The following is a 123701-nucleotide window of genomic DNA, read 5'->3' on the forward strand; positions in this document are numbered from 1 at the left end:
ATCACTTGAGTAGAAAATTGCTGCTGCCTCATCTTAGTGCTCGCCTGTGTGGCAAGGGTAAAAAACTAGTGGAGGTGGTGAAGGCAGACAGATAGAGATGGCGGTCGAGGTGAGTGGTCCTCCATCAGTACCAGGTGATGAGTTTATGCGTCCTCACTCCCCAGAGGCCCCGGGGCCATGACCTCCCATCCATCCCCTTACGCTCTCATTCATTTCACTTTCATAAGCACCAGTAATGACTTCGCTCCAATGAAAGGGAGAGAGAGGAGGCAGAGAGACACTTGTTGGAGAGAAGTGGAATCTTCTTCCTGCTATGGCAATTGGTTGTGCTCTTAGAAAACCCTGCAAGGGGATATATAGCTATTACCGAGGTCACGCAGGACAGGAACAACAATCATTTTCACCTTCTCATGTACACACACTTCTTTATGCAGCTGACACTCAAACAGATTGACACATGCCTAAACGTACACATGCATGCACATAGACCGATAGCACACACAGTCACACGCGCTCACACAGTGGCTGATGGACCGGCGGCTCTGTGCATTGTAATATGCTTTGGAGCCTGTACGGGGATTAGCAGCTCATTTCAGTGGCTGCACAGTTGGCCTTCACAGTCTCCCAGAGGAGGGAGACAGCTGTGCGGGGGTGCTGTTTGGAGAGCGGTTAGCAGTGTGTGTGTGTGTGTGCTTATGTTGAAGGTGGGGGGGGGGGTGTGCTTATCTGACACCAAGGGGCAAATTTGAGATGGTCCAATACCAGCTTAACCAATACACACCACTGCACTTAACTGCAGCGGGACCGAGCAGCTGACTCCCACCTCTCAGGAGATGTCTTATCATATTGCTCCTCACTTTAAACAAACTACAAGTTCGTGAGGATTTAGAGAGGCTTCAGCACAGGCATGTGACGAAGCATGAACGCATGTGTTAGAGAGGATTTGCGATGATTAAAAAAAAAGAGACCCTCAGAGATCCGAGTTAATTTTAAAGTCGGGTTCCAGCTAATTCGAAAAGATAAACACAAACATTGGTTTCTTTTTTCAACAAAGTACTCAGGGGCGCACAAGGCCCCGGACTTTGTTGTGATAATTACATGTGAAACCACTAACTTTAATTACATTTTGCCCAGACAAGCCGCTCTGGTGACTTCTGGTGATGGGATCCAGGTGGACCTTGTTATGAAAATGCGAGAAAGGTCTTGAGTGACGAGGGGTCATGTGAAGATGTGCGGTCGTGATCTCGCTCAAGCTGGAAAGAAACAGGACGTATCTGCAGACACCTAAACAGACACCTAAACGCAAATAAATATTTAAGTGGAAGTTAGCTCTTCTCTCAGCTGGAGACTGGGTTTCTTGACTTTTGGCTTCTGAAGTGACGAGGTGTGAATTCTGGGATTTGATGACCTGCGCGTGAGTCTCTTTGGCTCTTCCTGCACCCATTCTCTCTGTTTATGCAGTTTTTATTTGTTTTTAAAGCCATGCATTTGAAAAATACTGCTGCAAAACACTTTCCTGATGAGGATTAAAGACAAGTTTAAATTTTACCAACCTCTTTTTTAGCATTTAAGGGCCAGGTTGTCATTGTTGCTATTAGCGTAAATGCTGATCGTATCGACTTTGTTGTTACAGGTTAAGATTTCATGCCTGCTGGTGGGCCGGCTTCCGGAATCCTAAAACGTCAACTGTCAGCTCCAAAGCAAACACCGCCGACTCCAGGACGGAAAGGAAAAAGGAAACAGAGAACAAATCCAGAGTTCAGCGCTCTAAGAAAACCTCCAGCAGGGTAATACACTATGACATGAGACAGGCGCTCACTCCTCTGGTTATTTCCCAGGCGCTTTTAGAGTTTTACAAAAGTGAACAAAAAAGAATAAGATAACACCAACTGATGTCACTTTCTGTAATTTTGCAGACAAAGGAACCTTTTACTGTGTTGTATCCATTCTATTATGTAGGGCACCATGAGCCGATGTTGCATTTACATGAGAAATAGGACTGGTGGTGAGCCTGGGCTCCATCTCAGTTAGTTGTCTCTCTAATCCAATCTAGTGCAATGGTGTTGGCATTGCAGTACCAAGGCTGCAGCAGCAGGGGACTGCTTTGTGAAGAAAGGAAGGGCGTTATAATTTTGAGACCCCCAAACCACGGAGAGGTCACTGGCTTTGCTTTTTTGGCTTCCTCTTACTGTGTCGACATGAGGCGTGGGATCGAGTGGGATTTTGAATTCAAAGGCAAGGTTGGCTTTGAATCACTTGAGATATACAGATGGGAGATAAGACGATCAAATAAAAATACTAAATGTTTTCTCCATTTATTGTGTACTTTGTGCAACAAGAAAGAGGCACAGTTTTGGACTGGTGTAAGCCTATTCAAGTAAGACCTTCCTGTGTCTAATATCTCTCAAACTTGGACACAAAAACTTATAAATATTTACTAAGTCCTAAGAGACAAAGTTAAGATACAATTACTCGTTGTCAGATCCCCCCTACCTTCTGCTGAGGTTTTTAATGTTTGGGTACTGGAGAGGTTTGAGAAGAGTCCCAGCCTCATTGTTCCGAACACAACAGCTGTGACTTAATGAGTCCATTCCCGAGTGCTCACCCTTTGCCCAAGTCTGAGCTGCTTCCACTGCTGCCTCCTCATTGACCACATGACCATTGTCATCAAGGTATTCACTGGGTCTTAATGGTAAGACACACAAGAATGCAGCGGTGGCTGAGCCTTCGCCACCTCGGAGCGATGGTGGGAAAGCTCCTGAACTCAATTCCAACGGCTTATGTTTACCATGACAAACCAGTGACCTATGGGTTCACTCTAGTAATTTGGGGAGAACCTCCCACACACACAAACACAGACATACTCGCCCATCTCTCTCTCTCGCTGCAGTTCTATTTAATCAGCCTCGCTGTGTTTTGGTCTCTGTATCCTAACAAGGACATCTGACTACATTCTGGTTTACAATCATAGACTGTATATAAGAAGTGCGTAGTCACCATGATGTCACCCATTGGTTTGTTGACTTCGGTTTTGAAGCCTCGAGTTCGGCATTTTGGCCGTCACCATCTTGGTTTTTGGCAAGGCCTATTGAAAGAGGGTCTTGGGGTACAGGTCTTGGGGTATGGGGTTTAACATATGCGCAGCGTAACCGGAGCTGCGGCCGTGCGTTGAGATTGGCTCAATGTCAGCGAGTGAAGACCAGATTTTACTGTGCATGTGTTGTAACCCAAAGACATGACGCGTTGAGGACGCATGACATCTCCACTTTCCACCCTCCTTGGTTTTTGGTCATCACCATCTTGGTTTTGTGTCGTTGCCATTTTGGTTTTTGGCTGTCGCCATCTTGGTTTTTTGGAACCAGAAGTGACTTGAGAGGGTGGAGCTAAGTACAACCGAACTGAACAAGACATTTTTAGGTGATCAAAATGTTATAATTAACTTTCATGAACTGAAAACGTGCTGTGAAATGGGTAACACTGTGGTAGCGACCAGTCAATCACGAGGTAGCCACACCCTAAAGCATACCCTGCTTTATGGTCTATTTGACTCTAAATGGGACCATCATTTTACTAAATGAACATCATGCTGTATTGAAGAAGACTTGAAACTAGCGATTGAGACCATAAACTCATGTTTACAATGTTTACTGAGGTAATTAATCAAGTGAGAAGTAGGGTCATTTTCTCATAGATTTCTATACAATCAGATTATTTTTGCAGCCAGAGGAGTCGCCCCCTGCTGGCTGTTAGAAAGAATGCAAGTTTAAGGCACTTCCGCATTCGCTTCACTTTTCAGACCCGGAGGTTGCTGCCGGTTTAAAACTGTGTTTGTTTACTTCATTTTGAGAGCTAATAGTGTCTGAAATGGAATTCAACATTCTCCTTCAACACAGACAAATTCTTGGTGCTTTTTCTGTCAATGACATAATAATTTTATCTGAAAAATGCACTCTAACTGAAACTGGGTCCTCTGTGATCTTGGCGGCTGCAGTTTGAAAGGTGAAAAGGAGCAAGATGTAATGTAGTACAAACCTCGCAGCCTGGCAAGGCAAGTTAGGATGTTGCCATAGCAATTGAGGGGAAGCAGCCATAATATTAAAAGTCCATCATTAGACAATTCTTGTGGAACTGTGATTTGACTGGGACTGCTGGAAACAAGCTTTTTATGAATGAATTATTCACACAGATGTGGTGATCATGGCTCATAACGGAGTTTCAAAACAGTCTAACATGACCATAAACCCTGCTTACTGTCTTTTATTCCACATTCACTTCAGCTGAGTTATACTTATGTTGAGGCTAATCGCGTTGAGTGTGTGGTTCCCGTTTATCCTTGAGGAGGGAAAGAGCGCCTGTCAGTCGGCCGCACATGCATACAAAGTGGTGTGCTTCTTTATTAAAGACTATACAAACAAGACTGTATTAAGAGCCGCGAGCAAAGATGGTGCTGAAGAGCCTGGAGATACACACCCTTAACCCCAGGAATAGCACAGCATGGAGCTGGTGTCATTATCGCGGCAGGTCTGAGTTCTTAGTGAAGGCTGACAGCTTTATGATTTGATTTACTTGTGCTGTGAAGTAATTAAAAAGGAGGTTAGCATAGGAAATTCTTGAATATGAAAAGAAGACACCTGAAATGGTATTCAGGAATTCTATAGTGTGAAGATCTATGGTATATGACATATTTTTGGATTAATAGAAACGAATGGTGAGCCTTGAATCTGTTCTGTTACACCTACAGCATGCTTAAACAATATTTATAATTACCATTTAAGACATTTCAATTAACCTTACAATTCTTCTATTACACCATCATTTGAGATCATGCTGTGAATTGAATTCCAGTCATGTGTCCTCCGTATTAGCCGGAGCACAATTCGGTGTGTTTGACCCTGGACATGAACCTCCGGGAGAAAGAGGTTGTTGAAAACCAGACAGGCCAGATTCCTGATAACCTTATCCCCCCACTCCCCCCACCCGAGGTTGTGCTGGCGAGGTACTCCTCCCTCTGTCTCTTGGACCTGCCATGCAAAGTGAATGACATGATATTAAAGCACTTCCTCATCAAGATTGAAAGGCGTACATTCTTTTTTGCCTTCAAGCAGTCAATTATTTGACAAGTACACATAATGAACAATGCAAGACTAGTCGGAATTTAATCAAAAGGCAGAGACAGGGGCTCAGTGCAGATGGGAAATGATTAACACAGTTAATCAAACATCCCAGCGTTAGGTTAAACATGGCAAGCCTATCCCATCATCTGAAAAAGGGATGGGATCCATCGCACATTTCCATTTTTTCCATTTCCTTTTGCCCGTGGAACATTTATTGCATTTATTATGTTGACCCCTTATTCTGCGTCTTTCATAGAGGTATTTATGTTAGTCCTGACGTCTCTGACTAATTTCCTCTTAATGCAGAAGAATGTGAGGTAGCTAGCTTTGAAGAATTTGACAAATGCTGTCTAATCCAAGTGGTATTTATCTAAAGATTATTTGATTCTCAGAGGGTTGCTATTGAGAAAATTTTGTGAAAAATCACCCACACAGAGTTTATAACACAAGCTCTCTGGAGGAATCAAATGAAGGCAAGTCAAAGCACAATAGGTGAGAAACTATACAGACACTGAGACATTTCTCTTTGATCCATAGTTTTTCTTTTGCATCATTGACAGAAACTCATAACAAAAAGGGCTTTGTCTGATGTACCAAAAATCTCATCACTATTTCACACTGGCAGTATTTGACTGTAATTCTAAAATAGGTAGCTCAAATCAAGCAATCTGATTCATAGCATTAATATAATACCCACATGGATGCGTAATCTTTGCATTTTCAGTGTCAGTCCGCGTCTGAGAAAAAAAACGTTGGAGTAATGTGTTGTCATGGTTGCTTAGCGACAGGGTCACGGAACAGGTTACAGATACAAAGTTAGCGGCTAAAACTTCTATGGAGGAGATGATTGAGCCGTGCCCATCTCCAAAAAAACAATCCACATGCTAAATGTCATGCAGCTCTACGTAAAGAGGAGGTTCCACAATGTTGCCCCGAATATGCAAGCAAGCAGGAAAGCAGCAGAAATACACTAACCATTGCCTCTGCAGCACCACTCTGATGCGGGTCTTGACACCAGAGAGATTGTGGCTGTAAGTGGATTGGCAACCGGAGAAAAGTGGAGCAACATCGTCGCCACGCCAAGCTACAAACCTCCACCTAAAAAAAAAAAAAAAGACAAGCCTAGTACAAGCAGTTATTAAAGTCATCCTTCTGACGCTGTATAGTTTTTCAGTGGTTGAGCAATAAATGTCAACATACAATAATGTAAGTAAAGGGCCAAATAATGAAATCAATATAACGCTAGCATGTGTTGAAAAAAGACCTATCTGCTAGTGTACGTTCCATAGCAACTACCTATAGCAACTGCCTCACTATGTGCAGGCAAGAGGGCTTATTTTATTGTGAACATTATTATTTATTAATAAGGCTGTCAAAGTTAACGGGATAATAACGCAAATCATTTTAACGCCACTCATTTTTTTAACGCATTAATGCAATCAATATTTCGGAGGATGTTGCGAGCTGAGTTTTAAAACTAGAGTGAAGATACTGGTATCATATGAAACTAAAATACCTAAGGAATCCATTGGAATCCATGTCATACTAGCTTGTCGCAAAGGACACTTGCACTACATTTTGGCAAGAAAAACTGTCAAGGCCATTTTCATCACACTGACACACTGACAGCTGTTGTTGCCTGTTGGGCTTGAGTTTGCCATGTTATGATTTGAGCATATTTTTTAGAGTATTAAATACTTCTCCCTTTAAGGTACATTTTGAACAGATACAAAATGTACGATTAATTTGCAATTAATCACAATTAATCATGGGCAATCATGTAATTAATCATGATTAAATATTTTAATTGATTGACAGTTCTATTTATTAATAAAAAAATACTTGAATGGGAATGTGTCTATAACTTTCATATTGCCATTCTTGGTTTCGTGTTCGCCGAACAACGCCCCTTAGCTGTGATATAATCCCAACATACACGTTGTGAGCTATTGCATAATGATATATCATCAAGTACCGTACTTGAGTACAAATTGGAAGTACTTTACTTGAGTGTTTCCATTTCATGCTACTATTTACTCCACTACATTTATTCCACAGCTTTAGTTACTAGTTAGGCTACTTTACAGATTTCACACACAACATATGATCTTAAAAAATGACTCACTGTTATAGACATACTGTTCTACTGTATGTAAGAGTAGCCTGTATAAAATAGTCCCTTTGGATAACATCCAACACCTCAACCAACTACAACAATTAATGGCAATTTACACGTTAATGAATCAGTAATAATAATGCATTGATAGTATGACACAGGAGCCCTTTTAATACTTTAATATTGATATTTTGCTACTAATACTTGCATACTTTTCCTGAAGGCATCTTTTCAATGCCTTTACATGTAATTAAGTGTTTTTATATTGCAGTATTGACACTATTTCTTATCATGTTAATACATCCTCCACCACTACACACTGGTATATTTAATCTGTAAGTGAATGAGTGTCTGATAAACTCCTGAGGTAGAACTATGTGCAGTGTGTTGTTTGGAATATAAAAAGTTGAGAAAAATTAAGAAAAATCAATAGAGATTTGTTTTTATTTTAGTCCTCTGCAGTGTTGAACGTGTCTCAGGTGTGCCGTGATGGAACTTCTGTAAATCTTCAGAATATCTCTTAATTTTGCAAACTCGTGGAAAGTCTGGAACAACGACTATTGTTCCTCTCCCACTTTACCATGCAACAATAATTAGCCGTGATTACAAAGTATCTCTTGAGAAATTGGGACAGAACAATTTAGTTCATTGTCCTCAGAAATTGGAGTTGCCCTTCCTTTCCCTGTCTTTTTTTTCCCCCCCTATTGGATTCATCTGTTCTTCAGTACGCCAGGAAGAACACACCACTAATCAAGCAAACTATTTGATTGGCTTGGAAAGATTTCATTCGGACTAATTTGGCTTAATAAACAGTTCTGTCAAATGAATTGGACGAGTGCAATTCCAGACCTATTAAAGGATGTGTATTAAATAATGTGCTTCTGGTATTGGCAGTATTTACATACGACCTTGCATATTTGCAAAAGCTTGTGCCTCCTGAGGCGTGTGGCTGGAAAACACACCTCTAAAAAAGTAATCAGCCCTCAAGAACAAGTTGTTTAGTCATATGTGCAAGTTTTGACAAATTGAAAGACCTTCAAAGATTGTTGTTGACTCGGTAATAAGCATCTAGAGCAATAGCCAGCATAAATTTGGCCATTTTAAATGCCTTGGTGAGCAGCCTCAGTATTTAGAACAGTCATGTCTTATGGAAATAAGCTATATGTATTTAAAACTTATAATTGTGTTCCTTTATACTGGCACAAAGCAGTTACTTTTAAATTAGTGGAATTAATCGGAATGCAAAATTGAAGGGAGGAATGTCTGTCCACAATGATGAATGCTTAAGTAAGATTTTGCTTCAATTAAAAATTCAGGCAATTATTGTAAAAGATTATTGACCTCTAAAGGGACTGGTGAGGTCACGTATTTCCCTCTGTCTTTGCAGTGTAGTATTCATCTTCATTAGAGAGAACAATTGAAGGCGTTTTCCTCTTCCTACTTGAGGGTATTAACGCAGACAGATTATCCTCGGCACACTTCACTAATAAAGTTGATTTCTATTATTGTCTGTCCAGGTAAAGGCATTTGAAGCATTGTCTTCTTCACACTGACCTACTCCTCCTCTACATCAGTGCTTTTGAGCCTTTCTTGTCCTTTGAGGCGTAGGAAGGTCATTTTTGTTTTGATTTTGTTTAGTTCTATCAGAAACTCATTATTTAGGGTTCTTTTGAGTTAATGTAGGGCTCTGTTGAAAATGCGTGAACATTAATCATGCTATGAAGCCTTATTTTCGCTAAACTGAAGACATATTTTTTTCCTTTTAATGCATTTGATTGATGCATTATTGCAACTGGCGTAACACATCTGGAGTTCTACACTTTCCTGAGCGCTGGGGGAATATTATGGGGATATATTGTTTTTAAATCTGTGGGAGACAATTGAAAAATAACAGCGCAAAAAAAAATGTTAGCTTATTATTTTTAGTGTTCCTTGAAAAATATCGAAGTGAAAAGAACATCACAGATGTTCCCTGTTGCCGAACAACTTGAATTATAATATGTCAACGTGATGGATTATAATTGTGATAACATTGTGCTGGACAGAAAGCCTGTAGTTTCAAATGTGTTGCAATCACGAATAAATGGATCTTTCTTTCAGCCCAGTCATTTTGAAAGTATACTGAGCATTCGCTTGGTTTACAGTGAAAATGCCACATCTTTTTGTTTGAAAAATACGTCCACATTTACACAACGCAGAGCACGACACGGCAAAGTGAAGCAAATTGGAACCGCTGGCCTCTGCTGAACCTTATTACTTGTGACCATATATCATTTTTTATAGGTCACAAGTGAGGCACATCTGTTTCCACTTGGCTAAGTTTCCATACAAAACAGTCGAATAGAGATTCCTCACCTATATCCTAAGCTTGTTCAAACCAACATGTGTCTCATACATCAAACCTCAGAAGGGAGCAAAAGGCTGTTTTGTACCAGAAAGTCTATTTCTGAAAAGGTTTGATTAGAGAACACAGTTTAGACGACTCTTTAATGTTTACTCCGTGACACTGTTTTCTGAAAAGGATTTGTTTATGTAGTGTGGTCTTTTAACACTCAACTTATTTGACAGTTGTGCAAGCCAGAGCCCAACATGCCCATGCTGGACCTTGCTTTTTTCAAATTTGATCTCAAAGCCCCTCATGTGTTTGACTTCTTTTTAATTGCTTCCTGTCTGCTGGGTCAATTATAAGTCCTGGGCCCTCTTAGGGGGGACCGGCTATGGTAGCGTTTTTGGACAGACGGAGTGATTAAATAACTGAAATTTGAGCAGAATGATGAGATCACTCATTGGGACTTGATTTGATAATATTTTACTTGGTGTGCCGCCTCACAGGCATACACATGTTGATTTACATTTAGACAGAAGTTGATTGCTTGGGCTGCCTTTCTTAGGTCTGTTTAATGAGAAAAGGGGGAGGGAGACCAATACAATCTGACTCTTTTATCCATTATTGATTTTGGGTCAGATACATCGCCGGTGTAAATACCCTATTGATATTGTATTTAACTCGAAATATGAGCCTTGAGAAAAAACACTCAACAGATTAACAAGTAGTCAACGAGCAAGTTAAAAACACATAAAAACATCTTTTCATTAACATATGGCAATCCATTCATTTTTAATTAACCCCAACAGCAAAGTCAAAACAAAATAATGTCTGTGTCAACCTGCACTCTGTCTAGTTTCACGTACTTGAGTAAAGCGGAGAGAATGAAGGTAATATTCAGCTCTTGTCAAAATCTATATTTAAACGCAAGACAAAATACAAAACATTAGTAGAGAGCTTTAAATTAGGGCTGTCAAAGTTAACGCGATAATAACGCGTTAATGCAAATTCATTTTAACGCCACTACTTTCTTTAACGCATTAACGTAATTTGCGATTTTTAAGTTGTAGCGGGCTCAGTTTTAAAGCTAGAGTGAAGATACTGGCATCATATGAAACTAAAAAACATAAGGAATCCATTGGTACCAACCATGTCATACTAGCTTGTCGCAAAGGAGGTTAAATAATGCTCAGAATTTAAACTAAATTTTGGTGAGGAAAAACTGGCATGGCCATTTTCAAAGAGGTCCCTTGACCTCTGACCTCAAGATATGTGAATGAAAACGTGTTCTATGGGTACCCACGAGTCTCCCCTTTACAGACATGCCCACTTTATGATAATCACATGCAGTTTGTGGTAAGTCATAGTCAAGTCAGAACACTGACACACTGTTAGCTGTTGTTGCCTGTTGGGCTTGAGTTTGCAGTGTTGATTTGAGCATATTTTTTATGCTAAATGCAGTACCTGTGAGGGTTTCTGGACAATATGTGTCATTGTTTTGTGTTGTTAATTGATTTCCAATGATAAATATATACATACATTTGCATATAGCAAGCATATTTGCCCACTCCCATGTTGATAAGAGTATTAAATACTTGACAAATCTCCCTTTAAGCTACATTTTGAACTGATAAAAAATGTACGATTAATTTGCAATTAATCGCGATTAATCATGGGCAATCATGCGATTAATCGTGATTAAATATTTGAATCGATTGACAACCCTATTTATTAATAAAAAACTATTTGAATGACAGATTTAACACACAACATATGATCTTAAAAAATGACTCACTGTTATAGACATACTGTTCTACTGTATGTAAGAGTAGCCTGTATAAAATAGTCCCTTTAGATTACTTTACTTCTTCCTTTAAGTTACATTTTGTGCAGATACAAATGTGTGATTAATTTGCGATTAATCATGGACAAGCGATAAAATATTTTAATCGATTGGTAGCCCTACATTAAATTCTATATTATTTATTACCACATTAGCCCCAGGTTAAAATTCAACATCATCATACACGACTTACAGAAAAGCTTATTCAAACTTACAAAAATAACATTATACCTAATGACACTGCAGTTTTTTTTTTTTAATACGCCTATGCAAGTCCTGTTGCTTCCCTAAATAAGCTCTGTGCCCAGTTCAACCAGTGCAGAAACGGGGCCGCTCCTCGAGGTGCTGCAGGAGTCGGGTCAAACCCCCACGCTGCATAGTTGCCCATGGCTACATAAATATTAACCGAGTCTCTCCGCTGTGTAGAGAGGCCTTCTTTGATTATGAGTCTACTCCGAGAGTTTGATATCCAAGGAGACCACTACAGCCGGCTTGACTAAATTGATGAGAGAATACGGAGGGATGTCGGCGTAGTTGTGATGCGGCGGAGTTTGACTTGGTTTTGGAGCAGATCAAGCTGCTGGGTTTCATGCAAACGAAGCGGGGAAAAGAAACATCACTGGTTCGCAGTTCACATACTTGAAGCTTCACTTTGAACTTTTTGCTCTGGCGGCTGGGAGAGATGTGACAAGAAGAAATGCAGCCTTGTTCTAAAGCTGATTCGCAGCGCTTTGCACAGCACCATTTAGTAAACTGTAAGCTTAAAGGTGCTAATGATAACATTCAGCCACTAGATGTCGCATTCTCCTTCACCCGTTCCATTGCATTCACTTCACAACAAGTCGTTGATAGGCACTTACTGTCATTCTCAGCCATTTATTCGTTATTTCCACACTGGCTACCCAGATAAACCACGTGATACCAACGTTGTTTTGCTATTGGCTCACAAGCTTTGTTAAAAGTCGAAACCAAACGTCAGATATCTTCCACAGAGGTAAACAAAACATTCATTTTGGACCCGCCAATTCTTTTTAAAATGATTATTTCACAATCAATTTTTTTCAGGAAAAAGCAATACTTTTATTCTGCACCTTTCTAAAGGCTCTGTGGATGTATTCTTCTTTTTTTTTATATATATATATATATATATATATATATATAATCCTCTAAATAAAAATGTTATCAATAAGACCTTTAAATGATGTCGCTGTTAGAGGAGCAGTTCAACACATTTTGATTATGTCGGTCACGTCGATAACACAAGTACACGACACAAGCAAACTCTGTTCGTGTATGTCGAGGTCAAGCCCAGTAAAATGTAACAGAACTTCAAAATAAAGGTCAAAAACACTTAATGAACACATGATTGAGTGATCGAGGTTGGACGTGGCTTTGTTAATTGTGCTCTGAAGCATATAACCTGGCCAAATCTTTGTCCGTCATCTAGCGAGAGGATGATTTGTTGGTGGGGGGATCAGGAACGGTCCTGTGACTGGTCATGTGTGCCTGAAATGTCAATCATGTGCAAAAATTTTGGGAAGGAACCAATAAGCATTGTTAGGTGAACAATTGAAGGTTAAGAGGCAGACTCGGAGCCACATGGGAAACGGGGGGGACATGTTTGCTCTCACCATGGATGACTGAGGTCCGTCCAAAGCATCTGCCATCATTTTCAACTGATATAAAAACAGAAAAACCCTGCGGTTACATCTTTACTATCCTGCAAAAACATACTTACATTTTCTTTTTTGTTGGAGTTTATTTTGAAATGCTGTCATAATTCCTGTCCTTGTTTTTCACCTTCTGAATGTTTTGTTGGGCTGCGCAGAGGAGCCAGCATTTCTCATGCACCATTTGGTGAGTGATTACGTGCAATATTGTGCCGCTTTTGCAAGATATGATTATATCACAGTTTATCATAAACACTTGCACATAAACAATTTATGAGCAGCCGCTGCGACTCGTCAAAGAAATGACTGCACAGGCTGGGGTCACACACACAAGGTGGCCTATAATTAGCAAAATAATTGTAATTACTGTGCGATTCATACTGATATCTCTGTCTTCACCTGTTTATATTTAATGTGCCTGCGAATTTTACTTTTCAATGATTTTATGCTCATTCAGAAGAATATGGCAATACAAGTCTAATGCCCTCTGTTGACAATCTGAGGAAGCAGATTCAAATGAATTCATGCAAAATGGCAGTTTAAGCTGTTCAACACTGCAGCCATAGAGACACCACATGTGTTTTTAGTCTCGGCTTATAAATAAACATTTCTCCAGATATGGACGCCTGCCACCGGGTGACCTTTTATTACATCTGTTTTCTCTTTTTTGTCCCTTGCAAAAAAAAAAAGAACGCCTGTATTATTATGTAAAATTATGCTTATGAAAACACAAGTCTGCCCCTCCGCTGCGTTCACCTTCACCTGGCGAGCATGACTCAACTCCACATTTCCACATAGTGGGTGAGAGACAGTTTTTATTGAAGCCAGGTGTGTACCCACGTCCTGCCTGATAATGTTTCTGGACTGAATTCCTCAACCAGATCATAACATGCTCCGACTCTTCACCAAATGCAGGAATGTTTTGCTTATTATTTTTTTTTTCATATTCTGATTTAAAAGATAGAAAACCCTATAATGAAAATATGAAAAATAGCAGCTGTGTTGAAAATTAGATTTTCGAACTTGGGAGTCAAATATTTTGAGCTTTTACGAGCGGGGAAACTTAAATCATATATTACAAAACTGGGAACGTCCCGTATGGACATCTTGTACTGATCCAACTGTAATCACACTGTGAATATGAATCGTGGACCACCAACGTTAACATACAGTATAACGAGTTAAAGGGGTCAAAGCCACAGCAGCTTGACAAAAATCCCCTTGACTGCTGAATGGTGTCATGAATCATGTAGAAGAAAAAAAAAATGCAAGGGGGAAAAAAACACACAATTTAAGAGAGAGAGAGCTTGGCTCCACACACACACCAGCAGCAGCAGCAGCAGCGGCTTGACCACTACACTGCCCGGGCCAGTGTGTTATCCTGTGGGGGGCCAAATGGGAGTGAGGAGTGGAGTGTAAAAGGGGGGGGGTATGTCTGTACTTTGCATGTTCCCTTTGATGCTCGATACTATTACAGTAGAATAAGTCCTCTGTCATTGGTTGAATAGGCTGGACTGCCTACTGTGACAGAGCAGTGGGCCTCTCTCATGCTCCCAAAAAGGAAGGCAGTAGTGCGTCTTTTATTATGCACAGAAAAAAGGGGACAAAAATGTATTGATAACCTCCTCTTCCTCTCTGAATGACGTATCTCTTGAGCTGCTGGTGCATGATGATAATAAGTTGATGTGATTAGTCTCTCTCTGCCTCACACACACACACACACATAGAGAGGAACTAGAACTCCAGAGCCAGCGCGGATGTGGATTCCATGTCGTGTTTTGGTGGAGTCCTCCGGCTCCAGCTCAGACGGCTCCTGCAGACGGGCAGCCTGCTCTCCTCTCCTCTCCTCTCCTCTCCTCTCTGCACTGGCGCTGTTTACTGAAAGCCCCGCTCCTTCTGCGCTGCTTCCACCAACCGAGAAGTGTCTCAACACAACAACTGTGAGCGGGATCCTTCTCCAGAGGCGAGCCGCTGAAACTTACCCACAGAAGAGAGCGACATCGGCGGGTTAAAGTAGAGCAGGACACATCGGTCCTCTCTCTCTCTCTCTCTCTCTCTCTTTCTCTCTCCACTCTCTTTTCAACAGACACTGAAAAAGCCCCACACTCTCTGTCCCCTCTCAGTCACTCTCTTGTTGTGGGTCCCTTCTTCTCCTTCTTCTTCTCCTCTTCTTCTTGGAGTGGAAAAGGAGAGGAGCTGAGAATAGATGAGACGTTCAGATGTGGTGGTGATGATGATGATGAGTCAGGACTGAGGCTCCAGAGCAACACCTTGCCATGGAAGAAGTGTGTGTGTCCGGTGCAGCAGGGGAATGTACGGGCTGAGAGTTGGACCTGCAGCCTTGAGAGACATCCAGAGAGCAAACCAGCAAGCCAGCTTGTGTCCCAGATTAAAGGGGAGCATGCCTCAGACCTGCAAACCTGCAGAGGACTCTCTTATTTCCACAATCTGAAAAAAAACATTTTTTTTAATTTTTTTTTAATTTTTTACAATTCACACCCCCCCCCCCCTACTGACTGACTTCATTTCAACCTGTTTGGCTTCACTGCTTTTCCAGAAAAGGTAAGTTTCCTTTTTGACACCTTTGTAAGCCTCATCACCACTTTAATAAATCAGACCCCTAAGCAGCAGCAGCAGCAGCAAGCAGCAGCAGCAAGCAGCAGCAGGCTATTTTGACAAGTTGGTGTGAACTTTTCTTTCATTGCTCAGGCCACTTCACAGCCTTGCATTTTTGCTTTCTACACTTAATTTTAAATAATAATAGAAACACATCACTAAAGTGTATTTTAGCTACTTTAAAAGAAAGGTCATATTTCATTCAAGGTTTGAAACACTGAATAAAGGCTTTTAAAGAAAGCACTTCTTCCTTTTGTAGTAATTTAAATGGATAATTGAAAAAAAAATGGTTAATCAAAACATAACCAGATGTGGATTGATCTGTTTGGGTTGAATGGAAACTATTAAAAAAAAAAAAAAGAAGAAGAAGAAGAAGAAGTGTGGGAGCAGAGCAGTTTGTGTGAACCAGAACATGTAAAGCACCATTTAATTGGAATGTATGCCTCCAGAGTTGAAGTGTAGTTTGTTGGTGGTGCTAGTCATGAGGCTTTTTTTTTTTTTTGTTCTTTTTAAATCCACTGATGGTCTTGTTGGTTTGAATAGGGGATTTATGCTGGAAGCTGTGACCTGAGAAGCGATGTCGGTGTGATTCTTGAGAGCATTAATCCATTCTAATTGGGGCTAGTCTATTTGTCCAAAGAATGAAAGAAATCAGTCAAGGCTCGCCTACCAGTGTTAATACTTAGTTTTGGCCAAAGCTTGTGATGTAGTAGTGCTACAGGCGTTGGAAATGTCATAGAAATCATTTAAAGGGAGAAATAAAAAATGAAAACATGCAAAAAATTGGGGATATTTGGGTGCTTAGACTTAACTCAAACCCAATTGGCGCAGAGTGGCTGTAAAATTAGATCCTTTTACTGCACATTTATTATTTAGGCCTACCGATTCCGAACGCGTCTTGTCAGCCATGTGTTAAAGAGTAGGCAGCAGCAGGAGCGCACATGCGGTGCGGTGTGTGTGCCTCTCCTGGCCCCGAGAAAGAGAAGCACACCGCGGCCAGCCGCTGATGCATGGCAGCCCGGAGCACAGCAGCAATCTGCAGGGATCGATCAGCGGATTGGGATAAATTTAGCCCCGGTCTTCACATGCCCCCTCAGCTTTTTTTTTGTTTTCGGTTGTCTGGTTTTAAGAGAGGGAGCTACAAATTCCTGCCTGGATTAGAGTGAATGAATGTGTCTCATTGGTCTCAATTGAACCCAGTCATCATAGCTGTTCATAAGAATATACAGTAACTTTAAAATGTGAGTTTTTTTATACGCATTTAAATCCAGTCCTGATTGAATAGACGCAACCTTTTCCAAGACTATTTCCTTGAAAAGCTGGAAAACAAAAGAATAGTGTGTGTGTGGGGAGGATGAAGTGGCTTTATCTCCCTCGCCATACATAACAAAGTGACATTCAGCTAAATACAAAGGCAGCCTATTTGAGTTTTCAGGAATGTGTAAGAAATAAGCTAATACACGCTTCAATCGGGGCTCCAGGAGAGGAGCTACACACTTCTTATCCAAGCCTCTTTTATTAGGGGGACTCCATTTTCACGTGTTTGTGCATAAAAAAAAAATGTTTGAATTAATGCAAAGTGCAAATTCCAGCTGTTTGGAAGGAGCGCATTAGCATATCAAAGTGGTCAGAGCCTCTTTTACACAATGGAAGGAGTCGTATTTTCTGCCACTGGTTTTGGCTGAGGCTGAGAGGCTTGGGAGTGAGTGTGTGAGCTGGTAACTTGTGTATATCCCTTCTTTCTTGTAAGTAGGTCCGTATGACATCTTGTGTATATCATAATCTCACTTGTATTTGTTTGTGTGAGAGAATATGTACAACTGGGTAATTGTACAGTGACTCACAAAGAGGAACTAGTGTTGGTGAAAAAACATTTGGTTATAGCGCAATAATAGTTGTAAATTCTTAAACATGCATTGTAGAGCATTAATTGTTACTTAATACATAATTGTTTAGTTTGTCAGCGCCTGTGAAAACCGCTGCTCATTGGAAATAACACAAACAACTTGTGAATGCGGTTTAAAGAAGGATCTTCTCAGATGTCTCAGTGTTTGATACCTCCAGCTCGAGCATGCCATTATGAGCGTTTTCCCGTAGAGTCCAGCGTGAGAGAGAGAAAGAGAGTACCTTTCTCAGTCTATAGCCTCATTTCAGTGGAAGTGCGTCCGGTTTCAAAGAACTGCAGCTGCTCTTGATCTGCCAGAGCACCAGATTGCCCCTCTTTGCTTGTGCGTTCATCTTCTACTCGCAGATCAATACAGTCCAGCACACTTCTATATGGGTTTTGGGGCAGACGAAGTGCTACGTATCACTCTATTCTCTTTATGTGACACTCTGTGGCAGCACAGGAGACCCTTAGAAGGCTCAGTGAGTGTGATTGGGTGAGTGAGGGTTGAACGCGTCAAAATTTGTGACATTATACGGACTGTTGCTTCATATTCTGCTGCCATATATCTTCCCCCCTTCACCAGAACTGCTGCTGAGGTTTTGTGCTATACGGACATCTGACTGGTGCACTAAACAGATCATAACGAACGCGACTTTCATAGCCTTTTTAAATTATAACACTTCCACCCTGGCTTTATTAAGCTGATTTGGTATTGATTTAATTCAATAAGAGTGTGCACACACTGACCAGTTTGCTCACTTTGTTTTTGTGACGCACCCTCTCACAGGCGTGGATATCTGCCTGTTGTCTTTGTCTGTGCAGCGATTGTCAAGTCCATATGACTGATTTAAAGGTTGCACTGTGGCTGAGTGGATTGTCTGCGCTATAGTGTCACTGTATAGGGATGTTGTGCCTTTATTCACCACTTTAGCGACTCCATAGCACAAATGAAAGCAAGTGATTGTCGGAGGTTGTGCGAATGCGTCAGAAGTGGCGGATTGCAGGGAGTTAAATCACTTAGATTTACATCCCATTGCTTATTTGGCGTGTGAATTGTGGGTTTGTGTTTTCAGATGCAAGTCCTTGCTGTTGCTAAACCACCTACATGGAGTCATACTGTGCAGATAACTGCTCCCTATTAGAGGGAAGAAACAAGGCTGTAAAAGAAAGCTATGGCCAATTTGATATAACGCGCAGGCCTTTGGTGGGCCAAGAAACCTCCCCTTTCATGACTGATTTTATTTTACGATTGGCAATCAGTAAAACGCTGTGCGCCAGCGTGTTCCCCTCCCTGCCATTTTGTGAAACATTTGTTTCCACTTGCCAAAGGCCTCTGGTGCGGCGGGGGATTCGGTGCCCCTGAAATGGCAGGTGAAACTTTCTGCTTGCCTAAATAATTTCCTAGCAGAACATTACACAGCAAGGACATAGGCGGCGGAACGTAAGGGTCAATTCAGACTCCGGTGACAAGAAACAACACGGATATTAGCCGGTGGCTCTCGCTCAGCTCTCTGTGTGTGTACTGGTTAAGTGGCAGCCTCCCTGAGCCTATCTGGCATCTCTGTTTTTGTACTTCTCTGAAAAGGCGTTTAGAAGAAAAGAAAGTGCAAAGTGCAAAAACTGGGTCGTAAAATATCTGTCCTCTGGTCATAAAGCGATTGGGTGCGACACATTGGCCTGGTTTCTGATCGGAGCTTGTGTGTTTTGCGTCATGTTGGGTGCCGGGTAGGACATGCTGTGTGCTATTAGCAGTGTGTGTATAGGTCACTCCCAATACGTGTGTCAATATTGCAAATTTACCACCATAGTGGGATTTTTTTTTTTATTATTTTACAGATAAAAACTAGAGCAGTCACATGAGTTATTATAATTTTTTATTACTTGGATTTTTTTTAAGATAATAAGGAAATTACAAACACAATTATTTTCTTAATTATATTTCATACATGATAGTTATTTTTTTGCTCTCATTTAATTTTTTTAGATTTATTCTTTTTATAATTAAGACAATTAAGACTTGTCTAATATAGACAACACACACACACACACACACACACACACACACAATGACCCTGTCTCACTCTTTGTGCTCTGTGAACAGGACGTGTCCTTATCTGTGCACAGCTGCAACACTATTTGGGAAAATATTCAATTTCTGTGTGACAGAGGAGAACCTGGGAGGCAAGGCTCTGAGCAAACAGCAGTTATTGCGGCTCTGCCTCAGCAGCCGAGAGCAAGGCCTGGCTGGGAGAGAGGGGGGATCTGCGGACGTCTGCCAGGGGAAGGAGTAATGTCTCGGCTGGATTATAGGAGAGCGGAGCACTTCCACACTTAAAAGCCCCTTTTTTTCCAACAAGACAGGGCTGTTATTTAAGGGATGGTGTGTGTAAACACACCAGAGTAATATATTTCCTCTATATAGGCTGCTGTTGTCCTTGACAATTGTGACTCGATGTAAGTGAGATAAGTTTTACTCCTTGTGCCTTTTTATTTTTTCCAAGAATAATTTTATGTTTGTCTGTGGGCGTTCTTTAGTATATTCAGACTTACATTGTTTCAGTGAAGTGCAAAAGTGGTAAGCAGTGTTCAACATTAGAATATCATTTTACTTTTGTTCAAATTACTTTTTTATTTAAGTTTTTTTTTTTTTTTTTATGGGTGGGTCAAATAATTTACATACCTATTATGTTGAGTTAAATATTATTTAGCAATTAAGTAGACTAAAATACTCTCCCAGAATGCCGAATGCAAAAGGAGGAAGTAGCAACGACCAATAAAAACTATTTAAAAAAAAGCACCAATAGGATATCTTCCAATGGGTGACATTGGAGCGAAGAGCGGGTTGTGATTCGCTAGTTCTTCTTATGTGTGTGAATACTGATGTACTGAGAGCGCTTTAATTCGGGACGCTACCGTAGGCGCTCACATATATTGAAGTTTGTATGTTGGAAAGCGGTCTTCAAAGCAACGTTGATTTTGAATGATCAAATACGCCAAACAGTAGTCAAACTGTGAGAAAAACACATGAGACATGCGAGTAAATGCACTCCAAAGCTCAGTGTGTGCTGGCTACTTTGCAGTTGAAATCCTGCCAGATGCATATAACATCTAAATGTTTGCGCTTACTTTTTAAAGTGCATGCATCGCCGCATATTTTGCTCTATATGCTTATTTTGTTACGTGGTTTGGTTTGAAAGTCTGAGTCTTTTGATAAATGATATTTTATTGTACAGTATTTAGTTGGGGGAAGTGTGGAAAGCTTTGTTCTTGCAATGGGAGCTGCCAAGTCAGATGGAGTTGAGCGTCTGGTCTGGGAGTTTCAGAGGAATATCACAGGCATGGTAACTTGCTAAAAACTAAGCTAATCAACAAAATAATTGTCTGCTCAATTGCTACCATGCCAGAGACATCAAACACAGCCGTGGTTGGAAAAAAAAAACAATCAAATTATCTCTTAATGATTGCTCACGCTGACAGACGAGCGCTTTAGAGTTGGTTTGTGTTCGCGGGCGACATATGTGAGGAAGCATGAACTTTGAGGTCGCTCGCTCGTAAATCCTGTGTACATGCTCGTAATCTGCATAGATATCCATCATCACCTGTAATGAAAACAATTTTATCTTGTTATGTGGTTTTTGGCGTTGAAACAGAGAGAGCTGTATTAGTCTATTAATTTCCTGCAGTGAATCATGAATCCTGCTGCTTTTATCCTCGCAGCACCCTCCATGTGTGGTCCACAAAAAATGTTTCTGTTTCCTCTATAGACTAAAGTTTGGCCCCTATGTCTGCTCTCTCCTCTCTCTCTCTCTCACTCTCTCTCCCTCCCTCCCTCTCTCCCTCCCTCCCTCCCTCTCTCTCTCTTTCTCTGTCTTTCTCTCTCTGCGTAGATAATGTCTCTGCAAATGATTTAACCGCCCTCGTTGAGGCTCCTTCCAGTAATTGAACAAGCAGAGACTGGGTGCTTTACAGGAAAACAATAGTCATATTATCTCAGATCTCCACCACTCTGAGATTCAACAATACACTACCTTGGATTGGACTTTGCCGACTACTTCGAGGGTCTGAATTGAAGAAAGGAACCAGGTTTGCTTTCTCTCCATACACACAAAAGAAAAGAAAAAAAAAAAAAAGATGCCATTCATTTTCCGTAGGCGCGCGATATATATATATATATTGAAAGTGTCGCATGATTGGAATGCATGTCTTGCAAGATGCACCTGAGGGGTAAAGTGCAGCCTTGGGTGGCACTTGGTTGACTTAAGAAGCATGCGCACGAGAGAGGCTTGGTAATAATTCATCAGAAATGTGTTGCAAACAGTGACAATGCTTGTAGCATTAATTAGAACAAAAATGTGTGCTAATTATGTTATTAGAATTATTAGATAATTTTAAATAAACACATTTATGCAGAATTTACACACAGCTATTATTATTATAATATTCTGATTATTAATATTATTATGCTTCAGACAAATCCCTTTACATGAGAATATGGCCCATGTTTCAGGGTGATTGCTCCAGGTTGGAATTCGTTTTGTTTTTGGCAGAGCAGGGGGAGCTTTGATTGTGTTGCTGTGGAGCAGAATTGACCTTGTGTGTCAGAATGAGGTTTTTCTACGCCTTGTTTCATACAGAGCACTCTTAGACTGAAATGGCCTTAGGAGGAGCTGCTCTTGACAGAGATGCATTGTTTCAGGCAGCCAATAAACCACTGCACTGAGTGGCTACATCTGTGAACCTCATCTTGACTACAGTGCGGGGCTAGCAACAACACGGCAACTGTCACAGCTGCACCTGCTGCTGCTGTCTCAGTACAGAGCCTCCCTCTCTGTCGAGCCATAGAGCCGCATCACTCTCCGCTCCGTGACAAGCCAGAGGCGATGGTCTCTGCTTGGGTCAACTGGAGAGGAGCTTCTTGGGAAAACATGTGAAAACAGGGGGGACGAAATGTCAGTCCCGAAAAGAGATGTTAAAATAAAACTTTGTGCCCCGAGGGCCAGGATTTGGTTCAGTTGGAGCTTGGGTATAGAACTCTTGTCTGTGAAACATGGTGGGGTTTAAGAGCGCTGGCTGAGTAAAACCTGACCACCACCTCTTGAGTGTTCATTCTCCAGCGCATTTGTCCAGCTACAGTAGCAGTCTGGGGTTTGACATGACAGCAATGTCTCTCCCTAATACTGTAAATGATGAATAGAGATAAATGGAGCTGACTCTTGTGTACACACACGCCGCCCTGCTCGTGTATTGAGGCCATTCAGAAGATGATCTGATCAGCTAAGAAGAGATTCAGGAGCATTAAAGGCTTTTAAATTTCATATGTGCTCATATTTGCTACGCTGCAGTTAGAAGTCACAGTACTGGAATTACCAAACCTCCATTTTTGCGCACACTTTATTTGGTTCAGTGAAAAAAAAACTGTTGGATCATGATGCTGTCTCAGGGAGGGGGAACAATGCCGAGAGGATTTTTCAGCCAGCAGAAGTGATGCAACATGTCCACTTTCCTGCCAAATTGAACTTAGGAGTGTGAAAAGCAATGCAGAGACACGAGGAGGGGGGCAGACGTGAATGCAGATAGTGTGGGATTAACACAGGGGAAGATTGAGCGACAGTGGCCGGTGACGTCTCTTTACAGCTTTGCTTGTACAGCTGTGCCAGGCCTGGCGTTCACTGCTGCCTGTTGGATCCAACTCCTCCTCCACCGCCGGGGGGTTAGGTAATCAACATCTTAAATACTGCAGATAAGTTGAGCTGTGTGTGTGTGTGTGTGTGTAAATGGAGACATCAAATTATTCATGTATTTATAATGAAAATTGGAAAAGCTTAATATTGACACCTCAGTGTGTGTATGTATGATTTGATCTTTTTGGCATTTGCACAGGAAAAATACATATACAGGCGGCCCTAATAATTCATCGTGCCTCCTTCTAAATGAGGTGTGAGGCGGCTCTGCTGGTGTGAATTCTGCCATAAATCACACGTACCCTGACTGCTTTATCCATTAGACCGACCTGTTTGTCTAATTCTGCTACTCAGTCCCCCAGCAAACTGGATTTAGTAATTAAGACGAGTGTGAGAATTGCAGCTTTTACTTGACACCTGGTATGTTAGCGCTGGGCGCGAGACACATAAATGTGGAGAAACAAGAAAAAATGGCCACGAAATGACAATCCGGTTGAGTTTAAGCTTCACTTTAGATTCCGCCAAATCAGGGCTAATGTCATGGTTACTATTTTTACCCGCTTTTTGAATCGCTGGTCACCTTTTATTTAATGTAAGCAATGGTAAGAATTTAAAAGATATTAAGGATATCATTATTGCGCCGCTGTCCTATGAAGTTTGTTTTCAGCTTTGTGACGATGCATTTCTTAGGTAGACAAATTATATTTTTAAATGGTTTATTTAGCTGAAAAAGTCTATAAAGGAAAACTTCAGTTCATCCGAAAAAGTCAAAATCCCCAAATCTTTAGATTTCTTTAGAAAGCAAAAACATTTTTTATCTCATCAATGTTCGTCAAACTATTTTTTTATAATAAATTAAGGTGTTTAATCAGCCCCGTTTTGCCGTGACCCGTCTACTGAGCGGTAGACGAAGTTCTTGGATTTACTCGGACTGCGGAAGTGTAATTACAACTTGTTTAACAAAAAGTCATGTTTCAGGTTTTACAGACTGTTTTATGTAGCTGGTTGCAACTTCATAAAACCAGTCTATAAACCTTGAAATTACTTTTTGAAGAACCTTCCTTATGTGGAGATAGATGACACCGATTGGCAGACATTGCCTAATAAATCCAACGCCGAAAAGCTAAAATCGGCAAACTAATATAACATTTTTAATCTTGATCTACAATATACGTGTCTCTATGCTCTCATAAGAAACCTCAAATAGGAGCATTAAGACAAACATGTTTTTTTTTTTTTCTTCCCCTATGAATCACCCAATGATAAAATCAAAGCAAGGTTAAGTGATGACCAGACAGAAAGCTCTGAGCAAGCTGCACACATTCTCAAGTAGTGCATCTGTGCCCGGCAACACATGATTCATTTTTAGCTTCAGCATCAGCAGCTGAACCAATGTGATGAGTGCTATTCTGTAGTAGTTAATGGAAATAGGAGAAAAGCAGTGTAAAGAGGACAGTCAAATGGGGAGGGGAGGAGGAGGGGGGGGGCAGAAACGGGTGCATTTTTGTCGTTGCAAAAAGTGGAGCCAGTGGCATTTCCGTCATTCATCAGGCCGAGCTGATTACTAGTGAGTCTGGAGTGAGCTGACAGGATGCGGCTTCTGCAGCCATTACCATCAGAAATAGGTCCGGCAGGCCCGGGGGTAGGCGTGGAGCGGCAGCTCCAAGAGGCCGAGACCTGCCTAAAGGATGGAGAAGTTTCATGGTTTGCTCGATCACATCTATACGGTATAGAGGTGAAGATGTTAAGATATTTTGCATGACTCTAACAGATCTGCCGACGATGAACCCCGGGAACTTTTGCTCTGTAAATGGTAGTGTTGAAATGCAGCTACCAGAAACTGAAGCCGAGTCTAACAATCAGCGAGAGACTGTGAACGCTGCAGACACTGCAACGCCTACTCACTTTACCGCGAGGGCCAAAAAAGCGATCTTTCATTCCCTCACCTGAAAAGGCTCGTGGGCTCCTGTGCATAATGGAAGCAGTGTAGCGGAGGGAGGGGTGTGCAGTGCACACATCACCCGCGGGACAATATTCTAGAGATCACTGCCACGACTCTCTCTCTCTCAGCTGCATAACTTGGTATTTAACAGAAGTTAAACATTTTGTGCCAAGACAGAAATGTGTAATGAAGCTTCCATAACGCGATTCATACAACTGGAGCATGCAGCGATAGCCCCCAAACAAAAGTGCTAATTGACGCTGAGGATATTTTGGTGTATAAAAACATAGAAGGATGACAGAGATGGAAAATATTCACAGGACAGGGCTGAATATTTATTAGCTAGACGAGAATATCTCCTTTGAAGTTACAGTGAATCACTGCTTTTAACCTGTGGTTGTTATTCACACGCTTTCTTTTTTGTTAAGTCACATTTTAGTAGAGTTTGTGGAATGCAAATCAAGACGTTGCTTTTAAAGCGTTATGCTTTTCTATTTTAATTCAGTAAATTATTAATGTATGCATTTGTGTTTCAGAGTCTCGTAAAACACATAGGATGCTCCCCGTAGTTCGAAGTGTTGATCGGCTTTTCATGTATCTTGAAATCGAACCTGCCCTGGTTGACAGTAAAGTATAAACATGTTTTTATAATTGAGCATCAAGCAAACAGTCTTATCACACTTAACTAGCTGGTGCTTTTCCGTGTTTTGCGATGACAGGTTTTCTAAAACGCTGCTGCAAAGGGCGGCGATGGCAAAAGGTCCAACTCTTAACTATGTGTGTGAATTCAAGGAAGTGTCTTACAAGGCATCAGATTGCACTGTAATTTAACAAGACAATATTAATTATGTAAAATGCAAAACTCATTAGAAAGTGCATCTCCTTCTCATGTGTCTCTTTTATGTTGTATCAGATCACTACAGCGTATACAAAAAGATATTAGTTGTTGATTATGTTAACAGAAAGAGGTCAAGGAAAGGTACTTTATGATATTATCTTGAAGCTCTTTTTGTCAAATAAAACATCATCTTTCATCCTCACGGCTCTGAATGGTGCAAACCGCCTCACAGAGGCGCTTGTTGTTGTTCAGAGGAGACTTTTCCTCCTCAGCAAGAGCCCTTGTCGAAGCGCGGCGTTACCTTCTCTCCCAACGTGGGACTCTGTTATCACACTCACTTCATATTCATAGTGAGTCTTATTCTCCTGTCATTATTTTGTGTAACTTAGAGCTGTAGCAATTACACTTCAGTGGATTACCTATGCAGAGATACAGAGATTAGAATCTCTGCTTCGTTCTACCTCCGGCGCGGCGGTTCAAAGGTGCGACCCCGCGCCGCAATCCGCTATCGTTTGGCGGAGCACGAAATTGGTCAACCTTTCAGAGTTTGTTTGGGAATTTGAATCCCTTTGGTATTCAAAACAGGAGGGCCTTATGACAGGGAGATAATTTCCTAGTGAATGTTTTATCGCCGTCCGCTTGACAGTCTCCTGTATCTGTGTGCTCCCTCTCTCCTTGTGTCTTTAGATTCCCTGACTTTGGTCCAGCTATTCAGAGAGAGAAAAGAAAAGAACAAAAAAAGAAAACCCTGTTTGTCGTCTCGCCCCCCTCCTTGTTATCACAAAAGAGCAAACACATATTAAACATACACAAGGTGCAGGAGCAGTGATTGCTGTATCTGCTGTCCTACTGTGGGTGGCAGGGGACGATAGCATAAGCCACACACCCATTTACATATTTTTCTTTAATCATGGCAAGCCTGAATCATGGTCAGCTGGAATGAAGCGGGGCATATTTTTGAAAAGAGGTATTTCTGACTCGAACAAACCGTTATATTTTTTAGCCTACTGTCTGTTTTTACCATCTTCCTCCTGTAGTATGCCATGTGTTTAGATTTGGGCAAAGCTTTCACTCTCTTCTACTGAATGGAAGCCAAGAAATGTTTGCTTGATGACATCTCTCACATCCAAATTGAAGTTGAAACTTATTTAAAAATCTACTCTTAGTCCTAAAGAGGCTGATCCATTGTACAGAAAGGAGTGAGATCCTATAGCACCTTAGTTATTAAAAAGGGGGTGGGGAGGTTGAATGAATGAGCCAATCTGAGCTTGTTTGCATCACAATCCCCGACACAGTGCTGATGTTATGCTAATGAACACTGAGGAGAAGGCTCAGCCCCAAAACTGTCCGCTCTCTGTCACAGCTGAAAGTGGGGAGAGGGCAAGGAGTAGTGACACTGGAGCCGCACGAGGAAATCTAACGACGCAGCCCGAAAACTCAACACAAATTACTCTATTTTGTCACGTTGCTGTGTATAAATGTGGTATTAGATCCTTTTTTAAAAAGACCATTTTTCGTTTCATGTTATTGTGCAGCCGAGCGTGTGAAGCGATCATTTCTAAATGCCTTTTTAGACATTTTCTCCGTCTGGAAAAAACCCACAAAAACAAAGGCCAATGCACCGTCATCAGGTTGAACAAGCACCATTACCTGTCAGGGCAGTATACTGATTGAGGATTTAAGGGCTGACAAGTGATTGCATTCAGGAAAAGACTACACCCACTTCTTTTGTCTGCGCTTCCTGATGAGACACAGAGCTATACCTTGTTTTAGGTTGACATACGCCGCTCACCCCCCTCCTCCCCCGTCTCACAAAGGCATTCATGCCATCTTTTTAGATTGAAAATAGATACGGCAGCGCTTGGGTAGAAATGTGCTAAGATGAAGTACATCCACTCCACTGCTAAAATATGTTGTGTAGTATTGCTATGAGGGTAAGGTCCGTGTGCTGTTTTCTATTTTAGTGAGGACTGAGATTATGTGGTGTCCCTTTTTTTTGGCCCTGTTTGTCCTTCCTCTGGGCCACAGAAAGGTTAAAAGCCTCAATTAGACGCTGAGCCAAGGTCGGCCACGTTATGCACAATGCCTCCAATCTGAAAGAATTAGCACCCTTCAAAAAATCAAAACACCGCTTTCCAAGCGGCTGCATTTTAAGCATTTTCCGAGCAATTTTAGAAATATTCAAAGTCTTTTTCGATGCTTTTTTTTTTTTAGCAAATGTGTGCTGAGAGAAAAATATATTCCGGGGTGCTCAAGTGCAATGATGAGGTGAATCCAGGTAAAAGCTAGCATTAAGCCATTGTTAAATATACCAGTCACACAGGAGGAGCTGTAGCTCAACAAGCACAGCAAACAAAGAGGAAAAAGGATTTTGGGAGCTTTTAGATGTGGATTGTGCAAAATAGACTCAATATCAGGATCGCACATTCACTGTAAGCCGATGATTTACTTAATGACACATCTTTCATTCAAGGTGCAGTTGAAACATATTCCCCCAGTCTTTTTGGTCCCAGAGATAATTGCTCAGTTTCTCATTGCTGAAAACGAGTAAAGACGTGGATAAATGGCTTATTCTCCTTCTCGCTCCGCTCCCATTTTAAACGTGTCTCTCACAAGTCATCTTCTCCGTTACCTTCTTGGTGTTTTTTGTTGCTGCCCACTACCTTAAAAATTCATCATCCTGTTTAATAACGCCTCGCGATCACAGTGCATTATTGATAGCGAGGTCCTTAATAGGAGGATGGAGCAGGGGGTTTTTAACCATTCAGCTGCTCATTTTGAAAAGGGGGGTGGGGGGGGCACAAAAGCTGCTTACTGGTGCGTATCCGAGTAAATACAGCACATTATTATCATAGACTAAAACCAGTCCCTGTTCATCCAAAAGGGCTCGGCCCCCTTCTCTGCAAACAAACATGTTGTTTCAGATGAGTGGCGACGCTAAAAATAAATAAGTGACACAAGCTGCCGAACTTAATGACAGTTTGTCAACGAACGTGACCACAATGAGCAAATGTCTGACCTCAGCTGTTTATTTGTCAGTTCAAACAACATGAATGACTCGGGACACTTTTTACCGGCCGACACTCGTTAGTTCTGTGTGCAGTTGTTCATGTTTTTGCTCGACTTTGCTCGGCCACATTGTGTTATTTTTGCATGAGCGCAACGATGATCGTACTCGGGCTGAAAATTGAGAAGATGAGTTTGGGAGAGCGTCTGCGCCAACTGCCGAGCTCGGTTGTTATAAATAATACCTGAACTGTTTTGACTAATTTAACCATGGCAAACTGGATCACACAGCAAACGCTTCTTTCCCGGTGTCCTAATGTGCTCTCCGACCAACGACCCTGCAAAGTATTTATGTGCACGTACTAATTGGATTGGGTTTCTTGGACAGGAGAGTATACGCTACATATTGCATGCGCTCTGTGTATTCCAAGGTGAACCGTGCCATGTCAAGGACTTATTGGACTTGATTGGCAGGTGCTATCACCATGAGATGCCCATATAATGGCAAGGCTCCCATTCCTGACCTTCCTATTTATCTAGCTGTATTAATGTCAGCCTATTAATTCCTAAGCGGAGGAACATTTGGCAAAGACACCGTTTAACGGCCCTGGCTGAATCATTCTTATCGCAACAGACCTGAAAGGAATAGTTTCGTGCTATCAGCAAGTGGAAATGACATTTTGAAATTTCATTTGAGATAATCCACTTCACTTCCCAGTAAAACATCAAAATTACACCTAAAAACGTATGGAACCTGTATTAAAACTTTGTTACCGTGGCAAATCATCTGGCTATAATCCGTGTGGACAGACAGGTGTAGGTATCTTTCAGCGCTAATAGGATTTTTGTTGCATTGCTAAAGTGATTATGAGGCTACGGATTTAATATATATTCAAGCAGAGGGCAAAGTAGCACTCAGCGCCTAGGGATACAGTTAAAAACATGTGAGACCTATAAAAAAACACATTATTTATAAATGAGGGAATACTCACTGATAAACGTGGCTTTCTCAAATTTAAAACTACACCTGAAATACTTATTTTTTTTTCCATCTCATGATTTTGTTCTTGACAATGCTTCCATTTTTTTGTCTCCATAAATGTATTGATGAGTCAGAGTGTTCCAACGTTTGGCTCATGATTGCTTTATTTAGTAGCCATATGTCCTGACCAGTGGGGAGTACTCTAATCGATTAATTGAGTGGCTCATAAAAATGATCAATGGTGCAGACACTAAGAGCTATGAGCATGACAAGCGCCACGCTTATGTCACACGCTCCGGCTCTCTTGCATGCTACTGTATTTTCTGTGGAAGTGCGGCGGCTTGCATAAGAGCTGGGTAATGACTCATTTAATCCAAACGTTATGATCTACATATTCAAAAAACAATTGTTTTTATGTACTCTCATGTGATGAAATGGGTTAGGTAATACCTGAGAATGACATGTAACTGTCAGCCTGCAACACAGTTTAAGTACAAGGGATGCCCATCTTAATCAGATATCTCTGGCTATAATATGTTTGAACTATCTGAGATATTATTTTTTGCTTATGGTATTCTGATAAAAAGTTATATAACAGTTTTAAAGGTGCTCTTTACAATACCCAGAGCATTAATATAGCAGCAAACTCTTTGCTGTCTAAGATATAGAGGAGTAGCCTCTACCTGAGCAGAGATTGAAGTCACTCTCCCTCTCTGTAATCTGAGCTTCTCCGTGCTTTGTTGACTTAGCTAGGCTGGCCTCGCGTGCTTTTAGTGCACGTCGTGCATGTGAGTGTGCCCCATTGGCTAACTCACAGATCCTTCTTCGCACTGATGTAATACGGCGGTTACAGCTGATAACGCCGTCCCAACCGACGGCGTCGTTGCAGAAGCGTAGCAAGTAAAGCAAGTAAAGGAGTAAAGTCAAGAGGGCACACAAAGTAGGTTCTTCTCATTTATTATACAGAATACAGACTACCGCCACCTGCTGGTATGGAGAGTTATTCCCTCTCACGCAGGCGGAGAACGTACGTGGTAGTTTGCCGTTGGCTGTAGTCTGTATTCTGTATAATATTGTGTGTTTGGCTAAGACACAGGCGATGTGAGGTGACGCAACAGTCGTCCTTCATTGCCGCTATATTTCTTTGACCCCCCCCCCCCTCATACTTTGCTTTGTTTCCCCCTTCTCCCTCTTTACCTCCCCCCCTCCCTCCCACAACTAGCCGAGCAGTCCCGTTGTGCAGCATGCGTGTTGACCTGGTATTTCTCTGGCTGAGCTCCCGTCAGGGTCAGGGCCTGCGTTTGGGGCGCCAGCAGTCACACAGTGTTTGGTTGGGTGTCATTCAGCTCCTCTGGCCCTGTGCTGCTCTCAATCATTCCCTCAGCAGAGGGGTCAGCCTCTGATTCCTCCCTGCCCCACATCTGACTCAGTGGGGCGCCAGACTCATCCGATCACCAGCCCAATCTCTCCCCCTCCGGAGTGCGAATTTTCTGATTTACGCTTGCAAATTGTACATCTTCAGCAGTGTCAAAGCAGGAACACAATCTCTTTTGGGAATATATTTCCTCCACGGCTGAGGTTGAGTGTTCTGTGACTGAGCCCTGTGTCCCCAGGTAGTTCAGTTTTTCCCTCAAAGTGGGTAAGAGAAACAGAGATAAGAGGAGTCTTATAGTATGTATGAATTCATGTATGAGGATGCTGTTGGGAAAACCCAATAGAAACCAAATGTGTTCCCTCCATTCAACATGTGGTGGTCCGTTGGTTCTGATTTCCATTTCAGTGAATCTCCGGCCCCATATTTCCCTTCCTTTGCATCCCTGTGATGTTCCGTGACAATTAACATCCCGACTCTTTCTTGAGGTTTGTTGAAAGCTCAGGGGCTAATTCGAGGGTCAAGCAAGACTTGCAAGCTGTCAATCTCTCATTGTAACTCGACTCCCCCTCCCCCATTCAGGTTCTTTATTCTTGGTCCCCCCTCCATTCTCCCAGACCTCGTTTTATAGAATAGCCCAACTCTTCTTCTATTCTCCTGTGGCCCTCTAACAGCTAGAGAGGGACAACCAGGAGCTTTGTCTAAGGAGCCCGGCATTCTTTGACATCTGCCTCTTGTTTTCAGACCCCCGCCGCATTCAAATTTCAAACTGTCCTTTTCAATCAGCCCCCCTCCCCTCCCATCTAATAACCCCCTTCCTCCCGGTTACTAAGCCTTTTATTTTTTTTCGTTCTTAAGAGGGCCAACTGGGATCCTGCAATTCACAATTTTGTCACTCAGTTGTCGATTATAAAGCATTCTGTTGTATTGTGAATATATCAAGCACACATATGTTTGAAGCCTCTGGGCCCATACCCCCGTGGCTTCTCCATTTCTCAGAGTACTTAAACACATGTCTGCAATGACTTCATATTTAGCCCAAAACAGCGCATTGCCTGTTGACATTTTAGCAATCTGTGCTTAACAATCACAGAAAATTGCCTTCATCGCTTGTCTGGTGCATTAGAAGCAGCCGCGTTGATCATGATGCTCTTCATCATCTGTCTATCCCCCCTCCCCGTATAAACTCCTAACCCCAGCACAGCACACGTTGCCGATGCTAAAACCCGCTCCGAAATCACACCCAAGTCGAGGGCTATTTAAGAAAACAGCCAAGGTGCGATCTCTGTCGGTTTCTGTTTCAAGGCGGAGCGAGAAAAGAAACCCCCAGCTGAGAGGGGAGACCTCAGCACGTTTAATGAGAACGGCAGTCTCCCTTCTAGTCTGCGCCTTTGGTGTCTCAGCATGTTAAACACTCACAGCATGATGCAAAATATATTAAAGTATAGGACTGTTATCATCGATTTACAGAACACCCATCCCCATGTACTAGGGATCTACATCTGCATCGTTTTTTTCGTAGCGGGGGGTCTCGGCTGCCTCGGAGGCAAAACTGCGTAAAGGCATTTTGTCTTTGTCTCCGCGTTCTGACACAGGAGGTCTGTTGAGCACGCCGCCTCTTTTTTACACTAAGCAGTGATGACAGGGGAGCAAGAATAATCATATTGATTCAACGCTGTTATCTCAGGCAGAGACTTATAATAGTTTGTTTACATATGTAAACACAAGCACCCGCAGCCACCGAAGACACACAAATATAGTGAAATGCACGCTTTTTTACCTGTTTCAGATGTAATTCATGTTTACTCAGGTATATGGTATTTCATTTGCAAAACAGAGGAATAAAACACTACCTTGTGTTGATCGTTTTGGGGTTAAGAAGGCAATGTGGTATGAGAGAAGACAAGTTTTGGGTTAATCTGTATTGGGACAATCAGTGTGTGCACGTGCACACTCTTATCATTTACAACCAGAGTAAGGTAACTAATTATTGCAACTACCATATAAAGACCATAACCAGGTTATCTATCTGGTGTCAAGGTCGTAAGCCAAGCAGGCATAGCATCAGTCTTTGAAATTGCACTTGGCAGGTATATCCCGTAGTGTCTGTGTTTTGATTCTGCGCACGTACCACAGAGGTCATGGAGTGAACCACATGCAAAGTGGGACTACATTTGATAAAAGAGTGACAAGGCTAGGCATGGTGGGAAAATAAAACTAATATTTCTGAGTGACAGTGAAGCGAATTTAATGCTACAACTAACACCTCAAGTGATAGTTCCTGATGTGGGAATCTGCTTTGTAAAAACGTGATGCTAAAAACAATTATCACCAAAGATGTCGCTCCAATTTCCTGTTATATTACTATTTCCTGTTGGTCTTTATATGAAGTTAGATATCAAACAACTCATGTAAACTTACTAGGGAAACCGGGCCATTGTGATCCACGTAAACACCTTAGACAAACTGTTACTTTAAAGGTTCTCTATACCATATTAAGAGCGTGTGTATGACTGATTTAATGAGACACAAATAAGACAGAAGTGTTAATAATCTGTAAAATACTACAGCTTTTTTACTGTTGATGTACAGAGCAGTAATCTTGGATGTTGAGGTCGTGGTCGGTGAGGTTCGTCCGACTTTCCGAGTCGTAAAATCCCACTTCAGGGGGCGTTCCAGTTCAAATTTCTGACTGGGAACTCAGAAATTCAGACTTCCCAGTTTCAATAGAATGCAGCATTTTAGTGCATGTGAGCTTGCCCTACTGGCTAGCTCACCGCCTTCGCTCTGCACTGCTCTCATACGGAGGTTACAGCCGATAACGCCGTCCCGACCGACGGCGCAGTTGCGGAAGCGTAGCACCAAACCTCCCGTTCCCCCTCAGGTTAACACTGTTAGCTCTGTCAGCCGTTATTTCACTGTTAACGTTGTTAACACTGTTAGCTACGAGCCGCCGGCTCAGCCGTCACCATGTTGAGAGGCTCTGCGGAGGCAATAGAAATGCTCCCAATCCCAATTTAGCACATTTAAGCTGAGTAAATTATTTTGTGCATGACAATATAATGACTGACTGGGATTATTATCACTCGCATGTAAATGAGTGCGTGATCTAAGTGTTGTCTGTCTCACTAAGTGGACAAAACAGTAAGACTTTGTGTGCACGGATGAAGCCCCTTAAGCCTATATGCTCACTATGTTCAGCTTTATAGTGGAGCCAATCTACTTAAGGCCTCGTTATACTGTATGGACCTCGAGTGTAGGCTGATTAGTCGTAGCCTGATAGACTTAATTGGTGCCACATGCTCTGATCATCTAAAAGACAAGGGCAAGCGTTTTGTTGGAATCCAATATGTTTGGTCTCCGTGATCAACTTTCATTTGTCAAGTCTCATGACTGCATATTATTCCATAGAAACTAAATGCACTGTGGCTGCATGTGCTCTGCTCCTGTTAACCTCTTATAAATGGCTCTAAAATTAGAGGTCTCAGGTGAGACGTAATGTCATACTAGATGAGCTGATTATGGCAGGCTTAATTATAACTTTGTTGGCTAATGTGTGCGCTCCGCATGTTTTCTCCGTGATGAATTATTACCCTGTCTGAGATCTCAGACAAAATAGATCAAAGACTCCTCAGGCCGCGGATATTCTCCAGAGTGGAGGAACCAGCCGAAGCTGACTGTACATGACAAACAGGATTCCTCACCGTCTTTTCAGTTCTCTTGTTAGCTGCTCGCATGACGGATAAAACTCTGTCCCTTGAATCTTAACAAACAACTGCAGGGCTGTACACACACACACACACACACAAGAAAATGACATGTTGTTTTTGAATGTACTAAAAAAGAAGAGAAAAAAAACAGTTTCTAATGGGGTCCTGTGTGCCTTGTTGCCAGAGTGATGCCATATCCCATGGTGAATGTGCTAATGGTTCATGGGAGTGAGAGGACCGAGCTTAGCCCAGCAGTGTAAACACACAGACAAAAGGGAGCCGTTAGGAGTGTGAAACGCATGCCTGGGCGCGCAGGTAGGCATTAGGTTTCACCCTACGCAGCTCCAGCACTGTATCCATGACAGGGAGGAGGCCATTTGCTTTTGTAGCGAAAGAGAGCAAAAACAAACATTCAAACAGACTTAGTACTAGAGGGACAGGTATGGATGAGCTGGGGAGAGAGGAATTCTGGTTTGTAGAGATGTGAGGCAGAGGGAGGGGGTGGCAGGGAAGAGGCTGCTGGGGAGATAAGGTGGTTTGTGGCCAGTCACAACAAAGAGAAATGACCATTTGCTCGGTAGTGTTTCTTTATTTGTTTGTTTGGCTAGGGCGCGGGGGTGGAAAGAGTCACAAAGCATCAGTCAAGTAGAAGTACTGTTACATTTGAACCTCTGCTGAAGTAGAAGTGAAGTACCAGTAGTAGGAAATTCGACTTAAAAACACTATAATGTAGCCGATTAAACCGTGGATGCTTAATTAGCCATGTAGATGTTCTAAAAATAACTAATAAAAATAAAATCATAATCAAACAAGACATAGCACACCTCTATTATAAAATATATTTTTTTCCATTTAGACACCAACCAAGCTAATGCAAACCAATATGACTGTAGCAGCAGGATGAAAAGCTTTTTGGCTAATGTTCACCAAGCAATTACCATGGATATTTTTAGCATTTAATGTTACTGTCAGTTAATTTAACATTTCCGCCAAGTGGTTGTAGAGTTTTGACTCCGTGTCAATTTACAGTCGGTCAGTTCCTCCTGATGCAACTCTTCTGGAGGGTCGGCAGAATTTTTTTTACCGTAGGGCTGATTTGAACTTTCACTCTGCGGGAAGCTTTTGTTCCACAATACAGTGAAGTCAAACCACATCACTTTAAAATCCCTACTGATATGTCCCTTTGTGTTGTAGGAAAATAAAAATCTTACATAATTTAGATTTAAAAATTGTCAAAAATGTATAAATATGTTCTTTCTAATAGGTACAGTAAATATAATTTGACACATCCCTGATAAGATTAGCATCATGAAGAGATGGACAGGGGCGGGCCTTATCTGTTTGATGACAGCGCTGGTCCCGCCCCCTTCCCGCCTGCGAAATGGTTAGCATTCAGCAGCCATTAAGGGATTTCCCTTCTCAGGATTATTGACCTTCTGGGCTTATTTCAGTGGCTTTGCGTGGGTTTGTAGCATTTCACAGCTTAAGGTTTGTCACATTTCTGCAGTGGAATGTAAATGCAGCATCAAGTGCCTTGTGGCAAGAGTGTGACAGGGTGAATTCCTCTGTGAAATCACACAGGGACAGAGCTCTCACCACGTTGGAATAAATTTCATCCCTGAACTGAACATCTCTCTTGGTCTCTGCTCCACAGGTGCGAGGATCAATGATGAGCATCTCTGAGACCGGTTGGCTTGGACTTTTTTAATCAGAACCCTTTTTAGTCACAACACAAACCTGCCACAAACCATCAACACCGGGCGCCATGGCATGCTCCCTGCTGAATCTACACACCTTCTGCTGGTTTCTCATCACACTAGCCCAAGTGCACTCCACAGTGGGTAAGTACATATGTTGTGTTTGTGTTCTCTGAAAACATACGGATTTGTTCTCATGCCAGTATAGCATCCTTTGAATGAGGCTCAATGACAGCCAGTGCTAGAAAATATTGTTTGGCTATTGTCTTATTTAGGAAGATAGCATGAGCAGTGAAATTGTGACTCCAGCCAAAGCTGCTCCTCAGAGTGCAGACGGTGCTCGTGTAAGTAATGCAGCTCTGAGGACAGTGGGCACAGGCGGATGGGGGATAATCTTGAGTGGTTTCATTAGTTGGTAAATTGTGATTTGTCTGAGATTTTCTGCTTGAAAGCGTCAGTTGTTCCCAGTGGCATCAGAGCTGGATCCATTTGTAAATTCCTCGCTAAAATGTTCTGTCTCGTGGCAGACACACACAGATTTCACACCTCGAAAAATATAAAGCCCGAATGTGTTTTAATCATAGTGCGTTTAGCTTTGATTAAATCACTCTCAGCTGTCTCGTAATTACAAGATTTATGCATCCAAACCATATCTCATAAACTGTATCCTGTACATGTTAGTGTTTAATCACGTGAATGGAGGTGCATTGCTTCAGATGTTTGAAAATTGGATTTTGAATAAACTAAAGTTGGCATCTTTTGCAGTGCAATTTATCAAAAGAGCCACTGCAGATTGGGCTCGTTGGTGCCAACTGTTGAAGCTCCAGCCAACTGTTCACTATACCTGCTTTACTGATTTTCAAAACACTCAATAATGTCGGATTATTGAATCGAGTTTGGAAGGTATTGATTTATCGAGATGCTTGATACGCTGTAGCGAGTCACACTGCACTGATTTAAGTTACCATATGTGTTTTTCATATATCATCTCGCTTGGTTTGGATCTTTCATGTAAGAAGTGCGTGGTGTGTGGTCTCTCTAGGCTTCAGTAGATTGAGGAAATGCAGAAAGTCACAGAAAATCACTTAAATGGCTGTGCATAATATGTACTCCATATACTATATGTTGGCGCACTGACATATCGTTTCACAAATGTCATGTAAAGATAACATTTTGCAATTTCAAGGCCTAGGTATATAGAATTAAACATATTCAGGGGACAGGAAAGATAGTCACTACCCCGGAGAGTTTCTGTCCCCGGTTGCGGGGATTCTGGGTTCACCAGGCCCTCCGTAGAACTCAGCTGGTAGTGTTTGAAAGGTGGGAAGCCAGGTAGGGATCTTGGCGTTACACTACTAACTCCTAATGGTCAGAATGTATGGTTTGGCTTGGCTTGACTCAACTCACTTTTGGTACCAGGTTTTTTTCTGTATTTCGTTTTGCACTGTGGATAGTACCCGCTCAGTGTATGTGGGATTCTCAGCTGATCGCCATAGCGATGCCACCTGATAGTGCTGTGACATCATCTTCAACGCGACACTCACTGGATCCTTTCATCGGCAACCAAACAGAGGAACGTCTGCACTTCTTCAATTGTGTGGGGTAGTGTAACGTTACACAGTTAAATGTTACATAGTTTAATGTCACATAGTTTAACGTTGCAAAGTTTAACGTTGCAAAGCTTAACGTTGCATAGTTTAACGTTGCATAATTTATTGTTGCGTAGTTTAACGTTGTGTAGTTTAACGTTGCGTAGTTTAATGTTGCGTAGTTTAACGTTGTATATTTAACGTCAGGTAGTTAAACGTCACGTAGTTTAACATCACGTAGTTAGACTTCACGTAGTTTACCGTCACCTAGTTTAACGTCACCTAGTTTACCGTCACCTAGTTTAACGTCACCTAGTTTAACGTCATTAATTAAAACGCTGTAGTTTTGTGGGCTGCCATTTTTAAAAAATATGGGTCAAGTTCATATTAAAATTGCGATAGCTAATTGGCGGTAGCTTAACTGACGATTCTCTCTGACCAATCAGTGGTCTGCAGTGTTTTAACTCCACCTTCTAGTATCAGCTCAGCTCGCTTGGAGTCTCCACTGAGGTGGTACCAAATAAAGTACCAGGTACTATCCACAACTTTTGTTAATGGAAAACCAAAAAAGAACGGTTCCAAGCAAGTCGAGTTGAGTAGAGCCGTGCCGTACCATGCACTGGAAATGTGCCATTGGTAGGATACATTTTATGAGACTTGCTGACAGGTGACATGTGATTCGGAGGTGACACTCCCCAGGCAAACAGAACGAGTAAGCAGTGACCGTAGATTAGATTCAACTTTATTGTCATTGCACAAAGTACAGGTACAGGTAGTGCATGAGGAAATCAGGAGAAAGAAGGAGTAAACATACCAAAGTAATAAACCCATTTACTGATGACATTTGTTATTCACCTTTCTGCCTCTTGTTGGTTCCCCTCCGCCCTCACCTCCCTCCCATTTCCCATCCCAACCGCAGAGATCAGTCCAGAAACAGTTCATTACAAACAATATCCCCAAGTAAACATGCTTCATTAAACTGCGTCTACCCCTAATATCTTTTTAATGCATTTTTATAATTGAATTAAATGGGTTACTGGAATGCTGTAAATAGTCTTAAGTTTGGTTCTTTTTCCCCTCGTTTTTTGTGTTTGAAGGAAGAGATACTCACAGCCAAGATTGAAACCGTAGCTGTGGGGGATAGAGTTCCTCTCTGACCTCCTTCTATACAATACATGTCTCATCCTCCACATTTTACTGCATCGGTTCCACAACTACACACGACTGTATTATCTGCATTGGCTCAGCTGACTCGCTGTCATTCCAGGCCTTTCATCTCCCATTTCCCTTATTTATTCACGTCTGAAAAATTGCTTGTATGCATCCACGACCCCAGAAGCCTACTCGGTGACATTAGTTTCTACAATTGATTTGGCTTATTATTTTAATTATGCTATATATATATATATAAATAGTATACTGTATATGCCATAGTGCTATACATATCAAAGGAGCCCTAGGGCTTAGAGCATTTGAACCTAATGATATGGATATAGAATTAACCATGCTATACTGGAGATATCATTTGTTTGTTTTTTTCCATCCCTATTGTGAACCGCTTCTCTTTAAGTGCACTATTGTTTACAGTCATGGCACAACTGCTAAAATTCTAATAATTATTTTGTTATCATACAGTAGTTTCATACACTGTGATTGTTTTACGATCTTGGAGCATAAATTTGAGCCGTTGCCCTTGTTGTATGTCCGTAAACCAACAAAAGCCCAGGAGGGCCTTGTAGTGACATAGATACTGTAATCAAAATCAATATCAGTATGGACATAATGATAATAAGAGATTAAATATCATCTGGGGTTTTCGTCATAACATACAACCCAAACATTTTCCCAGTTTTAAAGGGTCTGCAAGATTTCACAGACTGGAGGAAAACAACCAATCAGAGCCGAGCCGGAGCCTGAAAATGAGAAAGTTTGTGACCCGGCAGCCATGTTGAGATCAGTTGAGGAAATACCAAACACCGCCCACCAACCAGAGCAAACTTTCTAATTTTACAGCTAAATAGTACACTACAAGATGTTTCTAAAAACATCTGAGGCGAGAAATAGGCATTACAGTAACAGAATATTGATTCATATTTTCTATCTCTCTGAAATGACCTGTGATTGGCCAAAGTCTCCCGTCACGGGCTAGATTTTTTAAAGCCTGAAAACAGAGCCATGAGGAGGTGCAGAAGTCTAGTTTTCTCTCAGAACACTTGAATTACAATATGCTAAAAGCCTATATGGAATTTTTGCCCAGTGATGCCAAAAACATTCTGCCTACTGCAGGATTAAGAGGCACAGATTTTAGTTAATTTTACTCATCACATGGTGCACTATCCAGGCTGTTAAAACAGTTGCATCATGTCTTCTGTGGCTCTGGAGGGAGATTTGCAAAGTCTGATGATGCCATCAGGGGTTATCCTGGCTAGGGCTTGAGACGTTTTCTTTTCATGAAACTTGACATTTTAAGTCTGCATTACAAACTGTGTGTGTGGAGTTTGAATGACATGGGTATTTAACAGGCAGGGAGGGTGTCTAACAAAAGATATTAATGAGTTGCATCAGGGAAGGGGTTGGAACCAGTTTCTTTGGAGCTTTGTTAGGGAATAAAAGACCAGACATCTTGGCCTTTGCTGCATCGATTTTAACTTTTTTTTAAAAAATCTGTGTCCCGCAAGCTTCTTTATGAAAAAGTGAAAAACGGAAATTCTGGACTCCCCCTTTAAGTCATTAAACAGCATTCATTTATTAAGTCGTTTTTAACACAGATGAGCACTTTAAGGTAGGTGAGAGAGGTCAGGAAGTACCAGACATCTCTTTCTATCACTTTAATCAGTATGCTTTACTCCGACCTGCTTTGATATTGTTTTGCATCAACACCGGTTTGCCCTCAGGCATTCATGGTGATCTTTTTTGAAGCTGCAGGTTTATTTCCTTTTGTCCTACCGGCGTCCTCTGTGGATGTCACCATAGCAACCCCACCAAAAATGAGATGAAGGTGTAATTTATGAAGTAATAATGTTTTTTTTGCAAAAATGTAAAAAAGAAACGTGGCGATTCCACCTTGCAATAAATGGTAAAATTGGCTCACATGTCTTCCGAAAATAATTTAGTCAAGTCTGGTGGGGTTGGAAGGATTTGTCTGTATCAGCGACAGAATAACAATTCACACCTAGCTCAGCCACACGCTCTCTTCAAAGGCTTCCCCCGAAGATTGTTAGAATTACGGTGAGACAGAATTAGAGAGCCAGAGCAAGGATTCTGTGTCGAGAGGCAGGGAGGGCAACGTTTGCAACATGCCAGACAGAGTGCCAAGAATAAACCAGCAGAAAATGTGTCAGCGATCAGAAAAATATGATCAGCTTCCTTATCATGTGGCTTTACAGTGTGCAAACTGCTTTATAGGAGTACAATAAAAGCAAAGTAATGTTAAGTAGGTCATGGGGACTTTACGTAACAGTGATTCAACAACAGTTGTTCTCCCTAGATTGCATGTTGTCATTCCATCGCTATGGGGCTTGCGGTGGTTATGTCTGTGAGGTTGAGGGTACATAAAGAGTTGGCCATAATATAAAAGCTGCGTTTCAGTGGCAGAACTTGTTTGAACAAGTCTGACACAGAGAATTTCTGTTCCCTCCGTACACCCTGAAACCACACTATTGTTTCTCCTCAAAAGCTGGAAATGTTTGAAGTACTTGAGATTTCTCAAGGGCAACAGGGAAGGGCACCTTTAAAAGTCCTCTTTTTGTACCATGTGAAAAGAAAAAGAGGAGAGACTTAAAGCCTTCATCTCAAAGTGAATGGAGGGAAATAGACAATCGAGGTGTTCTGAAATGTAATTACTGGAAGTAAAAGCCCTGGGCTTATTGTGAGACCGAACCTACAAGAACAGGATCCAGCACCTCCCAGTGCTGTGCCACCACCCATTTGCTTCTGTTAGCCTTTTCTTGTAACCATGAAAGCATATTTATAGTACTCTCTGAAAATGGTCATTCCTTCATTTTTTTTTTTTTTTTACCTTTCCTGCGCTCATTCCACAGTTAACTGTATTACGGCAGGCTGATAGTGGACATGGAAAGCAGATTAGTATCTAGCAAGTAAATCCCATCAGGTGAACATCCAGATATCATAAGCCTATTATTCAGAGGCAAAGATACTGCATCTGTGCTGACCAATAATCTGCTTCTCACTCTCTCCACTAGGGGGCCTCTTTCTCAGCAGCTTTGCTTGTGCGTCTTAAAAAGAAAAAAATCAAAATAGTATCCATCAGTGTGTGGAACCGCGGGCAGTAGGCCTGTTCTTTTGAAGTACTAATTTGTGCCAGAGTTGTGTCCGTGGTACCCCGCTGGGCGCCACACTCCTGTTCCCTGACCACTTAATTTGGTATTTGAGGTACTTTGGAAAGGCTGGCCCTTAGCTAATTTGTTAAAAGAAACAAATAATTTCTTAGGTAATTACAATATGAAACGCTTATTTGCCTATTAAGCTAGGTTTGTACAGCTTTCATATTGGAGACGGCACTAAAACAGTTAAGGCTAAAAGGGTGAGTCTTTCCTTTGTCTCGTGTGTCTTTAGTCAACAACTTCTGTCGGTTTTGTCTTTCCACCTCCCGCTTGATGTCATCCTGGTTGTTTGCGGCGGCAGACTGTGGAATCTGGCTCCCCGTGGAGCCAAGCAGGCGTGGGGCCTGTGTACGAAGGCCCGCCATGCTGTCACGTCTCTTTCATCGCCAGCCAGGCTTGGCCAATAAGGAGATAAGGAGACAATGACTGGGAGAGCAAGCAGTGGCAAGGTGTAACCACAGCCCCTGGGTCTCCTCCCTGCCGAGCACTTCAAATCCTCATTAGGATTTTCAGCAAAGGAAGGAGGGATTTTCTGGATTAGGGCTTTGTCACCGGTGGCTCCAGGTTGGTGTTTGTCATGCAAGAGCATGGTGGAGCTCTTGACATGTTGCCACCCTCCTCCCTCCCACCCAAACACAGGCCCTCCCTTCACCTGGCTAGGCAGTTAAAAGATGTTCCACTAACCCAGAAAGCATGCAGCTCATAATTATTGCCCTTGCCAAATGTTTTTACCGCCATCCTAGTGGCCTATGTTCGGTGTGTGGGTTTTGGGCTGCTGCATCAGCATTCTTCTTAATGGTTATTTATGCAGAGATAACCTTGGGAAGCATCATTAGTTTGTTGTGTGCTGTCGCCGTCCATAACTCATGCTGGGAACTCGGCCATGACACCGACGCAGCAGTTCAGACAGGAGACCCGACGCCTTGTTTCTACTCCAATTGCTCTCCTCCGTGTGTTAGTTATAGCGGGGACACTGTAAATGGTATTTTATGAGGCTATTTATCCCTTAACTTCTCACTTATCTCAAGGTTCCTGAGTTGCGTTGTTTTTCTCTCTTGCAAGGATGTGGCCATTTGTTTAATTAAGTCATGAGTCTTGCAGACTTCTCACACAAAACAACAGTGTTTCACGACATGGCGCTCAACCTCTAACATGGTCCTTAATTGGGTTTCAGACTTGTTTGGGAGAGTGGTTCAGCGTGACAGAGCCTCCGACTTAGTGTGAAACCTACCTTCTCCCATCATTCTCGGTGCTGATCTTTGTGGATAATGGGCATTCACATGGGTCTCACGAGGCCCTCGCTGGGTGGGATCGCAGGCACCCTAGATTAGTCACCTACCCACATGTCCCTATCTGCCTTGTCTTTTACCGTCATGCTTTGTCTCACTTTGTTCCCGCTCAGGTAGAAACATGTGGGCCCCTAACAAGTATATCCCAAACAATCTACAAAATATGTTCTGATAACCCATCCAGTCTCCTCTCTGAATCCCAAACACAGAACCTTATCAATCTCCAGTGCAGTGGTCTATAACCAAAGACCCATTATTCATGGAACATTTATTGTGTTGTGCTTTTGTTGGTTGTGTCTGATCGGGCCGTAGCAGATGTGACTAGCAGTATGTGGGCATCTTTGTATGAGCAGGCTTCAATTTGTCAGAGATATGCCTCCAGTTTTAAAGTTTCTGTTTTCTCCTGTCTTCTATATTTGTTGCTTGTTGTGGCAGAATAAAAATGTGTCTTTAACTTTAGCTGCAGGAACAGATTTTAACGGTTGTGGTATATGTGGCACAAAAGGCGTGTGTATTGAGAAAATACCACAGTCTCTTTAGTTAGTCTAGAGCCTGTGTAGTGGACATCAAGGACTGCAGACAGACCTCACGCAAGGACTGCTCGTGAAGTCTGGAAGGGGCAGATGAGGAGAATGTTTTTGATTATCCAGTCTAGATGGTATTTCAAACAGGAACCAGCATGTTCACCTTTGCGCCAGACAAATGAGCCAGCTCAGCTGGTCAAAGGGCAAAATGTAGCTTGGTTTCCTGTTTGCTACTGTAATACTGTGGAATTTTAAGGTGATTAGTCTGCAGCGTTCAGGTCACATGGAGTGCAGCATTGCAATATTCACTTGTTACCTACATAGACCTCAGCTTTTTCTGTGAATTCAAGACTGCTGCCAACTGTTATCATGAACTATGCATTACCGTGCATGCTGTGTCATATACTGTGAATTACATGCTTTTATCAATGTGTGCAATTTAGTCCCTCTGCACCGTCTGATTTGAGCAACCGAGGGGTGAATGCATTGAAGTGGTTTTATCAGAACTGCTATTTATGGAGCCATTGACTCATGCCTGTGCGTTTTTCCGTCCCATATCAGCTGAAATACCCAGTGTAAACAACAACAATCTGCAGGTATTCAAGCGGTATGTAATCACGTTTTCATTGTGAGGGTGCTGTTGAAAGGCATGTTCACCGAAGCACAGGGAAAGTGTGGTTATGGTTTGGATGCCATGCAATGAAAAACTGATTGCAGAACTAGTAATGACAGATTCTCTTATAAGAACATAATACATCCGAAGGCTTAAGATCTCACAGATTTGAACAGTTCACGCTCGAGAGTCAGATGCAAGATATCCCTGCTTGCCCTTAGTGGAATCCTCTTTGTCCTCTTGCTTTCAGTCTTGATTTAGAGCAGCTATAAATCCTGAAGAGGCTCCTGTAAACGAGGGGTGGTGAAACTACGCCCATAAATATAAAGGATTTAGAACCAGCGCCTTTTGAAGGAACTCTGAGTGCCCATTTATGAAGCTTGTTAACTTGCAGAGTTTCACTGGTATTTTCCCCTTTTGCTCAAACTTCTTATAGCCTTTTCTTTGCAGTGAAGAATGTCCAAAAGCTGCTTTACCAAAGCCAGGCTGCTAAAATATGCCGCGAGACAATAATTAAGTTGTTTAAACTCATTGAACCTTTTGTCGGTCATAATTTAGAGAAGTCATGGAGTGTGAGTTTATCAAACATAGCACACGTCAGGTGCTGTGGTAGATCACTTCGACTTGACCGCGGGAGACTCGGCTTTTGACCTTCTGAGTCATAATGACCCCTGAGTGCGTCCATATGTCAAGGGCTTGGGCCTCTGCTCTTAAGCCCCCCTCTCAAGTAAATAATGGGCTGAAGAAAATAGTCGTCAAAGGCAGAGTTCCCCCGTGGAGACGTTACAAATCAATATCAAATGATATGTCGTTTTGAATCAACCCCTCTTAGTATATAAGTTGTTTTTTATAATACTGACTCAGCCCAGCTGGACCATTGCCTTTTGCTTAATAGTTACTCTTGTATTCTAATTTCCATCACACACACGCAACCCCCCACAAGCCCCCAAATTATTTTTAAATGGCCAACAAGCAATAATTAAGGCCGATAAGCATGAGAGACATCTGATAAATCCTTAAATGAGAACTTCAAAGTGCCCCCGCTGTGACATGTGAGGGCTGGAAACAGATGGAGAAGTGAAGCAGGCTTATAGTCTGTGGACTTGATTCAAACGAGGTTAATCCAAATCTGAAAGTTTCTAATAAAAAAATGTTGGGGGGAACCTTCTTTTGAATGTTATAACAATCAGTACACTGAAGGGGAAAAATGCATATGAGATGGAAGGTCATCAAGATAATATCCAGCCTTTGGATTATAATGAATAGCAGCCAATAAATCCTTGATGAATTGAAACAAGAGTAAAATTCAATTTTCGCTTGGCCAGCTTTCTCTCCCAAGTATTATGAGATGGAATCCTTGAACCGCAGGAAATCTAAAGATAATAGTCCCTTGATTAAAAGAAAAAACTTATTCTTTCATCAAAAAAAATAAATACCATTGTTTCCTTTGTGTTGCATTTGTCTAAGAAGTACCCTGTAGCTGTGCAGGATATATGCATAACCTTGAGTCAGTCCAGTGAGGAGACAAAAGCCTAGGAGGCCAATGTATCCGAGTTAAGTAGGATTGTGTCACATAACAATCCACCTAACCTAGGAGTCTGCGGTGTAGTCTGAATAAGAGCTGCATAAAGAATTCAGCTGGAGCAGCAGTCGTGTCATCAGGGCATGACTACCCAGTTGGTCAGGGAATTTAAATGCCAGGTGGGGGTCAGTTGAAGCACTGGCTGAATAATGTGGCACAAATGCATACACATGAGTCCCGGGAAGAGGGACCACTGCTGTGGTCTGCTTGAGGAAGTGCACTCTGGGAATGCAAACCAAGCAGATGGACCCTTCTCATTTGTGTGTACTGCCACTGGTGACCCATTGGGAAATGCTTCCTTATTGAATCGAGGAGCATCAAACGCTTCATTGGAGCAGAGAAAGAAGTCTGGGCTACCCAATGTATCTCAGTCCACTTTTTTTTCCATCATTTGTAATGGAAACTGTGGAAATAATAGCAAATTCAGTGTAAAAAAAAAAAAAAAAAGAGAACATATGACTCACATCCTTATCACCTTTAAACTCTGGGTCATTTGATATCTTCTGAAATTGTGTCACTGATAAGGCTGAGTAATGAGGTCCAAAGAGCTCGCTGCTGCTAAAAGGCATCGTGACTCTTAGCAGGGACTGCACTATATCAATTCTCCTCAGGAGTGACTCATCGGATCAGTCCACTACTAATCGAACAAAACACATTTTAAAGCGCTATCAGCTCACTTTCAATTTGCGCCATTTCAAGTGTAAGGTTAAATTCTATATCATTTCTTAATTTAGTGAAGGATTTTTCGAATTGAACCTAATTTACCTCAACACCGCCATAATAAAATTGGCACAAAGCCTCGACCTATCCTTGGTAATCTTTAAAATGCATTGTAATTTAGGGCTGAAATCTACCCATTTGTTAAGGACGAAATTTACTGTTTGATGGTCATCGCAGCCATTTCATTACCAGAAGATGTCCTTGCGTTTTTGTGTGACCTAAAAAAAAGCACTCCCCCCTCTCTCTCTCTCTCTCTCTCTCTCTCTCTCTCTCTCTCTCTCTCACACACACACACACACAAACACACCCGCCGCCTGGCCCCAGGGCTATCCGATATTAGACAGTGAGATGACATTGTGTGCTTGTGCGAGTGCAGTCAGCCGACATGTGCAGATGATGTGAAGTCAATAATGCATTATGAAAAAAAAAGGGGGATTTATGACCTTGATGAGCCCCATAGAGCTTAATTAGGCCTTAAGGTTGATTTACATACAAGTGTACATGGAATTTGATGAGGCTGTGTTTTCCTGCTGGTGCGGTGCATTTTCATTTTGTCTGGCGGCGGCATCACTTGATGCCTTGTGATTTGTTCAAATTCTTCCGGATTAGAAAGAAAAAAACATAAACCTTTCTTGGCTACCAGACTTTGCTGGTGTCCATGTTTTTGTTTTTTTCTGAACACAGTAAAATCATCAAGTACTAAGCTACAGGATCATATTTTTTTTTTTTCTGTGCAGTGATGGCATTTCCTGTACAGGCTTATGTGTCTACAAGTGCTGGTTGAGAATGAGGAATAGTAGAGTGTCTGACAGGGTAAATTTCCGCTTAAAGAAGCCCACTTTAACACCAAAAGGTGGGGGAGGAAAGGAGTCTTTTTTTCATGCCGTCTATTCAGAGAGAAATGACAAGATCTTTTTCAGAGTCATGTACCTATATCAAAGATGCTCCTGATAGCCCCCCTGCTGTTGCTATGGAAGTAGCGGAGATGTAAATGAACTGGAGTGAATTGGATGGTGGAGAATACAAATGAGGTTGGAATGCTCGTTCCCCTGCTGCTCTTTGCCTCTTCGTCTTCTCCCAATATCTCTCTCTGCTCCTGTCTCCCTCTCTCTCTGCAAGTAGGCTTCAAAGACCCAACATTAACTAGTATTCCACATATTTTGACACTACGTAATGTGATATGGTGTTTTTTTTTTAAAGGCTTCAGATCAATTTTTCTTTTCAAATATATATTTTTAGGGTGGGGGGAAAAAAACGATACAGCATGGTATCGCAATATTTTGCGTGACAAAATTGTATCGAAACATGGACGTCAAGTATTGATCTTTTCTCATACGAACTATTAACCTCTTGACAATCAAGGTTCTTTATTTGTCATTTGTCAATTCCAGCAAAGCAGTCATTGGCAATGAAAATCTTCTTCGTCTCAGGTTCCTTCAACAATGCTCATAAAATATGTATATATAAAAAGGGAAATCACACAAGTAAATGTAAAAGCAAAATGATAACCTATGGCATGAAATACTGCAGTTAAAATAAATATAAACATAAGTAAATATAAAATAGTAATGTAAATTTGTAATTTTGTAGAAGACAATGAGAGGTACTAAAAATATATATACAGAGGTGTAGACAGGAATGTAGTATCTATAGAGAAGTAGTAATAATATATATGTAAATATACACAGAGGAGTAACAGTTTGTAAAACAGTGTGTTAAGTATATAAGGTGAATAAAGGTAAAGTGAGAATGTTAAAGTGGTAAATCCTGGCCACTTTTCTGTCTTTCAAACGTTGTATTGGGCTCAGTCTTAAAGCTAGTGAATACACTTGTCTCGTATGAAACTACAAAACCTAAGGAATCCATTGGTACCAACCATGTTATGGTAGCTTGTTAGGAACAACGCTAAATAACGCTCCTAAATTTTGGCGAGGAAAAACTGGCATGGTCATTTTCAAAGGGGTCCCTTGACCTCTGACCTCAAGATATGCGAATGAAAACTCTGAGATGAACAGAGTGAAAACTATATCTTATTAGATAAAACAGATGTTGCATAACGTGCAGTTGGAAAAAGTAATAAATTACAGTATATGTTATCGTAATACTCAGCATATCGCAAAATGTTTAAAATCACAATAAGATCGTATCATGACTTAAGTATTGTGATACTATATTTGTGTCGTTGGGCCTCTGGTGATTCCCACCCCTAATGGCTTTGTGCAAATTCCTTTTTTTCCCCAGTCTGGTACTGTGCACCGTGCTGATGGATGGATGAAATAAGAACAGGAAAATCAATGTTTTTTCCCCTACAGAATAACTTTGGCTTCTTGCTGATCATCTCCGATATAAATATGAGCTAAGATGTCGTGTCAGTGTAATCCCTGCCGCATAAGTCATAGTTTCAACATCGGTTGTCAAAGAGTTTAATAATCTACAGATGTTATGGGCTGAATTACAAGGGGAGAAAAAACCTCTACATAAGTGACTGTCGTTTGCTGTTAGCCGTGCCCAAAAAAGTGACATCAGCTTTCAACACACAAAGTGGAGAAAAAAAAATAGAAACACAGTCTTGAGTTGAAATTAATGTTAAGAAATTCAAAAGAATAATATCTGTCAAAGCAGTAGTGTAATTCTTTTTTTTCAGAATGGCCACACAAAGTCAGCGGTCTACCTCATATCCTGCTGTTTGCGGGATATATGCAATATTTTCTTTCTTCCCCTCCACTGTGTGGATCTGACTTCTTAAGAATACATGCTGTTGTAAAGGATATCTCTGGATTATAGAATCAGCACTGTTGGAAGAGTCTTGACTTAAAGGTTTCTTTTCCTTCACAGACTTCCTTTGCTTGTACCATAGAGAGGAGCGAGGGAGGAGGGAGTGGGGGGGGGTGGCAGCTAGACTCAAGCTGCGTTTCCTGTGGCTCCAAGCTAATGCTATAGGCCACACTTTTCTTTCACCCCAAATCCCCCCAGCAAGCGACCTTGTCGGCTCAGGAGTGCAGAATAATGGCGGGGCCGAGCAGAAATGCTAGCTCATTTACAAGCAGCTGTTTAGCTCTCATCAAAAACAGCGAGGAAAATCAAAGGGCTGCGTTGACGGCAGACGACAAGCATCGCGGAGCGTCCCCGTCGCATTTCTCATCGGCTCTCGACAGAAAAAATTATCTGGTTTCACATCAAAATAATCTGGAGACCTCTTTTGTGCTCTGGCCACAATGATGGCAGCGTGAGTGGCTGAATAGGTCTTTTGATCAGTCTCCGCTTTGCCCCTGGACTAACTCTGGAAGCATGTGTAACTCAAGTTACAAAGGGTCATTTTAATATGAAAACCTTTTACTGGAAGCAAGATAGTCCTGATGAAAAGCAGAATAGTTCCTCTGTCGTTTATGCTGCATAATCAGCACCAGGCAATAATGGAATACTTTTATTTAATTGGGAAAGTTTGTTGTCCTCATTAAACGTACAACTGTTTTCAGAAGCTGAATTTAAGCTGTGTATGCTCTACACGCTTTTTATGTCTGTAGTATGTTTGTCCCTTTTGGGTTTGATCATAATGTGTCTAGTTTCATGGGACTACATGGGAGAAGGTCCCTACATGGCTGATGAAGATCCTAATGACTCCTCGTTTGTGTGAAATAGGAAGACATTTTGTTCATTACCTCTGCTTCACTGACACTCATATCCTACCAGATGGTCACTTTCCAATTGATTTGGCTCATCTGTGGAGAAAAAAAAAAATGAATTAAAACATTACAGCACCAAAGAGACGGCGCATAATGGGTCCACTTTACATACGGGAGTTTCTCGCAGCTCTTCAGCTGCGGATTCTGTACGGGCCTAATGTAATCGCAAAGGTTACACATGGTAGTAAATGCCAGTCCGGGACACTTTAAACAGAGGTTCCTCTTTGGTGTAATAAAGCGCTATAACCCATGGAAATAGAGGTCCTGTGCACCAATCGATGTCAATTACTAGCATGTGATAACAGCATGTACAATAAGCACGTGTTAAAAGGTTGAGTGATCATGGGCTTTAAAGAAACCAAACAGCTGTTTTCTAGTGCAATGGTTCCCAACCTGGGGTCCGGGCCCCCATCAGGGGGGCGCCAAAGATCACAGGGGGTGCACCACGATTTGTCTGCTCTGAGGTTGTCAAAATTAGATTTGCTCATGTATAACTAAAATCACAATAGCCCTATTAAAAGAATAATTTATACAAAAGTCTGTATATAAAACTTTTTCAAAATATATATTTGTTTTCTACTTAGCAGGCCACGTTCTGTTTAAACCCAGAATCTGTGCACAGTTGCAGATAAAGATCAGGCTACACTAATATTATTAGTATTATACTATTTGTAGAGATAGATTCCAGTACGTAAGATTGTTTCCGACTCATGGGATCCAAACATTTCCAAGAAAAAGATAGATGTAATCATTTCCAAAATTCACATTTAATATTTAATTGCGATTAATCACAATTTTTGTCTGTTCAAAATGGACCTTAAAGGGAGATTTGTCAAGTATTTAATACTCTTATCAACATGGGAGTGGACAAATATGCTTGTTTTATGCAAATGTATGTATATATTTCTCATTGGAAATCAATTAACAACACAAAATAATGACAAATATTGTCTAGGAACCCTCATAGGTACTGCATATAGCATAAAACATGTGGCCAAATCATAACATGGCAAACTCAAGCCCAACAGGCAACAACAGCTATGCTGACTTGACTATGAATTATTACCATAAATTACATTTATTTAAACACAATTATTATCCATCCATCTGCAACCGCTTATCCCGTTAGGGGTCGCGGGGGGGGGCTGGAGCCGATCCCAGCCGACATTGGGCGAAGGCGGGGTACACCCTGGACAGGTCGCCAGTCCATCACAGGGCTGACACATAGAGACAGACAACCATTCACCCTCACATTCACACCTACGGGCAATTTAGAGTCAACAATTATTATATTACATTTAATATTATAGTATATTAATTTAGTGCGTTTGGAACCATTGTTCTAGTGGACAAAACAACAATTGGCTCTAATTGAAATTTCAATGTGTTTGTTTGGGTGGTAGAATATCCCAGTATTTTTCTTCTGTGGGTGGAAAGAAAGAATAGGGCTCCGACTGCTTTGCTATTATTGTGCAATGGCACCGATCATTGCTCTGCTCAATGCCTGCTACATAGCTGAAGAGGAATTGAAATGCTTTTCTAGTGGTGTTGGTGGTGGTGGTGGGTGGGATGGGTGACCAGAATGCCTGATTAGTGTCAGCATGACCATGATAAGAATCTGACCAGTAAATGTCTCTGCTGCACCGTGTCGCCATGGTCACAAGATTGAGCTTTCCACGTAATATTCCATTGGTTATGCCTTGATCCTTTAATTAGTGCAGAGAATGCAACTAAAACTCTCCATTTTTCAGCGTTCGATTGACAAGCATCTCTCTCTCCAGCCCCTTGTCATTGGTATTGGATGCGCTATCACAGAGTGAAAGTACATCAAAGCTAGTGAAATAACATCTCATATTTCGAGAAGGTGTCTGAAGTGTGTGCTACCTGTGAAGAGGAGAGTGTGCTGAGTTTCCCCCTTTGAGTCTGAAACAGTGTCTCTATGTGTGTGACAACCTAAGATGAACACAAGTAAAAAAAAAAAAAAAATTCCTCTCAGTTGCAGTCACGTGGTTCTGTTTTTGCACCCGTGCACCAGTGGCGTGCGGTATGTGTGGCGTCATTTTATTTGGTCTGCAGCCTTTTCACAATTGTAGAATGCTCAGGAGTAAAAACACAATATAGCAACTAGTGCTCCAATAAAACTGTTGAGATCTTTCTCGGTGTAATTTTGGAAGACTTATCAGGAAGAGTGAGTGTTAATATATTAACACGCGACACATATTGATATTCTTGACATGGTCGACTGTCACCATATGGAAAGTAAATAATTTTCATATCATGCATTCCCTGAATAATTATGCTAATGACCCCATGAGCAAAATAATGATTACTTTTCTGGCTCATTTGAATAATGACTTTATTTAGTTAAGTGAGATAGTAAGCATTGGATTTATGCTTATGTTAGATTCACTGTGATCACATTATTCTGTTGTAAGTTGTGATGCATTTTCGTGCCAGAACATGATTAATGGTGTTGTCGTGTCTTCATAACACCTGTATGAAAACTGAGGAGGAGGATTCATTTGAAGTAGTCAAATAAAACCCTCAATTATACGGTACAATACAAAATAACCTTTATAAAACAATTATAGCAGGAGCAGCATTTGTCAGTATAGCATAATTCTCTATATGAACATTGTAGTTGAAAATTATTTTCCTGGATCGCACCACCACAGCGTGGAGATGATATTTTCTGAGTAATCTTAAAAAAAATAAAATAATAATAATTGTACAAAACATTAGAGAAAACACCCAAACATTGTGGACTTAATTTAGACACATTGTAGACTTGCACCTATTGTTATCTGGACTGAGTGTCCTGTCCCCGTATGGATTCTTCTGTGTCACTCATCTCCCCATGTACCAAAAATACCATCTGACACCAGGGTGAAAAGTAGTTCAGCCTCGGGCCTAATCAATGGAGAGAGGCTTTTGGAGGTTGTTTACGAGCGTGCTTTTGGTCCGTGATGCACAAACCCAGCTGGCGAGTAAAGTGTGCTCAGAGGACGGCAATTTTGTTTGATTTCCAGAGATTTGAACACGAAAATGTACCGTTATTACGGGGGCCTGTCATCAGCATGGTTGAAAAGTTGCTCAGTGCATTTCAGTGGGTAGTCTGTGAGCACACATTTATCTCCTCGTTGCTCCGGTTTCTGTTTTCCTACTTAAGCAGAGAGAGACTGCATCGGTTCTAAATCATAAAACCAGAAGCAGAGATTGTAAAGGCTTTGCATGGGGATTTAAGTGTTCTAACAGTGTTCCTGGGACACGGAGCATCAGTGGGTTTGGCCGCGGACTTGGAGATCAAACTCTTGGTCTTGCATATGGCCAAAGAACCAGTTCATTTCCAGCCACAAAATAGGCCAGTGCATGGTAATGTATCCCACCCAGCCATACGTAACTGCTGCCCAATTGATCCATGTGAAGTCTGTTTGACCTCTATAGTAAGACGAGCTAGGATTCAGTCCATTTAATAGAAAGAAAGAAGAAGATACTCATATACACTGTATGAATATATATATATGCATGGATGGGTGTGTCTCTTTATTATAAATCTGCCATTTTTATGTCATGTTTTGAGTAGCACAATTGTAATGTGGCATTGACTGATGTTTTACATAGGTTCTTATAGTTACTACACATTGTATTGCTGCTGACTTTTGATGGAGCCGTGCTGAAGTGCATTGACACGACCTCAAGATTGGCTGTCAAGTCCCGCTCCTGACATGCCTGTGTTTTCATTTTTTCCCCACTTGGTCTTTTTTTTCCCTCTCAAGCCAACATCTCTGATAAATTGTTTATCACCTTAAGCGTTTCTTTTTGACTCCAGAGAGAAAAGGGGGGGGGCTGCAAAAAAAAAATGAAATATGGCTGAAACCTATCATATTTGAAAGCCTTTACTTTTCCATGCCTATTGGTCACATGAGAAAGTTTGCTGTCAGAAAGAGCAAGTAGAGGAAAAAAGATCCTTCCCTGATGATCGTATGCTCCCAAACAAATAAAGTCTTATAGAGGTTAGATAGGCAAGCTGCCCTCCTCCATGCAGATATATCCTTTGTTTACCCGCGGCTCCGTAGAAGGACTTTCACCTGATTGGTGCACAAACGGAGGATTAGGCAATACAAACTGACATTTATCTTCCTTTGTAAAATACCACAGTAGTAGTATTTCCTGGCGAGGGACACAATGCAGAATGCTAATCTCCTGCCATTATAGCATATCATTTAATCAGACTAAGATAATTATGTTGGTAGTTAATTGATGAAGGATCCAATAGGGTAAAATGAACCAGGTCAATTTAGCAGAGCTGAAGTCTGTGGCTTTAAGTAAACCGTTGCCACACAAAGAACATCTCACACGATGACTCATGAAAAGAACGAGAAAAAGTGCTTTGTAATTATAAACAACTGCACCTATGGATCGGTCCGACTTCTTCCAGGTGCCAAACAAATTAGTGCACGAGAAGTAGTAACGACACTCTTGTTTTCTTCTTTCTCCTGTGACTGTGAACTAAACCTCATTAGGGAAATAGAGGCTTTGGGAACACTAACAACATAGTCATCAACCAAGTTGCAGGTAGCAGCAACACCATTATTGAAAAGGTTCAAAGAGGTGACAGAGTCAGCACTGCGTGCGAGGAGGCTGCGGTTATTATTCAGTGCCGCCAGTGGTTTAGTCAAAGTCCACAGAGGGGCAGCTGGCAATCTTTTTAAGCTCGATGCCACTCTCCTTCCTCTAATACTTGACATGTAACAGCCGTAGGAAGCTGCTCTGACCAAAAAAATATTCCACATTTGGATTGCTATAGTTTAGTCCACTTTTAGTTTAAGTGTGGCTTTTGGCATTGTTCACATTTGTAGAGCAGAAAGCCACACCAATGATTTATTTTCTATGGCCCTGTTCAGACCTGGCATTAACATGCGTCCTGAGAGATCCGATGACAAGTGGACAGCTTTAAGTACGCCTATTCACACCTGGCATTAGAATGCGTCTCCACATGCGTCTTGAGTGACCACTTGTGATCCAATCTCACTTCCCTGCTCTATATGCAAATAAACACGTTGTAAACACATGGATAATACAGCAGACGTTGTGACGTAATATTACAGGAATGTCCGTAGTAATATCCTACATATTCGTGAATTTGGGTAAGTTTGATTGACATCAAAATAAAAGGTTATTGCACCGGGCGGTCGCCGTGGACCTCCGCACGTACCGCTGCCTTTGCCAGGCAACAGCTGGGCACAGAGCTTCAGAGAGGCGGGGATGAGAGAGGGGAGGGGGGGAGCAAGTGGGCGGGTATCGGCTCAGTGCAAAACAACAAACAAAAACACCGACACATCTCCGACAATATAATAATAATGCACTTTGAGTACCTAGTCTGATAGATATGTAGCCTATAAATAAGATATATTTTAATAAAATACAGTTGTATTGACAGAATACAGGAGAGCACAGATGCTGTTTCCATGCTGCGAGGCAGACAAGCGCTCGCGTTTGCCTGTTTATTCACATGAGGAGCGCAGAGACCCGCAGATCCCAGCGGGACGTCAGTCGAGAAGGCGGTCCTTAATGTGGCCCAGGACACATTCACGTACACACTGCTTAAAAAACTGGGGCCATATGTGGCCCAGAGCACCTCTGAACATGGTCTTAACGATCGGATCTCAATGCGTCCTCAATGCGTCTTGAGTGCGTTCACACCTGTACTTAGAGCTGCCCACTTGTGATCGGATCACTGAGGACGCATGTTAATACCAGGTCTGAACAGGGCCTGTTTTTCCTTCCCCCACACCCTCCCTGACACACACACAACTTCCTCTCAATAGCCCGACCTTCGATTGTCAGCACTGCAAAGTGGATTAAATTACACTCATGTTGTACGGATGCTTGTTGTACTTTTTCATTTTAGGTAGAAAAGTGAAATCACAAGTCTCCAATGATAGACTGTGTTGCCATACTGAAATGAGACACATGACAGCAGTATGACAAAGGGAAAACTGTGGTGGCAGACTGTTTAATAAATAAAAAAAAGCATTACAAAATAAATTCTTAATGAAGTTATATATATATTTGTACCATCACAACAGCTGTTGGGTTTGGTTATCAGTATTGTATCAGTGTGCTTACTGTACATGGAGGGCGTAAGGGTTCACAATGCTCCAGACATTTTAGCCGACAAACTAGACTTTAATGACAATTATCGATTTTTCTCCAGGACCAGTTAGGCACGGGGATGACATACTAACACCATTAGCCCACTGGTGCGGTTGAGATCTGAAATGTTCACTCAATATACTGATGTATGTCAGTCTAGTAGTCCAATCCAAAGTTCACTATCCACATATCAGCGTGATTCATCTCGCTGAACAGTCCTTTGTATATAAAGGAATGAACATGCACAAAAAGCTGCTTTTATGTATATCCAGCACATCCAGCTCTGATTTCCTGTGTCTCCTGCCTTTCATGCCGTCTTCCTCTGTGTCAGCTCAGCTACACATCTCCCTTCGATTTGCACTGATAGAGCTCTTTCTCTCTCTTTCTCTTCCTCCCTCAGGGTTTAGTCGAGCTGCCCTGCCATTTGGCTTAGTACGGAGAGAGCTGTCTTGTGAGGGTTACCCCATCGATCTGCGGTGTCCAGGAAGTGATGTCATAATGATCGAAAGTGCCAACTATGGCCGAACGGACGACAAGATCTGCGACGCCGACCCTTTCCAGATGGAGAACGTCAACTGCTACCTTCCAGATGCCTACAAGATCATGTCACAGAGGTAAGACTGCAGACATCTCTGTGCAGCACCAAAACAAATGATCACAAAATGAGGTATCTGCCAAAGTTACAGGGCCCTTAGAAAAATAATTGACAGGGCTCAACAGTAACAGTTGCCTAGTTGCCCTGAGCAACCACATATGGACCACTGTCAAGCATTTCATTTTGTCTGGTTGTCCCTGTTGGCATCCATTTTTCCTGCGCTTAAAAAAATCCTCCGCATCCCTTTGCCTTTGGAGTAAAATCTTCCGCCAAGGAGAATAACACGGCTGCCGTCGGATTGATTTACTCCATAGAATATAGCAAAAGTGAATGCAAGTGTGGAGTAAAAAAAAAAATAAGAATAGGCAAGAGTAGCCTGTCAGCATCAATAACCTACAAGACGTTAATGTTAGCACCTACGGAGGCAGCCGAACCCGAACAAAAGAGAATTAGAAACTTCACCAGAACTCGAGAGGTGAAGCTGATAAATAGAAGAGAGCAGATTTAAAAAAAAAAAAAAAAGAAAGAAAGAAATCAGAGTCAGAAAACAAACCAATTTAACTCACAATAGACACCCAAATTCACTTCTCAAAATATGAACATAACAAATTAACCTTTCAACAACATTCACACAAACAAAGAGCTCTTTTCAGTCATTCCTGATTTGACACGACTGACAAACTGCAGATCTGATCCGGCATGCAGGAGGTAATTATTCTGTCTATTGTAATTTACTCTGTTGAATACATTACCTTGCAAATGTGCTTTCTAGATTAAGTATGCTAACATTAGTCTATCACTGTTAGCTTTGGTTTGCCTTTGTGAAGCTCAGCCACTTGCTCTTAGCAAAATCCATTTAATGTGTACCTGTGTGTGTGTGTGTGAGGGGAGTTGCAGAGTAAACGGTGTGTGTGTGTGTGTGTGTGTGTGTCTGTAACACAAAGAGATAAAGCGGAAAAAATAAGTTTGTGTTATGTAAAATATGTGCAGCCATTTTTTTTGGCATTAAGTAAATATGTTGTCAATCCAATTATAAATGATTATAATACAGCAACCATTCTCTCAACGTTGGCCACCAGAAACTAATGGCCGTTTGCCAGCCACTCAAACTTCCCCGCTGACTCTTGATATAAAAAGTTGACTTATTGTGGTGATGTTGAAAGGATAGTTGGCCATCTACTATAGCTTTTATAGATTAGGACATCAGACAATAGGGATGGGTATAGTTAGGATTTTATCGATATAGCTACTCTTATTTATACCCCTTATCGGTTCGGTTCTTTATTGATACTCTTATCAGTTGTTTTTCATTACTAAATAATTGCTTTTTAATATATTATTTAAAAAAAATAATAAATTCAGAATGTATTTATATTTTAAATATAATTTAATGTTGTTTCCAGAGCAGCAACAGTAATGTTTACAACAGCAGCTTATCAATACTACAGTCTTTAATAATTTAGCACCGGTGCCTATTTAATACCTTGTTTCGTTACCTATCCCAATCAAACACTGAGGATACATATTAGGCATTGTCTTGTTTAATGCAAAACATATAACATTTTTTTTTAATAAACATTAACTATTTGGGTTCCAGATGCAGTATCATTATTTACCTATATCTGGCAGTACAAAATGTGCTTCATTCGGAGCATTTCCCTGTGGTGGAAAGTACATTTACTCAAATACGGTATATAAGTACAATTTACTCCACTACAATTCAGTATTAAGTATTTTACTTTTTCCTACACTACAATTTTTTAATAACTATAATTTGTTTTCTTATTTATATTTTCTTACAAAGCATATGATCAGTTTATAAAACATATTGCACCATTGATAAACTACCCAGCAGTGTATGCAGTAGGGGTGTAAGAAAACATTAACACACTTGAGTATCATGATATTATGTTTTGTGATACTGTGTCAATTCTCAAAAACTTGATTTTTAATTAATTAAAATTTAAATGAATAATTTACATGCAAAGATTTGTGGCTCAAATTGCACAAAAAGTAGTGCTATGATGATGGATGTTACAGGGACTGTTATTAATGTAGATCCCACTTTTCTGATTGCATAAAAACATTAACTATTTTTCTACTCAGATTTTATGCATATTGTGGTGTGTTCTTTATACTATGACAGTTTTCTTAAAATCTGATTTAAAAAAAATCTCAATACATCACCTTGCTTACAGTATTGCAATATATCGCAATGTATTGAATTGTAACCCCTGTATCATGATGCGTATCGTATCGCCAGATTCTTGTCAAAACACAGCCCTGGTATGAAAAAGTTAAAACTTGGGTAACACTTTCTAAGACGCCCATAACTATAATGCATTATTAAAATACCTATAATGAGTTATAATCTGCTAATAGCACTGTATAATTATAGTCATTATAAAATGCTTTATAATGATGTGTTATGGGTTTTGTTAAAAAGCATATATTTATAAGTGCTTATAACTACAATTATACAGTGCTATAAGCAAATAATCTGCTTATAGCACTGTATAATTATAGTCATTATAAAATGCTTTATTCTTATTGATATAAATGAATATTTATGAGTGCTTATATCTGGAATCATACAATGCTAAGCAGATAATAATGCATTATAAGAATGTTTATAATGTATTATAGACTTGAGCGTCACAGAACATGTTACCAAAACTTGCTGCTTACGTATTGATGCATAAATTATAATATGTTATAATATAATGTAATAATTATAAAAATGAATCTAATCTAATTTTAAATTTGATACTTTAAGTACATTATGTTGATAAAACTTCTGTACTTCGACTCCAGTAAAATGTTGATTGTCAGTACTTTTATAGCATTATTTTGCTACTTTTACTTAAGTAAATGCTCTAAATACTTCTTCCACCACTGGCATTCCCTTTAATTTAACTTTAAGATACTGCTCTTCTGTGTTGGCCTTTTGGTAAATCCTGTTGGTCAGATTAAGGGCAGGCTCTTGGCAGGCCCGACTTACAGATTGATCACTGGCATGTCCCACATTTTAAAGCCCCTGTCTCTGTAGCTATCACTCATGTGCAAAGACGCGTGATTTATTTTGGAAAACATATCCACGGAGGTGCACGGACTTGTGCAACTCAGTAGGGTTCCACTGGTAACACTGTATACATGAGACCAGTTGTCACATAGGGATGCCATCTGAGCCAAAGTGCACGGGATGGAATGACATATGAGTGCCACAGAGAGAGAAATTGGACGGTATGAGACCGTCAGCAACTCTGGCGAGCCGCCTCGGGAAATAAAAAAATAATGAAATAAAACAGTAGAGCCCTTGTATTCAGGGGGTTTATTGTCAAGCCCTATTTGATGAAGTCAGATAGCTGACTCACATTGTCTGTCTTGAAAGGCTGCAGCCCGCCTGCTCCCCGCTTGTGGCCTTGTGTATTACTCTGCCCTCAGCCTCGCTCGAACAAAAACAGCCCACTGAAGCACAAATACTGACCCAGCAGGAGCCACCTGACAACAAATCCCAAACAGTCTCGTAGAAAGAAAGCGTCTGCAGAGGACTCCGGTTCATTCCACATATGCATATCCTGAGAGTGCCACAGGCCGTAGTTCAGATGTTATTTTAAATGCGTTTTTAGCATTTCAATGTCACTGCTGAGCTATTGTACTCAGAGAAATATGTGTTCGAAGAAAAAGTCGTGTGATACAAAGGGTCTGTCAGGTGCGTGGGTTCAAAAATCACACAAAAAGAAAACCTCACAAGAGTTCACATCTGATACCGCAAGGAAGAAAAATCCAAAAGACATCAACTGATATAAAAAAAGTGACTGGCATATATTTACATAAGGTGGCAAACACAGATAATTTCTTTGTCAGTGTGAAAGTTCTTGTGAGATATATCACCACGGAAAGTGTGAGAGCAGATTTATGTGAAATGAAGCCAGATTAATTCCTATGTAGGTCTATATATCATAAGAGCAGCGTTTGCGTAATCAGGGCAGAAAACAGTCTGCTGTCATGAAAATAGATTCAAGGACAGCTTGACAAACGCCCAAGATTGCATATGGGACTAATTAGTGATTTTATATCTCTTGTCCGTTTATTTACGGGAATGGACTAAAATAGGAAGCAAATGTAATGCCTCTGCTGCCAAAAATAATTATCCTCAAACGAGAAATGTGGTGGACTTTTTTTTTTTTGCCTATTTGGAATGCAATGTTTGTTTCAAGGTCCTTCACTTCTCCACAAGTCAAAAGTCTGGTCTGCGCTCTGGCTCCTGCTGAGGCTAGCCCAGCCGAAATGTTCCATATGTGGGGCAACCCACCGCACACACACACTGTGCGTGTGTGGAAAAAATAGTATTTCCTACTGTACCGTCTCCATCAAGAAAGGACCGAAGAGCCAAAATTATTTGTTGCCATAATTACCCTGGCCTGCTAATTTAAGTGTGTGGGACAAATCACATTAGCACTTGTGTGGAAAACTGTGTTCACTTTTAAAACATCCGAAATTAATGCGGCCCTGAAGTGTGGAGAATTGGATTGAGGCTTCACTGAGTTTGATAGATCCTGTTGGCACTCTGAGTTGTTTTTATATCTGGCTGGCATATTATATTCATGAGCACAATGATTTTTAGGAAAATAGCCTTAGGACGGTTGTGGCTCAATTAGAACATTCAGCTGCAAGCAATTAGTCGACTCAAGTGGGTGATAATCTGTGCAGGAATTTTTCACGTGGACACCTCCCCAGCAGATGTGAAACTGCATGGCAGTACAGTTTGAAATAATTAATTCATTGATAATAATATTCGGTGAGGTGATTTTTTTATGTCCTCCTTTTCAGGGTTTTCATTTCTTAATAATTACATTTCCTCATCTGCACTGATGATAATGATAATGACTGCAACCACAACACATCTTGGAGATTAAAACTGTAATTTAAAATTGTATTATTTGGTAATACGTCTAGTTGTACATGCACTAACCATCTGGTGCTTATTGATTTAAATCTGACCGGCAGTCCTTATCGCAGTAGCTTGAGGAGTAGTAAAGATGACAATGACACATCTTGACTAATCATCGTCACAAAAAGGACATATTAAGATATGCAGTATGAATAAGTGGCTTACATCTATTGATTTCTCCTTGACTAATGAGCTTCATCGCGAGTATTCGATAACAAGGTCATTGATTGCAGTAATATAACATGGCTGGGTCCTGTCATGCCGGTGGATCACGGGTTTTCCAAGCAGCATGTCACTGACGAGAGTGATCAAAGCCGATAACTCTCTAACAGACAATGTGAAATTCATTAGTGGGATTAGAGGACAGCTAGTTGGTTAATCATTATCATTAAAATGATCATTACCATTAAAAGGTTTTATTTTGCAATGATATCATCAGCCGGAATGTCACCGATTTTTTACAAACATTATTAAGTTAATAGGGTTGTTAACAGCCGACTTGTAATGTTGAAATGACCCGGTAATATCAGCATGCGATTGTCAATAAACGCGAGGCAGCTTTGGCGACTAAATGATGCTGCTTACACTATTTATATCAGTGACAGGGCTGCTTGCGAGGCTCTCCGAGGAGCTCCATCGCTGCCGCCTGACAGCACACCGCCTTGTTCTTCCTCTCTGTTAGTGTTTATTTAAAGCGCAGCAGATTAAGATTTCATAAAGATCCAGATTAAGCTTGGGGTGTACACAAGTTCATGAGCCATGAAACTGCTCTCTGCTCTCAAGACTCTATTGGTGGTGGTGATGATGTGCTGAATTTAAAAGTGCATAAACTGTCATTAATATCCATCAGTGATCCTCAGTAGCCAAACAACTGCTTGTACCAATAAATAACACTTACAGAATAAAATAATACAAATTCATTTTTTTTTGCATATTAAAATATGGGGTAATGGAATTTGATAGACTTACTGACAAACATGCTATATCTTGTTATGTTACTTACTATATATTTCTTACATGACAGTGTATACTGTCAACAGTCATACCATTTTTTTTTTACCATGGTTGCGATCACTTTAACATTTCTGGATGTACCATTGTGCATAGTTTGCTTTATGGTCTTATTAGATTTCTATAGGATGTTTGCATCAATGTGACGATGTACTTAGATTTGTATTTGCCCCAAAAAAACATGCCCATCCAGTTATTTTATCCATAAACTCATTCGGGTTTCCAGACAATTTACGTTATCATGATATAAATCACAATGTAAAATTACACCTCCCTATTTGACTATATTAATAGCAATAATAAGGGCTGCCCCCTCTTAGTCAATGAGACGACTAATCAGTCACTGTGGTTTTAGTCCACTAAGATTTCTTGAGTCGATTAGTTGTTATTTATGATTTTTCATGCTGAATGACTTAAATTATGAGCACATCTCTGGTAAACACAAGATTTAAAGTGGTGCTTTTGTGTGATTCTTTGTGGAGAAACTCAGTTTCACAGATCCGTCGATTAAATCAACTAATCGATTACTCAACAAGATTGTATTATTTTTAGTCGACTAAGAATGTTTTTGGTCGTGGACAGCCCTAGTATTAAATATGTCTGTAAGTTGCAATTTTTCCACCGATGTTTTTTAAATTATACCCTTTAAAATTTACAATCTGCAAATATTAATCGGTTATGATACATACAGTTTGATGAATCAGACATCTAAAATCACTATTAAATGTCTTTAACAGCATTGCATTCTGCTTGTGTTTTAAAAGGTCACATACAGGGCTAAAAATGGACTATGACTTGCCCCAAACTGCATGTGATTATCATAAAGTGGGCATGTCTGTAAAGGGGAGACTCGTGGGTACCCAGAGAATCCATTTTCATTCACATATCTTGAGGTCAGAGGTCAAGGGACCCCTTTGAAAATGGCCATGCCAGTTTTTCCACACCAAAATTTTGCGCAAGTTTGGAGCGTTATTTAACCTCCTTCACGCTAGTATGACATGTTTGGTACCAATGGATTCTTTAGGTTTTCTAGTTTCATATGATGCCGGTATCTTCACTCTAGCTTTAAAATCGAGCCCGCTACAACCTCCGAAAGATTGACTGTGTTAATGTGTTAAAAATTTAGTAGCGTTAAAACGGATTTGCGTTAACACATTATTATCACGTTAACTTTGACAGCCCTAAATGTAAGCTTATAAGAATATGAAATGGAAAATACGTGTTTGCAGAAGTATTCACCTTCTCCATTTCTCTTTTTAATAGATGCACCTTTAGCAATAATTACAGTCTGGACTCTGCACTTCTTCCCCGTTCTTCTTTGTTAAATAGCTCGAGCTCTATCGGGTTACACGGGGATCGTGAGTGAACGGCCTTTGTCGAGTCCAGCTACAGGTTCTTGATCTGGACCCAGACTCGGCCACTCCAGGACATTCACATTGTTGTTTTTCAAGCCATTCCTGTGTGGCTCTGGCTTTACGTGTGGGTGTGCTAGCATTGCACTCTGCCATCTTATAAAGGTCACATTTAGACCTGCAGAATGTCACAATGGCTTTTTCCATTGACTTTAGTGGCATGGCAATATACCTTTGCTGGTCTAAAAATCAATAGGTGAGATGGACGGATGTGAGTCAGACAGCCTTCCTCCCTGTAAGTCTGTAAGAGCCTGGAATCCCCCCGTTGAGCACCATTGGCAACTCCAGTAAATATAGCATAAACACAAGCATATGACAGTAATTACAAGTTTCTGGGATGCCTTAGCCGGATATTGGGTCAGATCTGAAGTTGAAAGCAGGATGCTAATGGTTAATTTCTAACGACCTATTTCCTGAAACATTATTGGGCCACCCCCTTAGTAAAATACTCTGAATATCTGCTGTTATTGGAGGTCATTATACATCCAACGTGTGTGTTTGTTGTGTGTCCTGCTTGCAGCAGATTGTTTCTTTCCCTGCCATTTTGTGGCCCTGGAAATGATTTAATTTTCAATGGTCTGTCTGCCATCAACAGACTTGCCTCTTGAGAGATATGTCTGCCTTGATAATTGTGCCATGAACCTCATCAGCATTTCAGATGAAATGGAGCTAGACGGGTCACTTCGAGTTTAAGAGACGCTAATTTGATTGAAATTCAAACTGGGAGCATCAGGAAGTAGATTGTGCCTTTTTCTGTAATGTGCTCCCCTCACTCATGTCGCTTTCCTCCTCCAGTTACACGCCGATTGTTTTCGCTGCTGATGCTATTTTTTATATTCTGAATTACAAATGGCTGCTTAGGCTTCCTGAACGCTATGGAGTGTTGAGGGATAGAAAATAGAGTAATGGGATTCAACAATCAAGGAGCATCTTGTACTTAGTCTAAACTGGCCGAGTCACATGAGCAGCACATGACGCGTCACTTCATGAGATGACGGTCTGTACTGGTTCAGTTTGAAAGCAGTGCATTCAAAGGCATAAAGACTATTCACAATGATTTTTTGTCCTTAAAATTGACTTGGTTGGTCAAGCCTTTTGTCTACTAAATTATATTTAGCCTGACTGATACTAGATTTTTGGGGTCAAAACCGACATTTGAAAGTTTTAAAAATGAAATGGTTACATGTTGATATTGGCCAACTGTGACCATGATGTGCGCTGAGCATTTTACAGTTAAAATAAAAATGTGTGTGTTCTCTGGTGGGCAAACTAGGTAAAGGTGATGGTGTTCCTATTTACCTCAAACATTTCTTTGGCATTTCTGTACTGGAAGTTTTTTGTTTCTCAGCTGACATAATAAAAATAATATATTTGTGATAAGCTAATATTGGCCAGTGTGTCTACTTCACTAAATACAGTGTGTTTATACATTTCATTAAAACAGTGTGTGTGGGGGGGGTGCATATAAATAAATTGTAAATGAAATAGGGCTGGTCAATATGACGAAATATACCGTCAAAACAATATAAAAATGTCTATTGTATAGAGAGATGTTCCGATACTATTTTTTCTATCCCGATTCCGATACCTTGAACATAAATAAATGAAGCTAGGAATAAATAACAATAGCATATTCTCTTAGCTGTCTCCTCAGTGAACAGCCTGTATGCTAATTTGTCCTGCAGGGTGCAATATTCACACACCCTACTAGGGTGCTTAAAACAGAAGAACTTACATACTGTACATATCTCCGTTTTACTCGTTGGATATTTAACTGTGAAATGTTGCCAAATGGCTGATATTTTCCTCGCTCTGACTACCGTGACCATTACACTCTCTACTAGCACCACGCTGTTGTTGTTTGCTATCGTCACGTGACAAACTACCTGCAATCAGTTCTTCTCCGCTGCTCTAAAACAGTAGTTGCCAGTGGCAGCCATGATACATCCAGGGCGACAGCACAGTGAAGGCTACTGTTTCAGAGCAGTGAAGAAAAACTGATTTCCAGTTAAACAAGTTTTTTTTCTGGGTTAATAGATTATTGTATATGGTTGTATATATTTTTCTATATCATTTCTATCGCGATACAGGCTGGGCCTATATTTATTTCTTTTTTCTCTATAGGCTAATTTCACTTAATCTGTTATGTTGAGAAATGAGAAAATACTCAGTACTTTTCATTTGTCAAGTATTTAATTCACAGAGGAGTATACAATGATAGGCTTTACCATGTGTTTTTTTTTCATATAGACTGTTTATTTATTGAATTACCAGAAAAACATGCTATATTGTGATATATATGGTTATCAAGATAGGAAATTACCTATATTGTGATAGAAGACTTTGGCCATATCGCCCAATAAATGAAATATACTTCAAGCTTAAATTGACACAGGTTAGAGTAGTACGTCTAAGAAAAGCCCAGTTGCAAGCAGCATTGATTAAAATTAAATTTTCTCTGTTCTTGGAGATGGTTTAGTGAAAAACAGGTCTAGATTATAGTCTTTTATGGTTTATGCAGGCTTTAGACCTAAGTCACATCTTTTACTACGTTTGTTAGTGGAAATAGAGTCTTTTATACCCAAGTCAATTTATTATTCATTTAGCACATTAACCTCATGTCCAATTATTCCTCTGACATGCTTTATGATGGCAGTGGTAAAGGTTAAATTGCATGTGGATACATGGTATCAGGAGTGCTATCAGTTACACCTTGTTGGCATCTTATCGCGCCCCTTCCCGCTGTCAGCGGGGAGTGCTCATTTTTAAAGGAGATTTGCATCAAATCCAAGCAGCATTTTCTGTGACACTCTAATTGTACTGATGTCTGCCTCTCCCAAAAGGTCAGAGATGTGATGGGATTACATTTGGAATACTTCAGTGTGATTAACAGGCTGGTCGGGGAAATGGAGGCAATCAAGGCGGAGAGTAGCTCCATCCTGCCTTTATTTTAGCTTTACTTCAAGAAAAAATACATAATATATACTATTTTTGACACTGACAATTCTGACTTTTGTTTATTTTCAGATAAATATATCACAAAGTAATACATTTTAAGGATTTTAGCCAATGTGGAATTTAAACCTTTAGTCATATTCAGGGTGTGGAGCTCTGGAAACCAAACTTTTAATTTGTACTTGTTAACCTTTGTTAAATGATGTCACGGATGCTATAGACATAGTTGTACCAATTTGTTAAAATAAATAAAATACATAAGGCATTGTATTAGAGCTGCAACAATTAATTGATTAAATTATTCGCCAACTATTTTGATAATAAATTAATCGGTTTTAGTAATTTTTAATGAAAAAAAGTAAAATTTCTCTTATCCAGCTTCTTAAATGTGAAAATATTCTGGTTTATTTACTCCTCTGACATTAAACTTAATATCTTCATCACGTCATCTTGGGCTTTGGGAAACGCTGATCAACATTTTACACCATTTTCTGACATTTTATAGACCAAACAACTAATTGATTAATCAAGAATATAAATATCGTCAATTTAATCAACAAAGAAAATAATCCTTAGTTGTAGCCCTGCGTTATATATTTTCTTAATATAAACTAATACAGAAATATTACCAAACAACTGGGGAATGTCGCTCCTATAAAAAGGCATCTTTACCTTATACAGATCCCCTTTTCCATACGGCTAATTATTCTCTTGCATTAAAAGATGAAATCAATTAGTACTCTTTTCCCATTGAGCAGTCAAGGTATTTATAGAAATAGAATGTCTCACTCTGGAGGAAAGTGGAGGAACACTTCCTTTTGACTTAATATTCATTATGTACATGATTAATTACTATATAGCCTCAGACTATCAAAAGATAGTCAGAGATATCATATTTTACATGTATTTAATTAGTGTGCACTTTGAGACCTGTGCCCTGGCAGGCCCAAATGCTGAACTTTTTATGGGGGGGAGGATTTCAATTACATGCTCCCTCTCAAATGGAGGGCTAGGACTATGCATAGGAGAAGTCATTAGGGCTTTCCCAATTGGTCTCAGGAGATGGCCCAAGGTTTCGCAGATGAGACGGTATCAGAGTCACACAATCCCATAGAACGGGACGCTCCTGCTCCACCGCTCTAAAATTAGGGCAATATATCAGAAAGAGCTATCAACACTTATGTCAACATTGTTTCAAAAGAAATATGGGGTGTTTTTTTCCCCAGTGCTTATGTCCTGTTGTTTAATACATTTGCCTGAGAAACGATGGCAGGTCTGTGTCTCATTAGTGTCATGAATTTTATTTTTGATATCATTCTGTTTCATATGCCTAATATAAACCAGGCAGTCGTTTCCCGGTCTCATTGGAATCTGTTAGATAAAGCACTGTAATTTATATTGCTCCTGCATGATATGCTTATGCATGAGCAAGGAGACAGAATCATCAAAGTGACCATATAATATATGGAAAGTGCTGCAGAGTCATGAAATATTACCCGCAAAAAACAAGCGGCGCATTATGGGCCCAGCATGGGGTGCGTGTTTTAATTCCAAAACAGTAATTCATGGAATTTCATTTCCATAAAAACAAATACAATATGCTGATATTCTCATCTGTTATTATCACACATGAGGGTCATTAATAAAGTGGGATGGCCCTTGAGACCTCCAGTAAACACAGATGCACACAGATATAGACACAAATATGTGGCTCTGTGATACAATACACTGCTTTAACAAAAATAAAAAAATAAATATCCTTTTATTTCTTTTGGTGAAATTAAAAAAATGTTCTCTATCAAATGTATTTTGAAAAAAAAAAATGTGTGAAGTATTTTAATTGGCATACATGCTGATTGGGGAGAAATAGAACAGGAGGAAGAGGGAGATGAATTGCTTTTGTTCTTGAAAAAAAACGTAATGGCTAATTTCGTTCCCTGCCGTTATTATGATTTAGTGTTTTTTTTTTTTTTTTATTTGAACACAGGAGCCTTTTGTTTAAGCTGCTGTATCATTTTTTTGTGCTGTAAACCATCATAGTATGGTATGCAGCTAAAATGTGGTTGTTTTCAATCTGAAAGCTAAACAATTTTCCTGCCTCTGTTCAGTGCTATACATCCCAACAGTAAGCTACTCTCCACTGTTCCACTGCGCTGCCTAATATTATATTAATAACATTTGGGCACAGAGCGGTGATTACCTCAGCGGCCCAAAGCAAAGGCAAAAACCCAAAGCACAATACAATGCAACCCCGTAATACATTTTCCAATGATCTGCAGCAAATGGGCGCACTGGTCTGTGATAAGAAGAAACAAATATTATCTCTGGTCCCTGCTAAATCAGCAGAACAGAGTTATTGATCCGGCTCCTCACATTGCCAATAGAATCTCAAGTCCCCTTGGTAGCAGAGATGGCCTGCTGGGGGTATAGATGTCATTATCATGATTTCAGTACAACGAAAGGGCGGTCACCTGCAATTCCCCGGGCTTCAGAGCACACCACAGCCTCAATTAGAATGTCCGCTCTCCAGATGTTAAAGGCACTGACTGAAATTAACTTTTGACACTGCTTCACATGGCTTCTGAAATGAAAAACTAAATGTATATATGTGATAGCTAATAAAACCCTAAAGGTCCTCCATGTCTAATAATTCTATAAAGGTAAAAGAAAATTCACACATTTTGCTAAACACAGAACTCATTTTGATTTTTTTTTTTTTTTTTTTAGATGCCTTAATTAGTATCTTGGTATTTCTGCTCTTCCGGGATGGAGAATTATGGAGAGTGCAGTAGAAATCATTAATGAGACCTTTGATGGCATTTTGGGTGCAAATTCAAGAGCCTCATCTAGCTACTCAGCATGTAGACCCATTCAGAGAAGGAGCACGCTCCAATCAATAAGTCGGGACATTTGAGTGAAACACACACTTTGTTTATCCCGTGCGAAAGCGCCCCACTAAACACACATGTGGGGGGGGGGTCAAACTCCAAAATCACATGAGGTCCCCCGTGCAATTGTAGTCTTTATCTCTTATCCAGCGATATTTGTTGCATTGATTTCTGTTGTTCATGTACGTTTAATTTGATGCCACATTTAATTGTACTCACAGAGGTCTAATTGCAAGAGAACAGTTATGTGTATAACAACACACACACACACACACACACACACACACACTCACACACATAAGCAGTGTAAGAAAATATAAAAAATACAGAATATCGCAATGTTATATTTTGTGATACAATTTTTAATTAATAGTTTACATGCAAAGATTAACTCAGTCAAGACTTTATTTCATTTGCAAAGCGATGCTCCCTCTCACTGTATGTGTCCTCTCAAAGCAGTGCTATGATGTTGGATGTTGCAGGGAGTTTGATAAATGCAAATGCAGATCCAACTGTTCTGATTGCATAAAAATTATATGAATAAAAAATGTAAATATATGGTGATGTGTTCTTTATACTGTGACAGTTTTCCTAAAATTAGATTTAAAAAATCGCAATATATCGCCTTTCTTACAGTATCGCAATATATGACAATATATTGAATCATAACCCCTGTATCATGATACGTATCATTTCCCCAGATTCTTGCCACTGCATAGCCTTAACACACACACACACACACACACACACACACACACACACACACACACACACACACACACAGTAGACAGCTCTGATTTGATTTGATCGAAACCAGCAGGGACAAAGTTAAAAAACAGACGGAGCACAAAACTGTGTGTAACTTGCGAGATTCATTCAGAAAACCAGGAATATAATACACCGTTGGCCAGTTATTGACTAGACAGATAATATTACATTATGGAAAGGGGGAGGAAAAATGTTGCAGAGACTTTTTATATTCTTTCATTGTCCTATACACATTCAGACAGATTATCCAAGCTCTTGAAAATGACACAGAATAGCACAGTTCACAAAGGACCTCTTTTACATCGTACAGGTAGAGGAGTAGACCCAATAGACGAGCACTGAGTGAAAAGCAATGGAGCTGGACCTTTAGCTAACAGACTAAATAGCATTGCTACGTGGTAACGGCAGTATTTCTTTTTTGGGGGAATTTGAATATTTCCCAGCCTGACTATAAGATCACGTGTTTTGTTGTATACAGTGTTTTAAAGAGGACCTTTTATGCTTTCAGGTGCATACTAGTATTTTGTTGTTTACATGCTGTAATGTTCAAAAAATGGAATGGAATAATTTGCCCAATTAACTTAAATCAATTACTTCTTTCAATGATTTCAAGACTTCTTTGCTGACTTATCTTACATCTACTTGTTCTTGTTTTGATTGCATTTGCCTTTGTTTTCAGTTTATGAACTCAGTATTTTGACATAATGTTATTTTATTATTATTTTCATCATTATTTTCATGTTCATTATTTTCATGTTATGTTGGTGTGGTTTGGGATGGGATGGAGGGAGAGGAAAATGAAAACGAGATGGTGCATCTCAAGAGGTTTATCCTCTCATAAATTTTGAAATGAAATTAAATGCTTTACTTTTCTCATACCGGCCATATTGCAGCACCTCTTTTCACCCTCTGTCTAAAACGCTCTGTTTGAGCTCTGATTGTGCTCTGATTGGTCAGCTGGCCAACTTTGTTGTGATTGGTCAACTGAACCAAACTCTTCAGACTCCGCTGCAGCTCCGCTCCATCTAGCTTTGTTTGAGGGCGTGCCAAACTAGCCACTAAGCAGGTATTATGCAAATATGTTTCTTGGTGACATCACTACGTTACAGAAGAAAAGGCGGGACTGAAAGCAAGGTGTTTCAGGCAGTTCAGGAGCAGTGTTTCTGTGGGGGACAGTAACTCCCTTTGGTGCGGACTTTGGGCTTTGTAACTTTGCAGACCTTTTACGTGAAAAATAAACTATATAACACACTAAAGGGAATGGGAAAAGGCACAAAAGCATAATAGGTCCTCTTTAAATTTTGTGCGTTTAATTCTTTTGACTATTTACTTTGTCTGAAAAGACCAGCATGGATGTATTTAAAGCACTGTTGCTAAGTTTGTTTCCGTTTCTTTGTTTTTCTTCCCTGTCAGATGCAACAACCGGACCCAGTGCATTGTGATCACGGGTTCAGATGTCTTCCCTGACCCCTGCCCAGGGACCTACAAGTACCTGGAGGTCCAGTATGAGTGTGTGCCCTACAGTAAGTTTGACCCTTCTGTCATGAATTGATAACTCTCCCTCCTCTCCTTCCTCGCCCCCCCACACACTCCTATCCTCCTCTTCTCTGCCCTCTCACTCTCTCTTCTATATCATACCATAATCCTGTCTCATTCCTTCCTCCTGCCTTGTCCAGACAGTCTGCCCTCTTTGTGTGCAACACCTTCCAGCACCATTTTCCTCTGTCTCTTCTTCCATCTGTGTCACACCATGAACTTTTCATGAAATATGACCTGCAAAACCCTTTGGTCCTCCTTTCTGTACTGCCTTTATTATTGATGTGCTCGCCATGTTTCCAGCCGATCGACGAGCCTGGTTATGAGGTAGCAGAATAGAGGGAGGGGGGTAGAGGATGTCATGCTGACTCTCCACGATGGCAAGCGAGTGTTTCATTACTCAAGTCTTGCACGGAGAAGTCTATCAGGCGCAAAGCACAGCTCACCTTGATGGCTTAATATACATCCATACAACAGGTGTTGAAATATGTTAACAGATGTTTCATTATGTAACAGAACAGAATGGCTCCACTCGTAAGTCAACAAGGTAATATTTCATCTAAAGAGATAGTGTTAACATTTTGTCTGCTGCTTGGATGCTAAAATATTCATTGCTCCCAAACAATCTTTAGATTGCCCTTTGAATTAAAATTCCCCTTTGTCCTTTAAGCTGCTGTTCATTTTGCAATTTGTGAAGGAAATTCCCCCAGGTAACCTTTACAAACTGATTAATGACAAAGATTTAGATGAATTGCCAGAATCACTAATCAGGTGGAACTGAAATAATTAGAGTGGGAGTGATGGGAAGATAGTATTTGGCAGCTCTTGTAGATTCAAATGAGTGTTTTGCACACGCTGTTGTCTTTAGATGTGTTTCACTTTTGATTCGACTCAAAAGGGAAGTTTAGCTCAACTATAAATAATGCCTCTTTATTCTACAGCCCTTATTATATTCAACACATTTCTTCTGCATTGCTCATTACCAGTATAGCTGTCCAAGCTGTTCCCCTCAGTGTTGAATCAGAATGCATTAGTGAACATCATTAGATGGTGAAACTCATTACAACTTAAAGGTTAACCTCTCCAAGGCTTTGAGGACCTGTAATTAAAAATGGAATAAGCAATAATGAGTATTTGAGTCCACCTTATTGAGCAAAGCCAAATCCTGCAGCTTTTACCTTAAACGCCTAACTGCTTGTTTTTTTTGTGCTTTTGTTTTTTTTACTCGCCTCATAGTTAAGTGAAGTATTGATCCCATGTCTTGCTGTGTTACCTCAAACCTTAATAGTGGGATTAGCCTCAAGGTGCACTCATGTCCACCCACTGTTATGATTGTCTTTTTCCTCCTTCTTGCACCGAGAAAACAAGTCAAGACTGACGTAGCGTGTTGAAAAATAAACTTCTGTCCAAGGACTCTCAGTCCTGGCAAAGTATATCTAACAAAAACAGGTCCTCACTTTCACTCCAAGCAGTTTCAAACATGCATGTCTGTAGCCCCATCTTTTTGCTTCTCAAGGTCCATGCCCAACCAGAATAGGACCAAGAACACAGAATGTATCCTATCGCAACTGCCCCGGTAAGTGCTTAGTGTTCTCCCAGTCTGATCAAGTCCGCACAAGCCCAGTCCAGCCTTTCCCACTCAAGTCCTGTTGTAAACTGTGATAGATCGTGATTTATAGGCAAGTTCCGTGTTATGTTTTTTCCCTCTTCTGTCTCTTCTTCCCAAAAAATAAAATCCATATACCCTAGATCATTTTCTAGAGTCAGACTAACGCAGAGCAAGGCAGTCATAGGGGAAGATTTACTGAGCTTTTCCACACCGCAGCAAACCCTCACTACAGTTTTCAGATGGGCTAGCAAAGACCTACAGAGTACAGTTTTCTAGTTTTCACATGGAATAGATCATATGCCAAACGCCAAGATTTGTGATTAAAAACATTGCAGTGGTTCAAGAGCTTAGGATCCCCTGGATTTGCTGGGATACAAGACTTGAGAAGTTGTTTTTGCAAGACAAAGTATTAAATCCCCATTAAGCTGATCAACGACTGGACAAGTGTCCTCATTTTGACTCGTAACTGCTGCCCCTCAAAATCCGCCTGTGCCATGAAATAAAACCAGCAGTTTAATAACAAAATATGATAAAAACAGTTGTTTTCCGTCTCCATCACTGACTGAAAGTAATGTACTTAATTAATTTGTTCTATTGTCTGAGCCTTTGCATAATCACACAAGCAATTTGGGATTTTCCACTTCTTGTGCAAGTGCCCTTTGCAACAAGTTGACTACATTTCCTCCATTCCCATCCTTTTTGGCTTCATAATTTGGTTCTTGTCATGAACTGCCCTCATTAGCAACATTATCTTCATGTTCCAGCCAAGGATGTAAATTTTGCCTTCACCTGGCACTGAGTCACCCTCTGAATTGGCTCTAGTAATTGCTTGAATCAGGCAACATAAAAGCAGAGACATTTCTTCATTAAGACTGCTCTGTGCGAGCTATTTTTGAAAAATGCCGGGAAAAAGAAATTCCATCCCTATTCTACCCTTGCAAAAAATGTCGAGTCGCTGCCAGTGGGCATAAACAATCCTCAATGCTAATATTTCCATTTTCATCCCATTGTAATGCCAGTAAACCCCCAGCTCCATGTGACAGGGATGGCCAGATTATGAGAAGTGAAGTTAAGCTGTAACAGCATGATTCTTGGGTCCCCTTTGGTGTTTTCGTTTTTGTGTTCAGTCTATTTTATTCAGTGTAGCTTACATGATAAATTAAACTGGAGCCACTAGCGGAGTCTGCAATTGACAGCAGACATCCATTCTTATCCAGTTAGAGCACCTGGTTATTAATAGTCATTATAATTTGATTAGTAATAGTTAATAGATTTCCCTAGAAAGTCTGTAATGTCTAGTGGAGAAAGTTTTTGGGTCTCTGGGGTTAGTGTGGGTTGGCATGTGTCTCATGTTTGTTTGTTTTAATGTTGCTGTATTAAAAGTGACTGACTCTCTTCCCTTCCCCTGTGCAATCTGCAGGAAACCTCCTCGGCTATCTGACTCACTCTCTTCATCCACTGACTGATTTCTGATCACACTGATTGCTATTTCTATTTTTTTTTTTACATTTCTACTAACGTCATCAGGTCTTCCGTCATGTGTTCTCCTTTCCTTTCCAGGTTTCCTTCACGCCATCTCTCTCTCTCTCTGTCCTCTCCTCGCCTCCTCTGTTTTACGTGGCTGAGGCGGCTTCTGAGAACTCAACTGTTGTTAATTTGTTTGCTTCCTATCTGTGTTTGATCTCTTAGTTAGCTGCATCACACTTGAATTTCTTCTGCAGAATGGCGTGCATTCATTTACGGATCCTTCTGAATCTCTTGTTTCCACTGTTTTGTTTTTTTCTGCCACTGAAGCCTAAGTCAGACTCAACAATTACAACAGATTCAAACTGTAATATGAACCTGCACTAATTGGAGCTGGATGGTTGCAGGATTCAAGGGGAACCTATTTTATGATTGCTCACATTGTCCCACGGTGCAAACTGGCCCCAAAATGTGTACATTTAGTATTTCAACATTGATCGTCGCGGGCCCGCTGTGGTTGAGCCTTTGTATTGTGAAGCCATCCGAGACTGAAATCTGAGGAAGACAAAAACCAATAGAAGTGTAGATCAAGGGCAAAAGAACTGCCGCATGCAGTCTACTCTGTATTTGAGAGATTAACATCTCCATCAGTAAAACATTGCTATGTTGTTGAAAGAATACATTTCAAATTAAATCATATTTAATAGTGATGTGTCTGAATTAATCCATATTAATAGACATTTTCTTAAGAAGTTTAATAATAATGAAATGAAGTAAACTACATTTCTCAGTTAAATGTAAACTGTAGCTTCAGTGCCATGTAATAAGAAGTGGTTAAGCATTTTTATGCCTCCACGCCGACAACAGCTGTGGCCGGAGGCATTATTTTTTTGGGTTGTTCGTCTGTCCATCCTTTCGTCCGTCCGACCCGTTCTCGTGAATGCGATATCTCAAGAACGCCTTAAGGGAATTTCTTCAAATTTGGCACAAACATCTACTTGGACTCAAGGATGAACTGATTAGATTTTGATGGTCAGAGGTCACTGGGACCTCATGTCCGACCCATTTTTGTGATATCTCAGGAATGCCTTTAGTTAATTTCTTCAGATTTGTAACAAACGTCCACTTGGACTCAAGGATGAACTGATTTTGGAAGTCAAAGGTCAAGGTCACTTTGACCATACAAAACAGGTTTTTGGCCATAACACAAGAATTAATTTGCTAATTGAATAATTTGAATGAGATGCCCATCTTTGTCCCCTCACATCTGGTCAACAACCTGAAGTGTCCCATTTGGGAACAACATGACTTGAACAGTCTTGTAGTCTGACCTAGGCTTTAGACTAACCTGAGAAAAATGTCTTTTCTGAAGTATTTTTGTAAATTTGTTATTAATATGTTTTTAAAAGTCTTAAGTCTTGTTGTGCTAACGCATATGGCATTCTTTTTTTAAAAACTTTTTAAGTCTCATGATATGTTTTATAATCAGCCATTAATATCTCAGATGAATGGACTGGGTAATGCTTCTTAGCACAGGTGCCTTGTTTGAATGTGCACATGTTGGCTAATTTTATAGCAGACAGAGGAAAGCACAAAATAACAAATGACTAGCAGTGTTGTACTGTAATTAAATACACGTTTCAAATAACGTAATTTATATTACTGTATTTTGCTCCAGTGACTTACAATGATTACCTGCTTCCTTGATAAGGCCACAGTTAGTTTGTTTTCTGTGTACATGTGGCTTCATAATTGTACAAGTGGTAAAGTATGATTAGAGTGTTACGCCAAGACTTTTGTTGGTATTAGTCATAGACTGTATATAAAGATGGATGACGCCTCTCCACTTCCTCCCACCGTAAAAAAGTAAAGCCAAAATATCCCAGATATGCCATCTCGAGATTTGACGTCATTTGGAGCCAGAGTCTGAGCAGTAGTGATCAGGGGGCTGTTTGGCTACAAAGACACAACAACTAACCATAATATCTGTATAACTACATTTATGATCAAATTGACACATGTTCTATTACACAGACTCGTGATGGTTATAGAAAGTTAAAGTTACACCTCCTCTCTCTTGTACAATTCCCGAGCTCCTGGCTGTGTGACTACTTCACCCAGAGCAGCTGTCAATCATGACGTCTCACCCCCTTTTTATACCATCAAATAACTAATTAAAACCAAACTTATCAGAAAAATTAACATTTGAACATACAGCAGCGTGATAAGAACTACCTAATATGACAAAAAACAGGGAAAAAAAGTATTTACAAATAATAAATAAGTTATAGATGTACGTGTACTTTGACTTTTTAGTTTGACACATATCCCATCAACTAACATGAATGGGGTGGGATTTATGACCTATACTGCAGCCAGCCATCAGGGGGCGACCGAGATCAGCTTCACTTTTGGGGACTTGTCATGTCGTCCATCTTTATATACAGTCTATGGAATTAGTCAGGTGTGACATTGTCTAGAATGCTAAGATGACATCTTAATTGTATTCAAATATACATGTATTTCAAAGATATAACAAAGAGTTTTCTACTACTCTGTATACTTTATTTAAAAAAAAAAAAAAAATTAAAGGACAAATGACACTTTTTCTTTTCCATGAAATTAGTTTTGGTTTATGGTGGTGGGTGGATTAAAACAGACTACGGATTGGAAGTAACTTGGTCAACAAAGCCAAAGTCACGTTAAGTGAAATTATAATTAACATAACAGTAAATCATTAAAATTATGCAATAATTTAATTAAACTATAATCATCAACTAAAAGGATAATTTTCTTTATTTACGTTATTTTCTATCTGGATTTCAGAATTACCTGCTTATGTATCAAACAAAAATCAAAGCTGTTTTATTTGTGAATATCACAAGTTATGCCATTTGCAATAGCGCAAACTTGCAGGTAGTCTTTCAAAGATAAAATCCATCCACCACTGTGTCATAAACCAATTGTGATCATTTCTGATGTTCTAATTTAACCCCTTTTCTAGGACCTTGATGGCTGTACATCACCTTTCTAACAACTTTCTTTCTTTCTCTGAATAGGCCTGCCCGTCTTTGTCCATGTCTCATAACATGTGTTTCTGCATATGTAATCATAGCGATGACAGTTAATTCATATTAATCTTTTTTCTTCCCCTTGCACCCCTTTCATTCTCTCTTCCAACGCTTAAAATAGAAGTGGAGCAAAAAGGTAAATAACAGACACGATCCAAACCCTAGCTCCTTGTTTTGTGGCATCTGGTTGTAAACTACCTCTTTTCCCATGGTGGCCCCAACAAACCCATCGCAGGCGTTATCTTCAGAATCCCCCCCCAAACTGTAATGTTAATGGCCAGTGTAGAGCAACAAGGGAAGTGAGGCTGGCCATAAAGAAAGACACCACACAAGCAGCCAAAAAGATGTAAATGGGGGCGTATTGGCTGCAGTCCATAGGGGCTTCCTCTCCTCATTCTCCCTGGGTGCTTTTGCTACTCAGCAGAATCTCATATTGCCTGGCTTCCAAACCCTTTTCCATAGCATGCCATGGTAACAGTGTTTCTTGGCCCTTTTTTTCAAGCTATTGCTTTCTACTGTCCCGCCCCTTCCCCCTTTCTCACTCTTCTCCCCATTATTCTCACCTGACCACTTGCTGCTCTTTTCTCTGTTGATTCTTATGCCTCCTATGCCTCAGAGCACCAACCAAAACACCTCAAGAGACCCTTACTGAAAGTTTTTTAAATTTTAATGGCTGTGACATTTGCACCACTTCGTAATGACAAGCCTCTCAGGTATATACCGTAGAATAGGTGGTGGTGGTGTAACCGAGACACGTCTAAGTGCACACAAACATTTTGCAGACTGTGCTGACTCCTGCTCTCTCATAACCTCTCCCGTCTGTTGCCAAGTGACTTTAGTTGGCTGCATTTTTTTTTTATTGTTTTGTTTACAGGACCAATTGTTTCGTTCCGTTTTGTTTCTGTTCTATTTCCCCTCATTTGTGTTCTACTCCCAACAGTAAATGTCTATGAGGCCAAGCTTCTTTTTCTTTCAGACTACTTTATATATTAAAACATTATGCTTAATAACTTTCCTATTTCCTTTTTTTCTTTCTATGCACAAAACCAAAATCCTTATTCTGCTTGTGAATATTGGCTATAGATGTTAGTTGGCCACTCTTTAATGCGTGTCTGTCCCCACTCCTCGTGGACAACCTGTAAAACAAAATGAAGATGTTAGAGATAATATGGCTATTACATGTAGTTTTGTGTGGTTTTATTTCTCACCTGTTAACCTGTGTGTCTGTTTCTTGTTCTACTCTTCTCCCATTGCTAGTTTTTCTTTGTCCTGGGACTCTGAAAGCTGTCGGTGATCCTTCCTTTCTATTTGAAGCGGAGCAACAAGCCGGCGCCTGGTGCAAAGACCCGCTGCAAGCTGGCGACAAAATCTACTTCATGCCTTGGACTCCTTATAGGACAGACACTCTCATTGAGTATTCCTCCCTGGACGACTTCCAAAACGCCCGGCAGACCATCACCTACAAGTTGCCGCACCGGGTGGACGGGACTGGATTTGTGGTCTACGACGGGGCCGTGTTTTTCAACAAGGAGCGTACCCGCAACATTGTCAAGTTTGACCTGCGGACTCGAATCAAAAGTGGCGAGGCGATCATCAATAACGCCAACTACCACGACACGTCGCCTTACAAGTGGGGCGGCAAAACAGACATTGACCTGGCGGTAGACGAGAACGGGCTGTGGGTGATCTACGCCACCGAGCAGAACAACGGCATGATCGTGATCAGCCAGTTGAACCCCTACACGCTACGATTCGAGGCTACCTGGGACACCACCTATGATAAGCGCTCAGCCTCCAATGCCTTCATGGTTTGTGGAGTACTCTATGTGGTCCGCTCCACCTATGAAGACAATGAAAGCGAGGTCAGCAAGAGCCTGATCGATTACATTTACAATACCAAACAGAACCGTGGGGAATACGTTGACATCCACTTTCCCAACCAGTACCAGTACATTGCAGCTGTGGATTACAATCCGCGAGATAACCAGCTCTATGTGTGGAATAATTTTTACATCCTGAGATACAACCTGGAGTTCGGCCCACCGGATCCAGCACATGGTAAGAACCCAGCCCCCGACCCCTAATCATTTCTTTTCCAGACAATATTGTTAAACTGCATTGCTGAAATTGTAATTCTAGTTGCTGTTAAGTTCGCTTTGATATTCCTCTGGTATTCCCCCATCTATGTATCAAGTGTCACAGCTGACTGATTTTTAATTTAAAATCTAATATGTGCTAGATATGTTACGGAAGCTTTGGAGTGTAGGAAAGCATCTCGGGGGGTGAAGTGAGTGGGGCTCTGTGGTAAACAACACCTCGAAGCCAGTTACCATATCATAAGGGATCAGTATCTAGGGGATTTGGGGAGGTTTACCATCCGGGCGTTCCCTGAGTCCCTGGTGCTAAGGCTCAAGGGACCCCTGCTAGCATATCCCTTTTTCTAGAGAGAGTATGACAGGGAGAGAGAGATATACTTTCACCTCTGGAAACATACATGCCCGGACAGGTGCAAAGTCTGGCCCGGGGCAAGGTTAGATCATTCCCCAAGTGATGCTGAAACTCCAAATCTCCATCGGCCATTAGAAAAAAAAAAGTAGGCAGAGTGTGAGGATTCAAGGTTCTGTCTAAGAGAGAAAGAGACGGTAGACACAAGGGAGTAGGATCAATCATCCAGGGTCACATCAGCAGCGTATGTTTTTAATTTAGCTGTCAAGAGCTGAGGGGAAGCTAGCCGATAGTCCTTACCCTGAGAATATAATAACAGTAATTATCCTAATCCCCTCCACAACCAGAGTCCTAAGTCCACGTAATGCTCAACGCAGTCGGTGATGAGCCACGGAGGTCAAGCAACTTTTCCACAGATTATCCGAGAGCTCAATATTTATTAACGTGTTTGCTCGTCCACTTTTTGTATTGATAGGACATGGGCTGAGGCTGATAAATCGGTTTCAGCCAGTGGAACAGCATCAATCTAGCCAGACCAGGGCTGTAACAAAGAGCCTAGTCCAGGTTGGAAAGCTAAATTAATATGCAGAGTAGAATACTGCAACAATCATGTGGAACAAGATTAAAAAAAAAATGTTTTATTTTCTTATTATTTTTCCAACTCTGAATAACATGTTTGAAGTTCCTCCGCTGCCAATAAGACAGACACGAGGACGATTTTTTTTAATTAAATATTTGCATATCACAAGTAAATTTAGAGCAATTGAGGAAGACGCTGCAGCCAAAAGGTGTTCCTTATTTTAGTCATGCACAAAACATAATGTCACACAGAGAGAATAGAAATGAGCTGATTCTAAGCGACACCTAGCATTCGCAGACAGCTGCAATAAAAGTGGTCACTTTTTTCTGCTATCTAATAAAGTAAATTGGAGCATGTCTTCACATGCCATCATGTGTTTATATACAGTAAAGTGATTATGAAGCAGTCAAGCAACGGCCTCCACAACAGCCTTTATATTCAGCAAAGCTGTTATGGATTCTTGGAATAATCTGTGCATAGGCGGGCTGCATGCTCAATTGATTTATTCATTTGCTGAATGGACACTGATTACTGATAGAGAAATCAGAGGCTTTAACAGGAACCACCCTGAAATAAGACTACATACTGGTTATTGCATGTTTGTGTGTGTGAGAGAGAAACATACTTTACGTAAAAGTGTTTCTTCACACAGTCAGACCTCCCAAGCACCCAAAGGAACCCACTTCCCTTCGTGTAGATTATGTTTAGAAACACTCACCACCTGACTGTACTGCATTTGCTCCTCAGGGCTTTTGCGTTCACACGTCTTTATTTTAAACGCCAACGAGGACTCTCGCCTTGACAAATGAGACGTGAGCCCGGCCCTGCCGCAGACTAATGTATGTTGAGTCGCAGTCGATGAGTGCGAGGCAGAATGGTCCAGGATGATCATCAAGATGTCAATAAACTTGTCCTCCCACATGGCTGATGTTGACACATAAATGATGGCACTTTTTTTTCTGGCTGTCACTAGATGCCCTCTCTGTGATATCTTGATGCTCGTTTCAGCGCCTGCCTCACTGAGCACTGAAACAAGCTATCAGAATTTTTAGAGTGTTAAAAGTTGAAGGTACGTGTTTTGAGCAGCACTAGGCTAAAAACAAAATAAAAAAACGAAAAGAACATTTCAGCTTTGCTCAAATCATCGCAAGCACATGCAAAAACGGTTGTTTGTACAACAGAGCATGGGTGATTATTAATGTAGATGCTAGAGCTGGGCTAATTGTTTACAAAAAAACACAGATTTTTCTTCTTCAAGAGAATCTCAAAGCATGTACACTGTCCACTGCACATCCCACTTCCTTTTTCCCCTGAATTTCTCAAGTGCACAAACAACTCTGTTACATGATTCGCTCCGTCATGGAATGCAATCACATCAAAGTGATGTTGGGACCCTGTGTGGCAGACAGTTGAGTTCTTGTCGAGTCCAATAACGTCGCTCGTGTCGAGGCGAGATCATCTCTTGTAGGATTACGGGGGAGTGGATGGGGTCACGTCCAACATGCGGCTCCACTGGAAGTGGACATTAAATGGGTCAGTAAGTCCCACTCTTGGCTTTGACCAGCAGCGCCATATAATCCACTCATTTAACCATGGCTCCATGCCTGTTTTCCTCTTTGCATATAAGAGCTCATAAAAACACATATTCCTTTGTCGCATCTTGTAAGCGAGATGATTAAATTGATTTAAATGAGGTATTCCCAGAGAAAACTCATTATGCACCCATTTCTATGGGCCGTTTATTCATGCCAAGCTCTGGTATTTGGCCTCAAACCACTGAGTAAGCATATCAAAATCTATTTCTTACCAGGAGGATGCACAAACAGACTCCATTCGCCGCCTCAATGGGACACAGGTGAGCCTCGGAAACCTTTTATTTATCCCCCGTTGCAAAATTAGATTCCGAATCACTTCCGTATAAAAGCCCCCGGCGCTGCAGTTAACACCCACACAAATCAAGACCTCCTCTTTAATTGTTGAAAACGTCAATACATTTGCATACAATTTCAATCTTTGCCGCAACCCTCAAATTATGCATTTGCGAGCGGGGATCGTAAGGAAGAGAATGACCCAATTTGTTTGAAATTATAAGGTAGGGCTCGCTGACGCGACTTGCCAATTAGCTTACACAACTCTGCATGTGGTCAAAACAATGCCCTGTAGTTTGTGTTACGAAAGTGCTTTGCAATGCAAAAAAACGCTCAGCTGTTACAGATGCTCGTGAGTCATGTGCATTAGCAGTCACCCCAGAGAGCCTACCTCTTATAGTCTGATGAATATACGGCTCACTAATAAGCACTGCTATGATTCATTCCTGTCTTCTTCGGTGCTTACATAGAGGTCAACCTGTGCACGGCAACATTTAGAGAGAAAGCAGAGAAAACGGAGAGAGGAGGAGGAGAGAGATATAGATGCTTTAAACGTCAACATCAAGCTCTCACTGCCATCTGAGGCGCTCGGGTAAAATGGCAGAGACTTCTTCCTCCTACATGCTCACCAGTGGCGCAGGGATCAGGATGTGTTAAAAACGGCCAATTTGTTTGTTTGTCTTGACAACAACCCCCTGTCAGCTGCCCAAGTGGACACAGCGGTGTGAAAGGAGGCTGTATTGATGTGGAAAATCACCCTTTTTGCTTTTGTTTTTCTGTCCTGTCATATTCCTCGTTGTTTCTCTCTCTGTCTGCATCCATCTTATTGTCTTATTCTCTCTTTCGTTATCTCTCCATCGCGTTCAGTCTTGCTGTTTCTGTCCGTCTCTCTCTTTTCACTCTCTGTCACTTCATGATTTTTTCTTTTACCCTTCTTCAGCCTGCAGACTCCCACTGCTTTTTCCTCCTCCACCATCATCCATGAACTGTGCCTTAAATCTGGTTATTTGCATTTTATGTGCGTGCGTGTCTATACATATATGCGTCTGCTTGGCTTCTCTCTCCTGAAGTCAGGCTAAAGACTGCTCAAATCATGCCCGACGAGAGCAGTGCACACTAAATGAAAGGATTTAAGTAAATCCAGAAGCTGTGCCTTCTGGGAAACTGTACACACACACACACACACACACACACACACAACAAGACAAAGACGGCCTTCACGCACATGAAGATCAGGGATCACACACTACCCAGTGGTGTCATTCAGAAATATTGGTCCACTGGGGAAACAGTTTATAACAGTGAGGGCTGTGTATTGGCAAGAATCTGGCGATACGATACGTATCATGATACAGGGGTTACGGATCAATATATTGCGATATATTGCAATACTGTAAGCAAGGTGATATCTTGCGATTTTTAAAGTCTAATTTTAGGAAAACTGGCATAGTATAAATCACAAAACATATCGCAATATTCAATATTTTCGATATGTTCTTACAGCCTTTATAACAGTGTTTAGATTTTAGTGACAATATTCTGTTGAACAATGTAGCATGAAGCTGATTTTGCCTCAGTTAGGATTGATCCAGATCCTGCCAGGACTGGTAAACTACCTATTTGAGTGAAAGTTGTTGTTATAAGCACCTTCTCGCTGGTTCTAGGGCTGTGTATTTGCAAGAATCTGACGATACGTATCACGATACATCATAGCAGTACTTTGAGAGAACGCAAATATTTGCTAATGAAATAAAGTATTGACCTAGTTAATCTTTGCATGTAAACTATTAGTTTAAAACCAATAGAGTGTTTTTGAGAATCGATACAGTATCACAAAACATAATATCCCGATATTCGATATTTTCAATATTTCCTTACACCCCTGACTGGTTCTTTCTCACGTTTATTCCTGTTGACCCTAAACTCCTGTTGGCTGTTGTCAGGATCACACTGATGTTGACTGACTACACAAGCCCGGCCAGCCAGGACCCCAGACCAAATCAAACACCTCACTGTCCACAACAATCTGCAGAAAACAGCCCAGAATTTGTGCAAAAATCCACTTAAGTGACCTGTAGCCTTAATTCAACAAGTCCCTCATGTTGTTATAGCACTTAAAAGCCTCCCTAAATCCCAGAATCTTGTCCATCTTACTGACAATGTTTTGTTCTGTGTAAGCTGGGAGGGATTTCTGGGATGTTAGGGCACTATTGGGGAGTGTATCTTTAGCTAAAGGTCTCCTGTTTTACTGCCGGACTACGGGATCTCCCTATATGCCAGCGTCCATTCTTTATTCCTCCCATGTAGCTTTTTTATGACACACTGTGAGGTTATTCCGTCTACATCGTGACCCACTGGTCTCATTCTTGGTTACGATGTAAGGGTGAGTTTAACTGGGGCGATAAAAAAAAGGGGGGGGGAAATCCCACGACGGGGATTTACAGTCTTGTTCACAACGTCTCCGATATTACATCGTGGGATAATATCTAACCACCCAGTGTTTGGTGGCAGTTCAGCGCATGAGGTCAGGAGGTCACCTGTTCTGTCTGAAATCTGATCACGATCTCTGCCGCTCCTCGTCAGAACACGAGGGCCAGTTGTTGCCAGACAGGGGAGGAACATTTCTCCCCTTATCCGAAAAGCACACCTCAAGATCATGTTTTCTCGTATTCCCAAGCTGCTAGTTACCACTCCTCCTGGAAAGTCTGATGTACAACTACTGTACACAGCGCGGCCAAGTGATCCTCGCTGACAGCGTACAAGTATGTGGGCAACAGCAAACCCAGGGTTATGATTTAGAATGTCACTAAGAGTTGTTTTACATAAAAGAGAGAGAGGAGGGGGGGTGTGATTATGGTTACACTGAGCCCTATAGCCAAGGGGATCCACAGTCTCTTGTTTGATTACAGTCTGACTGTGAAACAAGGCGTATTAAAAGAATTATTACTCAGACATCACAATGGTCCCCCATCACTCCCTGACACACGCCTTTAAGGAGATTTATTTCACACAAGCCTGATTATTGTGTCTGTTTCTCTAATCTGTGTGTTCGCATGCTTTTACACAGCTGTGTTAACGCGCACATGCTTATGTATCTGCATGTGTGTGTGTATACGAACACCTCCGAAATAGACATCCTCCCGCGAGCACGACATTAAATATCAGTCTGCTCGGCACACTTAGAGTTAATGCTTGAAATTTGAGGCACGTACAGTACAGAGAAAGCTGCAAGGAGGGGGGAAAAAAATCAGGCTGTAGTCTGGCAGCTGCTGTGTCTGTTCTCTATACTTTGGTGTCATTCTGTGTGTGAGGGTGTATATGAATGTGTACATGTGTTTATAAGCTTGTCTGTGCATGTGTGTGTGTGTGTGTGTGTGTGTGGGAGTGCGCTCTGCCTGCCTGACCGTCTTTGTCCATATGAATCAATGTGTTTGCATTGTGTGAAAGAGAAATATTGGAGACAGCAATAAATAACATAATCCAGCTATTAGGTTTTGTTCCCTTAGACATGGACGCATACTATACACACCCTCACATGGACATGACTCGTGGGAAATTATACGAATTTTCACTCCGCTTTCTTCATATTTACTACCGGCACACAAGCAATCACACGCCGCGTTCCCCTTCCACGGCTACAAACGCAGCGCAGAGTGAAAGACGTGTAATCCAATTTCCTTTGTGTATTATTGTTATTATTGGTAGATATCAGAATGCATCACAAACGTATTATAAATCATCACACTATTTCGTACTTAAGAACAGCCTCCCATTTCCATATGAACTCCGAGGCAAGGCTGCATCCAGAGAGGACTGAGTGCATGTTTGAAACTGAGATGTTTCAGCAGCAGCATTAGCAGAGGAAATAATTTACACTTTTTTTTTTTTTTTTCGCAGTTCAACACCTTATTTCAATTAACCTACGCTCTGTGCCGAATGACTTGAAAGCTGATGGGTTATTCATTTATTTCACATCCACTCTTGGTCCCCTGAGCGTGCCGCCCCCCCCCCTTCTGATGGCAGGAACAGACTTTGAATTGTTTGACTTGTTAACTTATGCTCTTCCTCTTCCATTAGGAGGTGATTTCCACCCAGGATTTCACAGTGTACAAAAGACATGATTCTTTTACCTTAGCGAGGAGTAAGTCTCCTACAAGATGGGAACAAAGAGGTAAATCTCCTAAGCAGCCTCGCTTCACATCATTATGAGATTATTCCATGACAGAGCAGGGGAGAGCAAGTGAGATCTAATAATATTCTTTTAACTTTTTCTTTTACGTGGCAAATTAGCTGAAACGAATGCTAAACGTGTGTTCCCTTACCTTCTTTTCCCCTCCCTCGCAAGACAAACAGCACCTGGTAATGTGTATGAAACATTACCCTGATGAACAACCATGCGGTGCCTACTGAAAGTGAGGCCATTAAGCATAATATAAAAGACACACACGCTGTCGGTTTTCATTTGTCACCCCGGCATGACTACTGAGTCCTGGTAAAGTCTCATCTGGGCTGCGTGCGCGTGCGAGCGTGGGTGTTGTGTGTGCGTTGCTTACGCGTATATGCATATGCTCTGACAACACTCGGCAAGCCGTGCTCCCCTCGCCTTTCCCTCTCCTGGATTCCCGTCTCATTGTCTGTCATCAATCCCAGACCTATAACCCCAGCGGTAATAACAGAACCGCCGAGATACATTGAAGTGCAACAATGTGTGGGCGTCGAATCGCACAAAAGAGGTTATGAATAAGTCTGTCCCGACTATTGGCGGTACTTTGGAGAATATCACTCCACGCGCTCGCACTCTGTGACAGCTAATTGAAGGTTCCCCTTGGGCTGAGTGCAGCACAGAGACATAATAATCAAGGATCCTGTCCCGGGTTTCGCTGTATAGCCCAAACATGGGATTTGCTTCTTTTGTCATAATCAAAGGAGTATTGCACGGGGAAAGGCATTCAGCGGTGTCGCCACAGTGGGAAAAGAGAAATATTTGGTCCATGCTATGAATCTCAAAAGGTATGGAAAAGGCTGCAGCAGCACTACCAACAGATCAATACCCATCCCTCACAGTGGCTGCTTAGAAACTTATCCACTTAGACATCTCTGTGAAGAAGTGACTGCCTGAGAGGAGTGTCCGTTTTAATACCTACGGGTTAATTCCACCCTGCTCTCATTTGGATCAAATTAAACCAAGCCGTGCCATAAAGGTAATAAGATTATTGTGTTGCTGGCAGGATTACAGGCCGACACGCATATGTACACAGGAACAGTGGTCAGAGAGGCTGCATTGTTTATGCACGAGTCTCCCTGGGAAGTATAGCCGGCGTTCACATTAGCCTCTTTCTCACACAGGAAAGAGGATTAGTTTGCATCATAGACATGACATGAAACTCCCAACAGGATTATTTTAGCCCTTTTACTCGTGTCCATTTCATAATACTTCTTGTTAATGAAGCTCTTTAATGTATGGCTGTAGTCTATGACGGTGCTCGCTGAGAAAAAACATTTTTTTTTTTTAGCAATGCCAGCACAGCTTTTCTGCCTCGTGCAGCTCAGACGTTGGCTCAGCAAATCCACCACTTTCCCTTCCAGTTTGCTATGGGGGTGATCACGCTCCAATGGAACGCTTTAGTAGAGCCAAACGCATTATTCCTAACCTTGTTTTAACCAAGCCTAACGTTAATTGCCCCCGCTGATAGCAGGTAGCAACCAAATAAATAAAAACTTCAAAGACGTCTAATTGTACATGTTGTAACTAGAGCATGGAGCTCGACATCCCGGCGAGCCGTGACAAGCCGCCCTCTCAAGTGAGTGAGGGGTGTAGACAAGATACAGTTGTTAGTTGACATGCTAAAGGAATGTGCTTGGATTACAGCAGATGCCTCTTTGATTTATCGGCTGTAGTCGCGAGCCTTTTATCTTAAATCATGCTGTCGAGCGGCGATTCATTTTCATTTTATTTCTGTCTTGCATTCTAAACTCCCCATCCACGCAGACTGGGATCTTATCTCATCATCTTTCATACTTTTGGAAATGAGAAACCTATAAAAGGGCCCCCACAGTTTCTTGGGAAGTTTGCCAAGCGAGCCAGACCCAGATGTTTAAAAAGCAACTATGATAATTATTTACACACTATGTCGGCACACACTCGTTTTCTTTGGACCGAGCTGCAGTACTACATGCTTTAAAGCAGCAGTGGGTAGAATTGGAGCAAATACGATTTAAAAAAAAAGTTATTTTTATATCCTGACAGTAGTGCATGAGACAGGTAATCTGAAAAAAATCTTGTGGCTCTGTGTCTTCGGGTGCTCCTAATGGCATCTGCAAGATTTCACAGACCGGACGAAAACAACCAATCAGAGCTGATCTGGAGTCTGACGTCCAGCTGCCGTCTCTGAGCAGCTGTCAATCACTCGCAAACTTCCACCAAACGGTCAAACTTGGCAGCGCTGTTCAATTATGAATTCATATTCTGTTACTGTAATGCCTATTTCTCGCCTCAAATGTTTTCAGAAACATCTTGTAATGTACTGTTTAGCTGTAAAATGAGAAAGTCTGTGACCAAGTTGAGGAATTACCAAACACCGCCCACCAGCCGGAGCAAACTTTCTCATTTTACTTCTAAACAGTACACTACAAGATGATTCTGAAAACATCTGAGGCAAGAAATAGGCATTACAGTAACAGAATATTGATTCATATTTGATCAGCGCTGCCTTTGACCGTTTGATCGGAGCTTGCGAGTGATTGACAGCTGCCTCTGTTGAATGAACAGCCAATAGGAACGCTCTCTCTCTGAAATGACCTTTGATTGGCTCCTGTCATGGGATAGATTTTTTAAAGCCTGAAAACAGAGCCAAGAGGAGGTGCAGAAGTTATTATGCACCTTATTATTAGGTTATTATGGAATTTTTGCCCAATGATGCCAAAAAATATTCTGCCTATTGCAGGTTTAACTGGAAATTTGCAAAGCTTTTTTTTTTGTAACTATTGCTTTCACCTCTGTGAGACTTCTCGTAAAAAAAACAAGGGTTATAGCAATAAATGGGTATTGGTGCAGAATAGAGACAGACACATCTCCCAGCCAGCTAAATGCTGGTGCTGAAAGGACACTAAGCACAGGTTGTCTCTCAACCGCTGTGACAGGCCGTGCAGCCGAGAATTTCACTGTGTTGAGTAAAAGGATGCAGGTAGGGGAGGAGGGACGGGAGCAGAGGAGGCTGAGGTGAAGCCAGCCAGCCAAATCTGCCTTCATGTCAGTGTCAAAACAGCCAGTCAGCTGTGTACACCTTCATGTGTGTGAGTGTGTGTGTGTGTGCGTGTAGCTCTAAAGCCGACAGGAGGGAGCACACAGAGTCATCTCCTCTGGTCAATAGAGCCTAATTCGCCACAGGTAGCAGCCAGCCTCAAAGGTGATTTCCCTTCAGCTCAACTGTGCTGAAGCCTCTCATCCACACCGTGGGGCCTATGGTGATAGTAGTGGTGGTGTGTGTGTGTGTGTGTGTGTGTGTGTATGTGTGTTTGGGGGGGAGGGGGTGCTATCAGCAAGACCCATTATCCAATGGAGGCAATAGATATGGAGGTGTTGCTGCCTGGGGTCTGGCTGCCTCTCTTCCAATCCGCTGGAAGACAGAAACTGTCTTCTGCTTCTCCTGCGCGGCCCCATTGTTTCTGAATCTTCCTGTCATCGTCTTCTATTTTTCCACCACCATCCCCCTCTCTCTCTCTCTCTCTCTCTCTCTCTCGCTCTCTCTTCATTTCCCCTGTCCTGCCTCTGACTCCCTGCTCCCTTTCACTCTCTGTCGCTCCGTCTCTTCGATGTTTTTCGCTATCGGTTTGTACTACCGACTGTGCTCAGCTCAAGCACTGTAACAGCACCTCTTCACATTCTCTGCATGCTCTACAGGCAGCCTAATGGAGGAAATCAAAGTACTCAAATGCGATTAGATTCAGCGTGCACGTTGCATTCCAATCAGAGCTCTTTTGACTGATTTAGTTTATCCCTTTTAAATTCAACCAACACATATTTTTCAGAGGGGGGTCATCGTGTTTTCTTTTTGTACTCGGAGATGTGGAGCAGATTTCTATCAAATAGTTATCAACATTTCATCTGTGAAATGTAATTACACTTTTTCTGGTGTGAAAAATGTCTTCGCAGTTTTTTCTCCCCCTTAGTGGCTCATGTTAAATGTAAGGAGTGCACTATTTTCTCCTTTCCCGGGACTGAAACATATTGTTTTTGCCCGAGGCGTTGCATGAGTTACTGCACACCTGCTTTATCAAGTCGAGTAGGAGTTGTAGCAAAGAAACAACTGTAAAAACGAATGTTCAGGCACCGTGGCTACATATACAGGTTCCGTGTTAGTGAAATTTAATCAGCCATGCCACAAAATCTCCCAGGCAAGTATGATTGCCAGGCAGGAGGATGTTACTGTAATTATTGTCTTGTTCGCAGCAGACTGAGTGCCTTGGATAAGCCATAGTCAACGGGAATGCAAATACGCTTGTTGCACAAAGCACTTAGCAGCAATTTACACAACAGGATACTTGGATGTATAAGCATATTGCATTGTTGGACATGTTGAGAGAGAAAAAAATTAGGAATGTTAAGGTTTAATTGTACATGAGGGCATCTGCACAACAGGAGGTCAAGGTTGGAAGTATTCTTAGCAAAATGCTTCATATAGTCCACATTATACGTCTCCCAGGGGTGCTACACTAATTAGCTGACCTCACACTGTAACCGCAGGTCAAACTACAATTTGGTTTTGTATTTCTATATTTTAATCCGCTGCATCGTGTTTTCGTAAAGACTGATAATAAATGTGTGTCCTGCTCCATAAATCATGGAGGGCGGTCATGTTTTCCTCGCACCATCACATAACTCCACTAAACATAATACCTCTGTGTCTTCGCAGCTCCGCCACTGTCAGAAGTCACCACGGCACCTCAGCCTCAGAAAACTACAACCACCACCACAACAACCACGGCGCACTGGGGTGTGGCCAACACCACCACCACAACAGGGCTCAAGGAGGGCAGCAGGGGAGCGCCCAAGCCGCCCCCTGTGATTCTGCAGACTACTTCCCCTCCGCCCCTGGAGTCCTTCCCTCTACCCGAGCGCTTCTGCGAGGTCGTCGAGAAAAGAGACATAAAGTGGCCTCAGACCCAGAGGGGCATGCTCGTGGAGCGACCTTGCCCCAAGGGAACGCGAGGTAAACAGGGCTCCTTCGCTCTCACCTCAGGGCTCAGCGCGCTCGCTGCTTTCAATATGACCCCGAGGCGTCCCGAGAGAACATCCCAGAGTTTGTTAGATGTGTCAGATAATCTTGCATACAACTTTTTTTTTTTTATCTATAGAGAGCATCGGTTTGAAGTAGGTGTTCAGGGAATCAGTGAAATGTAATGGTGTTAGGTGTTAGCTGCACCATTCCAGGTCGAAACATGATTTAGCAAATCTGTGACGGCTGCGTTGCAGAGGAGCCGGCTCAGCTGTTCCTCCTGCAGCTCGCATGGAGACGTGCATCCCTCATTTGATTGTGTGTGAAATCGTGTTAGCGCTCAGAGTTCATCAGGCGCAGGGATAATTAGGGCGGAGGGAGAAAAAAAGTGCTGCCACTTGGTAGCAAAAACAAGAGCGAGCTGTTGAAAATATCCTCTGGAATTGTTTTTGCAGAAACAAAATTGATGACTTTACATGTTTGGAGTATCCAATAATTTCAGTTTAATTTGTCCTTTGACAACATTCAAACAGTCTCAGAGTAGCACAGTGAAAAAACTAAATATCCTGCAGGGCCTATATTTCTATGTGCACACACAAGCAGACATTCTCCGGTTTCATATTTGAATGAAAAGTATGAATTTGCATGCTTGTAAATTTCTTGTTTGCGTGCCGTTTCCTTATTTTATCTGTGTCCTTGTCTTTCGTTGTTGCCCTGTAAAGGACTACCCTGGGAAAATGAATTTGATTTGACTTGATTGAACTTGACTATTCTGTTCTTGTTTTCCCTCTCAGGCACAGCCTCTTATTTATGTGTCCTCTCCACTGGGGCCTGGCACCCAAAGGGCCCTGATCTCAGCAACTGTACCTCCCACTGGGTCAACCAAGTAGCCCAAAAGGTTTGTATGCGCTCTGCCTCGCTGTTTTGCTTCTAAGTGGAATGTGTCTCTTAAAAACACAGAGGGGGGTGGACAAAATAATAGATGTGCATCCTTGTTACGAAGAGATTGGCTTGAAAGCTGCATTTATCAGGTATATAAGGCGTCTGGAAATGAGGACTTTGATATGTGTGTCTTTAGAAAACAACAAATTGCAGGTGAATTAGTTGCAAAATCATATGTCAAAGAAAATTATGACAAATAAGCAAAATTAAGGTATAGAATAAACTGTACATATTAGTAGCAGCAAGCAGCTCTCTGTGTACCTGTTTTTTTAATTTGCCGCACAATAAAAAACTGCCACCATGGCAACTTCTCTCATGTTTGAGAAACACTAAATCCCCCTTTTCATAACTAGCATTTCAAGGGCTGTGAAGAAGAGAAACCCTCCAAGTCCATGTCTTATTGCATTCTTGTGAACATTAGTCACTCTCTCCCCTCCTGCAGATCCGCAGCGGTGAGAACGCGGCTAATTTGGCCAACGAGTTAGCCAAGCACACCAAAGGCCCCATCTTCGCCGGGGACGTCAGCTCCTCGGTGCGCCTGATGGAGCAGCTGGTGGACATCCTGGACGCTCAGCTGCAGGAGCTCAGACCCAGCGAGAAGGATTCTGCAGGGCGGAGCTTCAACAAGGTAACCGCATCCACCAGAAAAAAAATCACAATATTTAACATGAATACTGAAATCATTTTTCTCACCAATTCTCTCTCTGCATCACTCTGCCCTGACAAGTTAATGATAATGAAAATGCAGAAGGGATTACAGTGTTCCCCAACATAATGCAGCAGTATGTTCAGTAGTTGTTATTTTTTGTCACATGTAGCCTGCCTTTCTTTCTCTTTCTTTTCAAGTTCAGGAAAGCTGAGAGACAGACATGACAAAAACAAAAAAGCAGTAATGTTATTTTAGGCTCTGGCATGTATCAGAGATACAGATATCAGAGATGTATTCATGGCAGTGTTTGTTTGAGAAGAAAATACATCATGTGATAAATGTGAGCTAAAGCACGTTTATACTTGGACCTCCAGATAAGCAGGTCAGCGGTACATGAGATGGGGAGTGGCTGGATCAGTCATTCACTAGTTACTTTGTGTATCGACCTCTCAGTCAGGGCCTTGTTTTTACAACAACCCGACACTCCCAACACGTCAAATACCACCAACTGGGCAGTGCCCCTCGGCATCGGTAACCGACACACGGAGGCAAACTTTAGCGACAGTATGTGACAACCCGGGCTTTCAACTAACTCCAATGTAAACCCACCCGCGGTTATTTTGTCACATCATCCGTCACGTGACTCGTTGTTATCGTCAGTCCTGTGAGTCGCTAGTTAAGTGACTCGATAGTATTGCCGGTTCTGTGAGTCGCGGGAAGTCCTTAGTGACGTGAGTCGTTAGTATCCTGAGTCACGTGAGTTGTTAGTATCGTCAGTCCCGTGAGTCGTTATTATCGTCAGTCCCTGAGTCGTGTGAGTTTTTAGTCGCGTGACTCGTTGGTATCGTCAGTCCCTTAGCTGCTAGTTACGTGACTCGTAAGTATTGTCTTTCCTGTGAGTCACGTGAGTTGCTAGTCACGTGAGTCATTAGGCAGACAACAGTCACTTGAGTCGTTAAGCAGATGCTAGTCACGTGATTTGTTAGTCAGTATTGTCAGTCCCTGAGTCATGTGAGTCGCTAGTCATGTAAGTCGTTAGGCAGATGCTAGTGACGTGAGTTGTTAGTGAAGTTAAAGGCACACCCTTCCTAACCCTAACTAAGTGGTTGTGTTTCCTAAACCTAACTTCCTTTGAAAACGGAAGTTTATTTTGAAAGGACACCATTCATGTAATGAGCGTATATTGACACGCCGTCCCTGACACGTCCAAAAGTAACGCAAGAGGTGTATCCCTTGCGTTGGTCTCCGATGCCGAGGGGCACTGACCAAGCGGCGCTATTTGAGGAGTTTGGAGTGAGAATGTGTTGTCAACAAAGCTCTTTATGAACGTGTGCAAATTATGTCTCTATTTTTTATCTGTTCTTTTTCTTTTCTAATAAAAAAAGCTTCAAAAACGAGAAAGGACATGCAGGGCATACATGAAGGTACTGGAGCAAAGCCTCTGCCCACTCTGCCTGCTGCCGTCCCCTCCTCTATTCCTGTGCTACTGTATATTCGCCCCGGCCCAAGTTCAGCAGCATGTACCCTCTGCACTGTCATGTCCTCCCTCCTCCCTGTGCTTCCTGCTTTTTTTGAGTAATTGCCTTACACACAGACACAATCGCACCCAAAGTGCTTTCTAAAGTCAAAGAGAAGTCATGTCCAATTACCGAGGTGGCTTCTATACATGGATGTGTCTCTGTGTTTTTTTCCCTCCCCTCTATGCGTTTGACAGCGATGGTGTATTTTGTTTTTCATTCTGTTTTTTCCCCTATTGTATGTTTTCTAAGTGTTTACTCGAGATTGCACGTCTGGATGCATAACACCACAACTCAAACAAACATCTTGCTCTTACATCCCTCTCATTATTCATTTGCTGAAGGATTTGTTGCTTTGTTACTTCTTCTTTTTTTTTTTTTTCGCTTTTATACGAGAGCTCCATTCAGTATAAAACCCTCCTGGATGTTGCATCAAACGCAGTTCGCTTGTGGTTTATTGTGGAAGCAGAGTGGAGGTTTCTGGCATAACTTCACTTCCAAGGTGCTTGGAGAAGGATTTATTCAAATCTTTTTTTTTCAAGGACCGTCACCTGACCTTTCACTGCATTTAAAGTAAAAATGGTTGTACTTGTTTCACGAGGACACAAGGATTTTAGGTCACAGAAGTCTTTTGTTTCATAAATTAAAGTTGCAAATCTCAGCTCTATCTGGTTAATAGGGTTAGCCGGGTCAAAGCATTTTTTTTTCTTGGGTTGGGTTCATACATCAAAGTATTTTGGCCATATATATCCCTCAACCATTAGGGGGATCGGTGTCCTCCACCTGCCAACAAAGTCACCCCCCTCAATCCAAACCTCTCCTTCGGGAGGGTATTAAAATGGATCGAGCTAATTAGCCAGTCAACAGCCGTGCGCTCATAAAAAGAAAGCAGGGAAAGGGAAAAATACACGTATGTAGTCGCACCACCTCTCTGAAAACGTCTCATCATCATTTGTTTTTTAATGTCACAGCATGTAGATTTGGAATCAGATGCCACATCGATGTAAACGACGGCACTTATTTGACTAACGACGGCATGAGAGGATTTGGGGCAGAGCTCGTTGAGTCAGCGGTATCTGACATCTGCCATACTTGACGCAACATCACTATAGCTGCCCCCCAACCTTTCCACCAGCCGTCGCCGCCATTGATTACCAGATTAGACACATTGATTTGATTATTTCCTGCAGAAAACTCAAAGCGGCGTCTGGATCCCACGCCCAATTTATCCGCTGTCTGTTCAGGTGGCAGAAAAGTGTGAGGCTGGAAAAATGTTGGCGTGAAGGATACAATTCAATGAAACTATTTGACATACATTTTGTTTTATATTGTACACATTCCCTGTCTTTTTTAAAGTGCTTTTTTAGGGTGTACAGTAACGTATTTGCGCTTGAGGACAAGTTAACTGCAGGTTACAAGCTAAAGAAAAATAATGTTTCTACATGCCAAACACTTTAAAATTAGAGCATTTTAATTGAGGACATCATTTGGCACTTTGACTTTAACCAGGCCATTCCTTAATATCCTTCTATTGGACAGACCTGATAGGCTCAATAGACTGTGACTCTCATTGTCTGCCCCGATGCAGCGTCCTTGAAAAAGAAACTGAATCCGCACCATCTCCAGTGATGCTCCCGCTCTTCTCTTTCTCCTTCATGATCAATACAAAAATTATGTCTTTCTTATTCTGTAAATGTCTGTAATTAATCTTGTCATATATATATATATTCAACCAAAAACTAAATATCCTTTCATCACGTTAATTTTAATCCTCACAGATGTGATGCTTCAGCGCAGCATTTCATCCATTTCACAGTCTGCATGTCACTGCTTACAGTCTGCTTGCAAACAAATTATATTTTTCTGAGTCACTCAAGTAGCTTTGTTTTTGTTTGTGTGTGTATTTGTTTGTCTGCTCCGACGCAGGCCATTGTGGACACGGTAGATAATCTCCTGCGACCGGAGGCCTTGAAGTCCTGGCAGGACATGAACAGCACGGAGCAAACGCACGCCGCCACCATGTTACTGGATACCCTGGAGGAGGGGGCCTTCGTCCTCGCCGACAACCTCATGGAGCCTGCCATTGTCAAAGTTCCTGCAGACAATATAAGTAAGTAAAACGAGAGTTTGTGGTAAGCAAATGACACGAGTCCTTGATTGATGCAAGCTCAGTTAATTTGATTACTTCCAATTCATTGAGAGGGTAACTCCTGTGATGGGAAAACAAGGCCGCCACATAAAAAAGGACTTTGTTTTCATAATAAGCGTTTAAACCTCGGGGGGAAAGAGAAACAACGCATATTAGGTTTAACGAGTCGCTTACTGACAAAGTGATGAATATCGGACAATTAAATAGACTGGATTCTCTGATTGCGCACGCTTAGTTTATAAATGTATGCGTCTAGACCTTGTAACTCTATACATTAATGTGAACATTAGCCTGCTGTGGAGTCAGAAGAAGTACATAGTTAGTCCTCAGCCTTCCTCTCATTTTCTTCTGCTGTTAGACCATATAAGGAAGGCCTCTCCTTAGCTGTTTCTGTTTCTCTGCAGTGTTTTATTCATATTAGTCTCACAGGAATGAAATGATCACTTTGTGATTGACGCTTTTATTGTGCCGCTCACTGTCACATAGATGTAGTGTTTGAGTGATTGATATATCCTTTGGTCTGTGCCAACATTTCAGTTTGTGTAGAAATTAGGCCTGTCAATCGATTAAAATATGTAAGCGAGATCAATCACATGATTGTCCATAGTTAATCATGATTAAGCGCACATTTTTTATCTGTTCAAAATGTATGTACGTTATTTAGCCTCCTTCCCGACAAGCTAGTATGACATGGTTGATACCAATGGATTCCTTAGGTTTAGTTTCATATGATGCCAGTATCTTCAATCTAGCTTTAAAACATCCAAAAGATGGATTTCGTTGATGCAGTAAAGAAATGAGTGGCGTTAAAATGAATTTGCGTTAACGCGTTATTGCGTTAACTTTGACAGTCCTAGTAGAAATGTCAGGAAGAAAGCTTTGGCATCAATAGATTGATTGATTGCTCGTAATGAATAATATTTCTATATTATATGCAGCCATAACACAGATTTTATACATGAAATTAGGCAGGCTACTTATAGACTTAGACTTATAGGCTACATAAATAATTAGCAGGCCTGTATTTAATAGTGGTGCATGTTTTTTTTACGGTTCGGCTTTGCATCCCTAGCATCAATGTTCTCCACTGTTTTGTTTTCATGCCCTTGTGTCGAAGCCAAACAGACGACATAATGACCAATATCCTGTCACCTTTCACCTCTAACCCGTCCTCTGCTCTTTCTGCTCCTGGCAGTCCTGGATGTGTACGTACTCAGCACCGACGGCCAGGTCCAGGATTTCAAATTTCCACAATCCAGCAAGGGCGGTATCTCAATCCAGCTGTCGGCCAACACTGTCAAGCTCAACAGTCGGAATGGTAAGCTCTCTTAAATATACCAAATGAATAAAAGAGAAACTTCAAGATATTTTCTGCTTACTCTGAGAGAAATGAGGTGTGTATTGAATGTGTGTGACTTTTTCTCCCATTCTTGTTTCTGTGAAAAGGTGAAGAGTTTGTATTAGTGTAGGAGCACAACAAAGGAGCCCTGAGATTTTGGCTGAAAAATGAGAGGATTTGAAAAAGCTTTCTGTCTCTATCTCTCACTCATCTTTTACTCACTCTTGCAGTTCTTTTGTTGAATATTTTAAATGGAATTACATCGGAATAAATTGGAGTGTTTAAATATTTTTTAGTCCTCTTTGTCACCACATCTTTTTTTCCTTCGTACATTGTCTAAATTGTTCTGGAAGATTTTTTTTTCATCCTCTGACGTCTTTCTCACTTTCTCCAGGAGTTGCCAAACTGGTTTTCGTGCTCTACAAAAACCTGGGCCAGTTCCTCAGCGCGGAGAACGCCACCATCAAGATGGCCAACGAGGCTTACGGGCGCAACGTGTCGGTGGCCGTCAACTCCGACATCATCGCTGCCTCAATCAACAAGGAGTCCAGCCGCGTATTCATTAACGACCCGGTGATTTTCACCCTGGAGCACATTGATGTGAGTCTCCCCGCTGAAGTGAATGGAGAGGTCATATTAAAAAACACCAGGAGGGAACATCCAGTGCAGACAGAGATCTGCAATTTGAATTGTAAATGTCTGGCTAGGTCAGTCGGCAGTTTATTTAAGTCATTGAACATCAAATTAAAGGAGTCTTTAGAACCTAAGTGAATTCTTAATGAAAACTAATTCTTTAATCAACATTGGGATATAAATGATACCCATTTTCTTTTATAGTGGGGGAAATTAACTCCTAGATTAGCCGTACAATCTAGGATGAAATTACTGGAGCACCAATTATCTTTCGTCTTTTAAAGTTGTCACTAGAGTTCCCAGAGGGCCATGCGTGACTCCATTCTTTATCAGAGAAATTGTGCAATTCCAAAAGACATGCCGTCAAACAATTATGCTCCTCTGTTATTAAGGCCCCAACTACGCTTCGGTTGATTTGGCAAGCATGTGCCAAATGATATACAACATATGAATTGCTTCATGAGAGCTGTGAAGTGAGAAATCCTCATCCATATCAGCACGGGAAAAAATACTTTGTATGAGTAGGGGGTAAATGGCCTCTGCGTTCTACATGTACTTCAATTTCAGGCAGTCAATTATTTGGACACTTAACCATATCTCTTGTTATCTGCAGATGGAGCACTACTTCAACTCCAATTGCTCCTTCTGGAATTACTCTGAGAGGAGTATGATGGGCTACTGGTCCACCCAAGGCTGCAAACTCCTGGACTCCAATAAAACGCACACCACCTGCTCCTGCAGCCATCTCACCAACTTCGCCATCCTCATGGCGCACCGTGAAACCTCAGTATGTCACGTCCATTTTTTTATATCCTCGAGCTTTCTTTCAAACTCACCTGTAGTCTTTAAGATTTTTTCCTGTTTCACAAGCAAACCCCAAATATCCTCATTTCTTTCGTTTAAATAGCAATCCAGAGGTTCAGAGAGAAGACAAGTGCATACTGTTGTTGCAGTCACACTACTGCTTTTTTCATTAGTGGCTTAATTTTGTAAAACACATCACATTCTCCGCCTCAGCAGACTAATGTAGAGGCATTTCCTAAAAATTATAAAACGCTTACAAAAAAGGTCCTACAGGAATCCTACATAGAAGTGTGTACACTCTATTCAAATGTGAAAAAGAGGACCTATAATGCATATTTCCAGGTGCATACTTTTTGGGGGTTTCTACTAGAACAAGTTTACATGCTTTAACATCCAAACCAAACTCTTTGGACTCTGCTCCAACTCCACTCTAACTGGCTTTGTTTAAGTGTACTAGCCGCTAGGAAGATATTATGCAAATGTGTTACTTGGTGACATCACCACGTCACGGAAGAAAAGGCGGGACTTCAAGCGAGGCGTTTCAGGCAGCTCAGGAGCAGTGTTTCTGGGGGGGGGGAGTAACTCTCTTTGGTGTGGACTTTGTAACTGTGCAGACCTTTTACATGCACAAAAAACTATATAACACACTAAAAGGAAAGGGGAAAAACACAAAAACACAATAGGTCCCCTTTAAATAGCAATCTTACAAGATCATAGTAATAACAATGAGGTTCAGAGAGAAGATGTGTATGCTGTTGTTGCAGTCATTCTACTGCTTTCTTCATTAGTGGCTTCATTTTGTAAAACACATATTTCATTCTCCACCTCAGAAAACTAGAGGTATTTCTGAAAAAACTACAAAACCCTACGCTTACAAATAGGTCCTACAGGAATCCTACAGACAATTTTTATTTTATTAAAATATAAAGACATAAAGTGATGTCCTTCAGCTCAGTGGTTAGCACTTTAACACGTTAACACTTTTAGTTTGCGATTCCCTGAAATGAAGCAATGTCCACTTGTGACCGTCCATCCCAGATAATGGCCTCAGTATAAACATGAGTTTTGAGCAGTTCAGCCAGACAGTGATTTTTTAAAGGCCTGAAGAGGTGAAAGTATCCAATACTTCACAAGAAAAAACAATATAGAAAAGTCAGAATAAAATAAACATGATTTTGTTTGTGCCCCTTCAGATATATCTTTGGTCCCCTTTGGGATCGGCAACTTGTTTTGTACAAACAGCAGCAGGAGGCCTTTGCTCTCTTGTCAGTCTCGGTGGTAGAAGATTTATAGGACTGGGAGATCGCAGGGGGATAAGCACTTTTGTTCCTTTTTTTTTCTTTTTCAAGCACAAATGATCATTTTAAGGGAACCAAGATTACTTTCCCCAGTTGTTCTCATTCAATATAATTTATAAAGGAAGTTAAGTGCTTCTAATTAGGTCACACGATTTGAGACATAAAATATTTCCTCACAGAGTTGAAAGAAGTTTCCATCTTTCTTTTCACAGACATCTTTTGTAATTCGCTGTTTATCTTTTATTTCTTCCAGGTGAACGACAGAGTGCACGAGCTGCTCCTGACCGTCATCACCCGAGTCGGGATCGTGGTGTCCCTCGTCTGCCTCACCATTAGCATCTTCACCTTCTGCTTCTTCCGGGGCCTGCAGAGCGATCGCAACACCATCCACAAGAACCTGTGCATCAATCTCTTCATCGCCGAGTTAATATTCCTAATTGGTATCGATATGACGGAACCCAGGGTAAGCTGGAGCGATCGCAACCCATTGATTTGGGTTTGATTCATTCTATCTCTCTCACTTTATCTCCTTTCGCCCCCTCAAAAAACAAAACAAAAGAGCCTTTCAGAGTGAAATGGATGAGACGTTAAGCATTGTTTGTTTCTAACCTGCTCTGCTTGTCCCCGACATGACACGAGTGGGACAGCACCATTAATATAGATTACTAAGGGGCCATGTCTTCCACTTGACAGCTCTTTTTTCCTCTTTCACTTAAAGCCACCATTGCCATGTCTGACCCTGCATTCATACCACTTTTATCTTTTCTTTTTCACCTACATTTTCTCTAGAAGCACAAAAACGCTTTTTTTTTTCTTCTGCATACAGCTGAGCTGTATGATTAAATCTACTAACTCTAACCTTACAATACTAATGGTATTTAAATTTCTGCCGTGCTGATGGAGAGCTAAACCTGTGCATAGTCAGAGCCCATGTGGTGAATGAATATTCATTACTTTTTTCATCAATTTCATTGAATGGGTCGAGGCAGCAGCGCTGTCTTTTCAGCGGGTTTTAATAAAAGATGGGGTATGTGATATACAATTTTCAATAAAGAAAGTGCTATGGATGGAGAGTCCTCTTGTCATGTTAAATCATTTTCTACAAGTTCATCTCAAAACTCTTTCCATTTTATAGAAATTGTGTTTATTCTTGATTTTCCTTGAATACTTATTCTTTGATTGTCTTATTGTTCTCACTCAGATTGGATGCGCCATCATCGCGGGGATCCTCCACTTCTTCTTCCTGGCCTCCTTCTCCTGGATGTGTCTCGAGGGCGTCCAGCTGTACCTCATGCTCGTGGAGGTCTTTGAGAGCGAATACTCGCGGAAAAAGTACTACTACGTGTCTGGTTACCTCTTCCCCGCCATCGTGGTCGGCGTCTCCGCAGCCATCGACTACAGGAGCTACGGGACCAAGAAAGCGTGAGTGCAGCTTTCTGAACAAATCCTTGGAAATGCAGGGCAGACACGCTGAATGCTACGCCGCACCGTGCTTACCTGCTGTGACTGTATGTGGCGGCTTTTGAAAAGAAATATACTCATCATTTCTGCCAGGGCTTTATGTGCATCCATCCCTGGAGACTACACCGAAACATTTGAGCTCCTTTTGCCAGGGATGGGCAGCTGTTCAATTTTTTATGTCATTTGAAAGTGGCTGAGAGACTCAACACTGTGGTTTCAGAGGGGGGGGCGCAGCTACATTAATGCCTTTCTGCTTAAAGACCCTCCTGTGACCTCTTGTTTGTAAATGCTCTCTTAAAGAGAAGAGCACTGTGCCGAAAAAGCCTTTTACGTAGATTAATGGCCGTATCGCCGCTAAGACCCAGCTATCAAGAGAGGCTACGTGGGGTCTTCCCTCTGTTTTAACCTGTGAAAGGAGCGTTTGAAAGCGCTCCAAGTTAAATATTGACTAGAAATTACACACTCAATGTCATCATCCCAAGTGACTAAAAATGAATTTATTTCCACTAATATTTGGAGCATGAAGAAGACGCCGATATTATTTTTGCAGCGTGTGCTGAAGTGTGTGTTTCTTTGTCACAGGTGCTGGCTAAGTGTGGACAATCACTTCATATGGAGTTTTATAGGACCTGTCACCTTTATCATCATGGTAAGCTGTTTTTTATTTTCCTTTGAATGCTGCGACTGACAGAGTGAGGAAGGGACTGAGATGAAGGAGAGAGATAAAGGAAGTGAGATGGTTGAACTGAAGGGGAAAGTCAGCAGGATTTTTTTTTTTTTTTGCTCCTCGGTGATGACAGGTTAATTTTGCGCCAAAGACAGATTTTCGAGGCATCCGACAGTTCTCTCACCTGACAAGGATCAGGATTTGTTAGTCGACTTTAAACTCGCGTTCACACGATTGCCATGAAGTCTCACGTTACAGGCTCACCTTTCGGTTAACGGCCTTCCGGTTAACACACAAAAAAAAGATGAGAAACGGCCTCAAGGTGTGCATTTTAAAGCACATGCTGCATACTTTTTTCCTCCTCTGCGTCAGCCTCCTTGCGTGTTTGTCCGCCTCCGGTAAATAGCAGACGGACTGTTGGGGAGAAGAGGGAAAGCAAAGGCACCTCTCTGTTTGGTCAAGGACCGTCAGGGGTGAAGGACATATAGCATATCATAATGACATATGTCCCATTGAGCCATGCAATTATTTACTGGTCATGACATTATTATCTCCCGCTCCATCAGAGAGGCTCAGAAGAATGAGACCTCAGGGAGTCTTCCCTCCCTGCACAAAAAAAAAAAAGAAATAGCAGGTGGTATTCTTCAGATATATATCCTCTCAGCCCACCGCGCCATGTATTGCTTTGCCCTCATGCACACCAAGGGATGAGGGAGCTCTGCAAACTTGTCTGGCTGCTGTGCGGGGAGGACGGGTGGTATTTGTTCAGCACCGTGTTCATTATCCAGCATAATGGTTGGTACTGTATCTACAGATGCGATGACCTCTGTTGAACATCAAACTGACACTGAAAATATACCGGAGAGAGGGGGCACCCATGTCAAATTCCAGCAAGTCTCTGCAAACAGACCGGCAGACCGCTAGCAGCTTTCAAAGGAAAGACATAGTACAGCTCTTTGTCTGTGTGGTAACAGAATAGATAAAAGATGAGTCCGCTCGCTGGACTGCATTTCACAGTTTTCTCAGAACGAGACACTCGATGTCGCATTTAGAAAAATGGAGGAAGCGCGCAGACCCGACGGAAAGCCTGTGTTGGATTGAAATGCCTGTTTCTTTTTTGTTTGCATTGATTTTTTTTTTTTGTTTTCTCTCACTTTGAATGTGTGAGCTTATAATTGAGGGAACATTGTATTAAAACAAACACATTTCTCCATGTCTCAGCAAATGCTCCGTCAGCCACACAGGAATATGTTTCCTTTCCCCTTAAATTGGGCCCTCATTGTTTTCCGATCGCGCGTTGCTTCCATAATGATTTGCATGAAAGATGCGTCCGCGCTGGAAATGATGATCGGGATCCCGGCGGTGATGACCGGAGAGATAGAATCATGACCCTGTGAGGAGCTAATGTATTGTAGCAGAGCTAATGTGTGACAGGAATGAGGGTTTTTGCAGCAGCGCATCGCACACTGCTCCTCTGATTCTGTGCAACAATTGACTCAAAAAGACAAAGTGCTGTGGAAAGGGGCATCTCGGGGGAGCGTGCAGGAGCAAGGTTTGCCTACACCATCCGTGACCCTGGTTTCTCTACAAATTGGCTTTGTCCTTGTCAATGAGGGAGAGGCAGAGGAGGAGAAAAGGCACACGAGCGAGAGAAAACAGTGCTGCTTTGGCTCCTGTCTGTATCCCCATCCCGCCACCCTAGCCATGTTTGTGCCAAACAACATTGATTTTGACCTAGGGTGGTCATGCTTTTTCCTCATCCTTTTGTTTCTTCTCCCTTTTTTCTTGCTCTTCCTGTGTTTTTATTTTTTTGCTCCTGGCTGAAACAGGCCCTGAATACCGACTGAAAACAAAAGCTGGTGGAAGGCATTTAGATCCTTGTTCTTTGGCAGAGGTTGCCCTGTCTCTGGGCACAGGGGGCATTAGCTCCATGAAAAGGGAACATGGAAGTAATGAGTGGTGGGGGGAAGCCATTAGTATGCTTGAGATAGCTTCAACACAAGGCCTCTTGGATCATGACACGTCGGGAGCAGTTCTTATCATCTGGACAGCTCCATCTGCACCTTTAATATTTTATCCCCAGCAGTTCATTTAGAGTTCAGTGTGTACACACACAGTCCACTTCAGCTTTAAAAAAAAAAAAAAAAAAAAAGCTTTCTCCTCAGTCCCAGTGTGGCGAGGTGCTTCTGCATGGCTTGCAGTGATGATTCAGAGACAGAGTGAAGGATAGAAGGCAGCTTCGCTCTAGCAAAGAGGGGATCCCCCAGGAAGGGCTGCGAAAGCATGTCGGTGGGGGTGGTAACATGTGCCGTGCTGCTAGGTTACTTTAAAGCACTGTGTCCCTCTCCTCTGTCTCATTGGATCCATGTCACCACTCCAGGCTGTGTGAAAGGGTTTTTCAAAAGTCCTCGCCCTCCCGTCCCTCCCTCCCTCCCCCACCGCCTGACTCATGCAGGCGGCTGATAGAAATAATGGCTGATAGCTGCGAAACAAAACATAGTTTCAGTGCCGTCTGTGATATAAAAGAAGGTTCGCGATCCAGGATTTTTTTTCTCTCTTTTTTTCCCCCCTCCTATCCGTCCCTCTCCTTTTACTGCCTGGGTTATTGTGAGCGGCTCCGTGAGTTGATTGCATGTGGAGGGGGTGATGTATTGATCACAGGCAGTCTTTTGATAGCAGCGTGCACCAGAACACGGACAATTTCTGTTCAAGAGTTGAATGGCCGTGGTCTGAGTCCAGCTCGCAAAGGTCATTCATTTATTTCATGCCCTCACACTGGCAGCGATACAGCTCCTTTTTTTCCTCTCCCGCCACAATGTTTCGCCGTTCTAAAGATAACAAGATAACGCTAAAATGCCCCGTTTATAAGGCTCACCTGGAAAAAAAAAACGCTCCGGTTATTGAAAATGTGTTCATTTGTTTCTTGGTGTTTTTTCTACAGGAGCTTGCTGTATTTTTGTGCGTTTCTGATCCTTTGATGCACTATTGGAGACACACATTTCTATTTCTATTTCTTAGATATTCCTTGACATTATTTATACATGCATGGCTTCGCAGTACAAACTGCTTCCACTGCTGTGAGTGCATGTACATGCTGTGTCCGGGACCTGGAATAAATGTTTTTGAAGTAAATTATTTGGAGCTCGCTTCCTCGCTGGCCCGTCCAGCCTTTGTGTCTCTAAATCACACTATTGATTTTGAAGGTAGCGAATAAATGCGCTCCGAAACGCGGCACATAGTATCCTTGTCTCAACCTGATATGTGCCACTGGCTCCCTTAAGATTTAATACATTGAAACAAGCAAGCATCTCCCTTTCCCCTTCCTGTTCCCTCCTTCCTCTCTCTCTCTCTTTTCATCTGTCCACACGCAAGAATCGAACAAAATATACCATGTTCCCTCAAGCCTTTTGTAGCTGCTTGCACCTTATAATATTTCACTATGTGCATAAAATGATATGCAGTTGTTTTGTACAACAAGAGGCTCTCTTATTTCTCCTGCTACGTTTCATTCCCTCCTGACTTTGCCAGACTGCTGCTGTGTTTCTCTCTTTCCTTTTTTTTTTTCTACTGTGATGGATTTTAATGCATTTCCATGCTCTTATTGATATAGAATGACACTAAATTTGGCGCCAGTCGGCCCCACGTCTGAGCTCGGCTGGAACGATAGATGTTTATTGGATTAGTCTGTGGACATGCAGAGATTTGAAGGCTCTCCTCTTTTAATACTTATAGACAAATTAACAGTTTCTTCTCTCTCTCTCTCTCTCTCTCTCTCTCTGTGTGTCTGCTGTATCTTGCGTCATACATCTTCATGTATTAATGCTGCCATTACTCTGTTTTGACAGCTCAATCTCATCTTCCTGCTCCTCACTATGTACAAAATGGTGAAGCACTCCACCACCCTGAAACCAGACTCCAGCCGACTGGAGAATATAAAGTAAGTAAAGGGTCACACGCTGAACCCCCGCATTATCCTGCTTATCAGCAATTTAACACTGGTGCTGTTATGCCACTGCCCCCAGGAAAACTAAGGGTCTTTTACTCTTGAGGTAATGATTTTTTTTTTATTTTTTTTTTACTTAATAATGTTTCATGGGAAAATGCATTACCTCCCCAACCTCCAAGCCAAATTCCAGCGCTGGACTAGCAAATGACGTTAGAATACATTTATTTTTCAGTCTGAAATTATCCAGATCAGATGGATCCACCAGAGGAATTCATTATTTTGACTCTAGAGATTTCAAATGTTGCACAGATTTTTAATGAGACTTTTGGCATGACTTAGCTGTCATGATGACTACACAGACTTTGTGAGTCGTCTTTGTTGTTTTGCTCCAAGCCACTAGCCGCAGCATTGCACGGGCATGACACACACACACACACACACACACACACATCACTCTACGGCTGCAGCTTAACTATGCGCTGCTCGCTCTGCTAGGGCGGGGTACAGTGGAACGGCTACCATGTGTGTTTGCCGCTGGAACATGTCAAACCTCTTTTTTATAGATCCCAGCGTCTAATCCCAGAAAAGAAAAAAATTCCTTCCCTACATAACCGCAACCACCCGACCACCACCCCACCCCGCCATCCCTCTTAAAGTTAAGGCTTTCTGAGTCGCCACAACGTTTATGACGTGTTTCGCTTTTAGAAGGAAAATCATGTTTTTTCTGAAGCACTAATTGTTTTGTTTTGTTATTTAGCACTTCTGTGAAAACAATATTTATTGCTGTTTACTGCAGGGTGAATTTCAGGGCCTTTTCCATTTAGAGTTATATGTTTTTTTGCTGCTCGCAGTAACACAGCCCCATGTCGGTTTGCACCATTATATTTCAACTTCCACCACTCTGGAGCAGGAGCAGCAGTGTTGCTATTTCCATCCACTGTTTGTTATTTTTCATTTTTCCTTAATGAACGTGTGCGACATTACAGCACTGCGGTAAAACTGCAATCAGGGAGAAAAGATCTTATTTAGACTTCTTGGTTTATTTGAGATAGACTACTCCCCTATCAAGCAAACCACAACGCATTTACTCAACATGGTGTGCATTTGTACTTGGATTTTAGAAATGTTAAGCTTGTTTATACTGCAAAAATACGTTGTGTATTAAAGCTGCAGTGGGTAGAAAAAGAGGAAATATAATTAAAAAAGTATTTTTTATAAAACAGTTACTATATCCAGGCAGTAGTGCATGAGACAGGTAATCTGAAAAAAAGTATTTGCCTCTGTGTTCTCCGGTGCTCCTAACGGCATCTGCAAGATTTCACAGACAGGAGGAAAACAACCAATCAGAGCCGAGCTGGAGTCTGCCGTCCAGCTGCCGTCTCTGAGCAGCTGTCAATCACTCCCAAACGGTCAAATTAGGCAGCGCTGATCAAACATGAATCAATATTCTGTTACTGTAATGCCTATTTCTCGCCTCAAATGTTTTCAGAAACATCTTGTAGTGTACTGTTTAGCTGTAAAATTAAATAGTTTGTGACCTGACAGCCATGTTGAGATCAATTAAGGAAATACCAAGCACCACCCACCAGCTGGAGCACAGCCAATAGGAACGCTCTCTCTCTGAAATGGCCTGTGATTAGCCAAAGTCTCCTGTCACAGGCTAGATTTTCTAAAGCCTGAGAACAGCCATGAGGAGGTGCAGAAGTCTAGTTTTCCCTCAGAGCACTTGAATTACCATATGCTGAAAGGTTATTATGGAATTTTTGCAATATACTGCCTATTGCCACTTTAAGCTTCTTTATACTGCAGAAATACGTTGTGTATTAACAGCTGTTTCCTTGTGGTCTTTTTCTTTGTGTCAGTTTAGCACCAGTGTCATTGCATGTTGCATGTGACGGCAAGGTTAACGCACCCCCTCTCCTTTCTCTCCTCCTATCACTCTCCCGCTCTCTCTGTCCTGCGATCCGCACCAGTAATTATCGCGTTTGTGACGGCTACTATAATACCGATTTGCCTGGGTAAGCTTCCACTATATACCTCAGATAATTTCACCCACACAACACCACCCACGCATACAATAGCATACATGCAAATTCCACCACAGGCACTCTCTTCACTTTTATAATTGAATCATCAACAGCAAAACATGCAAACACTCTGTCAGATCATTAACTTCTCGTGCTTTCCCTTGGATCAAAGTTGAAGCTATCTGACTCAAATGCCGACTAACCCCCGCTGTTGTGCGCTCTGATCTAATTGTGTTTCTCTCTTCCTGCTTATCATGCTCTCTAGCTATGAAGATAATAAACGGTTTATCAAGTAAGGACACGTTGCCCAGAAGTCTCCTCTTCAGCTTGTAGTTTATCCTCCTCTCCTCTTTCCTTTTCTGTCTTTTCTTTTTCTTTCTTTCGCCGGTTCATCCTCTCCCGACCTGCAGCTACTCATCCACCGTCCTTGTGACTGTTCACTCTCACCGTGTCCATCATCTTGAAATCCAGTCTCGTTGTTGTTGTGTGTTTGAGCGCTGACCTGTGACCGCTGCTGGTGTCTGAAGGCTCCGCAGGACCTTCACACACGAGGCGGGGAATCTCCTTTTTTTCCCCTTGACCTCTTTCCACATCTGCCTGGTTCTCCAGCTCTGATAACACACTCACTAGATAAATATTTAGGTGCTGTTCGGTACGTTCTAACACATAAAAAGTTATTTACAGAAAACCAGATCAAGGTTTTTTGCTTCCTTCTTGTCTGTTTGACAGCAGGAACTGCATTGGAGAGTGTGTGAGGATGGAGGACAGTTGTGAGGATGGCGTTAGGTGTCGTTTGTCATCTTATTGTTTTCCTCTCACCTGGTTTACAGCTTTTTTCCCCTAGTTTTTCATAGTTCTGGTGATTGCAAATCCCACTCATCATCCTGTCAGATCACTAAACGCCTCTCATGCTGGACTCGTCCTCTCCTTGTGTTTGTTTTTTTTGCCGTCCTTCAGATCCTGGGTCATGGGTGCCTTCGCTTTGCTGTGTCTGCTGGGTCTCACGTGGTCCTTCGGCCTCTTCTTCATCAACGAGGCCTCGATCGTCATGGCGTACCTCTTCACCATATTCAACACCTTCCAAGGAATGTTTATCTTCATCTTCCACTGCCTTCTCCAGAAAAAAGTGAGTCACTCTTCATTTCCCGCAGCGCTCAAAGACATTTTTTCTTTCAAGGTGAAACGCTGAATTTGAACAGACCTTTTGCACCAGAATTCACACAGCACCACATGTTGATATAAAGAGCAAACACTGCTTGCTTCAAGATCTTGGCTAAGTCGTATGTAAAGTCAACAATGTACTGTAGGTAAACACTCGGCTGTTTGCTCACGCAGGTCCGCAAAGAGTACAGCAAGTGCTTCCGCCACACGTACTGCTGCGGAGGGCTGCCGACCGAGAGCTCGCACAGCTCTGCAAAGACTTCCACCACGCGGACCAGCGCACGCTACTCTTCTGGTACACAGGTAGACCCAGCAGCTTCATACAAAGACTCACCGAGCATCACAACACAGAAGGACACAATGTTTTCCTGCACACTCTCTCACCATACAGCTCATTTACATTGTTGTGAAGTTCAAACAATTGCTCATGAGGATGTACTTTCATCATGAGCAAAAAAAAATAAATAAATGCACATGATGCATTTTATCTTCAGAGGTAGATCAAGTGACACAAACATGATGCCACATGTTACGAGCAGCATCTGCTGTACTGCATGAGTGCCTTTCTTCTGTTCTGCCCCCTTTAAGCACTTGCTTTTATCTGTTTTCTCACTAACGTCATGTGCATGGGAAATAGTAGTGCACTCTTTAAAGAGCGTTGCAAGCACATTTTACTGCGGGGAAAGCCGAAATTGCAAAAAAAAGAAGAAAGAAAAACATATTTGCTTTATCCCTTTCTTATTAATAGTCCTTATTAGACAATACCTCCAGATGTGCTTATAGAGAAACATCCCTATTATGCTTTAACCTCCAGCCCTGTTCAAGGTTCTTGTGACTGGAGCTGAAGCCGTTCAAAAGTTGACGTTAATTCGTTCTGAAAGACACATGCAGAGAAAGTGAGCACCCTTGCCTCGCTGCGTACTAGTGTGCGCGTGAGGAGCGGTGAAGTCAGTAGTATGTACATAGAAAAATAAATGAGTTGATCTGAAAGGTGAGCGGGCTTGTTTAAAGTCCTAATGACTGTCCCTTGTTGACCTGACAGAGTCGTATCAGGAGAATGTGGAATGACACCGTAAGAAAGCAATCTGAGTCCTCCTTTATCTCAGGTGACATCAACAGCACCTCCACCCTTAACCAAGGTCAGTTCACACCTCATTTCTCTCCACATGCACACCTATGCACACATTTCATCACCCAGCTAAAAATACCTCAATGATCTCACGCGTCCGCCGTGGAGGAATCCTAATCGTAATGAATGCCTTCAGCTTGAAAAAGACGGAGCGGTAAAAAAAGATGTAGGCCTTTAGTCTAGTCTCCCTGTTCTGCCAACGAAGGGATTACAAAAATCCATCCTCAAATAGTCTGTGCGCCATCATTCTGGCTGCTAACGTCAGTCTCAAATTGGGGCAAGGCTAGAAGAGCGTTTTTTTAATTTAAGTGCTTGCTGTCCAGAGTTCATACCCAGGCTCCTCGGGGGGAAACGTAGACAAAACTAAAAACAGAGAGGAACATTTTTTTTTATTTCAGTAAAATCTTAACACGCAGAGAGAGGCCATTTGTTGCCTGGCATGTAAGGTGACCTCTGTTACTTTACAGGGGGATTTATGAGGGAGGGAGGAAAAAAAAAAAGCTGTCATTTATTATTTAGCTTGAGCACAAACATGATGATGAGAAGATGATGTTCAACTCTGACTGACCTGGAGTGCTTAGTGTGATGTTAGGCTCTCTACTGCCTCTGAAATGGCTTTCCAAGCATGCCAGGGAAGAGAGGGGTTTACACCGAGGTGGTTTAACTCTTCTACCCTCCTCCTCCTCTGACTCCTGTCGCCGCCGCTCTCTGCCTGCCCTTTCTTTTTTGCTATCACTTCACACAAGGTAAAACATTACACCTACTGTCGGGCTCTGAAGCACTTTTTTGACCCGCCTATACGACTGCAACAATATAGAAGTAGGACTTTTTTTTTCCCCCTTCCTGGAGTTAATGTAAAGGTTGGATATTGATCACTCCGGGGTGTAGTAGCCTAGTTACCCTGGAGAGTCAGTGCACTAAAGGAGGGCTCTATCTCCTGGAAGCACTTCCCTGTCATTAAAAACATCCCTGGAGACTTCCCAACATGACAGATGGCATTTAACACAGGTGATAAATGGCAGAGGAAATACCTCAGATCCTTAAAACACATCGCAAGCTGGGAAAAAAATGAGGTTTGGATGGAAATTTGAGTCTAAATAAAGATTTTGATATGAAAACTTGGAAGGATTTCTGCTCTTTGTCTTAGGGGAGATTAAATATTTGGACCTGGTTCAAGCGGCGAAACCTTTGCCCAAGGTTTGGGCTATTTTTGAAAACTAATATTTTCTCAAAAAATAATAAGTAGATATGACTTTGTGAAAATGCAGTAATGAGCACAATGGGTTTATAAATGAATGGATTACACATAAGAAATGATCTTGAAAGTTGAAAAAAGTTTTTAAATGTGAGGAAGACTTGAATGTTTTTTGGCTCAGGCAGCAGTATAGCTGTTTTTTTGCTTTTCCCCCCGTTGCTTCTCAAACTTTAATCTGCATTTCTCGACTTCAAAATAAACACCCTAGTTTCAGATTTTCTCAGACGCCCCGGTTGACACCACACGCCTCAAACTTATTGAAAATTTCATTTCTTTTCTCCATGAAGCTTTCAATCACTGTCGGCCGACTGCGCCAAACCTTAACTCCTCTTCTGTCTCGCCACTCCAGGAATGACCGGGAATTATCTACTAACAAATCCTCTTCTTCGACCACAAGGCACTAACAACCCTTATAACACCTTACTGGCCGAGACGGTCGTGTGTAACACCCCCACGGCTCCAGTGTTTAACTCGCCAGGTGTGCTTCCTTAATACTTTCACCTGCATTCAGGCTTTTTCTTCTTCTCTCTTTCTTTCTCTCCCTCTTTGTCTCTTTAGTTGAGTGTACGGCAGGCCAAATGAAAAGCAGGATGTTCTGCAGTATCGCCTTTCCCTCTGAATCATTGTCTCCCAAATACCCGATACAGTACATATTGTGTGCGCACATGTTTTCATGCAGAGCGGAGATTTTTGTGGCTCGTCTCGACCCACCCTCTGTGTTCTCGTATTTCTCTTATCCAAACTCTGAACGGGACAGAATGATTAAGATGGGGAAGAGATACTACACGTTCTGCCGTGAGATAATGTAAACAGTGGTGTAGACCTGAAGCTTTAGTATAAACTGTATGTTTATTAAGATTTATGCTCCTGAATTTGTCAGGTGATTTGATATTTTTTGTGTGCTTTAGAGGGAGCTTTCCCCTTAAAACGTGTTAAAGCAAAATCTGTTAATGCAGATCGACTTAATGCAACTTTTGCATTGCGTCGTCTGTGTATAGATATATATTTAGTAATAGATAAAAATCACTATATCTCAATTGCACATGGCATTTAAGCGTACATCATACTGTGCTGCGATTATGTGTGCTGTTCTATTTTTGAAACTGAAATGGCATCTTTTGTCATGTTTTGTGCTTCTCCCCTGTGCTTCCCTCTAGTGACCTACAGAGAGACAAGTATGGGAGTAAAACTTAACTTTGCCTATCAAATGTAAATTTTTTTCAGCATGCTTATTATAAACAACCAAAACCCCCCCTGGCACAATCACTTGGTTTACTTTTAGGCCATTAACACACACTCAGTGAGCAAGTGGTTCACAAAATTATCCACCCCAAATTCTACTCCGATCTGACAAGAAACAAAAGATTTATCTCGGAGAAATCTCCGACATCTGACAGCTCTATCGCAAATTGCTCTGCTTCTCTCTCTTCTGCTTAATTTGTGATTTTAAGCGACCCAAAAAATGTGCTGCTTTTTTTCTGGCAGAAAGGAGCATTTATCAGAGAGGTTTTCTTTCTTTTTTTCTTTCTTTTATTTTCTCCCAAAATGTCTGTGCTCCTGTGGCATTCAGCGGTCTCGGTGTCCAGTAGTATTCCCCTCACACCTTTCCAGACTGCAGCACCTGTCTGGACACTAAATTGCCTCCTAGCAGGCACAAACACATGGATGTCATGGCAGCAGCTGTTTAATTTTCCCCTTATTCTCTTCTTTTTTTCACAGAACTTTCTTGTCATTTCCCCTAATTTCCAATAGCATGCCTCCTACGATCACAATTACTCCCTTTTTTTTTGGACAAAGACAAAATATATCCCATTAGTCTTCATCTTAATGTTTTTACATCTGTTGTTCTTGCAGGAGGCACGTTCGCCTCAGCAGAGCACATTTTTCCTTTATCTCCTCTCTCAATCATGGCATAGCTAATATTTATCCTATTTCTCTGCTGTTTTCCATGACCTCCATGTGTAGAGAAATTCCTAACATGACTGCGTCTGACCTCTGCAGCGGCTGTGTTATTCTTGAGCTGTTCTGCTAGCGACCGGGGTCTCACTGGGAACTGTCACTGTGACGGATGCCAAGCGCCGGGCTGCGGGCGAGCTCTGACCTTTGCCAGCTCTGGGTACACAAGCTGCCAACTAATGGACAGAAAGTGTACCAACATAAGCACAAAAATAAAGGAAAAAAACCATCTACAAAACAGTAGCTGTTGGCTAATTCCTAAAAGTAAAAAGCTATTTAATGCTTGTTTGTTTCATTTGCTGAACCCTTGCTCTCGCTAAGTTGCAGTTAAGACTTTTACTTTACGTTTTGTTGTTCTTTTTGAGTGATTCTTCTTCATGTTACAATAAATCATTTTACTTTCTTTTGTACATCAGCTGCTCTTAGACCAGATAGCCTGAGCAGACAGACATGATGTGAGTTGTCCAAAGTGAGTCTTTTCACCTGCTGTGTGTGGTGATGGTGGAGTGCTGCTTGTGGGCTCCCCTTGTAGTGAGAACAAAGATGGCTGTCCCATGTTGATACATGACTACTTCCCCTTCTCTGTCCGTGTCATCTTTTCCCATCTCTGTCCTTTTTCTTTCCCTTCGGCACATCCAACCTATTAGTTGCTAGACAACCTGTAAGTGTCGTAGCTTTGCCCGTTTGTGGCTTCATACTTGTGGACATCTACTTTTTGCCCGGTGTGTTGTGATGGTGATTACTGTTCCAGTTTGTTCCTTAATGTTGTTTGGGATCTTTTTCATTGCTTTGTCACTGTTGTGGCAGCACACTAAAACGCACAATGCTCCGCTTATTATGAAGCCATTTTTAGAAAAAAGGGAAAGTCCAAATGTATATGTGAGAAAGTAAAATGATTTTCTCATTGCAGATGATGCATGCGTATATATTGTCTGTTACGGATTGTGCCTAACTAACGGATTTACGGCATGGCTTAATTTGACTTGAGTTTTCTATGTGAAACTGCATCCTGAACAGCATTAAACCTTTGCTCCTTTCTGTATGATGGTTATCGATGTTGACTAATGTGAAATATCCTCACATGTCCCTCTCTTTGCAGGGCACTCACTGAACAATGTGGTGAGGGATACAAGTGCAATGGATACACTACCGCTAAATGGTAACTTTAACAATAGCTACTCGCTCCGCAATGGGGACTTTGGCGACAGTGTGCAGGTAGTTGACTGCGGCCTCAGTCTGGACGACGCTGCCTTCGAGAAAATGATCATCTCCGAGCTTGTACACAACAACCTGCGTGCCTGTAACAAAATCCACCATCAGCAACAGCAGCAGCAGCAGCAGCACCACAGTTTACACCACCCGCCCCACCACCAGCCGCCGCCGCAGTACCACCATCACCACCACACGGAGCGGGCTCCGCCCAAGGTGACGGTGGTAGGCGGCGGCAGCAGCAGCGAAGACGACGCCATCGTGGCCGACGCATCGTCTTTGGTGCACGTGGGCGACGCGGTGGGCCTCGAGCTGCACCACCAGCAGGAGCTGGAGGCGCCGCTCATCCCCCAGCGGACTCACTCGCTTCTGTACGCGCCCCAGAAGAAAGTGAGAACCGATGGGGGAGTGGAAACCTTTGTCAGCCAGCTGACACCCACCGACCCCGACGACAGTCTGCAGTCCCCAAACAGAGACTCCTTGTACACTAGTATGCCTAATCTGAGGGACTCTCCATTGCCCGAGAGCAGCCCCGACGTGGTGGAGGACCTGTCGCCCTGCAAGGGGAGCGAGAACGAGGACGTTTACTACAAGAGCATGCCTAACTTAGGGTCCGGCCACCAGCTCCAGGCCTATTACCAGATAGGCCGAGGGGGCAGCGATGGCTACATTATTCCCATTACTAAAGATGGCTGCATCCCTGAAGGTGATGTACGGGAAGGACAGATGCAGCTAGTGACGAGCCTTTAAACGTAGGCTACTTAAATCATCCCCAAACCTCTTCCTGCCCTTTTTGCAGCCCTGACCTCTTGGAGGACACACAAGTGAAGGGAAATTTTATTTTTGAGGAGATCCGAGGAGCGCCGTCAAACACATTTACAAACCCTCCTCCTCCTCCAGCTGCATTGCGATCTCCTTCCTCTCCCCCCCGAGACACGCCACTCTTCCTCCCCTTTCCCTGCAGACCAACAGACTTGGTGCACAGCGATGGCCGTGCAAAGTTTTAATGAGACTGTACATAAAATGCAGAGTCAAATTTCAATTTTAAGAGACAAGCCAACTATGTATTTAAATGTGCTGCTGCTGTTGAATAATTGAGAAAAATTTAAGGTACGAAAATAGAAAAAAGACAAAAAAAATAAACATTACTGGCTACATCATATCAGCAATTTCCCGGTCAAAAGGTTGTACATACACTCCCCAACATCCTCGTTGAAGCCTGTTTTTTTATTTTTATTGTAAACAAAACACCCCTGGACCAGGACGTGGACTCTTGTTTGTAAAATGTTCCCGATCAGACTGTTAGAAAAGGAATATAAAGTCCTGGTCGCTCTCCGTCACCATGAAGTTTGGATTGTATAACCACTAGCAATCAAGCCCCTGGCCTTATATTTTCTCAACTGTACATTGAACTGTTGTCAAGGAAAATGGCTAAAATATATATTTTGTTGTATTGCTAGTGTAAAATAAAAAATCATGGGAAACCGTAAATATGAAGAAACCTTTTAATTGCAAAATTTTAACGTTTGAGAAACTATTGTGTAGAAGTTGCACATATGTTATACAGTGTGTTTATGGTTCCAACACTTCATTCATGGTAGTGCGTTTAAAGGCTTATGAAAAGAAAGGAGGATTCAACAAATTACAAAGATGCATTATCACTTTTTTTCCACTTGTGAACAGTGTTTTTCGCTTAATGAGTTCCATTGATATCGCCCATTGAAATATGTCTATTTGATTTTTGCCAAAGTGGCATTACTTCAGTAGGATGGGAATGCAAAAACCCAGTTAAAGTGATTCATGCATTGCACATTTTTTTGTGTAATTCTGAATGAAATAGATCTTTTTAATGGCAGAGTAATGGGCAACTGAAATGAAACCGACTTTTGACAATAAAGTTTCTATCATAAATGTAGTTCTTCCGCCTGAGTTTGGACATTTTATTTATTAAAATCTTTCCAAAAAATAAAAAAATGGGAAATGTGTGAATATTTTCCAGCACTGGTATACATGCTGTACTGTAGCTCATGTTTTTTATGTAAACATGTTACCAAGGGGCTCATCACTTAAGACTGATGTAAAGTTCAACACTTGTATAACAAATAAAATAAATGTGAGATTTTTTGTCAAATGCCAGTTGCTTTTTAATGCTTTGTGTTTTTGGTACTATTTGAAAAAAAAAACAGGTTAAATTATTTTGCTATGGACAAAAATACACTTTTGACTCAGGTTATAAGTAAGTCCCGAGCACCTTGAAAAAGTAAAATTGGTGGATTTGTTTTCTGGGAGGGGGTGGGGAGTTATTTGCTTTTTTTTGTTCTGCTTTTTTCTTCAATGGCTGCAGAGTAGAGAGAGAGCTCATTTCACCGTATGTGTTAGAGAAGCCAAATCTTTCCATGTGATTCAAAGATGAGAAACTCAGGTAGGAAAATTGCATTGTAAATGTTCCTCTGTGTGGTTGTAACACTAATAAAGGTTCAAAAATGACACTGGTTCACAGCATTGTCCACTTAGTATATTATTGAATCCTGGCACCATTAAAAAGCCCCGGCGCTTCAGACATCTTGTAAGATGTTGGCTTTAATGCCGTGTGGGAGTGGAAATGTGTCCACGGACCTAACAAGGGGTCAATGTTACACTTGGCTGCGGTTGTAGAAATATATTACACATAATATGTCCAAGTATGACACATATTTGCTCTAATTAATGTGCTGTTGAAGCCCGCAGTCAGCTCCTGTACGGTTTATGCCTCAGGTAATGCTAATTTACGAAGCATTTTAATAAAACACCAGTTGAGGCGGAGTGACAGCTCTCAGCAGGGTGGCTGGAAATTGCGCTGTTTACCATTTGGCATTGAAGGAAATGACTCAGAACTTAGCAAAAAAAGAATGCACTTTATGTCAGAGCCGGTGCACATAATGCTGTGTGGGCTGCGTGTTGTTTTGACTTTTTTTCCACAATTATGTGACATTTTGTGCAATTATCTGAGGCTGCAAATTGTCAGAGAAGAATTATGCTCAGTTTTTTTGTGATCTCTTGTGCAGACCCCTTGAATGTCAGTTAGGAATCAAGTGTTGAGGTGATTGTTGACTGTCGAAATGGCAGACATAATGACGTGCATAATAATGAGAAGGAAAAAAAATATCATATTGATTTCCATCCTACATTGTTAAACTATAGCACCGTTTTATCCGTGTGTGTGAGAGCCCTGAAGTTTGACTGTGCGATGTTCTTTTCAAAGAGAATCCATTATAAATAATTAGGCTACAAAAATTGCTAGACATTAACAAATTGTTCTGTAATTTGGAACAAAAGTAATTATAAAGAGCCAATTCATATTAACAAATAACCTGAGAGCAGTACACTATGTTGTGTTAAACTTCAATATCGTCACTGCGGTCAACACTAAAAGAAATGTGTCATTGTCAAAAGTTATTCTAACCCCTTTGTTCATTGTTTTTGAGAGCACAAATCACATTAAGTCACTTCTCACCAGCATTTTCTGTTTACCTGAAATAGATAAACTTATATAAGTCCACATTAACATTTCTACACCATGAGTAGGTAGTCACTCTCCTCAAATATAGACCAACAAATAATTGCCACCCCTTTCCTCTCACCCCTCTCTCTAACTGCAGTTTGTTTATCCTAACACCGTGACCTCAGACGTGGATAAACTCAGCCGGTAAGCAGGTTTATTTTCATTATTAAGGGCTGCGAAACATGAGCTCGGATTGGCTATTTGTCTGCGGCAGGGAATGTGGCTCTCGGAACCCTCTAGCTTTGCGTGTGGCCTTCTCGCCATGCGAGAGCCTCTCTAATTCCCCGTCTTTTGCTCAGGGAGAGACTCGCCCTTTGTCAAACATTGATTCAGAAGTAGGCCAGGAGCCGAGGGGCTGAGAGCCCGGCTGCTCCCACAGAGGAGCGAGCCGGCCCCCTGGAAACCCGAAGTAGAGAATACTGTCAGCAGAATCGTGGAGAAACTGCTAAAGACGGATGTGTTGTTGAGTAAACAGAGGCATGAAACTAATGTGTGACCAAACACGGATATTTGTGGTTGTCGAGTCAGAGTTAATTTTCATATATTTCCGTAGGATATGATGCAATTGGATGAAAGAGATTCTCCTGTTGATGAAAGATTTTATATGTGTGTGGGTATATTTTTTCCTAATCCCAGAATGCACCGAAGGTCTCCCTCGTGTGTCTGTGTCCTCTACACAGGGAGACAGAAATAACGAGACTTCTCCTAAAAGCACTTCGTATTTTGGTCACACCGACATCTAATAAACATTTAATGAAGTAACCATCTGTTTAAGATCAAGTGTGACAAGCTTCATCAGCTTAAATTAAATATTAACTACGTGCACATCATCGCCACTTCCTGACTTTTTGGCCCTACATGCCCACATTAACAAGCAAAACACGAATGTTGATATATATTGTAAGCCTCTAGTCCAAATAATTCAATATTTCATTAAAAAATGGCTGGTCACCCGATTCGACTGTTATCAGGTCATTAAATGTGCGTTATCTGTTGCTATAAGCACCATAGATGTGGGTCATTTTGGGCCGACTACATCTGCTACGTTGTAAAAGTGAAAAGCAACACGTTCTAACACGTAAAATTGAATGAAATGTTACGTTTTGAACACAAACAAAAAGGCTTCTTTAGGTTTAGCCAACAAAAACAAGTTTAGAGAAAAACATTGTTTGCTTATGAACACAAAGACAGCTACACGTTGTTGGTTTTCGCATAGGATACAAACCCCAGTCTCCTGGGTGAAAACTTTGTGATTTGTGTCCAATCCATCATTCCCTTCTTCCACCCCATATGGAGTTTCACGCTGTCTATACTAGAGCACCTGACTTCCGCTATTTCTCCTTTTATAATTACTACAGTCGCTAGAGGTCGCTGTCGTGTTCTTTTATACCTTCTTTCTGTCATCTACCATGTGGATGGATGATAAAACCTACTAGTAGGCGTAGTAGGCCCCTATTGACCCACATCTGTGGTGCAATAGCCTGACAAAAGTCTAACCGGCTGAAAATCTAGAGGTCTTTGGCCAATCTTTGCAAGTCTACCTTCATGTATTTGTTGAAAGTTGAGTTTAAGAAGTTCCATTTCAGGCCCTTTGGGGATTTCTGTGAGGTTATCAATAGCGGCTGCAGTAGCAACTGCTGCAGCAACTCCTGTTAACGGAAAAAACACAGTGCCAATTATAGATGCCATCAACGTGGATGAAAGCGATTGTGTACAAGCAATGGAAAACCTCTCAAGCCACAAACAGTAACTGGCAGCGCAATAGTAACTTCCCAAACTCTTGAAGTCAAAGGGGACCCTTTAACGGCTCCCTCTTTTTCTTCCCCCAGCCTCTTTTGTCCTGTCCCCAACTTCAAATGTGCAGATTTGCGGCCCATGGGCAACTTAGATCCGGTCTCGTCGAGGTGAAAAATCCAATTAACCTGCAGCTCCAGCTGCCTTCGTTATAATTCCCTCCCATAATTATGAAATTACCAGATGCAGGATTTCAAATGAAAAAAGGATGAGAGCGACCGGCTCAGAAAAAAAAGATGAAATAAACCGTTCCCTGCCAGTATACAGAGTTCCAATTTACCTCAAGGGGGGAACGGCTAATTCTTCTTACTGGGTTTGAAGGTGAGACCTGCAGAAGCCCTTGTAATCAGAATAAGACATATCCTAACAAAAACATGAGGATGGCCATTGACATTAATGGAGAGACTCTTGCATTTTATGCATGCAGACTTCTGAAGTGACAGTATATAAATACACAATATACTGTAAGTCCAAACTACTCATAGAAATGTGGCAAAAACTAGTGTCACTGTGGGATCTCTGGTACAGACACTTATTCTGGAGGACTGTGAGT

At 41.5% G+C, this 123701-nt stretch overlaps 1 protein-coding gene across 43 annotated transcripts; it reads left to right on the forward strand.

Annotated features, from left to right (window-relative positions):
• Window positions 1–1688: 1688 nt before the first annotated feature.
• adgrl2a (adhesion G protein-coupled receptor L2a) lies at window positions 1689–120300 on the forward strand. Of its 43 annotated transcripts, none has more exons than XM_037769331.1 (28): window positions 14633–15631; window positions 36759–36945; window positions 57701–57914; window positions 73297–73406; window positions 74936–74995; window positions 79685–79699; window positions 80821–81621; window positions 93369–93665; window positions 94466–94569; window positions 95056–95241; window positions 96648–96686; window positions 98706–98889; window positions 100124–100246; window positions 100662–100867; window positions 101514–101687; window positions 103256–103465; window positions 104204–104424; window positions 105046–105112; window positions 108976–109067; window positions 111050–111094; window positions 111369–111395; window positions 112061–112229; window positions 112439–112567; window positions 113307–113403; window positions 114998–115126; window positions 115806–115823; window positions 117021–117073; window positions 117704–117839. In XM_037769331.1, the coding sequence occupies exons 2-27, from the start codon at window positions 36870–36872 to the stop codon at window positions 117056–117058; spliced, it is 3831 nt and encodes a 1276-aa protein (XP_037625259.1). In that variant the 5' UTR covers window positions 14633–15631; window positions 36759–36869; the 3' UTR covers window positions 117059–117073; window positions 117704–117839. The 43 variants fall into 43 exon arrangements, with proteins under 43 accessions (XP_037625240.1, XP_037625259.1, XP_037625255.1 ...); XM_037769330.1 differs by having other exon boundaries at window positions 14634–15631; window positions 117021–117059; window positions 117704–117843; XM_037769311.1 differs by lacking the exon at window positions 117021–117073 and adding an exon at window positions 21461–21656 and having other exon boundaries at window positions 14662–15631; window positions 117704–120300.
• Window positions 120301–123701: the final 3401 nt, after the last annotated feature.

The sequence above is a fragment of the Sebastes umbrosus genome, chromosome 5 (assembly GCF_015220745.1).
Source record: "Sebastes umbrosus isolate fSebUmb1 chromosome 5, fSebUmb1.pri, whole genome shotgun sequence".
In the NCBI taxonomy this organism is placed as follows: Eukaryota; Metazoa; Chordata; class Actinopteri; order Perciformes; family Sebastidae; genus Sebastes; species Sebastes umbrosus.

What these genes read in the sequence shown, in the direction of transcription:
- adgrl2a (XM_037769312.1), top strand. Translation starts at nt 36,870, where the DNA reads ATGGCATGCTCCCTGCTGAATCTACACACCTTCTGCTGGTTTCTCATC. An exon ending in TTGCCCCAAGGGAACGCGAG is followed by an intron (nt 93,666 to 94,465) that starts GTAAACAGGGCT and finishes TTTCCCTCTCAG; the next exon opens with GCACAGCCTCTTATTTATGT. An exon ending in CAGGGCGGAGCTTCAACAAG is followed by an intron (nt 95,242 to 96,647) that starts GTAACCGCATCC and finishes TAATAAAAAAAG; the next exon opens with CTTCAAAAACGAGAAAGGAC.